Source organism: Tachyglossus aculeatus, chromosome 23, assembly GCF_015852505.1.
Source record: "Tachyglossus aculeatus isolate mTacAcu1 chromosome 23, mTacAcu1.pri, whole genome shotgun sequence".
Taxonomy (NCBI): Eukaryota; Metazoa; Chordata; class Mammalia; order Monotremata; family Tachyglossidae; genus Tachyglossus; species Tachyglossus aculeatus.
Genome location: NC_052088.1, coordinates 13,315,446 through 13,446,774, shown reverse-complemented (window position 1 = coordinate 13,446,774; position 131,329 = coordinate 13,315,446). Strand labels below are relative to the sequence as shown.

Below are 131,329 nucleotides of genomic sequence, written 5' to 3'. Positions count from 1 at the left end.
TTATTATTAACCGCTTACTATGTGCAAAGCACTGTTCGAGGCGCTGGGGAGGAGACAAAGTAATAATTTATTAGGCACGGATAAAGTGCTGGGAGAAATACAAGACAAACGGATTGGACAGGAGCCCCACCATGGGACAGGGACTGTGTCTGACTTGATCTTGTATGGGCTCCAGCGCTTAGCACAGCACCTGGGCCCATAGTAAGCGCTTAACAGATACCGTTAAAACAAACATCACAGTCCCTAACCCACCTGATGCTGGCAGTCGTAACTGGAGGGAGGAGGATTTGATCCCCATTTTATAGGTAACTGAGGTACGGCGAAGGCCTTGGAAAGACGTTGAGAACCCACTCCTCATGTTCTGGTTTCTGATGTCTTAGCTCTCCCCGGCCCCACCAACCTTGAACTACTTACCCCATCAGAACACTCTTGATGACTGTTGCCGTCTCCGCTCGGTCCCTGGGATGGATTCCCTTTTGGTACATGCCCCTAGTGAGAAAGTTTGCTTTGGAGGAGTCACGTTTTCTTTATGTGCTTACAAAAATGCTAACGTGCTTACAAAAATACTAATTTACCCCTTTCACAAACAGCCGCAGAACGATTATATCGACTTACACCGCAAGAGGTATGGTTATCGCTTGGATTACCACGAGAGAAAGAGAAAGAAGGAAAGCCGGGAGGCTCACGAACGCTCAAAGAAGGCAAAGAAAATGATCGGTCTGAAGGCCAAACTCTACCACAAACAACGGCATGCTGAGAAGATACAGATGAAAAAGACGTGAGTTTCACCCACCATTGACGAAAACGGCTTGGGACTGTACAGGGGTGGCTTGAACATGCGTGAAATAATTATGCTTGGTTTTTTTTCTATAGAATCAAGATGCATGAGAAGAGAAACACCAAACGAAAGAACGATGAGAAAACGCCACAAGGAGCAGTACCTGCGTATCTGCTGGACAGAGAGGGCCAGTCCCGAGCTAAAGTCCTCTCCAACATGATTAAACAGAAACGGAAAGAAAAAGCTGTAAGTAACACAGTTGAACCGGTTTTAGTCATTACCAGTGTGCTAAATTGACATTAGGAAAGTAGAATGGTAGTTAACACTTCTGTAGGAATGCGTTTGACCAAAGGACAGAAGAGCAATAGAAGAGAATATGGGAGAAATAGCATTAAATCCAATGAATGTCTCCTGTTTTTAAATAGTACTTGAGTAAAAGATTTGTCCTGAGTGATTGCAAGTATAATAATTCTATTACCCGGTTAAAACAGTGGGGAATTAATGTCTTCCGTATACGATTTACCATGTCATTTTTAATCCCTTCTGTTTGTATACTGAGTAATGGCAAAGTTTGTGGCCCTGTATTTAAAACCAGTCGAATTAAAAATAAGTTCCATGAGGGTTGTTTTTCCGTGGAGTTAGAACATAAAATAATTTTCGTTTGAAGGGGAGCTTCAGTGTACTTAATTCTACAATTATCTTTGTTTTTACTATAAATTTTGGCTAGACCACTGTCAGGGAATAGTTTGGAAGCAGCATTGGAAAAAGTCTTAACATATGCTTTTCTTAGTGCGTCATTTAGCTAGAATATAACTCCCATATCAGAGCACTGTTAATGAATTTAAAGATGTACTGTAAATTGTCTTCCATCTCCTTGTGTCCTCAATAGACAGTTTATCGGAAATAACAGAGGGTTGAGGCATTTTCCTAACTTCTTAGAAGAGGGTCATGGCTAGAGATTCCATCAACCCTTTCCATCAGCAGCTTTCAGGACTGTTAGGAATAGTAAAGCCTTTTTTTCTTCAACACAGGTTAATTAACACAACTAAAATGATCACCCTGTCTTTATTCCATTGGCCATCTGTATGTTTTAGGGTAAATGGGAAGTCCCGTTACCAAAAGTCCGGGCACAGGGAGAAACAGAAGTCTTAAAGGTTATTCGTACAGGAAAGAGAAAGAAGAAGGCTTGGAAGAGAATGGTCACAAAAGTCTGTTTTGTTGGGGATGGCTTTACTCGAAAACCACCTAAATATGAACGATTCATCAGACCAATGGTAAGTCATATGTATGGTTCTACCAACTTAAAACTGTGTAACACTGTAGTGCTAGCCCTGACTACGTTTAACTATTCTAAGTCGTCTAACTTGCTGCCCCTAGTAATAATTTGAAAAAGACAACATTTAATTTCTTCCTTAACTTTTGCCTCTAAACTATAGCAGGCAGTGTTGGAAGTGATAGAGAATGATATGCTGGTCATTAACTTCAGCATACTCTATCAAAAGATTTAAAGTGAACAAGTTGATATTCCTAATTTTTTCTAATCAAAATTTCACCTAAAATCTTAGGGGGGAGAACTGTGCAAAGGCTAGTGCAGTGTGGCAAGGGAGTGGGGGCAAAGGAAGCTCCACACTGTCCACCATTCTTCTATCCTATTTATTTTATTTTGTTGGTATGTTTGGTTTTGTTCTCTGTCTCCCCCTTTTAGACTGTGAGCCCACTGTTGGGTAGGGACTGTCTATGTGTTGCCAATTTGTACTTCCCAAGCGCTTAGTACAGTGCTTTGCACATAGTAAGCGCTCAATAAATACGATTGATTGATTGATTGACAGGTGATTTAACAGTTTAAGTGTATGCTATGTCTAGTAGGTTTGCCTATACTAACCAGATTGAAGCCTGTTTGAGAAGAATACAAGGGAGAAGTAGGGGGAAGAGGGTTAGCAAATGTTGCAGGCTTCATTCTTATCCTTAACGGTAAAATGTTTATGCTAAATCTTACGGGAAACTGTTTTCAACCACTGCAATAGAATCTTCTCCAAAACCTTTTCCTTTAGTTCTCGTTTCTCCATAGTCCATGTGTCCTTGAGGGCAAACGAAAACAATGCATTAGAAGCTCGTGCTTTTCACAGTTCCTTCACACTTGATTCTAATATCTTTACACGTTTAACAGGGTTTACGCTTCAAAAAGGCTCATGTGACACATCCTGAGCTTAAAGCCACTTTCTGCCTACCTATACTTGGTGTAAAGAAGAATCCCTCTTCCCCTCTCTACACAACTTTGGGTGTAATCACCAAAGGTACCGTCATTGAGGTCAACGTGAGTGAACTGGGTCTTGTGACGCAAGGAGGCAAAGTCATCTGGGGTATGTATACTTTGAAATACATGGTGTTCCCCATAAGTTTGTTATATTTTAGAAAGATAGTAGTTGTATGTTTAACTTAATACAGCAAGACAATTTAGCCCTATTTGTATTGTACTTACATACTTACTATGTGCCTCAGAGTATACTGAGCAGAGGCAGATACAAAATAATCAGATTAGACACCAGCCCTGTCCTATACGGGGCTCAGTCTTTAGAAAGGAGTGGGATTTTACACCTCCCCACCACTTTTTACAGATGAGGGAATGGAGGCATAGAAGTTAAATAACTTGCCCAAGGTTCCACAGTAGGCAAGTGTCAGAGCTAGGATTAGAACCCAGGCCTTCTGACTCCGAGGCCTGAGCTCTTTCAACTAGGCCACGCTGCTTTCCTACTCCGACAATGCCCTTAGCCAGCTAGAATACAAGCATTGTCAGAAAAAAACCTTCGGGTATGCACCCAACTGCTGTTAAGGCACGTATACTGTAACTAGATTTCCTTAATATGGGGTTTGTCTGGAGCACCTAATGTGTATCTACAAAAATAAGCTATTCATATTCCAGATTTAATTCAATTTATCTACATAATGTACAGGTAGTTTTCAATCAGATCTCTGCTTATTCCAGACATTTAAGTTTCTTCTCCAAAACATTTTCTCTTTAGTTCCAGTTTCTTCATAGTCCATACGTATTTGGGGGCAAACAACAAATAGCAATACTTTAGAAGCTAATGCTTTAATCAATCGTATTTATTGAGCACTTACTGTGTGCAGAGCACTGTACTAAGCGCTTGGGAAGTACAAGCTGGCAACATATAGAGACAGTCCCTACCCAACAGTGGGCTCACTTTACACAGTTCCTTGTGTAACGGGATTTTAATTTCAGTACACTGCTCTGCACACAGTGTGCGCTCAATAAATACGATTGAATGGAAAAAGCTTGTGTTACACACCCTGAACTTAAAGCCACTTTCTGCCTACTTCTTTGTGGTGTAAAGAAGAATCCCTCTTCTCTCTACACTACTTTGGATAGAATTACCGCAAAAGGTAGCGGTTCAGATTTTCCCAACCTATTGTATATAAACAGACTACCACATTTACAAGGTGTATATCTTTAGTGCATATTTAAATTAGAGAGAGGTTTCAAACTAGCATAGTAGATTCAAGGGGAAGTGCTTCTGTTACTGGGGCTTTAAAGCGGAGTTTATGGAATTAAATTTAAATTAATATTTCTCTCATTTCCTCTTTAGGGAAATATGCTCAGGTTACCAACAATCCAGAAAATGATGGCTGCATCAATGCTGTGTTACTTGTTTAATATAACTTCAGCGAAGTATTGTTTTCAGAGAATCTACAACACGCCAAGAAAGTCCCCTGAAAAACTGTACTATTCCATCGGAGGAACAAATTAAAAAGGGACCTGCATTTACAAGTTTGTGTTTTGGGTCAGTTCCAACTTAGGGGTAAAGGAAAACTTGGCCACCCTTTCTAAAGGCTCAATTCGAGTCTCTATTTTCCATCTACACCCACTCCCTTGGATAATTACTTTACTCCCATGGCTTCTGTATGGATGCTTCCCAACTCTTTCTCTAAAGGCTCACATTTCCTCTTGCCTTCCAGGAATCCCTAATTGGATGTTCTGCTGATACCTCCAGTTTAACAGGTCCAAAACAAAACTCATCTTCCATACAAACCCTGTCCTCCCCCGACTTTCCTGTCACTTAACACTCTCCACTCTATCTCACAAGCCTACAACTGGCATTATCCTCAAGTCATATTCAATGCCATAAAATGTTGTCAGTTTTACCTTCACAATATCACTAAAATCTGCCCTTCCTCTCCATCCAGCCTGCTACTGTGTCCTTTAAGTACTTATCCATCCCGCCTAGCGTCCTGCATCAGTCTCCTTGCCGACCTCCCTGACTCTCCCCACTCCAATGCCATCATTATTATTATTACAGTTCTAAAACAGTGGAATAACACTACTCTTAAAATGATTCCAGCCAATTCCCCACATCTTGCAGGTCAAAAAAGCCAGAAGCACCAAACCTAAATGAGCTGTGGTTATTAATAGGAATGTAATATTTAAGCGCTTACTATTTGCCAAACACTACACTAAAAATGGGTAGATACAAGATGAGCAATGCCAACATTATTATTATTATTATTATGAGCAGGAAGGACACAGTCCCTGTCCCACATGGGACTTGTAGTATACGGGAACTGGAACCATTAATTCCTGTTACTAAGTCAGACCTGCCACTACATCGTTTGGTATCTAGAAGTTACGTTACAATATGATGAAGGTCCTTGTAGTAGAGCAGGAACAAAGTCAGGCTGTTTTTGAAACCCATGGCACCATCATTCTGTATAAGTTTTCTAAAGACTTCAGTCAATTCTAGTAGATAAACAGGTTTTCCTAATTGATTCAGTTTTCACCTGCATCTGTGTACCAACCAAACATTTAAGCGCTTAGTACAGTGCTCCAGCGGTTGGTAAAGTGCTTGGCACATAATAAATGCTTAAATTATTATTATTATTATTAGGAGAGGATAAAGGCAAGCTTGTTATGGGCAGCAAACCTGTCAACTCTGTTGCATTATACTTTCCCAAGAGCTTAGTACAGTGCTCTGAAAATGGCAAGCACTGAAATACCACTGATTGATTTACTAGGTTGAGAGCATTTCCTATTGGAAAGAATCAGTATAGCCTGAGAATTTATCTTTAATGCTCTTGAGAGAGAGAAATCAGCAATCTCAAAAAAATTCACATAGGAAAGATGTGGAAAAAATGTGGGAATCAAGGAATTAACTGGCTAAATTAAGATATTGGAGAAGCAGCGTGGCTCAGTGGAAAGAGCATGGGCTTTGGAGTCAGAGGTCATGGGTTCGAATCCCAGCTCCGCCACATGTCTGCTGTGTGACCTTGGGCAAGTCGCTTAACTTCTCTGAGCCTCAGTTCCCTCATCTGTAAAATGGGGATTAAGACTGTGGGCCCCACGTGGGACAACCTGATCACTTTGTACCCCCCCCGCAGTGCTTAGAACAGTGCTTTGCACATAGTAAGTGCTGAACAAATGCCAACATTATTTCCCCTTTTAGACTGTGAGCCCACTGTTGGGTAGGGACTGTCTCTATATGTTGCCAATTTGTACTTCCCAAGCGCTTAGTACAGTGCTCTGCACATAGTAAGCGCTCAGTAAATACAATTGATGATGATGATGATGATATTTTTCCTGATTAGCAAAGATATAATTGCTTCAACCCATCACTTGGTTTTGGACCCTCAGTGTCCAGTGAACATGAAGGGTTAGAGCCTGGATTCTGGTTCAGCCACTCCTGTGTAATGGATATTTAAGTATAATTTGTGCACAATTTAAGTTTCATGAGGATACCAGAAAAACCATAAAATGCCCTTCTGTGGTGAGACGCATTATAGGCTTCCATAAGAAAAAAGTACCTTTAGATTTATAAACCTAACCAGCAAGGGAAAGGGAGAACAGTGCTTTGCACATAGTTAGTGCTTAATAAATGCCATGATTATTATTATTAATAGAAAAATTCACATGTGGCTCCTATTAAAATTATTCAGCCAATAAAAGAAAGTTAGTACACTTGAACATACAGATTTTTTATAAAATTGAAAGGCAAATACCCAAATAAAGTACATTACTTGCCTCAAGTCAAAAGTAGGTTTTTGTCCAAATTATCCTAACAGAGACAAAACTCCATCTGGAGGCAGCATGCTCAACAAAATAGATAGGATGTGGTCTACTTGCGTTTGTAGAGGACAGAATGAGGATGAGTTCGATATAATGCATGGGTTAATTCCTCAATTCTCTGCTTTGGTTTGGTTCTTTGCTATCTGTGAAATAGGCTGAAAAAGGAACTTCTAGTTAAGGGAGAGGACAGAATCTCAAAACAGACCAAGAAACAATCACAAAATATAGGTTTAATCACTACTTTCAAAACATTTAAAAAGAATTTAAGGACAGTACAGGGAAAGAAAAATAGCTTTAAAGTACACTAACAAGGTTTGACAGTAATCTAGAAGAGCAACATGTTGCAACATGTTTAATAAGATTTAGAAACGGTACCACAAATTTATAAAACACCTAACAACATGTATGAGAAGAAAGGTATTTCCTTGAAAGTGAAGACTTAACGTGATAAAATCTTTTATTTTAGGATGGAGCACATAGAATGTAATGTGAACTAGTCAATTATTGCTTACAAATGCATAACAGGTATTTTGCAACTCTAAATCAAGTACAGTTAATGAATGAGTATGGAGATGAAGCACAAGAGGCTGCTGCCCGAGGTTGAAGAAGGGAAGAGATGTTTCATCTGATTACTTGGTGTGAGGGAAAAACTTGTTTCTGGGAAACATTAGGGTCCTTAAAACTGAGAAGCTGACCACATTTAAGACCAAGAATGTCATGTAAACACAATGACATTTCCAATAAGAGGCAAATCAGATCCTGTTATCAGTTTATAAGGGACACAGGAATACCAGCCACAACCTCAGGGTCCTTGGCAAAATTCAGTAACTGCAGGCTTAACTATGACAGGCATTGCAATCACAGGTTGTTTACTACCTTTAAGCTCTGCTCCTTGACTAAATAAAGAAAGGATAGTATTGTTTACTTTCCATTTCTCAGATATTGTTCCTCGGCTGAATTGCACAATTTGAAAGAAACACTCTACAGTCACATCAAGCTCTGCCTGGGTTGCTGATGAAACATAACTAATGAGTCTAATCATTTCAAACGGAAAGGCCTGAAGCTGCCAGAAACTTAATAGGTAGCAATGTAAAACAACTCCTTGCCCCAAAATGAATAATACTCTCCGTAATCTGTTTAAACATTTTTTTCCACACATTAAAAATTCTTATACAAGCCAGCTTTGGATGGGGTCATGCAGTTTCATGCTGAAACCAGATCCTTGAAATCACCAGAATCATTAACCCAACCTTAATATTCCTTTCAGTAAATGGAAGTAACATAATGTGTGCTTTCACTACCCATTTTGGCTACAGAGTTGCTGGGAAATTAGGAAGTGTGTCCACCAGGCAATGCCAACCTGTTTTGGACAAAGTGTGCTACCATGTGAAGAGAAATGGTTTGTGCATATGCACGTGGCATTGGGACGACTGAATTCCATAGCTTTAAATGTTCCTTGGCTTGGGGTTTTGCATAAACACAATCTCCACTTTCTATCTATAAATGGGTATATTTTGAAAGTGGAGATAACATCCAGTTGAGCTGTTTCCTTTTGTTTCTGAAATCCTGAATAGGGCCCACCTTGTTGGCAAAATTTATAAACAAGCTCTAATTTTCACTCTCTCTGTGATCTTTTCAATTTTTAAAAACATGCGAACAAAGCTAACTCATTTTGCTCAACATCCTCAATCTTTAAAAACGATTACATAAAACACCTATTCTTCCCCGTGATTCTTCTCTCCAAAGGCAGCATTTTTAAAAGGTTGGAGCAGCGAACCGTTCCGTAAAGATCATTTTATGACATTTGATGTGTCAGCTAACCGTACAATGAATGAACTGGGATTCAAATTAGCATTTGTCTTTCCATAGACCTGGTATATTTTCATTTTACTCCCTGCAGAAAACATCCTGTAAAAAATCTAATAAGGTTCATCCCACACTCTTTAATAAAACAATTTATTAATTATTGTATTTAATAAAATTAGCCAAATTCTCCTTGGTTTAAGTCTCTATATGAAAGCTAGCATTTTCATTTGACCTAAGCTTTTTGCATGCTACCCCTTAAACCTGGTGAAACTACCGCATACCACCTAAAAAAACAGTCTTTTAAAACTCGGTAAGCTATAAACCAGAGCCGACATGACATAAAAGCTTTTCTAAATGTGTGAATTGAAAGAGTTCACTTGAATACTCACAGGTTAAAAACAACCATAAACAAATTTGCACTTCAAAGAACTAGCTACCATATATGGACAACTATACATGGATACGAACAATTCAAAATTAGTGCAGCTTTCCCCAAAAAGGTCTGGGTTGGAAACTCAATAACTTCAGGCACACTAATTCCAGGCTAAACGTACGGTGAGCTGCTCCTAAGAATAATCCACACCCTTTTCAAGCAAATCAAAATACTTTAAAGGAACAGGGCATGATTCAAGTTAAATATGAAAATATGTAAATATTTAAAAACTGTACAGCCATAAAAATCACAGCAGGTTTTAAAATATATTTCAAAGCAAATAAAAAGGAAGATTAAGCAACTCAACTGAACGTTTTTGTAGTTGAGTCTAAAGTCGATATCGAACGATACATTATGAAGCAATATATTGCTATGACTACCTCACGAAATATGAAAAAAAAAATACCTAAAGCTTTTTTACTTCCTAGCAATACATCACCATCAGTCTTGATTGTTCTAGATCTCTGCCCAGTATGCTTAACAAACAGAAATAAATGGCCATTCTTAAAATATTGTTATTCAACTCTGACAATGAAGCGGAGAGCAGAAAGGAAATCAATCAATCAATCAATTGAAAGGAAAGGAAAGTGTTGAGAAGCTCTAAGAAATGGTTCAATGGTTTGCCTGCTGCACTGACTACCAACTATCAATACTGGATGCTTATTTGGGTACTCTAACTCCCAAAATATTAACCTGAAGGTAACCCTAAATTACCTCATTATAAACCATCTAAAGCTTTGGCATCAGCCCACAGCACCGACAGAGGTGACGTAAAATCGTGACCCTCAGATTTCTTCATATGGAGCAAAATGCTTTTTAATATTCACACGTCGGCCGTCTACTAATCTGGGTGTCTAGTGTGTCACAACAACCAATTGATTTGAAACCAAAAGTACACATTCAATGATGTAAGGGGCAACAGGATGTGTAGGTGGGCACCAAAGAACAGCCAGATTAGTCCATTTCTAGCAAGGGATTGATAGCTCCCAGCCTGCAGGTCTACGAGTGGGCAAGTCGAGGCAAGTCGACCTCTGGCCACATAGCTGGGGCACCGATGCCCACACCAAGTCGCCCAGAGTTTCCACTGCCCCTTTAGGGCTGCTCCCCAATTGGGACTCACTTCAGAAGTCAATGTGGTCATCTTGGGCCTCCCCAGCTCTCTTCTTCAACCGCCCTTTCCCGACTCCCCAGTTGGATGGAAGGGACACCTCATGGGGGTCCCAGAAGTCCAGTACTAGGACTTGAAACTTGCCCCCCGATCCCAGAAATAGGACTAGCTAGATTACCGGGCAATCGCTTGGGCTCCGGCTAGGTTTGCAAATGATGCCAGCAATTGAACGGTCAAAAAAACTGTACTCACTAGACCTAAATGGATGAATGAAACTTATCCTCATAAGAGCATATGCTAGTGCTAAAACATGGAATTAATAAATTATGTAAATGTTCACCACTAACGCAGAATTCAGGGTTAAAGGCCTGTCATTACTAACACCAGATGACGTTCCAGAATATAGTAAACAAAAGTGAAATTAGCTATATGTGCACCCACAGAATGAAGCTAACTACAATTACATAGTCCAAAACACCACCATTTATATACCTTTGACTTCATGCTTCCTTCAAATAATGCCATTTTCTTTCATTTAATGATACTTTGCAATGCCTGGATTTAGTCATGCTTAAATTTTAATAAAAGGTTTGCTACCTAACTCTACTAAAATAATACGATCCAGCAACACCTTTGCTTGACATTAAATGGCAAATTTTTATGATATTTGAATCAACTGGAAATTCCGTTGCTTTGACAGCAGCCTTTAAACTGTCTTAATTTTTAAAAAGCAATGGCCATTTATCTCCACCTGCTCAAGAAGATATATAATTTGATCTGGAGTGAAACTATATAAGTAAAAGATAAAATAAAATAGTACACAGAATGCACAAAATAGCCAGAAAAATGAAGAGAAAGCCTAGTGAATCCTGTCTCCTTAAAGAGGAAAAAAAAAAAATGCACCATAAATCCAATCCGAAATGTTGGAAAACATCTGTATCCTGTGCCCCACACTGTTTATTAATTACCATATTTTTTTTAAAAAAACTACAATAGCTTTGTTACAAAGAGGAGAACATAATACCTCCAGTTTTCCACCATTTAAGCTAGCTTAGCTTTTTTCTTCGCTGGTCCTTTGTACCCTTTGGCCTTTCTTCGTAAATTCCGCCTATCTACCACTGGCACTTCGACCTCGATTTCTTCCGAGCTGCTGTCTGCAGCTTTCTCCGCTGCCTGCGTGAAATGCTCGGGCTGCTCAGACGAGGCTTCCGACTGCTCTTCCAGCTGGTTCTTTTGTCCGGTACTCTGCTGGAACGGCACATCTTCAAGTTCGACCACTATCAGAGAACTCTGAGAAAGGACAGCGGGGGTCTCGTGGGGGTCAGGGACCACCTCCTCACCTTGATCTTCCAGGGAGGAAGTTGTGTTTGGTGACAGATTCTCAGAAATAGATTCTTCTGATGCTTCAGTGACCACAGAGTTTGAGAGGCCATTGTCAGACGGTTCTTCATTTGGGACAGCAGCAATCACGTCTGCACCCTCAGAAGGCGTTTTCTTTCTTGGGACCACTGAAAATTTCTCGTCAGGGCTCTCCTTTTCATCAGCTATGTTTTCCTCCACTAGCATTTCTGCATCAGGCGTGCGTACGGCCTGAAAAACAAGAAAGACTCAAAAAGTTACCGAATCCAGGGGGACTTTTCAGACACTAATACAAGAGGGTAAAGAGTCTCAGGAGCATGGGCACACGCTTTAATGGGTTGACAGTAGCAACATCCCAAATTTCTCATGAAATATTGGCTTGAAGCAGAACTTGTACATAATAATAATAATAATAATAATGTTGGCATTTGTTAAGCGCTTACTATGTGCAAAGCACTGTTCTAAGCGCTGGGGGGATACAAAGTGATCAGGTTGTCCCACGTGGGGCTCACAGTCTTAATCCCCATTTTACAGATGAGGTAACTGAGGCTCAGAGAAGTTAAGTGACTTGCCCAAGGTCACACAGCAGACATGTGGCAGAGCCGGGATTCGAACCCATGACCTCTGACTCCAAAGCCCGAGCTCTTTCCACTGAGCCCTGCTGCTTCTCTACCATGCATACCATACATACCATGCATATGTCGTTTGGAGAGCTATAAGAACACGTACATCCCCTGCATTATCATCATCTGGGAAAACTAAGGTTCTTTATTCATAGATACTAACAAGTACCTTTTGAGTCCATAAATGATATCCTTAAGTGTGCTATATTTTAAGAATGAGATACATTCCTACATCAAAAAAAATTTTTGACTCTAATCTCCCCCGCAACGTAAGCTGCCATTCAAATGCACAGATGTACCAGGGAGGTGAAATATTCAATTTTTTTTACAATTCTTTATGCATTCTAAAAAGGAAATATCACATCTCTGCAATAGTTAAGTTATATACAAGGTACAGAATGAGGCCTGAGGAGGATTTCTAGATCGAGACAAGTCTGAAGAATCATCAGCATTGTTACTGAAAAAAGAACCAGTGACAGTGTGATCTGGTATTTCCCTTACTTTTTCTTGTGCAAGATCCTCAGGAGGTTTTGAAGATTCAACAATTATTGGAACAAGTAGTGTTACAGATTCTTCAGTTGAGTGATCAGGCTGCAATTTTGCTTCTTCATCCAGAACATCACCAGTAGCTTCCTCTTCAGTCACTACTGTAGTTTTAACTGTGTCTTCTGTGAGCTCACCATTCACAGGCTCTAATTCTGATTCCTAGGGCATTCCAAAAAGAAAAAGTAAAGGTGCAGCCCCCAGCCTAGCGTTCCAAATAGTTTTAAAAGGATTCAGGAAGTGCCACCTAATTTTTTTTATGAATTAAGGAAAAAAATCACTTTTTCTAAAATGCTGGGTAACAGACATCCAATTTCAGAAACCAATTGCTATTCTAGTGTATTACATAAATGTATGACAGGCCACTGTGGCTCTTTTGACTGCTTAAGTTGTAAAAAAAAATTATTTTTGTCTCCTCCATTAACAGTTTAAGCTCTTTGGGGGCTGGTAACATGTCACAGAATGCACTTTACTAAAATGGGCCCTGAGCAACTACTAATGTAGCTGCTCCATAAATACCACAGAAATTAGAAAAATCAATACAGGAAACCTGGTTAGTGATCCTTTGCCCCTACCACTGAAAACAATATGCTGCAAGTAGCAACTATGTACTTCGGTTTCATCCTCTGATGGCTAGAACACTAAACAATGAAGACAGTTAAATAGCTTGCAGGTTTCCCTATTTAGAAATCTGACTTCTAAAACCAAGAACTCCTCAGGAACAAAGGGGTCAAGTTTCTCCAGGTGCATCAACATTTTGCTAGTCCAGGGACAATGCCTGTTTTTCCTCCATGCCCACTACTGTTCACCAAAGAGGCTGGCTTGCTTCTGTTCTTTGAGAGCTGCCCAAGTCTTGAGAGCATCAAAAGGGGATTGTCAAAAGTAAGTAGGTCAAGTTTTGCATGCACAGCCTTTCCTTCCAATGACATAAAACTACAGGGAACTAGGCTATTGGGAATTAATACACGTATAGTTCCCAACTATAAAATCATCCTGCAATAGTATGATAGGAAACTGAAGTCCATGGCTGTTTCTGACAAATGATTTGAGTCTGCTTTGGAATTTTTGTGGCTTTTTTTTTTTTTTGCTTAGTCTAAGATTTGCTGAACGGATAGCTATCATGTTTACCTGCCAAAAGAAAAAAAACAAGCCCAGAGGTTTTTTTTTTTCCTAAAAGTGGATTAATTCCAATCTTCTGGGCATCTTAGACTATGAGTTCCTCATGGGATAATAATAATAATAATAATTAATAATAATAATGGCATGTATTAAGCGCTATGTGTAAATCACTGTTCTAAGCGCTGGGGTAGATAAAAGGTAATCAGGTTGGATGCGGTCCCTACCCCACATGGGGCTCACAGTCTTAATCCCCATTTTACAGATGAGGTAACAGGCACAGAGAAGTTAAGTGACATGCCCAAAGTCACACAGCAGACAAGTGGCAGAGCTAGGATTAGAACCCAAGTCCTTCTCCTAAGCCCTAAGCCCATGCTCTCTCCACTTAGGCCACACTGCTTCTAAGAAATAACAGATGTCCCATCATACCACCATGTTGATTTAGTTCTAAATATCCCTTACATTTTTACATAGCAATTTTAAATTCTGTACAAGTTAATGTCTAGCTACAAAATAATCAATGGAAAATATCAAAAGCAAATGTTTAAAAATTAGAGACCTAATTTGTGCCAGTCTCTTACCCCTTTGTCATCTTGTTTTTCAGGGAGTGATGTACACAATCCTTGTGTCTCCAAATCTGACTGCTCTCTATCATCAGTTTCTTCCTCAAATTCAATCACATTTTCTTCAGGTTCTTCAATTACTTCTTCTGAGCTTTCAGACGTATATGCATTGGGCTCCAATCTATTAAAAAGTTTTCAAAAAAACGTTTACATGCTCCTTTCACTACTCTATAGTTTGGAAACATGTGGCCACAGGGAAAAGAAGAAAAATCTTCAAAACACTTGGCCCATTTTTCCTTGAAATTTTGAAGTACTGTATAGTTGTAGTAGTTTTTGCCCCCATTGGGGTAAAATATTACTGATTAATCAATGGTATTTATAAAGTGCTTACTATGTGCAAAGCACTGTATTAAGCACCTGGGAGAGTACAGCACAACAACAGACACACTTCCTGAACACCATGAGCTTAGAGTGATTAACATCTATTATATATGAAAGGATGTAATTTCAGTCAGTAAGAGCCAGAAGACATTTGGTTCTAACATTTCAAAATTTTGGGGCATTTTTAGTTAGGCACTTCTAAAATCAATTCAAACACTAGTCATTTCAGCAGAGGTAGCCTCATCCTATCACATGCTCTGACAAAGTGAAACAGTAGCAACAGAAATGGTATGCTTCTGCATATGTCAATTTACATGTCTTACTATTTATGCAACAATTTTGGTATCTATCTCCCCTGTTAGATTGGAAGCTCTATGAGGGCAGGGATCAGGTCTACTAAAGTTTTCCCCCAAACTCTTAGTATGGCGCATTCAGTAGGTGCTCAATAATACTATTAGTTGATTAGGAAGAGCCCTGCACAGCCAATTTGTCTATCAGATTTTACCTACACTGTCTTCTGTGCACCTATTTATTTATTTATTTTACTTGTACATATCCTATTTATTTTATTTTGTTAATAAGTTTTGTTTTGTTCTCTGTCTCCCCCTTCTAGACTGAGAGCCCACTGTTGGGTAGGGACCGTCTCTATATGTTGCCAACTTGTGCTTCCCAAGCGCTTAGTACAGTGCTCTGCACACAGTAAGCGCTCAATAAATACGATTAAAAAAAAAAATGGTATTTACTAAGTGCTTACTGTGTGCAGGGTACTGTTTTAAGCCCTGGGAAACACACAGGTGGGAATTAGATATGATCTCTGTCACTAGGGCACAATTCCATCCAACAAACATTAGGAACGGTGTCTTGTCTGAGCCTGCTCTAAGAATAGGTTTTCAGCTGAAGTGATCTAACTCCTAAAGCTTCCAAAGAAACAGTTACAATGGCTGCACTTCCACAAAATCCAACCCTCGGACCACAGTCCCAGAGCCCTTGGCACCTTAAATGGCCTTGAAAAGACTGTTGAAGCAGTGAGATCCCCCAGTGGGATTCAGCTGATAGTGACCATTCTGTGTCACAAACCCTGTCCTCCCTGTGACTTTCCCATCTCTGTAGACACCACCACCATCCTTCCTGTCTCACAAGTGTTTTCCTTGACTCCTCTCTCTCATTCAATCCACATATTGAATACATCACTAAATCCTGTTGGTTCTACCTTCAATCATAACTAAAATCTGTCCTTTCCTGTCCATCCAAACTGCTATCAAGTTAATACAGTCACTCATCCTATCCCACCTGGATTAATGCATCAGCCTCCTTGCTGACCTCCCAGCCTCCAGTCTCTCCCCACTCCAGTCCATACTTCACTCTGCTGCCCGGATCATTTTTCTATAAAAATGTTCCGGACATGTCACCACACTCCTCAAAAAACTCCAGTGATTGCCCATCCATCTCAGCATCACACAAAAACTCACCATTGGCTTTAAAGTACTCAGTCACTTTTCCCCCTCCTAACTTCATCTCACTACTTTCCTACTATAACGCTGCCAACACACTTTAACTCCTCTAATGCTAACCTTCTCACAATGCCTGGATCTCACCTACTTTGCCGCTCACCCCTTGTTCATGTCCTCACTCTGGCCTGGAACACCCTCCCTCTTCATATCTGACAATTACTTCCCCTCTCCCCACTCCGTCAAAGCCTTACTGAAGGTTTGTCACCTCCAAGAAGCCTTCCCTGACTGAGCCCCTCCTGTCCTCTTCTCCCACTCCCTTCTGCATCGCCTTGACTTGCTCCCTTTGTTCTTCTCCCCTCCCAGCCCCACAGCACTTATGCACATACCTGTAATGTGCTTATTTATATTAATGTCCAACTCTCCCCGCTGAGATTGTAATCTCATTCTGGGCAGGGAATGTGTCTTTACTGTTATTGTGTACTCTCCCAAGTTCTTAATACATTGCTCTGCACTCAGAAAGCACTCAATAACGTGATTGAATGTGTTAGCTTTCCTGGGATGTGGGAGAAATACAGGAGAGTCAGAAGAAGGGAAGAAAGGAGAGGGAGTTGCAACACCATTCTGTGTCTGGCTGAACTGGATAGTGCTGAATTATGTACAAGTATGATATATTGTTAGATCCCAAGAGGTATTCTAGATTGGATCCATAAAAATGTAGTGTTAAGCGAAGAAGCGCTAAAGTACAGTTTCCCATAGGAAATAATGTGCATTAAAGCGCTCCCCAAGATTAAAAAAGGACTGAAAAATATACTTCAAAAGTGATATGAACATATTAATAGATGTGTACAGCTAGTCTAAATATAGTGACGTGATCAGATAGCAATACAAATATCACCAATTCAGCAAAATCCTTAGAACAAAAAGCTCAAAGAGGGAAAGCGCTACATTAAGATATGATTTTCTGACAATAAAAAATTGAAGCAGGTCAGCTTTTTAAAAGTTTATTTTACCAGCTCAAGGGAAAAACAAAAACAACAACAACAAAAAAAAACAAACCCAGTGACATTTAAGGTGGTTTCCATTCAGGGATCTCAAAGCAGATACAATCCACATAGTTGAAGCCAGAGTACACAATGACCATGCAGACAGGCAGGTGTGAAACTAATCTTTCCCTAAGCCAGTGTTCTCCCCATCACACAGACACCCTTTACAGCAGAGGCACAGTGCAAATAGAGTCTGCAGGCCAAATACTACATAGCTTCTTCAGGCTAACCAAGGATGCAGTTAGCAACAACCTCCCGCCTCACTGCGACTTCTAGATTAGCAGTGAGTGGGGATTATTGAATATGTCCACAGCCGTCTTGGAGCCTGGAAGGAGTCACAATGGCAGAAATACAGTCACTTCTGCCTTTCAAATCACCTGCTTATCACCCTCTAAACTGTAAGCTTGTTGTGCGCAGAGAACGTGTCGTACTGTACTCTCCCAAGCACTTAGTACCGTGCTCTTCACACAGTAAGTGTTCAATAAATATGACTGACTGACTGCTGTTCATGTCAGTCAAAAGAATTAACCGCCTCCCCTAAGGAATTATTTTTATTGCTACACAAGACATCTGCTGCTCCAATTCACACAAAGTTCATCTGATGTAGAAGCAGCGTGGTCTAGTATAAAGGGCACAAGCCAGGGAATCATGGGACCTGGGTTCTAATCCCGGCTCTGTCACTCAAAAATCTCTAGCGATTGTCTATCCACCTCCATATCAAACAAAAACTCCTCACTTTAAAACGCTCCATCACCTTGCCCCCTCCTACCTCACTTTGCTTCTCTACTTCTACAACCTAGCCCGCGTACTTCACTCCTCTGGTGCTAATCTTCTCACTGTGACTCGCCTGTCTCATCACCGACCCCTGCCTCTTGCCTGGAATGCCCTCTTTCTTCAAATCCGACAGACAATTAGTCTTCCCCCCCTTCAAGGCCATATTGAAGGTGCATCTCCTCCAAGAGGCCTTCCCAGATAAAGCCCCACTTTTCCTCATCTCCCACTCCTTCTGCATCGCCCTGACTTCCTTCCTTTGCCCTTTCCTCCTCCCCACCCCCTCAGCCCCACAACATTTGTGTATGTATCTGTAATTTTATTTATTTGTACTGATGTCTGCTTATTTGTATTGATGTCTGTCTCCCCCCCTAGACTGTGAGCTCGTTGCGGGCAGGGACTGTCACTATTTATTGTTGTATTGTACTTTCCCCAAGCACATAGTAGTGCTCTGCACACAATAAGCACTTGATAAGTATGACTGAGTGAATGAATGTGAACCTTGGACAAGTCTTTCAACTTCTCTGTGTCTCAGCACTTAAATACCAGAATTATCATTACAGACAGCCTAGGCAGAATAGCATTTGTTCAAACAAACAAACAGGCACCAAATGCTATAAAATGTGCCTTACCTGCTCACTGAAGCTGCAGATGAAGTCTGGGGAACATTCTCATCCTCATCTTGGGGAGTACTAGGTTCTGAATCCTGAAACTTCTTTCCTATCTTGGGTCGCTTTAACTGACTGCTTCGCGTGCGGGTGGAAACGGGTGTTACATCCAACACTGTTAAAGAATAAAAGTAAAGCAAATCAAATTCAACAGCCACAGAAATACAGGAGACATACATGCTATGGCAGCAGACTCAATGTCCACATCGTGATTTTTCCATTCTTACTGCACTCATTTCCCTGTTCTTCTAAAGCCAGACTGGAAAGAATAACTGCCAGCTGCTGAGAAACACTCGGGAACTGTATTTCAGAAATTGACAGCAAAATGTCTTACCTCTAGAAGTGCTTGCATGGGCAAGCAAGGCATCTTTGCCTTTCAGATAATCGACCTAAAGTACAGAGATAAAAATCCAAATTTTATGCACTGATTAATATTCAAGTCTCTTCAAACATCTAAAATAATCTCTTGGGAATTAGCATGATTTTGCAGAAATGCTTTTTTTCTTTTCAATATCACTGTTTCCCCTTAAGACTCCTGAAGTTTTTTCTTGAATTGCTGAAATAAGCCCTACATAACTGTTCAGAGTCAATGTGGCTATGACCACAAAAATACCTGTCACATCACAAAGGCAAACATTTAAGAAGTGTTTTCTGTCTCTGATTATAGTATATAGTACGGCCACTTTTTCTAAAACTGCTATATAAAGATTAATTCCTCAAAGTATCCCAATGAGTTAAAATTATTATCCTCAGACCCACTTCACAGATAATTTCTTCACAATTCAACTGAGAGTGTCACAAAAATCAGTCAGAGGCAAAGTCAGGTTAAAAAGTCTGGTTTTTTGACTATGTACCATTCCCATATTTAGAGAGGTGCAAGTTTTTCACAAAAAAATGACTAGTTTATAAAGATAGATTTTCCCAGCCCCACTAGAGGGGCTGGAATTACAACTCTATATCACCCACACTCTCCAAAAGATGTTTAATATTGGTAAATAGTTTTTAAGGATGACAGAAGTTTAAATAATTTCTGACATCTTTGAAGGAATTTGTTTAAAAATGGCTGTCCTGGTTCATCTTAAGTAGATACCATCCTCACCCCCCAAAACCAACCCAAATAAAACACAATAAATTATCCTAGACACATTCCATAAAGGGAAAGACTATCAAACACTTCTAAATGATTCAGTGTACGTGTGGTCCAGGGAATACCTACACCAGTAAGTACAAGGTAAGTGCTCAAAAAATATGAATGACTGATCTGACAACACAAGTCTCTTTGGATACAGAGGGGCTATTATTGCAAGAAAGCAACCTCTCAATTTTAAGGGAGGGGGATAGGAAGGAGATTTATTTTGGATGTAAAAAATTAGATTTGTGACATGTTCAAGTTTGTGCAAAATACTCTAGAGGAATGAGTTCAAGTATAGTTTGTTCTCACTAAAATGATTCACACAAGACTGGTCAGGTCAATCATTCACCTCATAACTGTCATAGAAACTGCCCAGGACTCAAGTTTTTGCCTTACTCAAATCATAATTCTTGGCCTGATCTCATTAATATAGTCTCTTTCATCTGTAGAGCTTCCATAAAAGGAATTTTGCTTAGGAATGTCATCTCAGTGTTACGTAATAATGCAATTTTTAACGCACCTCTGAGCAAAGTTTTCATAGGTTGTAATTCATTTATTCCAAAAACAAATTTGGACTGAAAAAATGAAACTGAATGCTTCTCAAAATGTTACTTCTGAAGCGTTGATCTAAGAAAATTAATTGGATTTCATACAAATCTTTCCGCTTCAGTTTTTGAATGGGTTTCTCTACCCAAAAATCACATGCCAAAACCTTTTTGAAGTGGGAACAGAGCAATTAAGATGATGACGGCTGATGTGTCATTTATCCTCTTCACCAAAAATCTAGTCCCCACTAATTTTTAAAGTAAAATAAAAAGAGATACTAAAGGCAATCACCTCTGGTGAAGAATCAATTAGATTCTTTATTTTCAAGAATGCTCTATTTCTAGTGGTATAAGCAGTTTCAACTTAAGAACCCAACTGCACTTCTTCAGCCAAAAATTGTTTTAAATTCCCCCCCAAAATTAACAGCCATAAATATTTAACAGTTTTACTCACTATTCTTCTCATTTAATGAGTTCACAATTTCCTTATATTTTCCTAAGATGTTTAAAACGTACATAAATCATATCAATTTTTTTAAATAAGAGAACTACACTTTTATGCACACACAAGACAAACACACACACTGGGTACCTACAGTTAGCTGCATTTCACTAGGCTGGTTATCCCCACTTCCTAGTTCATATGCCGGGGTTGTTGCAATGACACATTCTTCAGTCTCGTTTTGAGAAGCCTCTGCTCTTAGAAGAATTCAAAAGAAAATGAAATCCACTCAGTAGGTAATATCTTATTGATTATAAGACATTTTTTGTTTGCAAAAATAGCAATGCTCTCAAGCATAACTCATATTGAAACCTACATAAAGAACAGTTCTTCCACAATGAGTGTTTTCATTGTGCATTTTGGATACATTGCTGGTAGGAAATTAAAGAAACTTGATCCGACATGTGTCAATCTGGGTAGAATGCACTGTTGTATTCCAGGGAAGTGGATGCAAACAGAACATAGTCTCTTTTCACTAGACTCTTGCACAATCATTGAAACGGATTTCTAGTTTCCCTCCACATGTTCTGATGGAAGCTTGATGGAATTTTATACTATTTCCCTAGGACTAAAACTGGGGTGGGAGGGAGTCCTACTTTTCATTTATCTTATCTAGATCCTTGACACGTTGAATGCTGATGGAGAAAGAGGATACCTACCAGAACTCTTGGGATACTTTGTGGCTTCTACTTAGACTTTTGTTATCAGGAGGATTCAGAAGGTGCGGTACTACTGTAGAAGTTCTAAAGTCATGAGCATATACATTTTTTTGATGCCCTAATTATTTAGAATCCCACATAACCCTGCTTACTGATTCTTCCTCCTGTTTTCCTATCCACAGGAGACATTAATGGGGAAGATGCCCAAGGCACATAAATTACCCCAGGTCCTTATAAGGTCTGCAGATTAGTGGCCTCAATTTTCAAGTTCAATAACCATGTCTGAATGGGGGCAGATGTTAGTATAAATATTTGCGTTTTGTGCCAGACTGCAAAAAGACATACTGGGTTAGATCTGTGATTTACCCAGATAAATATGTCTCCAAAAGCGGCATTAAAGGATACAAGAGAACAGTATTAGAATATCTACTGGCCTCCACACCCCTCCTCAAAGTTAGGATTGGCTGAACCTGCGAATAACCCTTACACTTTCCACTCTAAGCCTACTATGGATCACTGCTCCCCACCCTATCCCTTCCTGCTTTCTTTGCTTATACAGTCCCCTATTTTCTTCTCCATAAATTTTCTTTTTCTTCATCAGAACCCATGTTATCTTCCATTAATCCACTCTCTGGAGCACCCCATTATTTTCTCTTTTGGAACACTGACCTTTGGTTCTGTTTTTTCAAGTTTGAATCCTCTGCATTCCCCAATCCCCACCTTTTGTTTTTTGGTCATTTTCAATTGCTACATTCCCTCTGTCATCTCATTTTTTTCCTCTCCTATCACCTACATGTGTGTTTGTAGATTAGAATGAGGTGCAGAGGTGGAGTTGAAAGGTCCAAGTTACCCCAAGGTTCATCCTGTTAGGGGAGGCTTCTTGGGTGTCTCTGCAGACCTCGCTTCCCTCCAGCCCAGGAAGGGACAAGTGCCTTTGCTCCTTCTGTCTCCATCATCAGACTTGTTCAAGGGCACTTAAAGATTCAAGTGTCAATGAAGACTTTGTCTCCATGTAAGAACCACTGAAATCTCACTGGATGTAGTAAGCTCTTCCACGGAGCAAAATGCCATAAGACAGGGATAAACTGCACCAGGATGTCACAAAGCTGATTGAGTGGGCTGAAAACTGAGATCAACAGCAAGGCAACACAACTAGGGAAAGATCATTCAAATAACAATTACATATAAATGGGCTTGAAACTATCGATCACTACTCAGGACAAAGATTCATGTTTTTCTTGACTATCCTTTAAAATTACTGGTCCAAAATGCAATAGCTGCCAAAAAGGACAAGTGAATGTTGAGCATTACCTTTTTTAAAAAGTAAAGCAATGAACTCCTCAATTTGAAAATATTCTTTCTTACCTGTAATTTTGAGTGTTTCTCTCTGTAATGCATTAGTGATTGAAGTTCTCTGGTACCAGTGCCCAGCCCCTTCAATTTCCCAAAGAAGGTCATGATCTCCTGGGTACTTTTCAAAGTATTGCTTACAAGCTGAAACAGAAAATGTTCTGTTTAGTTGGGGGGCGGCGGGGGGGCGGGGAATTCTAGATTTCACTTTACTAAGTTGGTTTGTGTCTCAGAAGTGTGAGAGTTCACTAGACTCAAAACTAATGTGCTTTTGATTTTATTTTTACTTACGTAAGCTGCTTTCATAGGATTTATGCAAAATGTGAAGTTGTTAAATCTCCTGAAAGACATGCCCTTGGAAAGGTGGTCTAGATTTAACTCTGCCTAGTGATCAAGACCTATGACAGGAACTGTATTTGGGAGAGACCCTGAAAGAGTAATCACATACAATTAATTTTTAAAGCATTTTGTCCTCACGGAACAAGTCTTATTAAATTTAGAAAATGAAACTGAGAAACTGCAAACATTGGTTAGGAAAAGGCTGGGAAAGGACTACATAAATACACAATCTATGCGGACCCTAGAGGAGGTTGAAAAATACTATCTTTGAAGAGCAGCTAAAATGTGGGCTGAAGAAAAGTAAAAACCAGAAGATGAAAGAATTACCTTGTATAGTTAACTGGCAAAGTCAAGTCAACCCTGCTCTGCTGCCCCATAAACCTTGCTCTCTCTCTCTCTCTCTCTCTCTACAGTCCCAGCCACTGAGAGGACAGGTTTTCCAAAAAAAGACCCTTTCAGAAAGGCCTATTAACTGTGTCCAAAGACAGCAACAGTTCTTCCAAGTGGAGGCATGGCAAACTCACTTCTAGACAGACTACTGTTTTTACATTTACTGGCAGGTCTCACTTTAAAAGGGCTGAAAATGACAAAGTATTTATAAAATTAGCAATTTAATTCATGCATTCCCCAAGATACCATATATTTAAGTTTCTTGAAACTGCGCTTGTTCTTTGAGGCACATTTTCCAACAGAGGCATGTGTTATAAGTCAAGGTCCAAGTTGGAACCTCTAGAAAAGTAACACAGAATTGCTTTACATGCAATATACTCTAATGAAAAAGTATGAAAGCACAATGTTAAATGAGTTGTACTATGATGGTGAGCCTTTAGAAGAGGCTGTAGAAATAAACTTGTTCAGCTGACAGTCCAAGGGCTTTTTTTCTATTTTAGCATAGAATTTGTTCAGTTTACATTAAACACCATTTTTCTCTAAACTCTAAGCTTGTTATGGGTATTGTATTCTCCCAAGTGCTCTCCACATAGTAAGTGCTTAGATAAATACCACAGCTTGATTCTTTTCTTCTAAAAGCATTTTGTAGTAGACCATCTCCTCCTAAACACCTCTAAACTGTAAGATTGTTGTAGGCAGGGATTGTGTCTGTTTATTGTTGTACTGTACTCTGCTAAGCGCTTAGTACAGTGCTCCCCACACAGTAAACGCTATGAATGAACCTCTGAACCATCTCCGTTAGGGATCTTTTTCTTCAAATTTATATATTCATTTGCTTTCTTGAAAATGGACACAATACTTTCATCCCAAGATTTTAGGTGGTGAAGAAGCCACTATTTAATCTGTTTAGGCATCATACGATTCATTGGGTAGCTGAAGTTAAAAGAGAGCCTTGTTAGATTCCTCTGAAGGCGACACAGTTGACTAAACATCTGTATCTTCCATTTCTAAATGTAACTGTCTCTCCAGTTCAGCAATTTATTTGGTTATCTGCTTAGGCGGCCTCTTCAATACTCTGAAAATCTGATTCAAATGGTTGGGCACTGCTTCCTCCAAGATCCATTCACTGCTGAGTGCTTAATCTCAGCCAAAAGATGGATATACTTACCTATGATGACAGGCCAGAATGATGGGGCCGGTCAGGAGAATGTGAGGGGTAAGACATCAAGTAGTATAGATTGTATACCTATATAGATTGTATAGCTATAGATTGTATCTATTGTATAGATTGGGTTATAAATGTAACCCAAGGTAAGCCTGTATTACTAAATAGAACAAGCGGAAATGAGAATAGAACTACCTGAATGAATTTCAGCATTGAGGGAGAAGAAAGAAGAGCGGGAAGGAGAACACATGCATCTCATCACTTCTAAGTGGAAAAATCTGAAGTTCCATTTTTCACAGTGTGAACAATTTAGGTCCTCATAGAACCAGATGATCTTACCTGCTGTCAAACAACTGGGAGAGACAGAGGTTGGGGCTCCACCAGAAATCCCAGAGCAGCAGCATCATCAAAAGACCTTCCCCAATTTCCCAGTATCCTAAGCCATACAAACCTAAACTGTGCTTTCAGTTAACTTAATTTATACCCATCCTTAGCACTTTTGTATATGCCTTATAAATCTCCCCCACCTTAGACTGTAGCTACCAACTCTGTTGTACTATACTCTCCTAAGCACTCTGTACAGTGAGAAGCAGCATGGCTTGGTGGAAAGAGCATGGGCTTGGGAGTCAGAGGACGTGAGTTCTAATCCCGGCTCTGCCACTTGTCTGATGTGGAACCTTGGGCAAGCCACTTAACTTCTCCATGCCTCAGTTCCCTCACCTGTAAAATGGGGATGAAGACTGGGATCCCCACGCGGGACAACCTGATTACCTTGTATCTACCCTAGAGTTTAGAACAGTGCTTGGCACATAGTAAGCACTTATTATAATGTAATAATAATAATAATAATAATAATAATATTATGCTTTGTACACAGTAAACACAATTAATTCCATTGATGGACTCATGTAAATATTTATGTTTGTCTTCCCCATTAGATTATAAGATCCTTTTAGGTGGATCATGTGTCACTGCTTGAGTCTGTACTTCCTAAATTCCTACCATAAGGATGTGCACCTATCACCTCAAAACTGGAGCAGGAAAAGTGAAGGAGGGGCATGATTTCACACACACACACACACACACACACACACACACACCCCACCCCCCCAAGTAGACTGCCTGCAGCCTTGGACCCCAATTTTGGCAATTTCCTCTAGATGGTCTATGCAGTTTTTGTGTCTCTACTAGGAGTGACCCAAAATATGCACCAACACTGGTACTTTTTTAAGCAGAATCCATTTACCAGTGCACATAAAAGATGACAATGGATATCGTAAGCCAAGCATATCATCTGTAAAGGAATCCACAAAGTCCTCCAACATCAGGAGCCCCAAATCTCTTCCGCGATGCTTCTTTCTCACAAACATCGTATCAAGCACTGGCAGTTGGTAGCTCTGTGTCAGGAATGAGGTACATTTGCTTCCTGTAATAAAGCGGTAATAGTCTTTCAACTTTTGGACACAATGCAGTCACTGAATACTTGAAACATAGTCGATTGAGTCATTTAAAGCCTTGAAAAGAGCAAAAATACCCTCTCAGTCACCACTCATATGGGGTAAAACCTGTGACCAAAATGAAGAAATATTTAACATTAGATTTTTACAAAAATTAAGAGTAGAGCCCCCAGTAGAATAAATTTTGTATTTACAATCCCACAAAATTTGAAGAAAAGCTGAACTTTAAAATAAAATAAAAAACGTTAAATCTTGATCGTCTGATTAAAATGGGGGGAAAATTGCTGGAAAGCATTACTTATGCGCTCTTCATCTGTTACTTTTTTCCCACCCCACTCTTCCCAAGTTCCTCTTGCTCTTCACTCCTGGCTCTGACTCCGACACTGCCGCCCCCCTCCCCCCAACATTCATTCATTCAATCGTATTTATTGAGCGCTTACTATGTGCAGAGCACTGTACTAAGCACTTAACATCCGTTTGTTTGTAATATTGTATTTGTTAAGCACTTACTATGTGCCGGGCAGTGTACCAAGAGCTGGGGTAGATATAAGTTAATCAGGCTGGACAAGCCAATGTCCCATAAAAGAGGCTAATCCCCATTTTGCAGATGAGGTAAGACACAGAGAAGTTAAGTGACTTACCCAAGATCACACAGCAGACAAATGGTGAGCTGGGATTATAACCCAGATTCTTTTGATTCCCAGGCCTGTGCTCTATCCACTAGGTCACACTGCTTCTCGTGCTGTTCATTCATTCAATCGTATTTATTAAGCGCTTACTGTGTGCAGAGCACTGTACTAAGCACTTGGGAAAGTATAATAAAATATATAGTGACATTCCCTGCCCAAAATGAGCTCATAGGCTAGAGGTGGAGGGAGATAGACATCAATATAAATAAATAAAATGCTGTTCCTACAGCCTACAACTCCTTCTGCCCCCACAATCATTTCAAATCTGCCAGGCCTCAGCTCTTCCAGCCTGCAAAATCCTCCTCTAAGAAGCCTTCCCCCAATTAATCCCCAACCCAATCGCCATCCTAAATGCATAAGTACTTATGTATTTAAACCTAGCCTCAGCGGTGAGGCATATTCAGTTAATCAGCAACTATCTGTTCTTTCTGCTCAACACTTTGTATACAATTCTTTGTCTACCCCAACAGTACTACTCCAATGGACTGTAAGTTTTTTGAAAGTAGGGAACATGGGTTTTGCCTCTGGTACTCCCTCCGAAGTGCTTACAAAGCTGCTCAATAAATATCATTGGCTTAATTTGCTCCTATTTTGAAGGTGTGTGAAGTAAGATTCATGCAGGTGCAGAGGCAAAAAGGACCCAAAACTACTTAACAGTGGTAATTTGTGTACTTTTCAATACCCACGGCCCCTCCGTTCCCACGGGGCCAAATTTACCACCCTTCAAATTTTGTTAAATACTGAGCAATCCTAACACTGCTCAAGATATATATTTTTTATAAAATTCCTTAATCTTTAACTTGTAAGGTAAAAGAATAAGCCTCTCAGTACCAATACAGTTATTTCAGAATTCCACTGAATATAAATCCTACATGCTAGGACTTTTAAAGGGGAAAAAAAAGGTCGGGGGGGGGAGGTGGAGAAGGATGTTATCTTAACTACTCCTTAACTACTCACCTGTAGGTTTAACAGAATAAAACCCCACAGCCTCTCCTTTCTTCCACAGAATTTTGGCAAAGTCGGTACTGTTATGGCACAGGAAGGGGATCTCATTTCTGTCCATTTCCTGTTTTCTATATATAATTCGATTCAGAACATAGAGAACCACTCTCTCTCCAAGACTTCTCACCTTCAGGGAGAGAGAAAAAGATCATTTCACAAGAAACATGAGTTAGGAATCCATTCAAGTTTATTTGTTTCCCTGCCCCATTTGAATAGAAATACCATTCCAACAAACTGGGGAAGCAAGGAGGATAGCCAGCTTTCCCTAGAGGAGTTAGTTGGGGGATCCCACAAACCCCAAACCATCTACTCAGAAAAGCAGAAGTCCCCATCCCTCCAGGAGTTGAGGGAGGGGCACCTAAATCCAGTTTCCTTATCTTTCTTCTAGTAACAAGAAAGCTGGACACTGCCTCCATTGGGAATCCTACAGAATATCCCAGAAGGCAAAGAGGGAAAGCTCTGAGGTGGGATAAAATTATTCTTCCAGACCTGACAGAATCCCGCAGGAGACCCTTCTCACACTGCAGTACCCTGTGGAACACTAACTGCTGAGCAGGACCATTAGGGACTTGTCCCCTTTAATTGCCCCTCCTCCCTGTAACACACTATAGGAAATTCAACCTCGTATAAGACTACATAATAAATGTCTGAAAGCATTAATAAACTTCATTTCATTTGCAAAGATTCCAGAAAAGAGCAGCCCAACATTAAGACTAATAATAGGTGTAGGGACATTAGCTTTCCAGGCTCTATTATGAGATGGACCAAGCCACCTATTCATACCGCTGTCTCAGTCGCCCTGTGTTAAAAATAATTACGTGCAACGTGACAAAAATGGTAAATCAGAATTGTAACTAAAGAAATTTAGTTTTATTATTCAATCATATTTACTGAGCGCTTACTGTGTGCAGAGCACTGTAGCGCTTGGGAAGTACAAGTTGGCAACATATAGAGACAGTCCCTAACCAACAACGGGCTCACAGTCTAGAAGGGGGAGACAGACAACAAAACAAAACATGTAATAGAAGTAAAGCTAGATGCACATCATTAACAAAATAAAATAAGTAGAATAGTAAATATATACAAGTAAAATAGAGTAATAAATCTGTACAAACATATATACAGGTGCTGTGGAGAGGGGAAGGAGGTAGGGCCGGGGGGTGGGGAGGGGGAGAGGAAGGAGGGGGCTCAGTGTGGAAGGCCTCCTGGAGGAGGTGAGCTCTCAGTAGGGCTTTGAAGGAAGGAAGAGAGCTAGCTTGGAGGATGTGTGGAGGGAGGGCATTCCAGGCCAGGGGGGAAGACGTTGGGCCGGGGGGTCGACGGCGGGACAGGTGAGAACGAGGCACAGTGAGGAGGTTAGCGGCAGAGGAGCGGAGGGTGTGGGCTGGGCTGTAGAAGGAGAGAAGGGAGGTGAGGTAGGAGGGGGCGAGGGGATGGACAGCCTTGAAGCCGAGAGTGAGAAGGTTTTGCCTGATGCGTAGGTTGACTGGTAGCCACTGGAGATTTTTGAGGAGGGGAGTAACATGTCCAGAGCGTTTCTTCACAAAGATGATCTGGGCAGCAGCGTGAAGTACAGACTGAAGTGGGGAGAGACAGGAGGATGGGAGATCAGAGAGGAGGCTGATGCAGTAATCCAGTCGGGATAGGATGAGCGATTGAACCAGCAGGGTAGCGGTTTGGATGGAGAGGAAAGGGCGGATCTTGGCGATGTTGCAGAGGTGAGACCAGCAGGTTTTGGTGACGGATTGGATGTGAGGGGTGAACGAGAGAGCAGAGTCGAGGATGACACCAAGGTTGCGGGCTTATGAGACGGGAAGGATGGTAGTGCCGTCTACAGTGATGGGAAACTCAGGGAGAGGGCAGGGTTTGGGAGGGAAGATAAGGAGTTCAGTCTTGGACATATTGAGTTTTAGATGGCGGGCAGACATCCAGATGGAGATGTCCTAAAGGCAAGAGGAGACACGAGCCTGAAGGGAGGGAGATTACCTGCTGAAGCCCCTCTCTGGACGTTACCAATGTTCTTATAATGTCATCAATAGCCCACCACTGATCTGCAAGGTACAGGGCTACAGCTTAAATAGAAACAGATCAAAAAGAAGAGTATTACCACTTTTTTTCCCCAAATCCCTTGGGGAAATAAATACATATTGTGTGTGTGTGTGTATATATATACACACATATTTAATGTTTCTTTTTAGTATTTGTTACCAACCTTATTAACACCCTCATAAATTCTAAAACCAAAGCCCATATGCTTAAAATATATATGTAGACTGTAAACATCTTGGGGACAGGTATGGTGTCTAATAACTCTACTGTAAACACTCAAGTGCTTAATACAGTGCTCTGCACAGAGTAAGCATTCAATACTACTACTAACTGTTCAAATTTCAATGTAGCCCTGTAATTTTTTGGAGGGGGGCGGTGATACAGATACTTTGTAAGATTCTTTCCTAGAGAAACTGCTAACTCTTAATTTACCTCAGACTAGAACAATGGCAACCCAAATTGGAGATGTGGCTAAAGAAATAATAAAGAACTGAGTTCAGCAGGCAGCTGAGTAATTAGACTTTTTTAAATTGTAGTTTGGACGAAATTCATTATTAGCAAAGAGTACAAGTGATAAAATCCTGGTTATTTATAAAAGAAAAACCCTTTTATTACGAACAATAATTAAGAGAGAGACCTGTGAGTGAATCCTCTGGGGCAAAAAGAGCAAGAACTTTGTGAGTCTGGTCTCCACCGTAGAGAGGTACGAAGCCTACAGTTGACAGGCTAATAGGAATCTGAAATGAGAATGCATTGCTATTTAGTGAAAAGTTAACTGACAGAATAGACAATAGTACAATATACACAGCACCTTGAAGAGGGAACAGAGAGTCTGTTTAGTATGCCCAGAAATATCTGTACATTACCAACCTGCCATCTGTTTGCTTTAAAAAATTCTATTTATTTGTGTGTTCATTGTTCACCTTAAATGTATGTCATTTGTTTCAAGAGAAACAGCATGGCCTAGTGGATAGAGTACAGCCCTGGGAGTCAGAAGGACCTGGATTCTAATCCCGGCTATGCCACTTTGCTGTGTGGCCTTAGGCAAGACATTTAACTTCTCTGTACCTCAGCTACCTCATCTGTAAAACGGGGATTAAGACTGTGAGTACCATGTGGGACATGGGCTTTGGAAAGGCAAAATACAGGGATGCTATTTTAAAAACTCCAAACCAAAAACAACATATGGTATATTCCTAAACAAGATGAGGCACAGTTTATGTGCAACGCACTGAAGATGACAAAATATCAAGGATAATGCCAAGTTATATGGAAACAAATAAATTGACTTTGTGGCACAGAAAGGAACTAGGGATAAAAGTCCAACTTTTATAGACTGAAATAATCAGATGAGACTGATCGTCATACTGGTAACTACCTATTAGGTATGCAATCCACTCTGGGTCCTGGGGCAGAGAGCTGAGAAGCAGTGTTGTCTAGAAGAAAAAGAGAGCAGGCTTGGAAGTCAAAGGAACTGGGTTATTAGCCCAGTTCTGCACTTGCCTGCTGTGTGAAGTTAGGCAATTCACTTAACATCTCTGTGCTTCAGTTACCTCATCAGCAAAATGAGGATTCAATCCTGTAGGACCTGATTACCTTGTATCTACCCCAGTGCTTAGTACAGTGCTTGGCACAAAGCAAGCACTTGACAAATCACAATTATTACTGTCTGGGTCGCCATTTCCCTCTCTTCATGCGGTCACCATTGCCAACTTGAGAGCTGAGATGGGACTAGAGGGCTAATGAGGCTTAAAGTCCTCTGGGATTGTAGTCAGAGATAGCTTGCAAAACACACACACACACACACACACACACACACACACGCGCACACACACACACACACCCCACCCCCCCCCCACCCCCAATCCCCTCCCCACAGCAATAGCACCTAAAGCACAAACGACCTCCAACCAACCCCTTCACTCCACTGCTGGAATTGAGGGCTTAATTGCCATCCCAGAACCACACTAGGATAGTTGGGGGTTCCTCCACTCCCTCACCCCAGCATCACGTCATTGGAAGGAGTCTTTAGATTAAATCCACAAAATACAGGTAACAAAAGATTTTAATTCTAACCCAGCTACGTTTAGAATTCAAAAAATATGGTTGAGAATCATTACTGATACATGATTCATTCTCTATAGCAGAAAATAAACTTGATTAAAGTGTAACAGACTTTAGGATAATCTTTTAAATTCAAAAATGGAAGGCGATCCACTAGACTGAAACATGCACTTCTGATTTGCTTTATAAATTCAACTAAATATGGAGGTTGAAAGATGCTTAGCATTCCTTACGGAAATGTTGAGAAGAGTCAAGCACTCTGGATTGTGTGGGTCACGACACCGGAGATCTGACAAGTAGTCTTCAGCAGAATTTTCCAGTTCTTCATGACTGCAATTATCCAACAGGTCCACAGGGAATGCCATCCCTTGAATGAATGAGGATTAAATGTCATAAACGATCTACAAATAAGAGAATTCTGACCACCTTTTTAGAAGAAGAGGAAAAAAAAAAAAAAAGAAGTTGCTAGGCACAAGTCACCTGCACTGCAAGAATTCTTTTCAAGTCAAATGGCTGCAAGAAATATGGGTAGTAAAATTATGCTCTCTTCAAAAACAAGTTATATAAGAGCCGACTGTTTAGTCACCGTCCTCGCATTGTAGTTCTTGCTAAGAGATAGGATAAGCAGCTACATTTTCCTCAATTGCTTCCAAGTCTTCCAAAATTGTAAAAATTCTGAACAATATTTTAAACGAAGATACTTCAGTACTGCCACACCCTCTTTAATAAAATCTGCATCCTCTTTTTAAAGGACAAAACACAACCTCAGTTTCCTACCTGGATATCAGTTTAAGAGATTTGTAATAAGCGCAGAGTCCTCAAGTGTGTTGTTCTTATGTTGAATTTGCCTCGGATTCAGTTCAATGGCTTGCACAGAGTTAGGTGCTTAGCACCTTCCCTTACCTAACCCTCTCCTCCCACTAAACCTTCCCATCACCGATGGTAAGACCACCATCCTCCCCACCTCTCAAGCTTACAACCTTGGCACTATCCTTGAATCCACTCTACCTTTTAACACTCATAACCAGACAGTTACCAAATCCTCTGCGTTTTCTTTAGGATACCTCCAGAATCTGCCCCTTTATCATCCAAACTGCCACCATGCTGGTCATAACCCTACTCAATGACTACATCAGTATCCTCCCTGACCGCCCCGATTCCAGTCACTCCCTACTCAAGACCTCACTTCACTCCGCTGCCCAGTTAATTTTTCTAAAACCACTGATGATGGCAGTAAGGGCTTACTATGTGCAAAGCACTGTTCTAAGCACTGGGGAGGTTACAAGGTGATCAGGTTGTCCCACGGGGGGGCTCACAGTCTTAATCCCCATTTTTCAGATGAGGTAACAGGCACAGAGAAGTTAAGTGACTTGCCCAAAGTCACACAGCCGGTAAGTGGCAGAGCTGGGATTAGAACCCCTGACCTCTCTTTTAATTGTGGTATCCACTGAATGCTTTTGGGCCAAGCACTGTTCTTAGCACTGGGTAAAAAGATACGTAGGACACGGTCCCTATCCCACCACATGCGACTCTCAGTCTAAAGGGGAGGGAGAACAGGAATTTCCCCATTTTACAGATGATGAAACTGAGGCAGAGAGAAATCAAGTGACTTGGCCAAGATCACACAGCAGGCAATTGGTAAGCTAGGATTAGAACCCAGGCCCTCTGACTATGCTCTTTCCACTACGCTAAGCTGTGTACATCTCCCCACGCTGAAACCGACAATGGGTGACCAATCCTCTCTGCATCAAACAGAAACTCCTGACCACTGGGGATAAGGTACTCAATCAGCTTTCTTCTGCCTACTTATCCTCACTCATCAATCAATCAATCGTATTTATTGAGCGCTTACTGTGTGCAGAATCTTCCACTTCACCCCACACTTCTTTCCTCTTAGGCCGACTTACTCACTGTGCCTCGTTTCTGTCTCGCCACCGTCTTGCTCAGACCCTTCCTTCTGCCTGGAACTCCCCCACTTTCTCATGGGGCAGTCCACTACTTTCCCTATCTTCCTTCTGAAATCACATCTCCTATAGGAAGCCTTCCCTGGTTAAATTTATCATTTTCCTCACCCCCCCAAAATTGCCATTTCAGCACTTCCAGATCACATCACCCCCTTCGCTGATGTATATCTCTTTATGCTCTATTGTTCCATCCTACCTGAAATTTGTTGTAGTGTTTATCTACTTTTCTAGATTGTAAGTTCATTAAGGGCAGAAATCTATTTCTTCTGATGACCTGACACCTGTCCACATGTTTTGTTTTATCTGTCTATCCCTCCTAGACTGTGAGCCCACTGTTGGCTCACTGTCTCTATATATTGCCAACTTGTACTTCCCAAGTGCTTAGTACAGTGCTCTGCACACAGTACGCCCTCAATACGAATGAATGAATCATATTTATTGAGCGCTTACTGTGTGCAGAGCACTGTACTAAGCGCGGGGGTGATTACGCTATAACTGCATTGATAGACACGTACACCGTCAACAAGATTACAGCCCAGAGGGGGAGACAGACTTTAATATAAATAAATTACAGATATGTACATAAATGCTGTGGGGCTGAGGGTAGAATGCTCTGTGCACAGTAGGTGCTTAATTTTATTGGCTGGTCAACTGAATGATTGTGAGGGTTGCTGCTGTGTTAGAAAGCCATTTTAAAAACCAATGCCTCAACAATTTATTGGTGCAAAAGAATAACAATTATATTGGTACTTGTTAAGCACTTACCTTGTGCCAGTCACTGTACTAAAGTGCTGGGGCGGCTACAAGAAAATTGAGTTGGATGTAGTCCCTGCCCTACATGGGGTTCACAATCCCAATCCTCATTTTACAGACGATGTAACAGGCACAGAGAAATGAAGTGACTTGCCCAAGGTCACACAGCATCCAAGAAAAAAAAGGGATTAAAGAGGGGTGGAAGGGCAAAAGCCAAAGGCATTTCTGATCTATTCTTAAACCTAGTTCTTTGGGCAACTACTGCCATGGATTCAGTCGCTGATCCTATTTAGTACTGATTGTGATATCTGTTCAATGCTTACTACATACCAAGCACTGGGTAAGATACAATACGATCAGATCAGACACCATCCTTGTCCTACATGGGGTTTACAGTCCAAGGGAAAAGAAGAAAAGGCATTTAATTCCCGTTTTAAAAATGAGGAAACAGGGGCACAGAAAAATTCAGTGACTTGTCCAAGGTCACACAGCAGTCAAGTAGTGCAGCCGAGATTGAAATCTGGTATGGATTAGCTCCATTCGTTGGCATAAGATTGTCCTAAAATGTCTACTAGGTTTATAGGCCACCCAAGAAAGTTTTGGAAGCAGCAGCACAATATTTAAATAAAAACACTATTCCTGTATGTTGTATCAAAGGCCCCCACTGATGGTGAAAAATAATCCTTCACTACCATCTAGATATCAAAAGGCTTTTTTCAAGGTGCTATATATGCACATATTATGGAAAATATAATACAGTAACATTTTTGAATGTTGGAGCTCTTTGAATACAAGTGCTACCCTAATTTTAGATATGGTGTTACCAGTACTATAGTTGAAATTGATACTTCAGCTTCCTCAATCCAGGGAGAGCTCAGCTGCACATCAACAGATACAGAATGCTGTTTCAGGGGTGATTTTGGAAAAGTCTAGGGAAGTCTGACTCTTTCTCTAAGGCAAAAGCAAAAATACAAATGAGAAAAGGCAAGAAATCAAAATGGCTTAGAAATTCTTGACTGGACCGAAGTTCAAAAGGGAAGGAAAAGCATCCCTATATTATTTTCCTAAACAATGATGTGAAGCACCAAAAACTAAGTTCTTGAACAAGAGCACAAACATTCTACTTTAACAATATGGGAGGAGCGTGGGTGAGTGAAAAGAGCACGCGTCTAAGAGTTAGAGGACCTGGGTTCTAATCCCGGCCCTGTCACTTGTCTGCTGTGTGACCTTGGGCTATTCACTTCCCTTTTCTGTGCCTCAGTTACCTCATCTGTAAAACGGGGATTATGACTGTGAAACCTCTATGGGAAAGGGACTGCATCCAACATAGTTATTCTGTATCTATCCCAGAGCTTAGCAGAGTTCCCAGCACAAAGTAAGTGCTTAAGTACCATTTAAATAATTGGCTGCTAAAAGGAGGAATAAATTCAAAGAGTAAATGCATTAACTGAAATATAAATTGCAAGCCAATATAAGAATATTCCCAATAAGTTCATGACTACAGATATAAATACAGCACCATTAAAGAGAAAAAAGCCCTCCCTCTTCATGTTATTTTTTATAAATGCCCTCACCTTAAAAAAAATTACAAAACAAAAACGTGTTACAGGACTTGCAATGTACTATCTGGTTTATGATTATGTTTAATGTTATTAAGTATTGTTAATAAGTATAATAAGAATTACTTAATATTATTTTGCCTGGATTATCTTTTTACAGAAACATTCGGGGTACGTCACCCCCCTCCTCAAAAATCTCCAGTGGTTGCCCATCCACCTCTGTATCAAACAAAAACTCCTCACCATTGGCTTTAAAGCTCTCCATCACCTTGCCCCCTCCTACCTCACCTCCCTTCTCTCCTTCTATAACACTGTCCACGCACTCCGCTCCTCTGGTGCTCACCTTCTCACTGTGCCTCCATCTCGCCTGTCTCACCGTCAATCCCTGGCCCAAGCCCTACCTCTGGGCTGGATCACCCTCCCTCCTCAAATCCACCGCACAATTACTCTCCTCCCTTCAAAGCCTTACTAAAGGCACATCTCCAAAAGGCCTTCCCAGATTAAGCCCCACTTTTCCTCATCTCCCATTCCCTTCCACATCACCCTGACTTGCTCCCTTTGCTCTTCCCCCTCTCCCGACCCCACAGCACCCATGTATATAAACCTATTATTTTATTTATATTTATTTTTATTGCTGTATGTTTACTTGTTTTTATGTCAGTCTCTCCCCCTCTGGACTGTGAGCTCGTTGTGGGAAGAGACTGTCTCTACTGCTGTAGTGTACTTTCCCAAGAAAGTCCAAGGGAAAAGAAGAAAAGGCATTTAATTCCCATTAATTAGTACAGAGTTTAGTACAGAGTTTCCCAAGAGTTTAGTACAGTGCTCTGCACACAGTAAGCGCTCAATACAATTGAATGAATTATTAGTACAGAGTTTAGTACAGAGTTTCCCAAGAGTTTAGTACAGTGCTCTGCACACAGTAAGCGCTCAATACAATTGAATGAATTATTCTTTTGTTTATATACTAATACCTTAGAAACCTGCAATTAAAATATTCCTAAGTAGGTGCATAAAATGACAATTATTAAACAACACACTGAGAGCTGGAGTGATCACCAAGAGACTCCGTTCTTTTGGTGAGCTTGGGGCAACACAATCAGGCCTTCCCAACTGTAAAATCAGTTGCATTTTCAGCATGAGTCAACTGGGCAGTGCTCACGATGAATACGGCTGAGGGAGGTGCATGGGAAACAGGGTAGAAATGCCAAAGAACTATGAGCCAGAAAGCAGCCGCAGATTGCCATTACCCTACCCCCCCACGCACCCCCCCAGACATACTAAGGGCTCGGGGCTCAATTCTGCACATGGGTGCTGGGGGAAGGACATCCATAGTCCAAAAGTAGCAAATGACTCCAGGAATTACAAATCCCAAACTATCGATCTTCCCCCACATCACTGGCGGCACTCATGCTAGGAGCTACAACCACATCAAGTCAAGAGGCAGTTAAAAAAAAAAGGTTACAGGGGAAAAAATTAATTAGAATGAATGTCAAATTCCCCTATTTCCATCTTCATTACCCTTTCATTTGGAAAAATAGAAATAAAAAGTGGAACAGTTATCTCCCCTTGGAAATCAAGAATATATCCTGGCTATTTCTTTCCTCTTGCATTTTCTTCTCCTTTTGAAAGATTTACTGGTAAATATATTTTAAAATTTGATTTCCTGAACTTGTTTTTACTGTAGAGATGTGCCCACAGACTGAGTGCAACAAATACATTTGTGGAAATATCGAGGTACACACTTAGGATGAGTCTGCTGCACAATGAATGATCCTTTAAGCTCTCTGAGGTGATGCTACTGTCCAGCTCTCTCCCCGAGAGAGCCATGGGTCTGTGCCTTCCTGAGTAAAGATGGCTAGGAAGGTAACTTTATGCAGGTGGGAGTTCCTGTGACAAATCATCGCGGGTCAACAATCGAGAAAGCTTAAAAAAATAAAATACAGAGATGTCCAAGCCATGTATGTTCCCAATCTTTGTTGCGGTACTGGAATTGATCTTTCTTGCCCTTTAAAAAAATATTCTTGTATTTGTTCTGTCGCCATTTAGATTTTTGCCCCTCAAGCCCCTTTTGAAGGATTGCTTCCATTGTCTTAATTGTGAATTGATTGTGGGGGGGCTGTAAAGATTGGTGCATTCTGGATAGCACCCCTGCCACGACAGCCACAAGAGGAAAAGACTAGCCAGGGGAGGAGAGGGAGTACTATCCATGAACCATCAGTTCACCACTTTCTCTGCCTTCAAAACCCTCCTAAAACCATATCTCCAAGAGGCCTTTCCTCAATAAACCCTCATTTCCCCAATCCACCCTACCCTCCGTATCTTAGCTATACGCTGTGTGACCTTGGACAAGTCCCTTCACTTGTCTATGCCTCATTTACTTAATCTGGAAAATGGGGATTAAGAGTGTGAGCCCCATGTGGGATAGAAACTGTGTACAACCTGATTCACCTTGCACCTACCCCAGCACTTAGAACAGTGCTTGGCACACAGTAGCGCTTAACACTATTACAATTATAATAGTCCCTTTATCAATCAATGGTATTTATTGAGCACTTTCTGTGTGGAGACCACTGAGGGCAGGGAACATCAACTTCTATCAATTCTGTTACATTATACCTTCCCAATCACTTAGTACAGTGCTCAGCACTCAGTAAGCTCTCAGAAAATAAGATTGGTTGATAAATACAGCCAATTAGGGAGAGGAGAAATAGTACAGTATAAGAATATTTATGTAAGTATTGCGGGGCTGCGGTGAGTTTCAAAAAGTGCTTAACAGATATACAGCCAAGTGCCGAGTTGATGCAGACGGGAAGGCAGATAGGAGGAAAAAGGACATAGCCTGGGAAAGCCTCTTGGAGGAGATGTGATTTTTAGGAGGATTTTGAAGGTGGGAAGGGCAATGGACTGTCAGATGTGAAGGGGAAGGGAGTTCCAGGACTGCGGGCAAGGGGTCAGTGGTGAAACAGGTACAAAAAGTAGGTTGGTGTTAGAGGAGTGGAGTGTGTGGGTTGGGTCTATATATTGGTCTCTTTCAGTGCAAAATTCTACCAAGGAAAAGCATTCACCTCAGGGATCTTGTATACTATCATATTGCAATCACCCAAGCACTCAATACTATGCTCTGCACACAATAAGCACTCAATAAATACCACTGAATGAGCTAAAAGTTATTGCATGTACTGCCGCTCCTAGTGGGGCAAACAGATTCCCAGCACATTTCCTGGACCTACAAAAAGTGGGTCCAGCAACAACTTTCCAAGGTTAGAAGGGGGTGAAGCCATCAGTTTACATGAAGCTTAAAATGTTATGATTAAAGTTTTTGGCACAAAGATATTGTTGCAGAAATTTCAGATAAATTAGGTATCTGGAGTAAGTTTGTGGGGCAGTGGTCGTTTGTTTTATTCTGCTAGGGGGAAAGAAGGGAATGGAGGCAGAGCAGTTCCCAAGATAAAGCTGATTACTTCTCTCACCTTGTTTTCATTTCAGCCTTGTGTATGGCATGACTGTAAAGCTGTCAGGTCAGATCCGTGTCATGTTCTATGTGATTTTGTGCTATTCGTAAGATAACCATCCAATTGGCTCAGCTCTATCCTGGCTCAATGAGAAAGCCTGTTGTAGCCTTAAGCAACTTAATTCACCAAAAGCATTCATATGGAATGGAGAGTGAAGTGGAAAAGAATGTCCAAATTAAAATTTTAAAGAGAAGCAATGCTTTACTCATAACAAATCTTTATATCTTCAATTTACCTTCTTATCTCTTGCATAAGAGCTTTAAAGAAATCTATTTGCATAGGATTCACACTTTTAGAAACCATTTGCTCAAAAAATTTTCCTGGAAAATTATGTTCTTTAAAAAAAAAGTACCCTTTATAAATCTATAGGTCCAAAAGGTTTGAAAGAACCTTAGAAAAAACACAACACAATGCATTTCTCCCCAGTTTTCTTGCCCCAATAATCAGTACTAGTATCAATAGTAACTATAAAGGAAGTCTCTTTAGATAATTGTTTTTCAAAGCTGTTTGCTATTTCATTATTTTTTTTTTTTTGAAGAGGTAGCGTGGCCTAGTGGGTAAGAGCACAGGTCGGAAGGTCAGAGCACACGAGTTCTAATTCCAGCTCCACCACTCTTCTGCTAGTGTGACCTTGAGCAAGTCACTTCACTTCTCTGGGCCTCAGTTACCTCATCTGGAAAATGGGGATTAATACTGTGACCCCCATGTGGGACATGGAGTATGTCCAACCTGATTAGCTTGTATCTACCCCAGTACTAAGTACAGCGCCTAGCACACAGCAAGCACAAATTCCATACCAAAAAAAAAAATAAAAATGGGGATACAGTATCTATTCTCCCTCCTAAGCAGAGACAAGGGCTGTGTCTAATCTCATTAAATGGAATCGACCCTAGCACTTAGGACAGTGCTTGACACATAGTAAGACCTTAAATATTACTGCTATAACAAGTCCTTTCTAGACCCCCTGCAATTTGGCTTCCGCCTCCTCCATCCCACTGAAACTGCTCTCTTCTTTTGCTAACTTTCTCCTCCTTTAATGGATTTACTGATATTTATCTTTTATAAACCTGTCCGTTATCAATTGCATTTATTGAGTGCTATGTGCAGAGCATTGTATTAAGTACTTGGGAAAGTACAATATAAGAACAGACACATTTTCTGCCCACTAATTTACAGCCTAGAGGGGGAGACAGACAATAATATAAATAAATTTCAGATACATACATAAGTGCTGTGGGGCTCAGGTGGGGTGGTGAGCAAGTCAGGAGGATGCAGAAGGGAGTGGGGGAAAAGGAAATGAGGTATTAGTCAGGGAAGGCCTCTTGGAGGAGATGTGCCTTCAGTAAAGCTTTGAAAGTGGGGAGAGTAATTGTCTGTCAGATATGAAGAGGAAGGGTGTTACCGGCCAGAGGCAGGACATGGGCAAGAGGTCGCTGGGGAGATAGACAAGATCCAGGAACAGTGAGTAGGTTGGTATCTGTGTGCTTCCTATGTTGGTGTCATCCTCGACTCCGCTCTCTTGTTTACCCCTCACATCCAATCCGTCACCAAAACCTGCCGGTCTCACCTCCACAACATCACCAAGATCCTTCCTTTCCTCCCCACCCAAACCGCTACCTTGCTGGTTCAATCTCTCATCCTATCCCAACTCGATTACTGCATCAGCCTCCTCTCTGATCTCCCATCCTCCTGTCTCTCCCCACTTCAGTCTATACTTCACTCTGCTGCCCGGATCATCTTTGGGCAGAAATGCTCTGGGCATGTTACTCCCCTCCTCAAAAATCTCCAGTGGCTGCCTGTCAACTTACTAATCAAGCAAAAACTCCTCACTCGCGGCTTCAAGGCTGTCCATCACCTCACCCCCTCCTACCTCACCTCCCTTCTCTCCTTCTACAGCCCAGCCCGCACCCTCCACTCCTCTGCCGCCACTGACCTCCTCACTGTACCTTGTTCTCGCCTGTCCCGCCATCGACCCCAGGCCCACGCCCTTCCCCTGGCCTGGAATGCCCTCCCTCCACACATCCGCCAAGCTAGCTCTCCTCCTCCCTTCAAATCTCTACTGAGGGCTCACCTCCTCCAGGAGGCCTTCCCAGACTGAGCCCCCTTTTTCCTCTACTCATCCCACCCCCCCACCCTACCTCCTTCCCTTCCCCACAGCACTTGTATATATATATATATGTACAGATTTATTACTTTATTTTATTTGTACACACTTACTATTTTATTTTGTTAATGGTGTGCATATAGCTTTAATTCTGTTTGTACTGACGATTTTGACACCTGTCTCCATGTTTTGTTTTGTTGTCTGTCTCCCCCTTCTATACTGTGAGCCCTTTGTTGGGTAGGGACCATCTCTATATGTTGCCGACTTGTACTTCCCAAGCACTTGGTACAGTGTTCTGCACACAGTAAGCGCTCAATAAATATGACTGAATGAATGAATGACTGAATGGAAAGCACTATACTAAGCATACAAGAGTTGGTAGAAATGTTCTCTGTCTACAAGGAGTTTATAGTCTACAGGAGGAGCTAGACAAAATAAATTATGGCTATTCATGTAAGTGCTACGGGGTGAATAGCAAATCCTTAAAGGGTACGGCTCCAAATGTAGGTGACCAAGAAGGGAGAGGGAGGGAGATAATCACCAATGACCTCCTCCTTGCCAAATCCAATGGACTCTACTCCATGCTAAGTCTCCTTGGCCTCTTAGCTGCTTTGACACCATAGGCCATGCCCCTCCTAGAAATACTATCAAACCTTGATTTCATTGACACTGTCCTCTCCTGACTTTCTTTGTCTCTGGCCACTCCTCCTCAATCTCTCTAACCAGCTCTTCTCTGGCCTCCTACCCACAAACTGTGTAGGTTCAGATCTGGGTACCCTTCTATTCTCCAGCTACACCCACTCTCTTGAGGACACATGTATTCTCATGGCTTCAAATACCTTCTCCATGTGGATGATTTACAATCTATTTTCCTCAAACCCTGATTTCTCCTGTAATTTCACATTTCCTTCTACCTAGAAGATATCCCTACCTGTATGTTCCACCATCAACTCAATTTCTCATCTTCCCTCTGATGCTCTCTCCTGCCCTCCAGTCTTTGCCATTACTATCTTACAAGCTCACAACCCTGTCATTATCCTTTACTCGTCCCCCTCCAAACTGCTTATGCAGCCTGTTACTAAATTTTGGAGATTCTATTTCACCATTAATAGTATTTATTGAGCACTTACTGTGTGCAGAGCACTGTACTAAATGCTTGAGAGAGTACAATTCAGAGTTGGTGGGCATGTTCCCTGGCTATGAGCTTATTTCCCCAACATCTCCAGAATCTGTCCCTTCCTCTCCATTATTTTTTTTAGTGGTAATGGTTAAGTCCTTACTATGTACCAGGAACTGTACTTAGCACTGGGATAGATACAAGCTAATCAGATTGGACACTGTCCACATCCCACATGGGGCTCACAGTCTTAATCCCCATTTTACAGATGAGACAACTGAGGCACAGAGAAGTTAACTGACTTTCCGAAGGTCACACGGCAGACACATTGCAGAGTGGGGATTAGAATCCAGGTCAGGTGTTTCTGACTCTCCATTCAAGGGGCTACCACACTGAGTCAAAAGCCTGCCATGCCCCATCTTGACATGTGCAGCCACCTCCTCACTAACCTCCTTGCCTCCAGTTATCCCTTCTCAAATCTATACTTCACTTGGCTGCGCAGATCATTTTTCAGAAAACATTCAGTCCACATTTTGCTACTCAACAAACCTCCAAAGGCTTCCCATCCACCTCTGCATCAAGCAGAACCTTGTCAATCATCACTCTCTCCCCCAACTTTTTCCTCACTCCTCTCCCACTTCAACCCAGTCCACACATACTGCTCCTCTAATGCCAACCTACCTCACTGTAGCTCTTTCTCTCGCTGTTGCCCCTTAATTTACTGTAACTCAGTCCAGTCAAAGTCTATATCAGTGAAATCCCCTGCACTTTCTCCCTTATTTTACTTTTGCCTTAGAAGATTTAGACTTAGATTTAGACTTTACTAGACATTTTAAAAAAACACCCCTGAAACAGCACTATGTAACTTGTGCAACTGAGCTAGCTCTTCCCTTGATCAAGGAAGCCTAGAAGCAACATAGCAAAAATATCCATTTCAACTATAGTACTGGTAATACCATATCAAAAATTAGTGTAGCACTAACAAATGCTAATTTATTTTTTACATTATACGCATACATAGGACATTGAAAGCAGTCTTTGCTTGTCTAAGTGGCAATGAAAGGTTGTTCTTACCTTCTGAATGCCTCCCTCACTTTCCCCTTCAAAGCAGAGTAGTTGCAACTCCACTTGCATGTCATTTTACTTCTCTGTGCCTCAGTTAACCTCACCAGTTTTAAAAAAAGTCAATCAATAGTACATACGGAGTGCTTTGTGCCCTCAAAGAGTTTTACAAATAGAGGAGACATTAAAATAAATTACAAATCAATTATTGAAAACAACTGAATACTATGGAGGTGGGAATGGGAGTACTTATGTGCTTAGGGGGCAGCTTTAACGTGGACAAGATCAGATTTAAAATAAACCAAATTTTTTTTTTTTTTATTAGGAAGAGGAAAAAGCTTAGGGAACACATCTGCTGAAAATGGCACACCTCCCATAGGCAACTGTGCATACATCCCTGGGGGTTATATGGTGGTTTTATCGTCATGGATATGCCAGGGAGGAGCCTCAGAAAGCCCAGAGGAAGGCACCTTCAATTAGGCATGTCCCACATCCCACCAGGCAGGCACTGGCCAGGTCTTGTTTTCTGCTTTCCTCACAGCTCCAAATGGCTTCTAAATCTGGGTGAGTAAAATACAGACCGAGCTTCTTCCAACAAAGAGTAAATATAATCTGATGAACTCTACTGCAGAGACGCTCAGTCCTGAGACCCTTAGACCAAGAACCTGCAAGAAGGAACTGACTTGCCATTCACACCCTGCCTGCTGTGTTCCCTCTAGGTCTGTCACCTAAACCTCTGGGCAGATTAGAGACCTGAAAGGTGGTGCTCTGAAGAAGGCAGCCCTCTTCTGAAGGCAGCAAATCCAGTCCATCGGGATTCAGTACCACAAAGTACATGGCAAGTGTCATCCTCCTTTCCGGAGCAACAATCTCATAGGGTCCCTATGTACAATTGTAATTTTTTGGTATTGTTTTTCTACTGGTCATGACATTGTAACGTTAAAATCATCATGCATGGTCCTCTAATGAGCTGGTTTAATTAAATCAATTTTATTTGAGCACTGACTGTTTGGAAAGGACTGTGCTACATCCTTGGGAGAGCATAATACAACTGAGGTGGTAGAGATGTTCCCCGTCCAAAGGGAGCTTTTAGTCTAGAGGAACATTAATGTGACAGAGGTTGAGTAGCATTAGGAGTTTTAAATTTTTCTAGCCAACCAGTGACATTTAGTAATAATAATAATATTTGTTAAGCACTTATTAGGTGCCAAGCACCATACTTAGCACGGGGGTAGATGTAAAACTAATCAGGTCCCAAATGGAGTTCACAGTCTAAATAGGAGGGAACAAAGGTGTTGAATACCCATTTGCAGTTGAGGAATCAAGCACAGACAAGTAAAGTGATTTGCCCAAGGTCACAGCAGGGAAGTGACAAAGCTGAGAGTAGAACTCAGGTCCTCTAGTTCCCCAGCCTGTGCTTTATCCACTACATCATGCTGCTTCACACTTACTGGGTGCAGAACACTGTACTAAGCACCTGGGAGAGTACAAAGTAAGTTGCCTCATTAGCAACCAAAGGATCAATAACTTGGGCCATTTATTGGAATAAAGCTTTCTTAGATAAGAGGGTATCCCACTACCAGAACATCTGCTCATTTTTTTTTTTGCACTGGTAATAATAGGCTGCACTGAGCCACTCACACTCTTACCTAATTCCCAGTGTGTATGCAACACATTTGAGTGAGGTTAATAAAACAGTATGTGGCTGAGGGATACAATAACTCTTTGGGCAGTCACTTCTGTGTTCTACCTTCACATCTCCAACAGTCACCCCTTCCTCTCCATCCAAACTACTGTCATGCTGTGAGCTTTATCAGCCTTCTCCCTTCAGTCTCTCTCCCCATTCCAGTCCATAGGGGAAGCAGCGTGGCTCAGTAGAAAGAGCGCAGGCTTGGGAGTCAGAGGTCATGGGTTCGAATCCCAGCTCTGACACTGGTCAGCTGTGTAACCTTGGGCAAGCCACTTAACTTCTCTGTGCCTCAGTTACCTCATCTGTAAAATGGGGATTAAGACTGAGAGCCCCACATGGGATAACGATCACCTTGTATCTTCCCCAGCGCTTAGAACAGTGTTTTGCACATGATAAGCACTTAAATACCACCATTATTAAACTTCGTTCTACTTCAAAGACCATTTTTCTAGTTTTCAATTTCTAAGAAATTCTGCACACATCTCCCCAATCCTCAAAACAAATGCCAATGATACCCCATCTCTCTCTGCATCCTACTCCTTTCCAACCACTACCCAACCCAAATACTTCATTTACCCAATACCAACCTACCTTCTCTGCCTCAACTGTGCACACATTGCTCACACCCTCCTTTCTGCCTGGAACTCTGTTTCCCTTCATAGCTGACAGAGCACCACTCTTCCCATCTTCAAAGCTCCATTATAATCATTTCTCCTCCCCACCTTCCCCTGGTTAACCTCTCACTTCACTTCCCGAGACGTCTATGCCCGATTCCGTACCTCTTAAGCACGTTCATACTCATCCCACAGAGCTTATGTGCCTAAACCTATTTTCTCTGTTGTTTCGCCTATCTATAGTTTTTCTTAATGTTTGCCTCCCCCACTAGACTGTAAGCTCCTTGAGGGCAAGATCATCACTACCAACTGTATTGGACTTTCCCAAGAATTTAGTATAGTGCTCTGCACACAGTAAGAGAATCAATCATATTTATTGAACACTTATGTGCAGAGCAATATACTAAGCATTTGGAAGGATACGATACAAAAGAATTAGCAGGCACGTTTCCTGCCCATAATGAGTTTACAGTGTAGAAGGGGAGCCAGACATTAAGGAGCGTGGCCTAATGGACACAGCCTGGGAGTCAGAAGGACCTGGGCTCTCATCCCAGCTCCGCCACTTGGGCACGTAACAACTTCTCTGGGCCTCAGTTACCTCAGCTGTAGAATGGGGATTAAGACTGTGAGCCCCATGTGGGATATGGACTGTGCCCAAACTGATTAGTTCATATCTACCCCAAGGTTTAGAACCTGGCACACACAAGTACGCTTAACAAACACCATCAAAAAGTGTTCAATAAATGCCATTACTTGATTGCCCTCAACAGCAGACAGCACTCTCCCTGATTTGCTTCAAATAGGTAAAATAAAACAAGTTACACTACCAGACCTCGAAAAATACAATCCCCAACTCATGCCCGGATTATATTTTTAGGACCACCAGAGCTGTTAAGAAGTCCCAGTTGTCCAGGTCCCTTCAAGCCTATTGCCAGTAAAAAGTCAAAATTTTGTAGTTATTAAAGTTATTTTTCAATGAGCAATGTTTGTCATTAAGTTTTTGGTTAGGTACAGCTTTGTAAAATTACTACCCTGTATTCTGTTCAAAACTTTCAGGTCTGTAAATCAAATAATGGTTTCCAGATTCCATTTTCTATTGGCCTATTCATCATACATCGATATTGGTCTCCAATAGTGGCCTTTCATTACTCATTGGCTCTTTATACAGGTTTTTGTTGTTTTTCTTAAATGAAAAATTCACAGGGCATATCTAGACATCATAGAGGTTCAGGGTTTGATCAATAAATCAGTAGCATTTAATACAATACAGTGCATAGCATACAGGTTCTGAGTAAGTGCTTGGGAGCAAAAAGATACAATCCCTGCCCTCGAGGAGTTTAAAAACCTACAGGAGGGGGAGAGAGTCAGAAACTTTAGTTACAGGTGGGAGTGAAGTAGTAAATTATGTAAGATAGACAATAAATGCCTCTAGGGTTGGGAGAACTTGAAGTATTTCCGGGCATGGAAGGGCTGAAGTACTAGTTGGGGATATAAAGCTATCAACATAGAGATATATAGATCTTTGCTGATTTCCTACTTCAGACTCCTCTAACGCCAAACTACTCACTGCACCTCGATCCTGTCTGTATCTCAGCACCAACACCTTGCCCAATCCTGCCTCTGGCCTGGAACTCCTTCCATATTCATTCACTCGATGGTATTTAGTGAGTGCTCACTTTGTGCAAAGCACTGTACTTAGCACTTGGGAGAGTACAATATAACAACATTCCTCCCCACAATGAGCTCATGGTCTTCATATCTGATAGACTGTGACCAGCCCAACCTTCTAAATCTTATTGAAATCACATCTCCTCCAAGAGGCCTTTCCCAATTACGTCCTAATTTCTCCTGCTCCCTCTCCCTTCTGCACTGTCCTTGCACTTAAATTTGTACTCTTTATTTGCCTACCCTCATGTATGTACACATCCATAATTTAATGTCTGTCTCCCCCTCTAGATTGTAAGTTGCCTATCGGCAGAGAACACAGAGAACCCTTCCCCACAGCACCTGTATATATGTATATATGGTTGTACATATTTATTACTCTATTTATTTATTTATCTTGTACATTTCTATCCTATTTATTTTATTTTGTTGGTATGTTTGGTTCTGTTCTCTGTCTCCCCCTTTTAGACTGTGAGCCCACTGTTGGGTAGGGACTGTCTCTATGTGTTGCCAATTTGTACTTCCCAAGCGCTTAGTACAGTGCTCTGCACATAGTAAGCGCTCAATAAATACGATTGATTGATTGATTGATTGATCTACCAACTCTGTTATACCGTATTCTCCCACGCATTTAGTACAGTGCTCTGCACGTAGTAAGCGCTCAATAAATACAATTGAAAGGAGGTAATCACAGGAAATGAAATGCCTCCAAGAAGAAATGTGATCACACGAATATGGTTTGGAAGTCCTGGATTCCAACTGACATAGAACACAGTCCAGTCACAGTGGGTTCCTTCATAATTTGGTTATTTAGAAAAAGACATATTTTTCCCCTTCTGATTTCAGGATCCTGAGGCATGTAAATCTCTTGTCTTGCCTCACTCTATTGTCAATGTTTGCATTGTTATTGGGGCCATTCCCTCAGAGAGAGATCTGGGAAGCTTTCCCCTCTTCCACTTTGGAAGAATCCATCCATTCCCTCCCATCTGCAACTCCAGTCAGATAGAGGGAAGAGACCACATAACCTTTAGACTTATGCAAAGTGCACACCAAAGAGTTTTAGTTCTACTGCTCAAACTTCTCACAATGCAGACACAAGGAGACCAAATGCAAATCCCAAGCCCAAATCTCCTTCTAGACTCACAGTGAGTAGGGATTATCTCTATTTGTTGCTGAATTGTACTTCCCAAGCGCTTAGAACAGTGCTCTGCACACAGTAAGCGCTCAATAAATATGATTGAATGAATGAAATGCAATTTAATGAGAGAAAACTAAGGTGGATGAGTGATATGAGGCAGTGTGGGAGTTGAGGGAAGACAATTATAAAGCGGCTTAGATGCTAGCTATCTACTTTCTATACTTTAAACTGCAGGGGAAAATTTAGACCACTACAGCCATAAAATTATACTAATCACAACAAAAAAACCAAACAGGAATGATTGAGGATTTTCCATTACAAACATCCACTTGAAAACACTGACAAATTCCAGGATAATAAAAGATGGGAATAAAGTGAATCAAAAGGAAAAAAGATCCAAATGAATAAAATAGGAAATTATCAGAACTTTTAAAAAAAAGTATAGGCTGGAACAATATTTACTTTTCAGGTAATACAAATCTTCAAGTTAAAGGAGAGCTGGAATTTGATGCTCATCAGCAATACTCTCCTCAGCATATATGTGTACTCATTTACTTTGATTACTAACTGTAAATATTTTTGCTCGTCTCTTCCATTGGAATGTAAACTTCAAGTGGGGAGAAACATGCTACTTTTTTATTCTGTACTTCCCAAGCACGTAGTACAGTGCACCACACCCACTGGACGCTCAATAAGTGTTACTACTACTACAAAAAAAACCAACCCTAATGACTCCAAATACGGATGCTACTCCTTTATTTTACTGTCCCTAAGCAAATCACACACTCATGTACAAATCGACCCCTTATGTTAAATCTAAAAATATTTCTAGGATTATACAAATATGAGGCAGTGGTGGGAAAAGGTGTCTAATTGTTTATAGTACACTCATCTGCTCCTAGAACATACAGTTTTAAACTGATTAAGTAGTAGAAAAATCTCTGATCCAGAAATATCAGTAACTACTCTGTGACCTAGATTTCTTCAAACACATTTGTAATCTGCTACAAGCAGCTTACACTGTCCAAGGCTGCTCACAGGAAGATAAAAATCAAAACCACCAAATACCTCACAAATAATCCCATCCCTTGTAGTTTGGATGGCTCAATAAGAATCTTTCCTTCAATATTGAAATACTTCACTTTCTTAATCCTTGTAGCTACCCAATGTTCAATCCTTTTTACATACAAAATTTCCAATTTTATGCTGTCAGTTGTGCATTAAAAAAAAAATCAGTACCATGAACATAGTGGAAAAAAGCACAATCCTGAGAGTCAGGAGACCTGGGTTCTAATCCTAGCTCTGTCAACTGTCTGCTTTGTGAACTTGGGTAAGTAACTTACTTTGTCTTTGTTTCCTGGTTACTTCATCTGTAAAATGGGGATAAATACCTGTTCTCCCCACCCCTTAGACTATGAATCCCTTATGGGACATGGATTGTATCAAACCTGATTATCTTGTAACTACTCCACGCTTAGTATGGGGTTTGGCACATAATTACTTAATATTACAGCAAATACCAAATAATAATTATTTCAAGTGTATTCCATTTAACAACATTGCTGAACCAAAGTTAAAAAAAAATCCCTGATATAATTACCAAGAAATAACTCAGGGCATCCCTTTTATCAACATATACACATCAGAAATCCCCCAACTACTACCTCTAACACTCCTGTGCCAAATTACAAACTCCTGTAGCATTGCTAAAAAAATCAACTTACATAACCTGCTATTTAAGCATTAACTCATCTACATTTCTATTTTTCTTCTCCCTACTATCTATAAATTGTTTACTTGTCTACTTCTCCCACTAGAATGAAAGCTCCTGGAGTCCAGGAATTGTCTTCTAATTCTGTTGAACTCTCCCAAGCACTTAATACAATGCTCTGCACAACAGTAGGTATGCCAACACTAATTTAAAAAAAATCAATAGGTGTGTATTAGAATGACCTTACCTCATTACAAAGCTGTCTCTTCTTATAATATACACTAGCCTATACTCAGGTCAGTCTACTTTCTTATACTCCCATTCACCCAGTTCTCCTTCCAAGCTGTCTCAGTTCCTGCATGTCACAACAAATCTTGTTCTTTCTTTCTTTTTTTAAGGTAAAGAAAGGAGTCACAGGTCAAGGCTCAATCAATAAATTCAGAAACTTACATGTCTCAATTCAAAAAATCTTAGATCAAGGATTGCGTCAGATGAATGGCCCACTGTCTAGTATCTCGGACTCCACGAAGGCTATGGATTTTTTAGAACTGTACAATGGCCACCTTCCTAAACATCATAACAGTCAGGGATGAAATGTCCAACATCCCCTAACATTTTCCTTTTGCATCCCAAACTACTCTTCTAGGAATCTATAATTACGCACTCTTCCACAAATTCATCCAAACTCCTTCTGAACCTATTGAAGTTTTCAGGCTGTACAGTCTCTAGTAGCAAAAAATTCCATTTTCACTTCCTAATCCCCTATAAAGACACTGCCACAAACAACCATTAATTCTCTGCTCAAGTAGTTTGCTGTCTCCTAATGATCTATTCCCATCAAGGGACTGACAAATTCATTACCCTAAAAAATACACTTTGACCTCATTTATAATTTCATTCCCTTTCCCTGATCTTCCTCTTTGTCTCAATTATTCCCTTCTTTGTTGCTCTGGCAGATATAGGTATTCGTAGCTTTCTCTATCAAACTGACTTACAGAAGATCTAGAAATGTCAGTATTTTTCTCCCAGTCCTGCTAAAGGCTAAGTGGATCACTGACAAGTTCCATGTTCACCAACAGCTTTCTCCTAAAATTTACGACTCTTTTCAGAGGTTTGGCAATTTTGCCTTCAGAACTTTCTCCTGTTCTTGCTAAATGTTCAGTTTGGTGCCCTATGGTAGATGATTATTATTAAGTATTTACTATGTGCCAAGCACTAAGGTGGATACAAGATAAACTAAGACACAGAGAAATTAAGTTACTTGTTCAAGGTCACACAAATGGCAAGTGAAAGAGCTGGGACTAGAACCCAGGTTCTCTGACTCCCAAGCCTGTATTCTTTCTACAAGGTCATGCTGCTTCTCTAATGTTCACCTACAGTGGCAACTTTCTCCATTTTCTTATGGCTTCAGCTCATGTCAAGAGTACCAGGATTTTGGGTTAAATACCCAAAAGTAAATCTGTCTTCACACAAGTTAGATTTCATAACAAAAAAGTTCATCCCTTCAAGATGACCAATATCGCAGTACACCATTATTACAGACTGGTAGGTAAGATGTTAGCATGAAATAATTCTGAAGTAAAATTTTTCCCCCCAAGCACTGAAGAACCGCTCTCCCACTAGATTGTAAGCTTCATGAAAACAGAGAACATGAGTAGTGATCTTCACTGTACTCACCAAAACCTTGTTACAGTGCTCTGCACACAGTAGGTGCTCAAATACTACTGATTAGCTAAAGGATACATCCCTGTGTCAATAATATTTTTTCAGAGATGGAAACCAAAACATGCAAGTCAAAAATATGTGACTATTTATAAAATACCAAGAGACCAGTAATCAAGCCATATTAATTCTGTTAAATATTTCTTCAAAGAATTTAGCCAGAGATCAATTTAAACCATAAAGTTACTACCTACAGTTCACACCTCTGAACTGATGGTTCTACTCTAAATCAGGAACTGCATTCAGTTTTCCCATAATAGGGGTTTTCAACAAACATTTTGATAAGGACATGCTTAAGGAATTAGCAAAGCATCTCTGACAATGCAAACCTGTGCTGCATTTTTGAAGAAAATTACTATGCACATGTGTGTGACATAACTGGTGAGTCCTACAGCTCGAATTTTCACAAAAATGCAACCTTAATGTTATAAGAGAACTGGCTTGAAACCACATAATACTGAAGAATAATCCTCAAAGTAAAGTTGATCAACAAGACTGAGTATGTTCTAAGGGCAGAGCTCTGAACTAGAAACTGGGGAACAATCAAATCAATCAATGGTAGTTATTGAGTGCTTACTATGAGCAAAGCACTGTACTAAAGATGGGAGAGTACAACAGAATTAGCAGATACATTCCCTGACCATAACAAGTTTAGAGAAGCAGCATGGCTCAGTGGAAACAGAGGTCATGGGTTCAAATCCCTGCTCCACCAATTGTCAGCTGTGTGACTTTGGGCAAGTCACTTCACTTCTCTGTGCCTCAGTTCCCTCATCTGTAAAATGGGATTAAGACTGTGAGCCCCCGGTGGGACCTGATCACCTTGTAACTTCCCCAGTGCTTAGCACATAGTAAGCACTTAATAATGCCACTATTGTTATTATTATTACAGCCTAGAGGGAACAAAAAAAAAAAATCAAAGACACAATCTTTGTCCTGAAGGTACTTAAAAATCTAAAAGCCTACTTATAAGATTCAAAGTTTAAAAGGAGAAATCACATCACCCTAGAAATGTATCTGCCAGGAGTCTTTTCTGTCCATTTTCAGAATCTTTAAGGATAACGGCAAAAATCTTCTCCGGGTAGGATTAAATTTATAGACTTTCTTTCTTGGAAATAGTTTTGTTGTAGAGTATTTAAAATTAGTCTTAAATGTTATTTCCAAGTTTATCAATTAAAATGATGTAAATTGGAAGTTTGGGAATGCAATTTGAAATTAATTTGCTTTCCCACCATTCACTGAACACAATATGAAAGAGTTGGTAGAAATGTTCCCTGCCCATGGGTAATTTACAGTCTCTGTAAATAAGTTACTGTAAATTTACATTTACAGTAGGTTTCCATTCACTAAACAAACCAGTGTGAGGCTAAGAGTTTCTTAAGTGTTAGCCTACCTGACAAACCTTTGGGCTTTTTGGAATTCTACAATGGGGTTTCTAACCCTACCAAAATTCCCTAAACTCAAAACATCTCTACTGTTCATGATTTGGTATACTTGGAAACAAAAAAGAATCTTACATTTCAGTTAACAGGAAATACATAATCCAAGTGTTTATCCACCAACTCCCTAGGCTAGAAAGAGATTGTCTATTTTAGAAAAGCACCAATTTCAAACTTGTCTAGCTTAAGTATATGCAGATTCCTCTAAATATAGAAGGCATTTAAGTCACTTAAAACATTACTAAATATCAAAATGTCAAACTGATTTAAAAACATTTTTAATGCCCCAAATACAGTATTAAACAGCTGCTTTTCAAAATCACCCAATATGAGGGAGTTACATTCTAACCCGTGATAAGTCTATGAAGGTTTCCATCAAACCAGGCACAATGAAAACTGAGTTTAAAGAGTTCAGCATCAGAATTTATTGAGCACAGAGTTGTAAATCTAATGGCGATCAAAAATGCGGCCCAAAATAATTTCCCCAATAATACCACTTACTATATACAAAGCACTGCACTACACAGTAAGCACTGGGGTAGATACAAGATTATGAGGTCAGACACAGTCCCTGCTCATTTCAGGCATACAGTCTTCACTTTTAGCAGAGGAAGAAAAAATATTAACACACTCTCTCTTACTATAATTCATAGAATACAGTTTCACATCAAAGTTCACCCCTTACTGCCACTCACATAAAGGATGTGAGGAGATGATACCACTGGACAAAGCATCAAAGGCATCACGGAGAAACGCCTGAAAAGAGGGCACCTCACCCACAGATTCTTGAAATAGGATGGAAAAACAGCCTTTGGCCATTCCCAGTCCAAATGATCCTTCAAAAGCTAGGTTTCTTCCAAATAATTCAAGTTTAAGGAACCTCGCCTTCTCCTTCAAGTGACATTAGGTTTGTTTCTGGGGCCAACCTCAACCAATGACCAGGTTGGCCCCAGAAACCAACAGAGCTTCCAGAGACGGGTGCTGGGCTGCCCCAACCTGTGATGCTGCAATTAAAAAAAAAAAAAATCCTACACTTCCCATTGCAGGCAAACCTGCTCATCAATGGTTTTGGCATTTTCAGTAATTAATAGGGGGGAGATACTATTTGATTATTTTTACTTTTTATTATTACCATTGAGCAGTAGTATTGGTACTTATTAAGTACCCACTGGGACTACATTTTGGAAAGTAAAGACACGATTTTACATGTTCCATATATGGAATCACCGAAGCATTAAATTTTGCTGTCATACTTGGAGGACTAAATACTCCATCGTAAGGAGTCTCATTATACCTATTTATATGAAAGAACAATGACAATGCTCAGAATCATTCCTCCATCCCAACACAATAATAATATTTGTTAAGCACTTCTTATGTACCAAGCACCACATGGGATTTACAGCCTAAGGGGGAGAACAAATATTTACTCTGCAAAACCTGCCCAGAGAAGTTCAGTAACTTTCTCAATGTAACACAGCACACAAGTGGTGGAGCCAGGATTAGAATCCATGTCTCCTGACTCACGGGCCCATGCTCTTCCCACTATGCCAGGCTGCTCCCCATCAGCAGTAGTTAAAATGAACAGCTTCTGACACTAAAAAGTTACCATAAAAAAAATCTACCAATTTACTTTCCTATGTAACTGGACTATGGCCTTTTCACTATGAACTTTTCTTTATTGTTAATGGCTCCATCAACTGTACAGAACCCAACCACAACTTTGTTTTGACTATCAGGAAAGAATATTCTGTAAAATCCATCCCAAGCTTGGCAGCTGAAGTTGCAAGAACCGTGACTGATGTCAACCACATTTATAAATTAATTTGGATTCATTGTTGAGGGTCTCCCCATAAACTCAATTTGCATGGATGCAACACTTTCTTCATTCCAGACTTAAAAAGTTCTATATGTAACATAAAAGGATAACATAGTTTACCAAAAGCGTATAATTCAGTGTCTGAGAAAATTTGAGAGGGAGTGGGAGTGATACACAAATTAAGAATGTCAACTATGAACAAGAGTAAGTTTTCAGAATCCCATTGGACTCGGGAGTCTTTGGGAATCCGAGTTCAGTTTAAACAGCGTGGCTTAGTGGAAAGAGCACGGGCTTGGGAGTCAGAGGTTGTGGGTTCTAATCCCTGCTCCGCCACTTATCTGTGTGACTTTGGGAAAGTCACTTAACTTCTCTGGGCCTCAGTTACCTCATCTGTAAAATGGGGATCAAGATTGTGAGCCTCAAGTGGGACAACCTAATAACCTTGTATCTATCCCAGTACTTAGAACAGTGTTTGGCACATAGTAAGCACTTTAACAAATATAAACATCATTATTATTTCTAAATTGTCCTTAAGGAGGGTTGGTCCCTTGACTTGGGGCCCTATGGTTATATTTCCTTGAATATCCCACTCTCCGTGTTTTGGGGAAAGACGAAAGAATGGGAAAAGGCCAGGGAAATGGCCTAGAAATCAGAGGACCTAGGTTCATTCATTCAATCGTATTTACTGAGCGCTGTGTGCAGAGCACTGTACTAAGCGCTTGGGAAGTACAAGTTGGCAACATATAGAGACGGTCCCTACCCAACAGTAGGTTCTAATCCTAACTCTGCCACCTGTCTACTGTGGAAACTTGGGCAAGTCACTTCACTTCTCTGGGCCTCAGGTACCTCATCTGTAAAATGAGGATTAAAACTAGGAGCCCCAAGTGGACTGTGTCCAACCTGAATAGTTCGTATCTATCCCAGCGTTTAGTACAGTGTCTGGCACCACTGTAAGCACTTAACTACCACATTAAAAAAAAACAATCCATCCACCCCCATCCTTCTTTCTGGTGCTGCAGAAATTCAGAAGGGGGAAAGAGGAGAGCCTAGGCCTCGCTACCAAATCTTTAGGGAGGTCAGTACATCCACGGCCCTATTTTTTTGCCCACCTCTTCATCTGGGAGCACAACGTTTGGTTCACCTCTTCCCCCCTGGGGAGCTGTTGAGGGGGGCTAATTTGGGCCCTGGCAGGAAACAGGGACAAAGCAGTCGCTCCCCTCGATTCCTCTCTTTCCCCGAGGCCGTCAGAGTGGACGGCCAAAGTTGGCCAAAGTTGAGTTGACCAAAGCCCCTGGACCCGGTGACCCCCGTCCCTCCATCCGGGGTCCCAAGGTAAAAAGGGGAGAGGGAGAGGAGGAAGAGGAGGACAAGGACGAGGAGGAGGACGTGGAGGAGGACGAGGAGGAGGAGGAGGACGAGGAGAAGGACGAGGAGGAGGATGAGGAGGAGCACGAGGAGGAGGACAAGGACGAGGAGGAGGAGGACGAGGAGGAGGAGGAGGAGGAGGAGGACGAGCCCTTTTAGACTGTGAGCCCACTGTTGGGTAGGGACTGTCTCTATGTGATGCCAATTTGTACTTCCCAAGCGCTTAGTACAGTGCTCTGCACATAGTAAGCGCTCAATAAATACGATTGATTGATTGATTGAGAACGAGGAGGAGGAGGACGACGACGAGGAGGAGGTTGAGGAGGAGGACGAGGAGGAGGACGAGGAGGAGGACGAAGAGGAGGACGAAGAGGACGAAGAGGAGAACGAGGACTTAGAGGAGGACGAAGAGGAGGAAGAGGAGGATGAGGACGAAGAGGATGAAGAGGAAGACGAGGATGAAGAGGAAGAAGAGGATGAAGAGGAAGAAGAGGAGGAGGACGACGACACGGAGGAGTTTGAGAAGGAGGACGACGAGGAGGCGGACGACGAGGAGGAGGAGACTGTAAGCCCACTGTTGGGTAGGGACTGTCTCTATATGTTGCCAACTTGTACTTCCCAAGCGCTTGGTACAGTGCTCTGCACACAGTAAGCGCTCAATAAATACGATTGAATGAATGAATGAGCTCTGCCAATCCCAGCTCTGCCAACTGTCAGCTGTGTGACTTTGGGCAAGTCACTTCACTGGGCCTCAGTTCCCTCATCTGTAAAATGGGGATGAAGACTGTGAGCCCCCCGTGGGACAACCTGATCACCCTGTAACCTCCCCAGCGCTTAGAACAGTGCTTTGCACATAGTAAGCGCTTAATAAACGCCATCATTATTATTATTATTATGAGGAGGAGGAGGAGGGCCGCCACCTGGCCACCCCCGACTGTGGCGAGGAAGCAAGGCTCCAGGGCTATTGTTTCCAGCAGGGAGCCACGGGCACGACCGCTGCGCTGGGGGCGGGGAATAATAATAATAATAATAATAATAATAATAATAATATAATAATAATAATAATAGCATTTGTTAGGCGTTTATTCTGTGCCAAGTGCTGGGGGGATCCAAGGTAATCAGGTTGCCCCACATGGGGCTCCCAGTCTTCATCCCCGTTTTTCAGGCAGGCCTCGGTCGGCGTGGGAAACTAGCGGGGGGCGACGAGAATTGAGGGGCAAGGCTCGGGGGGCGACACGGGGAGGACATTCCCTCACACAAAATGGAGGAGCCAAAGCCAAGCTCCTCGTACCTGAGGGGAGACGCGTGCCGCGCCGCCCCCCCCACCCCCCGGGCCTTCCCTCCCTCCCTCCCTCCGTCCGCGGCTGCAGGTGAGCGGGGGCCCCCCTCCACAGCCCGACGACGGCTCGGCTCGTCGCTGCGGTCCGGTCCGGTCCGGTCCGGTTCGATCCGGCCCGCGCTCACCTCGGCCGGGCGGACGCCTCCCTCGGAGCCGCCGGCGATGGATGGAGCCGCTCGTGGTCGCCTCCGGCCGACCGACCACCCCGAGCCCAACGGCAACGCCAACGCCGCCCGCCGTTGACGCAGTCCGCTCCGCAACGCCTCCAGCCTTTAAAGCCGTACCTCCCCTCAGCCCGCGGGGCTGGGGGACACCCCGCTCCTCACACACCGGCCGGCCGACCGGCCTCCTCAGCCCCGGGGGACGGCGGATGGCCTCCGCCTCGGACGCGGGGGAACGGAGATGATGTCTCCTCCTCGTCGTCGTCCTCCTCCTCCGACACCGGGGCAGTGGGGGATACCTTTGCCTCAGACACCGGGGCAGGAGAGATGGCCTCCTCCTCCTCCTTCTCCTCAGCCACGGGGGAGGGGAGATGCCTCCTCCTCCTCCTCCTTCTCCTCAGCCATGGGGGAGGGGAGATGCCTCCTCCTCCTCCTCCTTCTCCTCAGCCACGGGGGAGGGGAGATGCCTCCTCCTCCTCCTCCTTCTCCTCAGCCACGGGGGAGGGGAGATGCCTCCTCCTCCTCCTTCTCCTCAGCCACGGGGGAGGGGAGATGCCTCCTCCTCCTCCTTCTCCTCAGCCACGGGGGAGGGGAGATGCCTCCTCCTCCTCCTCCTCAGGCGCAAGGGAGGGGAGATGCCTCCTCCTCAACCACGGTGGAGGGGGAAATACCTCCTCCTTTTCCTCCTCCTTCTCCTCTTTCTTCTTCTTCTTCTCAGCCCCGGGGGACGACAGATGGCCTCCGCCTGGGCCTCGGGAAAAGGGAGATGATGTCTCCTCCTCCTCCTCAGGATACCTTTACCTCAGACACTGGGGTGGCGGGGGGAGAGATGGCCGCCTCAGCGACGGGGGAGGGGAGATGCCTCCTCCTCCTCCTCCTTAGATACTGGGGAGGGATGGGGAGATGCCTCCGCCTCAGCCACGGGGGTGGAATGGCCTCCTCCTCTTCCTCCGCCACTGGGGAGGAGAGATGCCTCCTCCTCCTCCTCCTCCTCCTCCTCAGGCACCAGGGATGGGAAAGGCCTCCTCCTCCTCTTCCACCACCATGGGGGAGGAAAGCTGCCACAACCACTGAGGGAGAGGAGCCACCTCAACTTGCACCCCCAATGGCCACTGTGGGGTGAAGGAGCAGAGGACACCTGGGCTACGGGGGGGGAATCAATCAGTCAATCGTATTTATTGAGCGCTTACTGTGTGCAGAGCACTGTGCTAAGCGCTTGGGAAGTACAAGTCGGCAACACATACAGTCCCTACCCAACAGCGGGCTCACAGTCTAGAAGGGGGAGACAGCGAACAAAACCAAACATGCTAACAAAATAAAATAAATAGAATAGATATGTACAAGATAAATAAATAGAGTAATAAATATGTACAAACATATAGACATATATACAGGTGCTGTGGGGAAGGGAAGGAGGTAAGATGGGGGGATGGAGAGGGGGACGAGGGGGAGAGGAAGGAAGGGGCTCAGTCTGGGAAGGCCTCCTGGAGGAGGTGAGCTCTGGGGGGACCGCAGCCATGGCCACGGGCCAGAGGGAGGTGAGAGGAGACCCCCTCAACCTCAGGTCCTGGCGGGGGAACCCCATTTCCTAGGCTAGGCCAACCCCTCTCCCGCACCAACACCTGCAGTGGGTGCGCTCCTGATCAATCAATCAATCAATCGTATTTATTGAGCGCTTACTATGTGCAGAGCACTGTACTAAGCGCTTGGGAAGTACAAATTGGCATCACATAGAGACAGTCCCTACCCAACAGTGGGCTCACAGTCTAAAAGGGGGAGATGGTAATGAAATGCTAGATTGTCCGCAATTTTCACATGCTGGCCCTTTAAAGGCCCTTTAAAATCAAATCCCTAGGCCCCTGCTCCTGTTTATCCCTCATCCCAGGGCTCCCCCTTTCCCAGCTCACCGTTCTGTGGCTTTGCGCCAGACCAAACTGGAAAAAACCCGACTGGACTGCAGTGGACTCTATCAATCAATCAATCATATTTATTCAGCACTTACTGTGTGCAGAGCGCTGTACTAAGCGCTTGGGAAGTACAAGTTGGCAACATACAGAGGCAGTCCCTACCCAACAGTGGGCTCACAGTCTAGAAGGGGGAGACAGAGAACAAAACCAAACATATTAACAAAATAAAATAAATAAAATAGATATGTACATGTAAAATAAATAAATAACCTCTACCGAGGTTGACGGCAACAGCACAGCTCTCCTCCACCTCTGGGCCTCCCTGCCCAGGGAGAATATACTCGTGGACCATCCCTGTAGATCTGGAATAATAGCCCAATTTTCTTTTACTTTTTTTGTTTGATAGACCTAGAGAGTATTTGAAAAATGAAACAGTTCCATCATTCCTTCGCACTGGATGCATTTTCACAAGTCAAATTTGCTCATTTTAATTTGGAGCCTGGTAAACAGAAGTTTGGGATCAAAATATTTGTATTTAGGCTACGATGGTAACCCTCAATAATCTTGGAGGAATAATGGACGCCCGGATTACCTGAATAGGGCTTCTATATTTTGCATACCTCAATTAAACAATCTGTCCATCAGTAGTATTTACTGAACACCTACTGAATGCTAAGCACTGTACTAAGCACTTGGAAGAATACAAAATAAGTTAAGACATGCTTCCCACTCTCAAGGAGTTTACAATCTAATAGAGTGGACAAGCAAGACAAAAATATTCACAAATAGTGGGAGCAGGAAAGGATATGATAAGTAATTCAAATCCATCTAGATAGCTGAACAAATGGGCTGTACAAAAACATATATAAATATATATATATATATGTTCATAAAGGCTGAGGATAGGACTAAATACTTAAGTACTAATGGTACCTTTTAACATATATTCAGTTCTAGAACTTGCAATTTATACAAAATAAATCAAGTCCAATCAAGAACTATTAAGTCCACAACTGTAGGAGGAGGAGGGGTAGAAGTAATAAAGATATCTACTGTATGCTCTTCACAAAGTACAACAGAACCACAAGACAGAGTGTCCCTGTGCACAAAAATTTTACACTCTAATGCAGAGGAAAACAAAAATATTAACAAACGGGGTAATCACAGTTGAGCATACACATGTACACATGTATGACATCAAGGGAGGGTATAAATAAATATGCAAGGGCTTAAAGGTTGCTGATAAGGAATGTAATTTACATCAATTTCAAAATTTAAATTTACATGCAAGACTTGTGTTCATAATTTTTTCCATTTTATTACAATAGGCTATTTTCTAAGATTACAGATACAAAAATTGACTATTTGTTAGGAATAGCTGGTATACATTCACTGTTAACATTAATTTTGTTTAATGTGCTTTATCCTACTTTTACTAGCTTCCCCTTTAATCTCTATAGACTTACATTTTTCTCTCCGAAACGCAGGAGAAAAAACTTTATAAATATGAACTGGTGGTGTTCAGTTTCTGGAAAAAACTGTCTTTTTTTAGTTAATATTTTCCAAAGTTGGAATATTTGAATGAGCTTGCAATGCAAATCTTCACTAGGTAAGATCTTCATTACCTCCACAATATCGCCAAGTTCCGCCCTTTCCGTCCTTTCCTCTCCATCCAAACTGCTACCGTGCTGGTTCAATCTCTCATCCTATTCCGTTTGGATTACTGCATCAGCCTCCTCTCTGATCTCTCTGATCTCCCATCCTCCTGTCTCTCCCCACTTCAGTCTATATTTCACTCTGCTGCCCGGATCATCTCTGTGCAGAAACACTTCTGAGCACGTTACTCCCCTACTCAAAAATCTCCAGTAGCTGCCCGACTGAGCCCCTTTTTCCCTCTCCTCCTCCCCATCCTCCCTGCCCTACCTCCTTCCCCTCCCCACAGCACTTGTATATATATTTGTACAGATTTATTACTCTATTTTACTTGTATATACTTACTATTATATTTATTTTGTTAATGATGTGCATATAGCTTTAATTCTATGTGTTCTGATGATTTTGACACCTGTCTACATGTTTTGTTTTGTTGTCTGTCTTCCCCTTCAAGACTGTGAGCCCGTTGTTGGGTAGGGACCGTCTCTATACGTGGCCGACTTGTACTTCCCAAGCGCTATGCACATAGTAAGCACTCAATAAATACGATTGAATGAATGAATGAATGATAATAATACTAATACCGGTGGTATTTGTTAAGTGCTTACTGTGTGCCGAGCATTCTTGCAGTTAGAACAGTGCTTGGCACATAGTAAGTGCATCATTACTATTATTATTATTACTAAGCATTGAGGCAGATACAAGATAAACAGGTTGGTCACAGTCCCTGTATACATCTTAAGCACTTTGAAAATCACCCCAGCTTCAAGATACATATGTAAATATTCTCATATTCTACTATTTCTCCTATCCCTAATCTATTTTAATGTCTATCTCCCCTTGTAGATTGGAAGCTCCTTGCAGGAGGTTGCAACTCAGTTGTCTTGTACTGTTCCAAGCACTTAGTACGGTGCTCTGCATACAGTAAATGCACAGTAAATACCTTTGGTTGATTGGTCAGGATTTTTTGACTAATACAACAATTAATGGGGAGCTAAAGGATGAGAGTGATATTATTAGTTTACTAGTATATTAATATAGATTAATGGGTATGGAGGATTCACCAGTGCATTCCTAAAATAATTAAAATGTGGGAAATATGTAAAAATAGCCAAAAATATCCTGGGAAATTGTTGTCCAGGGATCGGTGACTTGCATGCTGTCTGGTGGCAGTGAATTAAGAGGACGGGAACTGGTGTTCTGTGATTTCTTTCTAAATTTCATTTTAATGCCTATTTATTTTCATTTTGGAACAGCAACCCCAAACCTCAGAAGAAACTCATCAGGCAGGAAAATCCCGAAGATTCACTTTGATTAAATTACAAAAAAAAAAAACAACCCTCAGAGAAAGTCACATCCCTTCCTTGCCACTGTCCTGGAGCAGTGATTCCCCAAAGGACTTCTGTTTTTATGAACAACCCTGCTATTTAACAAAATCCTCCAAGAAAACAAATGTGCCGTAAAGCAATCTGGGTGGAGTATGATCAAAGAAAGGTGCCCAGAGACTCCGGTACACCAATCAAACAAACTTTAGCAAAGCTGCACCTCTATCAAATACTCCTCAGAGTGATTTACTTGTTAAAGCTTGATGAGTCAATCAGTGGTGTTTACTGCATACCTACTGTGTGCGGAGCACTGTTCTAAGCACTTGGGAGAATACACTAGAGTATGTAAACAAGAGACACTGAAATAATTTACAGAGGGGATGAGTAGAAGGAGGAAGAGGAGTAGTTCAGGGAAAGGAGGTGTAAAGAAAAGAATTTGAGCTCAAGTAATAGGGTATGTAAGACATGTACTTAAGTGCTACAGGAGGTTCATTCATTCAATTCATTCATTCAATCGTATTTATTGCGTGCTTACTGTGTGCAGAGCACTGTAGCCTCTAATTTCCCCATCCTATACACCCTCTTGCTTCACCCATGCACTTAGGTCTGTACGCTTTTCCCATTTTGGTACTCACCCTAACTCCTACCCCCGGAACTATACTCTGCCATTGCCTCTGGCTATAATTCATTTTAATATCTGTCTTCCTCCCTCATTTAGGTAGTAAGCTCCTCCTTGCTCCCCGGATCATCTTTCTACAAAAACGTTCAGGATGTATCACCCATCCCTCCTCAAAAATCTCCAGTAGTTGCCCATCCACCTCCGTACCACAAAAAGTCCTCACCTTTGGCTTTGAAGCACTCTATCACCTTGCCACCTCACTTCGCTTCTCTCCTTCTACAGTGTAGACTGCATACTTCGTTCCTGTAGTGACAACCTTCTCACTGTGCCTCAATCTCACCGGCCTCGCCGCGGATCCCTGGTCCACATCCTGCCTCTGACCTGGAATGTCCTCCCTCCTCAAATCCAACAGACAACTACTCTCCCTCCAACCCCCTTCAAAGTCTTATTAAAGGCACATCTCTTCCAAGAGGCCTTCCCAGACTACGCCCCACTTTTTCTCATTTCCCACTCGCTTCTGTGATGCCCTGACTCGCTCCCTTTGCTCTTCCCCCCCACCTCCCAGCCCCGCAGCATTTATGTATATATCTGTAATTTATTTGTATTGATGTCTGTCTCCCCCCCTCTAGACTGTAAGCTTGTTGTGGGCAAGGAATGTCACTGTTCATTGTTGTCTTGTACTTTCCCAAGCGCTTAGTACAATGCTCTGCACACAATAAGCACTTAAGAAATACAATTGAATGAATGAATACCAACTCTATTGTACTCTGCTGGCAAAGAGCAGGTGGGAGAGCATTTGGGGGGCAGGAGAAAGATGAGGAAGCAAGGGTTGAGGGGATGATGAAGAGACTTTTGGACATTGATATCTGACGGCTTCTGGTTTACCAACAAAGCAGTTGGTGAAGGAATAAAGCAGTGTGGCTTAGTGAAAAGAGCATGGGCTTGGGAGTTAGAAGTCATGGGTTCTAATCCCTCCTCTGCCACTTGTCAGCTGTTTGACTCTGAGCAAGTCATTTCACATCTCTGTGCCTCATCTGTAAAATGGGGATTAAGACTGTGAGCAGCGTGGCTCAGTGGAAAACAGCACGGGCTTTGGAGTCAGAGGTCATGGGTTCAAATTCTGATTCCGCCAATTGTCAGCTGTGTGCCTTTGGGCAAGTCACTTAACTTCTCTGTGCCTCAGTTCCCTCATCTGTAAAATGGGGATGAAGACTGAGCTCCCCGTGGGACAACCAGATCACCTTGTAACCTCCCCAGCACTCAGAACAATGCTTTGCACATAGTAAGCACTTAATAAATGCCATTATTATTATTATTATGTGGGACAACCTTAATATCTTGTATCTACCCCCATGCTTAGAACAGTGCTTGGAACATAGTAAGCACTTAACAAATACTATTATTATTATTATGTGCTTAATATGTGCCAGGCACTGTTCTAAGCACTAGGGTAGATTCATTCATTCAATCGTATTTATTGAGCGTTTATTGTGTGCAGAGCACTATACTAAGCGCTTGGGAAGTACAAGTTGGCAACATATACAGACAGTCCCTACCCAACAGCAGGCTCACAGTCTAGAAGGGGGTAGATACAAACTAATGAGGTTGGACACAGTCCCATCCCACATAGGGCTCACAATCTTAATCCCCATTTTACAGATGAGGAAATTGAGGCATAGAGAAGTGAAGCGACTTGCCCAGGGTTTTAGACAGTGGAGGGGCTGGTGGCTAGGGAGGGATCAGGAGGGAGTTGAAGGTTCGGAAGAGCTGGTTAGAGTTGTGGGCATGTGAGTCAATGAGGAAGGAGTAGTGGAGGTGTTGGGCAGAAAACAGCTGAGTTACAGCACAGAAGTGTGACTTTGCAGTGGGAGCCCTTGGCCTGGATCCTGGATTTCTCCCAGCTATGTTCAGATGCACAGACACAAGAGCAGAAGACACAGACTGTGGCAACAATCCAAAACTGTGGGTTGGAGGTGGGAGAGTGACTGATCAATCAGTTAATTAATCAATAGCATTTATTGAATGTTTGCCATGTGCTGAGCACTGTACTCAATGCTTGGGAGAATCTTTGTCTTTCTCTTTGTCCAGAAACGGATTGTCTTTGTCCAGAAACGCTCTGGGCATGTTACTCCCCTCCTCAAAAATCTCCAGTGGCTACCAATGAATCTGCGCATCAGGCAGAAACTCCTCACCCTGGGCTTCAAGGCTGTCCATCCCCTCGCCCCCTCCTACCTCACCTCCCTTCTCTCCTTCTACAGCCCAGTCCGCACCCTCTGCTCCTCTGCCGCTAATCTCCTCACCGTACCTCATTCTCGCCTGTCCCGCCATCGACCCCCGGCCCACGTCCTCCCCCGGGCCTGGAATGCCCTCCTTCCCTCTGCCCATCCGCCAAGCTAGCTCTCTTCCTCCCTTTAAGGCCCTACTGAGAGCTCACCTCCTCCAGGAGGCCTTCCCAGACTGAGCCCCTTCCTTCCTCTCCCCCTCGTCCCCCTCTCCACCCCCCCATCTTACCCCCTTCCCTTCCCCACAGCACCTGTATATATGTATATATGTTTGTACATATTTATTACTCTATCTATTTATTTATTTTACTTATACATATCTATTCTATTTATTTTATTTTGTTACTATGTTTGGTTTTGTTCTCTGTCTCCCCCTTTAAGACTGTGAGCCCACTGTTGGGTAGGGACTGTCTCTATATGTTGCCAACTTGTACTTCCCAAGCGCTTAGTACAGTGCTCTGCACACAGTAAGTGCTCAATAAATACAATTGATTGATTGATTGAGAATACAATACAGAGTTGGCAGACACATTCCCTGCCCACAGTGAGCTTACAGTCTAGAGGGCGATGAAGGCGACAGGGATCAAGGGAGTTGAGATTGGTAAAGAGGGAGCAGCTTCGGGCATGTGAGTTTGTTTGATCCCTTCTCAGACTAAGTGTTACTTTTCCTCAGCTCCCACTCCCTTCCAAGTCACCCTGACTCTCTCCCTTTGCTCTGCCCCAGACCAAACCCCATCCCACAGCACATATATATGGATGCCTGTTTACATGTACCCCCCCCACCCCCACCAGAATATGAGCCCACTGTAGGCAGGGATTGCCTCTATTTGCTGCATTGTACTTTCCAAGCTCTTAGAACAGTGCTCTGCACACAGTAAACGCTCAATAAATACGACAATAAATTGAATGAATGAAGGAATCAGAGGTAAGGAGAGGACCAGTTTGATTGATTATGGTATTTATTCAGCACATACTCTCCTGAGAACTGTGCCAAGCAACTGAGCAAGTAAGCAATGGTATCGGGAAGCAGCATGGCCTAATGGATAGAGCATGGACCCCCTTTCCTCATCTCCCACTCCCTTCTGCATCGTTGGACTTTCTCCCTTTGCTCTTCACCCCTTCCAGCCTCACAGCAATTATGCAAATTACATATCTAATTTATTTATTTGTATCGATGTCTGTCTCCCCCACTCTAGACTGTAAGCTCTTTGTGGGCAGAGGATGTGTCTGTTTATTGTTGTATTGTACTCTCTTAAGTGCTGAGTACAGTGCTCTGCACACAGTAAGGACTCAATAAATACAACTGAATGAACGAATAATCCTGGCTCCACCACTTGTCTACTGTGTAAGCTTGGGCAAGTCACTTAACTTCTCAGTGCTCAGTTCCCTCATCTGTAAAATGGGGATTAAGACTGTGAGCCCCATGTGGGACAGCGACTGTGTCCAACCTCATTAGCTTGTATCTAACCCAGCACTTAGAAAAGTGCTTGACACATAGTAAGCACTTAAATACTACCATCATCTTCATCATCATTTACTGAGCACTTATTGTGTGCATTTATTCATTCATTCAATTGTATTTATTGAGCACTTACTGCATGCAGAGCACTGTACTGGGCACTTGGAAAGTACAATTTGGCAACAGGTAGAGAGAATCCCTACCCAACAACGGGCTCACAGTCTAGAAGGGGGAGACAGACAACAAAACAAAACAAGTAGACAGGTGTCAATACCATCAAAATACATAAATAGAATTATAGATTCATTCATTCATTCCATTGTATTTATTGAGTGCTTACTGTGTGCAGAGCACTGGACTAAGTGCTTGGGAAATACAAATCGGCAACATATAGTGACGGTCCCTTACCAACAACGGGCTCACAGTCTAGAAGGGGGAGACAAAAAACAACAACAAGTAGACAGGTGTCAATACCATCAGAATAAATAGAATTGTAGCAATATACACATCATTAATAAAATAGAGTAATAAGTATGCACACATATACACAAGTGCTGTGGGGAGGGGAAGAGGGTAGGGCAGAGGGAGGGATTGGGGGTGATGGGGAGGGGAGGAGGAGGAGAAGAAAAGGGGGGCTTAGTCTAGGAAGACCTTCTGGAGGAGGTGAGTTCTCAGTAGGGCTTTAAAGGGAGGAAGAGAGCTAGTTTGGCAGATGTGTGGAGGGAGGGTCTTCCAGGCCAGGGGGAGGACGTGGGACGGGGGTCAATGGCGGAGCAGGTGAGAACAAGGCCCAGTGAGGAGGTTAGTGGCGACAGAGGAGCGGAGGGTGCGGGCTGGGCTGTAGAAGGAGAGAAGAGAGGTGAGGTAGGAGGGGGTGAGGTGATGGAGAGCTTTGAAGCAAATAGTGAGGAGGTTTTGCTTCATGCAAAGGTTGATAGGCAACCAATGGAGAACTGTACTAAGTCCCTGGGAGAGTACATTCAATAGAGTTGGTAGACACATTCCCTGCCCACGGGGAGCTTACAGTCTAAGTCCTGGGGCAGATACAAATAAACAGTTCAGCACAGTCTCTGGCCCATAAAGGGCTGAGGGGGAAAATAGGGCAGAGTGGATAAAGCACGTGGCTGGGAGTCAGAAGATCATGGGTTCTAATCCCGGCTCCACCAATTTTTTTTAATGGTATTTGTTAAGCTCTTACTATGTGCAAAGCACTGTTCTAAGTGCTGTTGCCTGCTGTGTGACCTTGAGCAAGTCACTTCACTTCTCGGGGCCTCAGTTACCTCATCTAGAAAATGGGGTTCATCCATTCATTCAATCGTATTTATTGAGCGCTTACTGTGTGCAGAACACTGTACTAAGCGCTTGGAAAGTACAATTAGGTAACAGACAGAGAAGGTCCCTATCCAACAACTGGCTCACAGTCTAGAAGGGGGAGACAGACAACAAAACCAAACAAGTAGGTAGTGTGACCCCTGGATGGCTCCTTCTCTCATCAGGGTCCCGGTGGGGAGAGGGCTGTCCTTCCGGCCTCCCCTGCAAACTTTCCTTTCGCTTAGTCCAGTGCTCTGCACACCGTAAGCGCTCAATAAATATGACTGAGTGAATGAACGATTGAATGAATGAACTTTCCGGGGTTGTGCATTTAGCTTTAATTCTACTTGTTCTGACGACTTGACACCTGCCCACATGTTTTGTTTTGTTGCCTGTCTCCCCCTTCTAGATGTGAGCCCGTTGTTGGGTAGGGGCCGTCACTATATGTTGCCAACTTGTACTTCCCAAGCGCTTAGTCCAGTGCTCTGCACACAGTAAGTGCTCAATAAATACGATTGAATGTATAAATGAATGAAATTCCCCCTCACCTCCCGGAGAACAAAATGGAGGAGGGGTTCGGCTGTTTGGCCGCCCCCTCTCCCAGCTGGACCCCAGAACGCCTCCCCCCTTTGGCCCCCGACCGGGCCCAATCGAGCTGAGTGAGACTGTGAGCCCCTCCTGGGACAGGGATCATGTCCAACCTAATTTGCTTCTATCCACCCCAGTGCTTAGTACAGTGCCTGACACACAGTAAGCAATTAACAAATACCATAATAATAATAATCATTGTTATATAAACACACAGTACATATTCTTATATATTTACGTTATATCTAATATAATATGTTATAATAGTATTATTATAAGAAGCATAGAAAAAGGTGCAAGTTCCTGGAGGACAGGGATCCTGTCTATTAACTGTACTGGTCTCTCCCACGTGCTTAGTCTTCTGCACACTGAAGGACCTCAATAATAATAATAATACTAATAATAATGTTGGCATTTGTTAAGCACTTACTATGTGCGAAGCACCGTTCTAAGCGCTGGGGGGGATACAAAGTGATCAGGTTGTCCCATGTGGGGTTCACAGTCTTAATCCCCATTTTACAGATGAGGGAACTGAGGCTCAGAGAAGTTAAGTGACTTGCCCAAGGTCACACAGCAGACATGTGGCAGAGCCAGGATTCGAACCCATGCCCTCTGACTCCAAAGCCCAGGCTCTTTCCGCTGAGCCACGCTGCTTCTCAGCAATAAATGCAATAAAAGCAATAAATGCTTCTCAATAAATGCAATTGATTGGATTGATGGAAAGACTGTTAACAATGACTGTTAAACAATAGGATCTTAATGTCCCAGGGCTTGGGTGGTGCTATTCAGATAGCAGGAGCTCTGTCCTTTAAGACAGAGGAATGCTGCCTGAAGGCACTGAATGTGATAAAGGGCATATAACTCTGGTGTGGTGTGGGAACTAGTTTGTATTTGAGGAGATCAAAATAACAGTAACAACAACAATAATAATTTGTTAAAAACTTACTATGTGCCAGGCACAGTACTAAGCACTGGGGTAGATGCAAGCAAATCGGGTTGGACACGGTCCCCGTCCCATATGGGGCGCCCAGTCTTAATCCCCATTTTACAGATGAGGGAACTGAGGCACAGAGGAGTTAAGTGACTTGACCAAATAATAATAATAATAATGTAGACACCTGTCTACATGTTTTGTTGTCTGTCTCCCCCTTCTAGCCTGTGAGCCCGTTGTTGGGTAGGGACCGTCTCTATATGTTGCTGATTTGTACTTCCCAAGCACTTAGTACAGTGTTCTGCACACAGTAAGCGCTCAATAAATACGAATGAAAGAATGAATGAATGTTCTCAGGGCGCAGGATAGAGGGAGAATCTTGCTCTTTCAGTTCTGTGGTAGGTCCTAAAATAGAAGCTCTGGAATATTTTCTTCAGAATATCTTCATGTTGCTGTAATCCTTCCCTCTTTACGGATTGATTTTACTTATTTGGAAATATGAGTGCAGATGGAAACATTTTCATTAAATCATAGCTCAATGCCATCCCCCTCCTTACCCGTGAATGTGGCTATTGTCACTTTGAATTTAACAAATGCTCCCTCTCTCTCGCTGTACTAATTAAACCAGTGGCCTGAAATAATGTTCCTTACTGGCTCTCTCCGGCAGGATTCTCATTTAGACTCCCTGAAAAATTCTTTCTCCAGTTCATTTTGTTCTTGGGGCTGTGCTATAATAAATGTCCTACTTTGTTCCTCCTGTCCAAGGTAATGAGATGCCCCATAGCAGACAGTCCTTTCATGGGAGGATTCCAGGTGGAGAGAACATTGCCTGAAATCAGTGTCTCTATTAATCAGAGAAAAACTGAGCAGCACAATGTGGTGATAGCCACAACAAACTCAAAAGCAAGAGTCAGAGCTCATCAGTTGTGTGGGCTGATCCAAAACCTTTTGAAGTGTTGAAAAGGAAGCATTTAGCATACCTCAGCGGCTCTGGAAGGTAGTCTTTCCAATTTCTAATGAGTTCAAAAGGGAAATATTTTTATAAAAGTCTTCATCATCATCATCATCAATCGTATTTATTGATGATGATGATGAAGATGTTTGTTTCCTAAATTAGTCAATCATATTTATGGATCACTTACTGTGTGCAGGGCTCTGTGCTAAATGCTTGGGAGAGCACAATTTAACAATAAACACATTCCTTGCCCACAATGAGCTTTCAGTCTAGATGGAGAGATAGATATTAATATAAATAAATTACAGATATGTGCATAAGTGCTACGGGGCTGGGAAGAGGGATGAATAAAGGGAGAAAAAATAATGGTATTTAAGTTCTTTCTGCTAGGCACTGGACCAGGCGCTGGGGTGTATACACATAAATCAGGTTGGCACAGTGAATGTGTGGTGTGGTGTATGCAAGGGAAGGTCTTAAAATAATGATAGTATTTATTAAGCATTTACTATGTGCAAAGCACTGTTCTACAGTAGCCTATTAGATTGAAGCTCCCTTGAGGTAGGGACTGTGTATGTTGCTTCTATTGTGCACTGCCAGATGCTTACTAGAGTGCTCTGTTTACAGTAGTATTGACTGGCTCACCCAACCAGAAGTTCTGCTTCTTCCCTTTCCCCTGGTCTGAACCCACCTAATCGATTATCTTATATAACTACATTGACACACAGTAAGTACTTGATAAATAAAGTGAGCAACTAAGATTTATAGCATTCTTAAGCAGAGGAGTCTGCCCTTCAGCGCCATGCTACGCTCTCCTCCGAAGAGGCGATCACATTCCACAGATTCAGAGTCCGAGGTCATGGGTTCTAATCCCTGCTCTGCCACTTGTCAGCTGTGTGACTTTGGGCAAGTCACTTCACTTCTGTGTGCCTCAGTTCCCTCATCTTCAAAATGGGGATTAAGACTGTGAGCCCCACATGAGACAACCTGATCACCTTGTACCCCCCCCCCCCCCCAGCGCTTAGATCAGTGCTTGGCACATAGTAAGCACTTAACAAATATTATTATTATTATTCAGCACCATCGAGTGCTAACGCCTCTGAAGGGGCAGGAGAACTACAGGAGTCAATTGGCAAGTTGGGAGGAAGAGGGGGCAAGTGGCAGGATGCAAGGCTTGATGCCAGCAGTGAGGGTAGCCTTGGGGGACCAAGGAAGCCCACTAGATGAAGAAGCAAGTTGAGCTGTGTGTGTGAGAGAGACAGACACAGAGGGAGACAGAGTGTGTGTGTGTGTATGTCTCCTAGATCAATCAATCAATCAATCAATCATATTTATTGAGCGCTTACTATGTGCAGAGCACTGTACTAAGCGCTTGGGAAGTACAAATTGGCAACATATAGAGACAGTCCCTACCCAACAGTGGGCTCACAGTCTAAAAGGGGGAGACAGAGAACAAAACCAAACATACTAACAAAATAAAATAAATAGAATAGATATGTACAAATAAAATAAATAAATAAATAGAGTAAAAAATATGTACAAACATATATACATATATACAGGTGCTGTGGGGAAGGGAAGGAGGTAAGATGGGGGGATGGAGAGGAAGGAAGGGGCTCAGTCTGGGAAGGTCTCCTGGAGGAGGTGAGCTCTCAGCAGGGCCTCGAAGGGAGGAAGAGAGCTAGCTTGGCAGATGGGCAGAGGGAAGGAGGGCATTCCAGGCCCGGGGGATGACCTGGGCCGGGGGTCGATGGCGGGACAGGCGAGAGCGAGGTACGGTGAGGAGATCAGCGGTGATAGATAGAACTCAATTCTGTTTTCCATAGATCTAGCACCCCCATGTGCTATTTTATGGGACACCTTCAATATCAAAGTGAGATCATGAGCTATAATAATAATAATCATGGCATTCATTAAGCACTTACTATGTGCCAGGCACTGTTCTAAACACTGGGGTGGATACAAGCAAATCAGGTTAGACACAGTCCCTGTCCCATGTGGGGCTAACAGTCTCAAACCCCATTTTACAAATGAGGTAACTGAGGCATAGAGAAGCAAAGTGACTTGCCCACGGTTACACAGCAGACAAGTGGCGGAGCCGGGGTTAGAACCCATGACCTTCTGACTGTCAGACCCCATGCTCTATCCACTATGCCATGCTGCTTCTGGATTGCCCCCTAGCAACGAAGCTCTGCTCACCTTAAAACCCAGCTCTGCTGAGTGGGACAGGTGAAGAGAATGAGCAACACCAGGATTCCCAGACAACTGCTGAATGGACAGTTGAAACTGAGTAACCTTTAAAGGATGTGGGAAAAAGAGCATCAGATAATTCAGCATTGCAGTTGAAAACTGCGAGTCCATAGCCGAGGATGGACCAGCAAGACTGGCAAGAAAGCAAAGGCTCTTTTTGAGCTAAGGCAGGGATCATGTCTACCAATTCTGCTATATTGTATTTTCCCAAGCACTTAAAAGAGTGTTTTACATCCAATCAATCAATCATATTTATTGAGCACTTACTGTGTGCAGAGCACTGTACTAAGCGCTTGGGAAGTACAAGTTGGCAACATATACAGTCCCTAGTAAGTACTAAATAAAAATAGATAAATGATTGAAAGACAAGGAATAAAAGAGAAAATAGAGCTGAGAGCTGTAAACATAAACATAAAAACTCAACAAGGGGCAGCTTTTTCGTGCACACGATGGGTCCAAGACTGTGGGTCCCGCTTTAGCCTTTTCAGTCACACCCCGCCTCCAGCCCCACAACATTTATGTACAGATCCTTATTCTCTGCTGCTACCCCTATCTGTAATTTTTAAAACTGTGTGTCTCCTCCAATAGACTGTATGCTCCTCGAGGGCAGGGATTCTGTCTACCAATTCTAATGTACGGCACTTTCTCAAGTGCTTAGTACAGTGCTCTGCACCTGGTTAGCACTCAGTAAATGCCATTATTGAGGGATTGTTTGATCGACTGATAGACAGCTGAAACTTCCAAGCCTACAGGACTTAAATTATCTTCCCTTTCAGGCTCTTTCTGGTCACACATACACACTTGGGTGGTTTCACTAACGGCAGTGTCTTCTAATAGGAAGAACAATTACACAAACCTATAATGCAGCCCCAAACATGTTCTGCCACCCACCAGGAGGGAAATACCTTGCAACTCTTGTATGTTGCTCTCAATTCATCTACTTCCTTCTACCTCTTAATACTGCCCTAACGTCCTCTCTTTTCAATGATCATGAGTAGCAGAGAAAAATAGGGTACTGGCACTGAGCATCCCCTTCGTTTGTCCGCAGCCTGATTTCATGTAACCCTTGCCTGATTTATTTCAATTCCCATAGCTGTTTAAATGAGCTCTGAAATAAACCTACCCATGATTGCCACAAGATGTCAATAGAACCAAAGGACTACGAAGACCTGTTTCACTAGCATCACTAAATAATAATAATAATGATAGCATTTGTTAAGCGCTTACTCTGTGTGAAGCACTGTTCTACGCACTGGGATGGATACAAGGTGATCAGGTTGTCCCACGTGGAGCTCACAGTCTTCACCCCCATCTTACGGATGAGGTAACTGAGGCACAGAGAAGTTAAGTGACTCGTCCAAAGTCACGCAGCTGACAGGCGGCAGAGCCGGGATTAGAACCCATGACCTCTGCCTCCCAAGCCCGTGCTCTTCCCACTGAGCCACACTGCTTGTGCTCTAGCAGGAGGGATCACAAACTACAGATGATGATGATAATGATAATAATATTTGTTAAGCACTTGCTATGTGCCAAGCACTGTAGTAAGCAAGGGGTTAAATAGAAGATAATCAGGTCGAACACAGTCCTTGTCTCACACAGGTCTTGAGGTCTAAGCAGGAGGGAGAAAAGGTATTGAAATCCCATTCTATAGGTGAGGAAACTGAGGCCCAGCCCAAGGTCACACAGCAGGCAAGTGGCAAAGCCGGGAGTGGAACCCAGATCCTCTGACTGCCAGGCCTGTGTTCATTCATTCATTCAATCTTATTTATTCAGCACTTACTGTGTGCAGAGCACTGTACTAAGCACTTGGGAAGTACAAATTGGCAACATACAGACATGGTCCCTACCCAACAGTGGGCTCACAGTCTAGAAGGGGGAGATGGACAACAAAACAAAACAAGGAGACAGGTGTCAATACCATCAGAATAAATAGAATTATAGCTATATACACATCATTAATAAAATAGAGTAATAAATATGTACAAATATGGCCAAGTTTTCAGTGTATGCTACATGAGAGAGAAGATAAACCAAGCCAGCTATGTGTTTAGATGCATCAGTATCCCTTTGAAAGTTTTATGAGGATTATTATAGTATTCCATATCCCCTTCCCAAACAAAATACAGATTTTGTTCAAGGCATTGCACAAATACAGTACAGGATTTACACTCCACAAGGGCAAGGATCGTGTCTCCTAGTTTGAATGTACTCTCCTGTGTGCTTAGTACTGTGCTTGGACACAGTGGGTGCTCAATAAGTACCATCAGTTGATTGACTGATTGCCCAATCTGATTACCCTGTAACACTTAGTAAATACCTGAATCAAAGGAAGCAGGATGGGGATAGGACTGACAGGAGGGCTCCAAAGAGCTAATTATTCAGTTCCCCTGAACCAAAAGGGAGGAGGGGAAATATCTGAAAGATACAGTAAAACATCCTTGGACAGTGTTGTGTCCCAACTGGAAACGGGGAGTCAGTTAATCAATCAAGCAATCAATTGCACTTATTCATCAATCGTATTTATTGAGCGCTTACTATGTGCAGAGCACTGTACTAAGCGCTTGGGAAGTACAAATTGGCAACATATAGAGACAGTCCCTACCCAACAGTGGGCTCACAGTCTAAAAGGGGGAGACAGAGAACAAAACCAAACATACTAACAAAATAAAATAAATAGAATAGATATGTACAAATAAAATAAATAAATAGAGTAATAAATATGTACAAACATATATACATATATACAATATATACTTATTGAGCCCTTACAGCGTGCAGGGCACTGTACTGAGCACTTAGAAGAGTACAACATAACAATATAACTGGCACATTCCCTGCCGACAACGCACTTACAGTCTAGAGGGGCTGTTGCTGCAATTGTTACCTTCATCTTCCCGTAGGGATGGGGAAGCGAGCTGTCACCTGGGGCTATTCCCAGGATCCTCCCACCCCATCAGGAGCTGAGTCTCTGGAGGATAAAGCTGCTTCTCTCCCCTCAACCCTCTCCACCTAGATGTGAGCAGTTGGTTGCCCTGGGCAAGCAGTATTTCATGGCCCAAAGCTGAGGGGTTAAGTGATTTAGGCTCAGTTTTCCTGTAATGCAGCGGTTGTGTTAAGGAAGACTAGCATGTGGCACTCACCTTGTGTCTGATGTTGGGTACATGAGTAAGGCATTTCATTCATTCATTCAATCGTATTTATTGAGCGCCTACTGTGTGCAGAGCACTGTACTAAGCACTTGGGAAGTACAGGTCAGCAACATATAGAGACGGTCCCTACCCAACAACGGGCTCACAGTCTAGAAGGGGGAGACAGACAACAAGACAAAACATGTGGACAGGTGTCAAGTCGTCAGGACAAATAGAATTAAAGTTAAATGCACATCATTAACAAAATAAATAGAATAGTATATATATATACAAGTAAAATAGAGTAATAAATCTGTACAAACATATATACAGGTGCTGTGGGGAGGGGAAAGAGGTAGGGCGGGGGGGGATGGGGAGGAGGAGAGGAAAAAGGGGGCTCAGTCTGGGAAGGGCCTCTTGGAGGAGGTGAGCTCTCAGTAGGGCTTTGAAGGGAGGAAGAGAGCTAGTTCTTTCCAATCGATCAATCAATCAATGGTATTTATTGGGTGCTTACTATGTGGAGAGCACTGTATTAACCTCCTGGAAGAGTACAGTGCAACAGAATTAGAAGTTACATTCCCTTCCTATAGCGAGTTTACAGTTTGGGGGGGAGACAGACATTAATATAAATAAGGAATTCATAATATGTACTGTAGAGATATATGACACCACATCACCGTATACATCCGCGCATCACGCTGTGTCCAGACAGCAGAGCATTATTGAAAAAATACTCCCTAATTAGCTGTTATGCATTCTGGGAGAAACAAGGGTACTTGCTGCTTCAGTAGTGCCCCTCCTTGAAACGGCCCTTTCCCTGTTTTTGCCAGAATTACTCTGAATTACTCAGGGAAGCATCGTAGCCTAGTGGATAGAGCACAGGCCTGGGAGTCTGAAGGACCTGGGTTCTAATCCCAACTCTGTCTCTCGTATGCTGTATGACCTTGGGTAAGACACTTAACATCTCTGGGCCGCTGCTACCTGATCTGTAGAATGGGGATTAAGGCTGTGAGCCCCGTGTAGGACATGGACTGTGTCCAACCTGATTACCTTGTATGTATCCCAGCCCTTAGAACAGTGCCTGACACATAGTGTTTATCAAATACTATTAAAAAATGTGCCATCTGTTTTTCATAAATCTATACCTGCTCTAATGTCTTTATATTGAGTCAGAGAGGTCCCATGATAGGGTAACCGACTTTGACTCTATTGGAAGTAAAAATTTATTTATCTCCCGACACCACCACCACCTTACCACTCCCAATGATGCCAAGGCGTCATTTCCCAACAAGAAATAGTTTCTTTTTCCTCACTGGATGCCTGATGTTGAAAGGAGGTAATGGCTTTGTTCCTGCACACTTCAGTTGCCTAATCAATCAATCATACTGAGCACTGAACTAAGCACAATATACAATACAATATACAAAGTACAATATACAGAGTACAATATAGCAAAGTTGGTAGGCACAGTCCCTGCCCACAACAAGCTTACATTCTAGGGGGGAAGAGAGGCATTGTTATATTTAAATAATGCCAGTCTGAATTATTTATCAAAAAAGTTCTGCCAGGAAAGAGAAGCAGCTTGACCTAGTGGAAAGAGCACGGGCTTGGGAGTCTGAAGGACGTGGGTTCTAATACTGATTCCTCCACTTGCCTGCTGTGTGACCTTAGGCAAGTCATGTCAATTCTCTGGGCCTCAGTTCCCTCCTCTGTAAAATGGAGATTATGACTGCGAGCCTCAAGTGGGATGTGGACTGTGTCCAACCTAATTAGCGTGTATCTACCCAGTGCCTAGTACTATGTGCCTGACACAGAGTAAGCATTTAACAAATATCATAAAAGAGAGAGGTGTTCTTGCAGCACAAAGCTATGAGCATCAAATTATAAAGGTCAGGGAACTGCTCTGTCAACTAGGCATTCTGGGGCAGGCATTGCACTGCGCTCTTTAAATGAGCCTCTCAGAGCCACCCCAAAGATCCTAAAGTTACATTCTGATGAGAGTAACTGCACCAAGACTTAGCCTTGCAGAAATGAGCTTTTATTGAAATCGTATGGAAACACAACATGTCTGGCAATAACCATTGTGTGATGCCGTTTTTTTTCTCTGGAGAGAGGAGAGGAGGGGAAGGGGAAGGAGAAATAAGTGAATGCCTTCAGGACCCTTGTCAGAGACATTGCCCATTCCATGGCTGCAGGCTTCAGACATTAGGCTGCCCTGAGGCAGGGAAAAATTGTCACCCTCCTCCCTAGGGTAGTTGTCTCAATGCACAAGATTGCCACAATGCACGTGATGCTATGTGTGTTATATGGGACTCAGAGCATAACATAATAAATTAATCAATCAATCAATGGTATTTATTGATCGGGTACTATGTGCAGAGCAGTATACTAAGTGCTTGGGACAGTACAATGCAACAAAGTTGGCAGACATATTCCTTGCCCACAGTGAGCTACGGCATCATATGGAAGCCTCCCAGAAACATGCTGAATCAATCAATCAATCAATCGTATTTATTGAGCGCTTACTGTGTGCAGAGCACTGTACTAAGCGCTTGGGAAGTACAAGTTGGCAACATATAGAGACAGTGTGTTTCAGAGTGGAGAGGTGGGTCCCTTCCCCTCCCAGACCCCTGTCAATCACAGGTACCACTTCTGACTCCGGGGTGACAGCAACTATGCCCAATCTCACTAGCTTACATTTGGCACATAATATGTGCTTACCAAACACCATAATTAAATGCCCAGGGGTCTAGCTTTGACTATTATAATCATGCTAAGAGACTGGCTCTTTCTTCATGAATACTCTGGGTGAAAGAATGTGTCTGAATAGGGGCATTTCTGTACTGTAAAGAAGAGTGGGGGGAGGGAAAAACCAAACACTTTACATGCCCAAGGTGTGCTGTGAAGCAGGGACACTCTAGAAAAAACAAGAAATTTACATTTATATGACTTTAAGTGAAAAGGCAGATGAATGCTCCCATTCCTATTTGCTGGAGTGGGTTTATGCCATGCAAACTTTAACTCACTGAAACTACTGCTTTGGGTGTCAGCCAAAACCACGGAAGGAAGGGTTTAACAACAGGCTGGCATGACGTGTTCTGGATTTGCAATAGCTGAATAACTTTCCATGCAAATTCAAGGGCAGTGTCAACTGGTCCAACATGGCATCCCCAGAGGAGGGGGACGGGGAAACAATAATAATAATAATGATGATATTTGTTTGCACTGTTGTAAGCACAGGGGGGCATACAAAGTGATCAGGTTGTCCCACGTCTTAGTCCCTGTTTTACGGATGAGGGAACTGAGGCACAGAGAAGTGAAGTGACTTACCAAAAGTCACACAGCTGACAAGTGGTGGAGTCAGGATTAGAATGAATGACCTCTGACGCCCAAGCCCGTGCTCTTTCCACTGAGCCACGCTGCTTCTCCTAGTGATTTTCTTTTCTCCCATGAACACATTCTGGGAGGTCACTGGAGACTTTGTGCATGCTTAGGTTAATCCACTGCTTACTGCTGGAGGAGGGAGGAAAAGGAACTAGGAGCTCCTTCTAGACTGTAAGCTTGTTGGGGCAGGGTTGCTAATATTAATACTAATAATTATGATGGTATTTGTTAAGCATTTAATTTGTGCCAGGCACTGTACTAAGTGCTGGGGTGGATACTAGAAAATCAGGTTGGGCACAGTCCCTTTCCTACGTGGGGCTCACAATCTCAATCTCCATTTTACAAATCAATCAATCAATCAATCAGTCGTATTTATTGAGCGCTTACTATATGCAGAGCACTGTACTAAGCGCTTGGGAAGTACAAATTGGCATCACATAGAGACAGTCCCTGCCCAACAGTGGGCTCACAGTCTAAAAGGGGGAGACAGAGAACAGAACCAAACATACCAACAAAATAAAATAAGTAGGATAGAAATGTACAAGTAAAATAAATAAATAAATAAATAAATAGAGTAATAAATATGTACAACCATATATACATATATACAGGTGCTGTGGGGAAGGGAAGGAGGTAAGATGGGGGGATGGAGAGGGGGACGAGGGGGAGAGGAAAGAAGGGAGGTAACTGAGGCCCAGAGATCTTAAATGACCTGCCCAAAGTCACACGGCGGATGTGGCGGAGCCGGAATTAGAGCCCTGGCCTGTGCTCTATCCACTACACCAAGCTGCTTCTCTTCCGAGTGTGTAGTACAGTGCCTTGCGCACAGTAAGTGCTCAACAAGTATGATTGACTGACTCAAACTCAAGATAACAAATCAGCCCATAAACCTGGAGGATGTTAGCAAAAGTCCATCAATTCTTGGCTCCTCTCTCATTGTTATCTTTGACTCCTCTCTCTCATTCAACCTACATATTCAATCCATCACTAAATCCTGTCAGTCCCACCTTCACAACATCGCTAAAATCCACCCTTTCCTCTCCATCCAAACTGCTACCACATTAATCCAATCACTCATCCTATCCCGCCTGGATTACTGCATCAGCTGCCTTGCTGACCCTCCAGCCTCCTGCTTCTTCCCACTCCAGTCCATCATTATCATCATCATCATCATCATCATCATAATAATAATAATAATGGCATTTATTAAGTGCTTACTATGTGCAAAGCACTGTTCTAAGCGCTGGGGAGGTTACAAGGTGATCAGGTTGTCCCACGGGGGGCTCACAGTCTTAATCCCCATTTAACAGATGAGGTAACTGAGGCCCAGAGAAGTGAAGTGACTTGCCCAAAGTCACACAGCTGACTGTTGGCGGAGCTGGGATTTGAACCCCTGACCTCTGACTCCAAAGCCCGGGCTCTTTCCACTGAGCCACGCTGCTTCCCCTTCACTCTTCCATACTTCACTCTGCTGCCCGGATCATTTTTCTACAAAAACGTTGCGGCTCCAGTTGATTAAGATTAACTGACTCCCTATTTTCAGTTGGGATGCAACATTGTCCAGAGGTATTTATTGGCTGCTTACTATCTGGAGAGCACTGTATTAACCTCTCGGAAGAGTATAATACAACAGAATTAGAAGTTACATTCCTTTCCTGTAATGAGTTTACGCTCTAGAGGGGGAGACAGACATTAATATAAATGTCACCTCACTCCTCAGAAAACTCCAGTGGTTGCCCATACACCACTGCATCAATCAAAAACTCCTCACCATTGGCTTTAAAGCAGTCAATCACTGCTTTAAATTGACCTCTCTTACTTAATCTCGCTACTGTCTTACTACAACCCAGCCCACACACTTCGCTCCTCTAATGCCAACCTTCTCACTGTGCCTCGAACTCGCCTATCTCATCACCAAGCCCTCACCCAGGTCCTCATAGTCTTAATCCCCATTTTGCAGATGAGGGAACTGAGGCAAAGAGAAGGGAAGTGACTTGCCCAAGGGCAACTCAGAAGGTAAGTGGCAGAGCCGGGATTAGAACCCAGGTCCTTTGCCTCCCAGGTCTGTGGTCTCTCCTCTAAGCCACGGCTGTTGACCCCAACAATCATAATTCATTCATTCATTCAATCGTATTTATTGAGCGCTTACTGTGTGCAGAGCACTGTACTAAGCGCTTGGGAAGTACAAGTTGGCAACATATAGAGACGGTCCCTACCCAACAGCAGGCTCACAGTCTAGAAGGCGGGTTCACAGTCTAGAAGTATTGTTGGGCTTTCACCATAAGTGTCCCCAGTAATACATTCCCAGAGTTTTCCATTTGGTAACATCTCTTTTCCAAAACATCTCTTTTGCAAATATATTCTACTGAAAAAGCAGGCCCTGGATATGATCTATATGTGGCAATCAATAAAGAAACCTAATTGAATCAGACTTGAACCGAATCAACCACAAGAGGGCAATACCTCTATTCCTATGGCAATACCTAATGGATTAAAATCAGTAATATCGTAATTAATAGATGCCAAAAGTAAATGTATTGTGATTTCTCTCAAAAAGGGTGGCATCTCCCATTTTCCACTACAAGGGAGCTAGCTCCATATTGGGTCTATTGAGTCGAACAGCTTAATAGGACCAATTCTGAATCTGCAGCCGATTCTGTGGGAACAGAACAACTCAGGCATTCTGCAGGCCTTCCGAGTGCTGTGGTGCCCTTCTGTTTCCTTTCACTAGCACTGAGGTAGTCTTAAGGGCCGCCAAAGTGAGGGGCGGGATGGTGGGGAGAAGAGGGGTAAGCACCTCACTCTGTTTTCAACCTACCTCCTTAAAAACACATGCTGATTAAAGACATCCACTGACAAAATGCCATCCTGGAAAATGGATTCAATTAACTCTCCTACTGACACTGGTGAGAATTCATCGAGTAGCAATTTCCTGGTAGAATCTTTTAACACTTAACAAAGTTCAATTGATTTCTGTTTTTGCCTTCTCTCCTCTTCTTTCTCCTCTTCCTCCCATTCCCTCCAAGAGTGGGAATTTGAAAGCCCCAAACCATCTCCAGGGTGTTGGTTTGAGGGACACTCTATCATCCCATTGGATTGTCTCCACACCTCCATTCTGTGTTAACCCACCACCTGAGGTAACTGGTCACTCCTCTAAGTGCAGGTTTCCAGGTGGATTTTTCTGAAAGACTACACTGAGAATTTAAATGCTCCATTACCTTTTAATGGCTGTCTAAACAGCGAGCCCTTTGGCCTTTGTGTTTTCTAAGATGGACCCACACAGTTGTCACAAATCATGCATTCATATGCTAGTGGTACTCAGGACAAAAGCTTTTAGGAGACTTTAGAGAGATTTCTAACCATTTTCTGACTAAAGATACATTCTGTAAGCCGAGGGAACTCTATCACCATGAACATCTTGTTGTTTTCCTATCATCCTGGGACTCAGAGTCCATTTTTTAAGGAATTTGTTAAGCACTGACTATGTACCAGGCACTATTCTAAGTACAGGGGTAGTTACAAGCTAAGCAGGTTGGACACAGTGTATGCCCCACATGGGGCTCAAAGCCTTCATCCCCATTTAACAGATGAGATAACTGAGGCCCAGAAAAGTTAAATGACTTGCTCAAAGTCACATCACAGACAAGTGGCATTGCCGGGATTAGAACCCAGGCCTTCTGACGCTCAGCCCCGTGATCTATCCTGTTGGTCATGCTCCTTCCCTTAATACTTCAGTGAGCTCCAATAAAAAAGGCCCTCTGTCAGGCAAAGACATAAACTGTATTTGTTTGCAGGGAAAACTTTATTGTTTTGCCTGCAAACACATATGTAAGCCTGAATGGCCAACCTTGAGAATCTGTGGGGTAGAATGAATCACCGAGAACTTGAACACATGTTTCCACCCGCCTCACCTCCTCTATCCACCAGCAAAGATAACACTTGGTCTATTATTAAATTTCTGCTCAGTAGTCCTACTGAACTGAAGAGGAGTGTTATTGGCTGCTTCTTCTACTGCTTCTCATTTATCCATTTTTATAACTTTCACCCAGTTAGTCCTCTCCATTTTGGATGTAGTGGTGGTGTGGAGGGGTGAGCAGAGGGCTAAACTAAGCAATTTGCAAAGGTAAGAAGTTGGGGTGACAGAGCTGAAATGCCACCCTGCATGCTCATTTCTCCTTAGCCTCCTGCAATCCGGCTTCCACCCCTTTCACTTCACCCCTTTCACTTCAAGAAGATGGCCCTCCCGCTTCTAGACTGTGAGCCCGTTGTTGGGTAGGGACCGTATGTATATGTTGCTGACTTGTACTTCCCAAGCGCTTAGTACAGTGCTCTGCACACAGTAAGGCTCAATAAATACGATTGAATGAATGAATTAAAGTAGCATACAGGAACCTAGATTAGCATACACAACTAATGGGAAAAGCAAGGGACTAGGAGTCAGAACACCTGGGTGCTAGTCTCAGCTCTGCCGCTGGCCCGCCACCTTGGGCAAATCTCTCAACCATATCTGTAATTTTTTTATTTATATTAATGTCTGTCTCCCCCTCTAGACTGTAAACTCATTATGGACAGGGAATGTGTCTTGTTTGTGTTACACTGTACTCTCCCAAGTGCTTAGTACAGTGCTCTGCACACAGTAAATGCTCAATAAATTTGATTGTATTCTCCAAAGTGCTTAGTACAGTACTCCACACACAGTAAATGCTCAATAAATTTCATTGACTCAACCATACTGGGTCTCAGCTTCTTATTGGTAAAACAGTGATAAGTTACTTGCCTTCCCTACCTCTTAGAATGTAAGTCATCTAGCATCTACCCCAGTGCTTGACACAGAGCAAATGCTTTAAAAGTAACCATAATTATGTGCCTTTCTATAGGTTCTGGAAGCTATATAATAACCAAATCAAATTCACAATGAGCCTGACTCTCCCTCTTTCTGGGGGTGTAGTCGCTCAACCCCTAAAGCCACATTCCATTTTTGGGGGGACCCCATGGAGGGTGAGGGTGGCCAGCCCCCTGAGATGGGTCATCTTTTGTGTCTTCCTTAATAATAATAATTGCATTTGTTAAGTGCTTACTATGTGCAAAGCACTCTTCTAAGGGCTGGGGGGATACAATCTGATCAGGTTGTCCCACGTGGGGCTCACAGTCTTAATCCCCGTTTTACAGATGAGGTAACTGAGGCTTAGAGAAGTTAAGTGACTTGCCCAAAGTCACACAGCTGACAAATGGCAGAGCCGGGATTTGAACCCATGACCTCTGACTCCAAAGCCCATGCTCTTTCCACTGAGCCATGCTGCTTCCCCAAGCAACAACACACTGCAGATTTCATAAAGCAAAAGACAATAATTTATAAGAATAAACTGTGTACAAGAGAACCTGTGTCCAACTCTGTCTTCTCTGCCCCTGGCTCTGTTCCACTCTGTGCTGCAGTTCTTCATGATTCTCCTGGAACACCCTTCCCTGAAAGGGATTCTAGACTATAAACTCGTTGTGGGCAGGGAATGTGTCTGTTACATTGTTACCCTGTACTTTCCCAAGCGCTTTGTACAATAAATAAACAAACAATAATAATAATAATAAATAAATAAGCCCTCTGCTCAATAAATATGATCAAGTTGGGAGAGTACAATGCAACTGAGTTGGTAGACATATTCCCTGCCCTTAAGGAGCTTGCAGTCTAGAGGAGCTGGAGTGGCAAAGGCAGGTAGGGTGTGTGCCAAGGGTGAGAGTCAAGAGCAAGGGACAATTAGGAGCACAAGCTGCAGTGTAAGGGGTGTAGCATTATCCCTCTCCCCATAAAATGCTGAAAAATCTGAGGGGTCCTTTAGTATTCTTGTTCCAGGGGTAGGGTACAGTGAGGTGGGAGGGTGGAGGAAAAGCAAGGAGGGGGAAAGAGGAGCTTGTAGTACACTCTCTTTCCCTGGAAAACTCATGGACTAAAAGTGCACACATGGGCCCCACAACCCAAATCACATGGGGAAATGCCACCAGACCCAGAGTCCTATATACGATTAACCGTGCCAAATGAAACCACTCCTAAGCCTACACACCAAATGTTCTTGCATGTGTTTCCATAATGTAATTGGGTTAATCTACGGCTCTCACCAAGCAGCAACTGGTTCCTTTTTGAGTCTGACTCCTGTCTAGATTCCCATTGCTCCGTCTCCAGGCAATTTCAAGATGCCGCTCTTTATAGGCCCTGGTCCTGGGCCAAAGCCTTTCCAGTTGAGACAAATCTAATGCCTTAAGCCTTCTGAACAGAGTGGGGCAGGGGAGTCCTGAGACTAAAGGAGCCCAGGGTCCATGTCCACACTGCATAGCGTCCCCAACACGGGCCAGATCCAAAGAACAACTTCTTCAGGCCCGGAAACTACACCTCGGAGTTCGTTCCTTCAGGGTACTAGGTGACCGCTGAGTGAATCAATCAATCAATCAATCAATCATGTTTACTGAGCACTTACTGTGTGCAAAGCACTGTACTAAGCACTTGGGAGAGAACAATATAACATCAGACACATTCCCTGCTCACAATGAGCTCCCAGTCTAGAGGGGGAGACAGACATCAATAAAAATAAATAAATAAATAAATAAATAAATAGATAAATAAATAAATAAATAAACAAATAAATAAATAACAGATATATACATATGTGATATAATAAGGGATGAATATGGGAACAAGTATGAGAGGCGCAGAAGGGGATGGGAGAAGAGGAGAGGAGAGCTCAGTCAGGGAAGGCTTCCTGGAGGAGATGTGCCGTCAATAAGGCTTTTAAGTGGGGAAAAACAATTATCTGTCTGATATGAGGAGGGAGGGTGTTCCAGGCCAGAGGTAGGATGTGGGCGAGAAGTCAGCGGCAAGATTGACGAGATCAAGGTACAGTGAGAAGGTTAGCACCAGAGGAACGAAGTGTATATGTTGCCAACTTGTACTTCCCAAGCACTTAGTACAGTGCTCTGCATACAGTAAGCACTCAATAAATACGATTAAATGAATGAATAAACCTGTGTGTCCATTTGATGGACTGCTTCTGTGCATTCAGGGTCCTGGTGGCTTGAGATGATTAATTTGGGGCCCTAACTCTTTTTACCAGAACTGATCACACATTAGGGAAAATTTGCCTTTAGAACACATTACGTTTTAATGATATGGGTTCAATATATGGCTCAAAAGAGAGCCTTTGTGACTGTTTGGGGGGGGCAATAAAATTCAGGTGGTGGTCAGTTGGAGTTGAAATGTAGTCTCCTTGAGGGTAGGGACTGTGTCTCTTACTCTTTCATACTCTTCCAAGCGCGTAGTGGATAGTGATCTGCACCAAATAGGCATTCAGGCAACTGCTGATTGATTCTGGGGGTGAAGAGATGAAGAAGGGCAGAGAGGTGGGGCCCAGTCTCCTTCAGCCAAGAGTGACCTTGGACCCTTTCCAAGCTTAACCCCAGGAATTGCTTGCTTGAAGTCAGTGGTATGGAGGTAGTGGGAGTGTGCATGTTGTGTTGGAGAATTCCCAAGCACTAATACTCCGACCCATTCAGATCAGGTGATGAAGCAGTGCGGCCTAGTGGATAAAGCCCAGGACTGAGAGTCAGAGGGGCCTGTGTTCTAATCCCAGCTCTGCCACTAGTCTGCTCTGTGACCTTGGGCAAGTCATTTCACTTCCTCTGTGCCTCAGTGACTTCATCTGTAAAATGGGGATTAAGACTGTGAGCCCCATATGGGTCATGGACTGTGTCCAACCTGAGAGAAGTTAAGTGACTTGCCCAAGATCACACAGCAGACATATGGTGGAGTCGGGATTCGAACCCATGACCTCTGCCTCCAAAGCTCGTGCTGTTTCCACTGAGCCACGCTGCTGAGCACTTACTTTGTGCACAGCACCGTACTAAACACTTAGGTACAAAGCATTTAGGGGACATGATCTCTGCCCTCGAGGAGCTTACGGTGTAGCAGAGGAGACTAGACATTTAGGAGAGCGGGGTGCAGGTAATGGGGGAGCCGGGCAGTGTCCAACTTCCTTCCCTCCCACATTTTCCCAGTCAGACAGCCCTCAGATTTTGCCAGCATTGAGGAATGCGATCCAAATATGAAATTGTCACCCCTAATTGGAAGCAGCATGGCATAGTGCTTGTACATATCTATTCTGTTTATTTTCTTTTAGACTGTGAGCCCACTGTTGGGTAGGGACTGTATATGTTGCCAACTTGTACTTCCCAAGCGCTTAATACAGTGCTCTGCACATAGTAAGCGCTCAATAAATACGATTGATGATGATGATGATTATCTTGGATCTACCCCAGTGCTTAGTACAGTGCCTGGCACATCGCAAGTGATGCAGACAACCCTTTCTGTCTAGGCAGCCCTCTTCTGGGTGCAGTTAGGGTATGAGGTCCTTTAGGGCCTGGGAATGTTGTACTTTCCCAAGAGCTTAGCAGTACATTGCATTGCACTCAGTGGGCTTTCAATAAATTCATTCATTCAATCATATTTATTGAGTGCTTACTGTGTGCAAAGCACTGTACTATGTACTTGGAAGAGTACAATATAACAACACACAGACATATTCCTGACCACAACGAGCTCACAATCTAAAGGGGGAGACAGACATTAATATAAATAAATGGATAAATAAATAAATAAATAAATTACAAACAGCGTGGCTCAGTGGAAAGAGCCTAGGCTTGGGAGTCAGAGGTCATGGGTTCTAATCCTGGGTCCACCACTTGTCTGTTGTGTGACCTTGGGCAAGTCACTTAACTTCTCTGTGCCTCAGTTACCTCATTTGTAAAATGGGGATGAAGACTGGGAGCCTCATGTGGGACAACCTGATGACCTTGTATTTACTCCAGCGCTCAGAACAGTGCTTGGCACAGAGTAAGCGCTTATCAAATACCAACATTATTATTATCATTACATATGTGCTGTGGGAATGGGAGGAAGAATGAATGAAGGATCAAGTAAGAGTGGCGCAGAAGGGAGTGGGAGAAGAGGAGAAGAGGGCTTAGGCAGGGAAGGCTTCTTGGAGGAGATGGTTCTTCAATAAGGTTTTAAAGTGGGAGAGAGAAATTATCTGTCTGATACGAGGAGGGAGGGAGTTCCAGGCCAGAGGTAGGATAGCAACGCCCTCCTTAGCAACTGGGAGGGGGATACCAGTCAACCAACAAATCACTGCAACCTCTTGAGGGCACGGGATCCTGGTTTGCTATTTGTACTGCAGTCTCTGAAGCACTTTGTATAGTTGAGGACTTACTGAGGACTTATTGAGTGGCAAACACTGTGCTAAATGGAAGGGACAGAACCACAGACGTGAGGTCACATGCAGTCTGGTGGGGGATTTATAAATTTGTGCTTAAGGGAAGGGTGCAGAAACAGATTGCTGAAGTAGATAACTGCCAATCAATCAATCAATCGTATTTACTGAGCGCTTACTGTGTGCAGAGCACTGTACTAAGCGCTTGGGAAGTACAAGTTGGCAACATAAAGCCACCAGCAGTAGCACAGCCACCTGTGCTTTCTTGCCTCGAGGCAAGAGAGAGATTAGAAGCAACATGGCTTAGTGGAAAGAACACAGGCCTGGGAGTCAGAGGACCGGGTTCTAATTCCGCCTCTGCCAATTACTTGCTGTATGACCTCGGGTAAGTCACTTCACTTCTCTGTGCCTCAGTTTCCTCAACTGCAAAATGGGCACTCAAAATCCATTCTGCCTTCTCATTAGAATGTGAGCTCCATGCAGGAAAAGGACTGCATCCAACCTAATTAATTGTACCTATCCCAGTGCTGAGAATAATGTTTGGCACATAGCAAGCTCTTACTAAATACCATATCAAAAAATAAAGGCTACTGCATTGTCCTGAAATGCTCTCTTGGTAGTAGTAATGGCATAAAACTCTTAACCATTGGCTTTAAAGCACATAATCACTTTGTCCCCTCCTACCTCACCTCGCTACTTTCCTACTACAACCCAGCCCGCACACTTCATTCCTATGATGCTAACTTTCTCACTGTACCTCAGTCTCATCTATCTCACCGCCGACCTCTCACCCGCATCCTACCTCTGGCCTGGAACTCCCTCCCTCCTCGTATCAGACAGATAATTTCTCTCTCCCACTTTAAAACCTTACTGAAGACCCATCTCCTCCAAGAAACCTTCCCTGCCTAAGCCCTCTTCTCCTCTTCTCCCACTCCCTTCTGTGCCACTCTTACTTGATCCTTCATTCATTCTCCCTCCCATTCCCACAGCACATATGTAATAATAATAATAATGTTGGTATTTGTTAAGTGCTTACTCTGTGCCAAGCACTGTTCTAAGCGCTGGAGTAGATACGAGGTCATCAGGTTGTCCCACGTGGGGCTCACAGTCTTCATCCCCATTTTACAGATGAGGTAACTGAGGCACAGAGAAGTTAAGTGACTTGCCCAAGGACACACAACAGACAAGTGGTGGAGGCAGGATTAGAACCCATGACCTCTGACTCCCAAGCCTAGGCTCTTTCCACTGAGCCACGCTGTTTGTAATTTATTTATTTATGCATTTATTTATATTAATGTCTGCCTCCCCCTTTAGATTGTGAGCTTGTTGTGATCAGGAATATGTCTGTTTGTTGTTATATTGTACTAAAAGAAGAGAGGAAATCAACAAGTGGCTCCGGACTTCCCAGAAGAGATTGGGAGAGGTCACTTTCTAAACTGGGAAGAAGAGTTCAAAGCAGGATTTAGTGGCCAGCCCTCAAATTCCTTTTCTTGGCATGGCCCTGCTTCCTGACTTTCCATCAGTCAATCAATGGTATTTATTGAGCATTTACTGGGTGGAGAACACTATACTAAGCACTTGGAAGAGTACAGTGTAACAGCATTGGTAGACACATTCCCTGCCCCCAGTGAATTTACTGTCTAGAGGGGAACTTTCCTTCCAAATGGTGTCAGGGTACAAGAGGGCTCTTCAAGGAAGTCCCTTAGGGAAGTGGCGCTTTGTTCTTCCACAAAGAAGAAGTTTCTTCACTTAAAAATATGGATGACTGAGCATGTCTTAGGGTATACAGAAGCTGAGTTTGCACGGGTCAAAATTAGATTGGCTTTGTGGAAAGAGCACAGGCTTGGGAGTCAGAGGATCTAGGTTCTATTCCCAGCTCCACCACTTCTCTGCTGTGTGACCCTGAGCAAGTCACTTAAATTCTCTGTGCTTCAGTTGTCTCATCTGTAAAATGGGGGGAATTAAGACTGTGAGACCCATGTGGGACATGGACGGTGTTCAGCTTGATTAACTTGTATCTACCCCAGCACTTAGTACATTTCTTGGCACATAGTAAGCACTTAACTAATACCATTAAAATGCAATCAATGCTCGTTTCCACCAAAAATTCTGCATTTCTTAAGGGCCTACTCTCAAACTGGGTTTTCAGGCTGTCAAATTTTGCCATAATGTCTTGTGATCAACTGAAGGCTGTTTGTTTGAACCTGTGCAGACCTGGCCCTAAAACTGGGAGGTTTTCATTCATTCATTCATTCAATTGTATTTATTGAGCACTTACTGTGTGCAGTGCACTGTAGTAAACGCTTGGGAAGTACAAGTTGGCAACATATAGAGACGGTCCCTACCCAACAACGGGCTCACAGTCTCTGTGCCCCTCCTCTCACCCCACTGTCACCCCACTGCAAGCCTGCTTGGATTCCTTGGGTGGCACTTCTAGACTGTGAGCCTGTTGTTGGATAGGGACCGTCTCTATATATTGCCAACTTGTACTTTCCAAGTGCTTAGTACAGTGCTCTGCACACAGTAAGTGCTCAGTAAATACCATTGAATGAATGAATGAATGAATGGGCCTCATGCACTCCAACAGTCCAAAATGCTGCCTGTCAATCAGGTACCTAAAAAGTGCAGTGAAGCACAAGGAGCGTTGCAGTTAAAAGTAAATTAGAAATAGGTCATTATGATTGTTCTATTCCATTTGTTAAATGTCAGTGGGGTGCTTAGGGCTATAAAGAATGATGAGTAATCACACTTCCTGTCCAAGCTGTTTACCATTTAAAGTAAAAAGGGCAGCGTGATATTAGAGATGGAAATCTGTGCTAATTGGTTATATCCTACAACGATGAATTATTGGGTTAGATTTTATCATGAATTGACATGGACCACAGGATGATGTGGTATTCGGAGGCACAGTTAACTGGAAGCACAGTTAACATGTGACTTTAACTCTTATTTCTGTCCTGTTATTTCCCTACTCTGGTCACGCTGGGGAAGCAACATTGACATTGCCTAGAGGAAATTGAACAGATCTGGGAGTCTGGGGACTTGGGTTCTAATCCCACCTTTTCCGCTGCCTGCTGTGACCTTGGGCAAGTCATTTAACTTCTCTAATAATTCATTCATTCAATCGTATTTATTGAGCGCTTACTGTGTGCAGAGCACTGTACTAAGCACTTGGGAAGTACAAGTTGGCAACATATAGAGACGGTCCCTACCCAACAGCGGGCTCACAGTCTAGGAGCGGGAGACAGAGAACAAAACAAAACATATTAACAAAATAAAATAAATAGAATAAATACATACAAATAAAATAAAGTAATAAATACATACAAACTTATATACATATATACAGGTGCTGTGGGGAGGGGAAGGATACTGTTATTATTTCTGTTATCAGAGAGAGCAGGGCTCATCGGGGAGGTGCGGAGGGAGGCAGCCTAAGTTTTGCGTGCTAGTTTTCCAACATCCTTAGGTTCGGGAAAACATCGACGAACCACCCCAAACCGTCAAGCTTCTCAAACCTTTGCCTCGGTGACCGGCTGTCTGCCACTTCCAGCGTCTGAGGGTGTTTACGTCCCACGTTCCTGTGAGAGAGCGTTCTTCCACAACCACTACCGTCCCCAGCACACGCAGGAAGGTCTTCAGATTGACCTTGACCTAATAAAGAATGACCTTGACCTAATAATGATAATTATGGCATTTGTTAAGCACTTAGTATGTGCCAGGCACTGTTCTAAGTGCTGGGGTAGATACAAGTTAATCAGGGAGGACCCGTCCCTGTCCCACATGGGGCTCACACTCCTAATCCCTGTTTTACAGGTGAAGTAAGTGAGGCCCAGAGATGTTAAATGACTTGCCCAAAAGACATTTGGCAGAGCCAGGATTAGAACCCTGGTCCTTCTTACTTCCAGGTCCATGAGCTATCCACCAAGACACGCTGTTTCACGCTGCCTCACGCTCCGTGCCTCAGTTCCCGCATCAGCAAAATGGGGATTCAACACCTGTTTTCCCTCCTACTTAGACTGTGAATATCTTGTATCTACCCCAGTGCTTAGTACCATGCTTGGCATGTAGTAAATGATTAACAAATACCACAACTATTATTATTCCCACCTGAAGTTATGTACATGTCTGTAAATTATTTATTTATATTAATTTCTGTCTCCCCCACTGTGGGTAGGGAATGTGTCTACCAACTCTGTTGTATTGTACTCTCCCAAGCACTTAGTCAGTGCTCTGCACACAGTAAGTGCTCAATAAATTACCACTGATTGAATGATTAATTATCTCAGTAGTACTAATCACCAAGTAATAACTATTGGTTAGTCTCTGGGTTCAAGCAAGCAATAAGTATTGAGGAACACTCAAGCAAGAAAGACTGTTATCTGAAATAAGTAAGAAGGACATTCATTCATTCATTCAATCGTATTTATTGAGCACTTACTGTGTGCAGAGCACTATACTAAGCGCTTGGGAAGTACAAGTTGGCAACATATAGAGACGGTCCCTACAACGGGCTCACAGTCTAGAAGTGGGAGACAGACAACAAAACAAAACATGTGGAAGGGTGTCAAGTCACCGGAAAAAATAGAATTAAAGCTAGATGCACATCATTATGTTGCCAACTTGTACTTCCCAAGTGCTTAGTACAGTGCTCTGCACACAGTAAGTGCTCAATAAATACGATTGAATGAATGAATCATTAACAAAATAAATAGAATAGTAAATATGTACAAGTAAAATAAATAGAGTAATAAATCTGTACAAACAAATATACAGGTGCTGTGGGGAGGGGAAGGAGGTAGGGACATCAATAAATACGACTGACTGAATGAATGAATGAATGACATCTACCCAGGAAACCAAAGTTTAGGAGGGCAAATCTTGGCTCCACCCACTAAGGGGTCATGTGAGTGGGTAAATTAAATATGATTGAATGAATGAATGAATGATTAAATTGCTTGAATTTTCCCATTTACAAAAGCAGAAGATGAACCTTCCAGCTGCCAAAGATGGTTTTGGGGTGTGCCTGATGGAGTGTTGAACTCCAAGTTCTTTAAGATGCTTCAGACCATGATTCCAAGCCACGGGACAGCAGTTGCTATCCTTGTGGCGCTTGGTAAGAGCTGGTCTAACTTGGGCTATAAGGGGAATTAATTGAGGAGAAATTCAGGGTCCCTGCAGACACCTCCTAATCACTCAGAATTTAGCAGCCAATAGGAGAGAAAAATGGAAAAGCTAAATCACATCCAAATCCCTAATAATAATGATGGTATTTGTTAAGCGCTTACTATGTGCCAAGCACTGTTCCAAGCACTGGGGTAGATACAAGGTAATCAGGTTGCCCCACGCGGAGCTCACAGTCTTAACCCCCACTTTACAGATGAGGTAACTGAGGCACAGAGAGGTCAAGTGACTTGCTCAGAGTCACACAACTGACAGGTTCTGGAGTTGAGATTAGAACCCACGACCTCTGACTCCCAAGCCCGTGCTCTTTCCACTGAGCCATGCTCCATCTTAGGCATTTCCGTTGAGGTACACATTCACTATTTCTATTTCTGTCTCCACAGTTATAGTGAAACCCCCTTGAGGACAGAGAAAATGTGCTGTGATTCCACCGTATCTCCCAAGTGCCCAGTACAGTGCACTGCACTCAGCAAGGAGCCAGTAATTACCATTGCTGCTTCTACTACTTTTTTTTTTATGGTACTTTTTTTTTATGGCGCTTACTAGGTACCAAGCATTGTTCTAAGCGCTGGGGTAGACACAAGTTAATCAGGTTGGACACAGTCCCTGTCCCACATGGGACTCACACTCTTAACCCCATTTTACAGAGGAGGTAACGAGGCCCAGAGAAGTGACTTGCTCAAGGTCACATAGCAGACATATGGCAGAGCCAGGATTAGAACAGATCCTTCTAACTCCAAGGCCCATGCTCTATTGGGAAATCTGCCACTGATTAATAACAACAAAAGTCCTGCCCAGATTGTACAGAGCTGAGATGAAGCCCTCTAGATGGAAGTTTGTTGTGGGCAGGGAACTTGTCTGCCGACTCTGCTGTACTGTACTCTCCCAAGTACTTCGTACAACACCCTACACATAGTAAGTCCTCAAGAACAGTGCTTTGCACATAGTAAGCGCTTAATAAATGTTATCATAAAAATAAAATAAATGCCATTGATGATGAAGCCCGCTCTTCAAGTTTGTAGATTCGTATTGTTCCACCCGGATGAAGATGGCTTCCACTCATCATAGCCCCAAAATGTTGATTCCAATCCCTGCCTGTTTTAACCTTGGTCTAGACTGATGCCAAGCTAGACAATTCCAGTGTAGCGGTTCCCCGCCCTTGGCTTCTGGGAACTGTTTGAAGACTTTGGCATTTGCCCTTCTGTTTTTTGGATCGATTATTGTTTTTGTTTTGTTTTTTAAAAGCACCAGCTTTCGCATTGCTATTTTGGAACCTGGACTGGATGGTGCCGCTAAGAGTCAGTCAGCAATGGAAATGGAACTCAATTGCTCGAGGAACCCTGGCTGAATTACCGCCAAACCATTTGCGCTCAATCATGTGATTTTCCAAACACCGGGGCCAAGAGTCAGCTGGGACAGTGTGTGGGGAGCTTCAGAAAGTGGGGATTGTGTTCTTGAAGAACTCTGGGGAATGGGAAAATCATATTAGATTAACCATTGATTAAATGGCAATTAATGGGTTAGGGGAGTTAGGGGTTCCAAGAGCCACCATGACTGACATTTTTTGATACAAATTCCCATAATATTGTTATTTCCACCACTATTAGATGCTTTACACATTGGCTCCTCTTAGGAACCTGATCCCCCCCCTTCCTTTGCTCCTCCTCCCCTCCCCATCGCCCCTACTCCCTCCCTCTGCTCTATCCCCTTCCCCTCCCCACAGCACTTGTTTATATTTGTACATATTTATTAACGTATTTATTTTATTAATGATGTGTATATATCTATAATTCTATTTATCTATTTTGATGGTATTGATGCTTGTCTAATTGTTTTGTTTTGTTGTCTGTCTCCCCCTTCTAGACGTGAGCTCGTTGTTGAGTAGGGACTGTCTCTGTTGCTGAATTGTACTTTCCAAGTGCTTAGTACAGTGCTCTGCACACAGTAAGCACTCAATAAATACAATTGAATGAATGAAAAGGGGGTGTATTTCACTGCATTAATACTCTACTAAAATCACATCTCTTCCAAGACTAATCTCTTCCCCGGACATGTATCTTCCCTGACTAATGTCTCATCTCACCACCCCATTCTCCCCTCCTACTGTGTCACTCATGCATTTGAGTCCCTTCCCCCTAAGAACTTAGATCTTCATCCATACCCCCAACAGCATCTATTTTCCTGTCTTGAAACTCTGCTGCTTCCCTACCTGTAATTTATTTTAGTGTCAGTCTTTCCTGCTTTATTCTAAGCTTCTTGAGAGTAAGGACTATGTCCTACTAACTGTTGTTCTCTCCCAAAGACTTAGTACAGTGCTCTGCACACAGGAAATGTTCAAGAAATACCACTGCATGAATAAATTTGTAAAAACACAAAAAACACAAACCTCTGCTGTATGGTTAGGCAGAGGCAGAGGGTGGGAAGTGTAGCAGCATCAGGCCTTGACTGATGCTACCCTCATGCACACACAACTGTTTCTTCCTACATCAAATCTGTTTGTGTCAACTTGTGAATTGTGTTATCCCTAAATGAAGAAGAAGGAAGAAGAGGGAAGAGAAAAGAAGAAGAAAAAGTGGAAAGAAGGAGGAGGGGAAGAAGGAGAGGAAAACAGAGGAGAAAGAGGAGGAGGAGAAGAAGGAGAACAAAAAAACCCAAAGAATTGTGGTATTTGTTAAGCACTTACTATGGACAAATGACTCTATTAAGCTCCAGGGGTAGACACAAGATAATAAGGTTGGACACACTCTCTGCTCCACATGGGCTCACAGTCTAAGCAGGAGACAGAACAAGTATTGAATCCCCATTTTACAGATGAGGGAACTGAGGCAAAGAGAAGTTAAGTGACTTTTCCAAGGTCACACAGCAGGCAAAAGGCAGAGCCAGAATTAGAACCCAGGTCCTCTGACTCCCCAGACCATTTTCTTTCCTCTAAAAATAATAATTATAATTATGGTATTTGTTAAGCACTTACGATATGCCAGGAACACTAGGCCATACTATTTTTTAACACATCCACTAATAACTGGGCTGGAAGGACAAAGAAAAGGGGCTGGGAATTTGTTTGGAGGCTCGCCTCTTTGCAAGCGCTTAATAAATGCCATCATTATTATTATATTATTATTCATTAACAACATTTCACCTGGAGTGGAAATGAGAGTGAGATATGTTTCCTGACCCCTTTACTCCCCCTCTTCATTTTGTTTCACTTCTGATGCAAACCAGTCTTACACAGAGATTCCCAAGCATCTAGAAGCCCATACACATTTTTATCGGCCCACCAAGTGGTGGAGCTACAGACATCTAGCTCCTCAACTCAAAAAGTCAGTTAGAATAACTCAAAAATGGGGCCAGGGAATTCAGGCAGTAAGGAGCTACATCAATCAAACTTGATATGCCATTTTTCTTCTGCCATTTTCTGCCCTTTTTCCGTGGCGTGCCACTACTGGGAGATCAAGTAAAGGAAGGTTCTGAGGCCTGGACATTCAAGGAGAGGCCCAAATCAACCCCTCTTTCTTTATGTTTGTTAAGCACTTTCTATTCATTCATTCATTCAATTGTATTTATTGAGCGCTTACTGTGTGCAGAGCACTGTACTAAGCGCTTGGGAAGTACAAGCATTGGAGTAGATACAAACTAATCAGGTTACACATAGACCCCGTCCCGCATGGGGCTCACAGTTTTAATCCCCATTTTACAGATGAGGCAACTGAGACACAGAGAAGTTAAGGGACTTGCCCAAGATCACACAGAAGCCAAGTCACGGAGCCGGGATGAGACAAAAGGTGGAACCCCCTCTCAGGAATTGTCAGCCTTTGGGGTCTGGTCTGGATCGGGATAGGTTTTCGGGGTGGCAGATCCCCTGGACCAACCTCAATATGGATTCAGACCCTCTTGAGATTCTAGCTGTCCTTGTCTCCTCTGCATTGTGAGTTGACTGGGCTGGACTGAATACTCTCTTCAGCACCTGCTCTGGCACCTGTGTCTCTTCAGTCTCTTTGACACACCTGTTGCCTCTTCCGATGCGCAAGATTGGCACCCTCCGCCCAGCAGCCAATCATCAGAGAGAGGACCCACCAGCCGCAGCAAAGCAAGCATCTTTCACTCTCACCGGCACCTAAGAATTCGGCCTGGGAGAAAGGCAACCTGGTCGGCAATCTGGATCAATCAATCAATCATTTTTACTGAGCCTTTGCTATGTGCGGAACACTGTACTAAGTGCCTGGGAGAGTACCACACAACAGAATGAGAAGAATAACAAGTTTACAGTCTAGCTGTGGTCTGAACCCTTGGTCTCCCCCTCAAGATTGTGTCTCCTTTTTAGGACTGTAAGCTCTGGGATGCACTTTCAACTAGGCCACACACTGCTTCTCAATCTCAGGAAACTCGACGCAGGTCTATGGACTACAGTTGAAATCAAATCAGCTTGCATCAATTGTGCTACTAGGTTTGTGCTTCTCCTTTGATTCTCCTAAAAGTCTCTAGTCTGTCTCATTTCAAGATTTCGTTGAGCTAAATGAAAGTGGCAGCTCAGTGGATATGGAGGTATCTGTCCAACAGGCAAAATATGCTGAAATAGGGGCCCTCACCTAGCTGGTAGCTCACTGTGGGAAAAGAATGTGTCTATTGTTGTACTCTCCCAAGCGCTTAGTACAGTGTTCTGCACACAGTAAGCTCTCAGTAAACACAAGTGACTGACTGACTGGTAGCTTCTATCTCTAATTTTGGGGATTTGCCACATTTCTGGCCGGGGCCAGCGACCCGGATCTACAATGGAATATTCTATTTCTGTTTTTGCTGCTACAGTGCAAGAATGAAAACAGGGCAGGTCGCTTGACCTTTGAAATAATACTTTACGCAACATAGGAGTCATGAGATTTAGTGCCTTTGAAGCACTTTGAGATCTCAGGAGGAAAGATGCTGTGCGTGCAGTTTCCGCACTGGGACTGGTAGCAGTGCAGGTCAGCCCACAGAGCTTAGGTAAAGTCACCTCAAGGCACAGCGGGGTCGCTAAAATCTGCTCTTTCAGAGGTGGGAGGAAGCAAAAGAGGAAGGAAAAAAAAAAGCAGAGAGAAAGCCAGAGAAGAAAGAGCACATACACAACACACACACACACACAGAGAGAGAGAGAGAGAGAGAGAGAGAGAGAGAGAGAGAGAGAGAGAGAGAGAGAGAAAGACCCAGGGAGAGGACAAAAAGAGACGAGTTGTGTGTACTTGACAGGTCACTTACTGTGTTCAGCTCACTGTATTAAATGCTTGCGAGAGTACAATATAAAAATAGATAGACACATTCCCTGACCACAATGAGCTTACAGTCTAGAGAGGGAGGTTCTCACCCTTGGGCTTTATCTCGCCCAAGCACTGGGAAGAAGGGACAAGGAGCAAGGTTTAAGGTGTGGTCTGGAGAGAAACCTCTCCCATACTGGGTCCAAAAATAACAGAGGGTGTCAGTGTACTCGGAGTTGGGTGAGTTAAGGGGGTGGAACCTACCTTCAGGCCAAAGTGGAATACGGGGACACACTCTACCTCTCAGCCCTGCTCCCTGCTGGCTCATATTATTAAAGAAAATGCAGTACGGTAACAGTAGAGTTTCCTTCGTGTTTTTCCGAGAAAATCCTGCTGCTGGTGAGACTGTATCCATGCAGGGGAGTGTCACTCAGAGAAGGACCCTTATACACTGTGTCTGAGAAGATACAGTCATACGCCTTTTCTACCCCCTGCTGTTCAGGGTTAGGTTTTTTTTTTATGGTATTTGGTAAGTGCTTACTATGGGCTGAGCACTGGAGTAGACATATGCTAATCAGGTTGGATACAGTCCATGTCCCACACGGGGCTCACAGCTTTAATCTCCATTTTACAGAAGTGGTAACAGAGGCACAGAGAGATGAAATGACTTGCCCAAGGTCCCAAGAAGACAAGCGGTGGAGGCAGAATTAGAACCCAGATCCTCTAACTCCCAGGGCCATGCTCTTTCTATCCTATTTATTTTATTTTGTTGGTATGTTTGGTTCTGTTCTCTGTCTCCCCCTTTTAGACTGTGAGCCCACTGTTGGGTAGGGACTGTCTCTATGTGTTGCCAATTTGTACTTCCCAAGCGCTTAGTACAGTGCTCTGCACATAGTAAGCGCTCAATAAATACGATTGATTGATTGATTGATTTCCACTAGGCCACGCTAGTTCTCAAAGTCTAAGAGGGAAAAGGCAAGCCCTACTGGCAGGAGGGCTAGCACTTGAGTTGGTTTTGTAGTAATGGTGATGGTTTGCTCTGAGCCATTCACACTTCCTCCCCCTGCTCCCCCTTGCCCAGATGCACACACTGCAGGAGGGCTGACAGAAGGAACAGGTGCAGTCTGATGTCACAGACCAGAATCTCGCTGACACCTCCATTTTCACATCATGCTCTTTTCAAACTGTGACTGTTTTCTGGGATGGGTGGGCGGGGTGTGAGAGGTTGCAAGAGAGCTAGTTGTGCTTTTCTTGGTTGCGCCCTCCTGGTTTCCACTCACTCTAGAAAAGCTTCTTGGAGGAAGCGTCTTTCAGTAAAATGGAGAGCTGAACCAAAGCAGAACTGGGGTTGGCTCATTTTTCCATCAACCAAAGCCCAGACAGAGCTGCCCGTGGTAGGGTGGGGGTAGCACAGAGTTGATCTCACCCCTGATGGCCTGGGAAGGGAAAGAGGAAGCTGGCACACCTGGTCTCATGTCATCCTCAGAAAGAGAATTTGGCTTTTTCTCCATAGCCACCAAAACCCTGAACCAGCCTGACTCATTCAATTTGTTCAACAAGCAGGTGGCCTAGTGAATAGAGCCCAGGCGTGGGAGCCCAAAGGACCAGGGTTCTAATCCCTGCTCCACCACTTTTCTGCTGTGTGACCTTGGGCAAGTCACTTCACTTCCCTGGGCCTTGGTAACCTCATCTACAAAATGGGGATGAAGACCGTGAGCCCTCTTTGGTACAGGGACTGTGTCCAACCTGATTACCTTGTATCTACCCCAGTGCTTAGTACAGTACCTGGCACATAGTAAGTGCTGTCTTCCCCAGGCTTTATGCAGTGCAATCTGCTGTTGGAGGTGCTGGGTTCCAACCCCCAAAACAGAAACCCTAAGGCCCTTTGTCTCTAGATGACCAAGGGGGCTTTGAGGAGGCGTCTTCTCCCAACAAATCCAGGCCAAGACAGGTTCTGGTTGGGGGATGCCTGAGAACTGGGATGAGAGCCCCAGTTCCAACTGGTCTTCTTCAGGGCAACTGGGAACACGGAAAGGCCCAGAACTGTCCCAGCCCCGTGGAGGTCTCAGAACCCACCGCTGTGCCCAGCCCACCCAGTTATGCCAAATGAAATACCCCCAAGCTGAGGGCATCCTGGAAATCCACCTCAGGATTGGGGAAGATTCTTTCAGTGTGAGAAGCAGGCTGGCTTAATGGAAAGAGCATGGGCCTACGTGTCAGAAGGACCTGGGTTCTAAACTCCGCTCTGCCACTTGTCTACTGTGTGATCTTGGGTAAGTTAGTTAACTTCTCTGTGCTTTAGTTACTTCATCTGTAAAATGGGGATTTAGACTGTGAGCCCTGTCTGGGACTCGGATTGGGTCCAACCTGATTAGCTTGTATCCACCCCAGTGCTTAATATAGTGTCTGGCACGTAGAAAACACTTAACAAATGCCATAAAAATAAAAGGAGACCAGCAACCTCATTTTGGCAGCTGGGCTTTTCTGGCAGGAAAGCATGGAGAAAATATGCTCTTGCATTTTATCACACCTCTGGCCCTATTTTCATCCCAGCTTAAATGGTCTCTAGTATTCAGGTAGATGCTTAATTACGGCTCATTAACTTTTCAGGCCCTTCAGGTGCCATTTCTGGATACCTCAAGCAGGGAACAGGATTCTATTTAAGCTCCATCTATGAATATTTGAATGGGAACCAGTGCATATCTTTGTTTTAAATATACCCTCTGTCCCTCACTACACCCACGGGTATAATCATTCAATACCCGGAGGTGGGAGAAGGGGAAGGAGAGGCAGTGGTGCCATTTTTCTGTGGAATTCATTCATTCATTCAATCATATTTATTGAGTGCTTACTGTGTGCAGAGTGCATTGTAGAATGCATACCGGTGCATGTCTGGTGAGGAACAGTAATACCTAGAATTTGTGTAGCACTTTCACTTTCCAAAGCACTTTCACATTACTTACCTAATTTTTGTTCCCACACTATCGCTGTAAGGTAAAGACAGTTGTTAATAATAAAAATTATGGTATTTGTTAAGCGCTTACTACATGTCAGGCACTCTACTAACCATTGGGGTGGATACAAGCAAACCAGGTTGGACACAGATTCTGTCCTGCATGGGGCTCACGGTCTTAATTTTACAGATGAGGTAACTGAAGCACTGAGAAGTGACGTGACTTGCCCAAGCCCACACAGAAGACATGTGGCGGAGCCGGGATTAGAACCCATGACCTGCGGGCTCCCAGGCCCATGCTCTATCCACCACGCCATGCTGCTTCTCCAGTTATTATCCTCATTTTGAAGATGAGGAAACTGAGGCACAGAGAAGTCAAAGGGTTTACCTGAGGTCCCATAGGAGGCCGGTGGCAGAGCAGGATTAGAACTCAGGCCCCGTGAATCCCAGAAGTAGGCTCATTCCCCTAGCCCATGCAGCCTCTCTAAGCTTCATATTTAAAGAGGATAATACTGATGGTGGCCTTATTCCTTTGTTTGAATGTGACTGTAGATGGATACAACACCGATCATTCTTTTCATACGGTGCACATGCTTTTGGCGACAGCCATTCCTTGCAATCAATCAGTAAATAAATGATATCTACTGAGCGCCTATGGTGTGCAGAGGACTGTAATAAGCATTTGGGAGAGTACAATACAATAAAGTTGGTAGATACCTTCCTGGCCGACAATGAGTTTGCAGTCCGGAGGGAAATCTGTAAAATAAATTACAGATATGTACGTAAGTGTTGTGGAGCTGAGGGTGGGGTTCAAATTCCTTCTTTTTAATTATTAATCCATAAGAGAGAGCACGAAGGGGGCAGATGGGAGAAGGGAATGAAGGAAGGGGTAGTTCTGCTTTTTAATAATTTTCACTTTTTCACCCTTCTTTTCCCTTACTCCTCCACGTGTCCCCTCCGTCCTGCCCCCTCAGGACTGGCACCCCTCGATCCCCTGGCTCAGTTCAGTCTGGGCCTGAGTTTGGCCCATGTGGCATAAGCCCAGACAGGGAATTGCATGGGGATTTACCTAAAACTCTCCTGGTGATGTGAGCTGGTCTGCCTTGGGGTCTGCTTTGTTGCACCAACTTGACTGGAAGCTCATTATGGGCAGGGACTGTGCCTGGTTATTGTTATACTGTATTCTTCCAAGTGTTTAGTACAGTGCTCTGAACACAGTAAGTGCTCAATAAATACCACTGACTGACTGACTAACTCTGATGACCATTTATAGTGGATATGTTGCCTTCGCAAGGAAGCCCCTCCCTCCCCCGGCCTCCCAACACTCACTAGGTCGGGGGTGGTTGCCGAGGAAGGAAAAGACACCCAGGAAAGGAACAAGACATCAGAGCCTGGGTTGAGGCATAATAATGATGATGATGATGATGATGTTAGTTATTAAATATTTACTAGACCGAGAGACTGTAAGCTCCTTGGGAGCAGGGATGCGTCCACTAACTCCATTATATTGTACACTCTCAAGTACAGAGGAGCAGTGTGGCTCAGTGGAAGTAGCATGGGCTTGGGAGCCAGAGGTCATGGGTTCTAATCCAGGCTCCACCACTTGTCAGCTGTGTGACTTTGGGCAAGTCACTTAACTTCTCTGGGCCTCAGTGACCTCATCTGTAAAATGGGGATGAAGACTGTGAGCCCCACTTGGGACAACCTGATCACCTTGTATCCCCCCAGTGCTTAGAACAGTGCTTTGCACATAGTAAGCGCTTAACAAATGCCATCATTATTACAGAGCTCTGTACTCACTGTTTAATCGCTCAATAAATATGACTGATTGATGTGCCAGGCAGTGTACTAAATGCTGGGGTACTAAATGCTGATTACAAGTTAATCAGATAGGATTCAGTCTCTCTCCCTTATGGGGCTCACAGTCAAAGAGGGAAGAAAAACAGGCATATCATCCCCATTTTACAGATGAGAAGACTGGCTAAGTGACTTGTGCAAGGTCCTCCAGCAGCCATCATTTCCTTTGCTCTTCCACACTGGCTTTGCACTTGAAGTTGGATCCCTTAAACTCTTGATCTTCACCTCACCCTCAACCCCACAGCACTTATGTACATATCCTTATACTCTGTTGCTGCCCTTATCTGTAATTTAATTTGCTGCCTGCCTTCCCCTCTAGATTGTAAACTCCTTTCATTCATTCATTCATTCAATCGTATTTATTGAGCGCTTACTGTGTGCAGAGCACTGTACTAAGCACTTGGGAAGTACAAGTTGGCAACATATAGAGACGGTCCCTACCCAACAGCAGGCTCACAGTCTAGAAGGGGGAGACAGACAACAAAACAAAACATATTAACAAAATAAAATAAACAGAATATGTACAAGTAAAATAAATAAATAGGGTAATAAATATGCACAAACATATATACATATATACAGGTGCTGTGGTGAGGGGAAGGAGGTAAGGTAGGGGGATGGGGAGGAGGAGGAGGGGGAGAGGAAGGAGTGGGCTCTGTCTGGGAAGGCCTCCTGGAGAAGGTGAGCTCTCAGTAGGGCTTTGAAGGGAGGAAGAGAGCTAGCTTGGCAGATGTGTGGAGGGAAGGCATTCCAGGCCAGGGGGATGACGTGGGCCGGGGTTGATGGCGGGACAGGCAAGAACGAGGCACAGTGAGGAGATTAGTGGCAGAGGAGCGGAGGGTGTGGGCTGGGCTGTAGAAGGAGAGAAGGGAGGTGAGGTAGGAGGGGGCAAGGTGATGGACAGCCTTGAAGCCGAGGGTGAGGAGTTTTTGCCTGATGCGTAGGTTGACTGGTAGCCATTGGAGATTTTTGAGGAGGGGAGTAACATGCCCAGAGCGTTTCTGCACAAAGATGATCCGGGCAGCAGCGTGAAGTGTAGATTGAAATGGGGAGAGACAGGAGGATGGGAGATCAGAGAGGAGGCTGATGCAGTAATCCAGTTGGGATAGGATGAGAGATTGAACCAGCAGAGTAGTGGTTTGGATGGAGAGGAAAAGGCAGATCTTGGCGATGTTGCGGAGGTGAGACTGGCAGGTTTTGGTGATGGATTGGATGTGAGGGGTGAACAAGAGAGCAGAGTCGCAGATGACACCAAGGTTGCGGGCTTGTGAGATGGGAAGGATGGTAGTGCCGTCAACAGTGATGGGAAAGTCAGGGAGCGGGCAGGGTTTGGGAGGGAAGATAAGGAGTTCAGTCTTGGACATGTTGAGTTTTAGATGGCGGGCAAACATCCAGATGGAGATGTCTTGAAGACAGGAGGAGACACGAGCCTGAAGGGAGGGAGAGAGAGCAGGGGCAGAGATGTAGATTTGGGTGTCGTCAGGGTAGAGATGATAGTTGAAGCCGTGGGAGCGAATGAGTTCACCAAGAGAGTGAGTGTATATAGAGAACAGAAGGGGACCAAGAACTGACCCTTGAGGAACTCCCACAGTAAGGGGATGGGAGGGGGAGGAGGAACCGGCAAAAGAGACTGAGAATGAACGGCCGGAGGGATGAGGAGAACCAGGTGGACAGGGATCTTGTCTATCAACTTTATTGTATCATACTCTCCCAAGCGCTAAGTACAGGGCTTTGCATACAAGAAGCACTCACTAAATGCCATTGACTGATTGATTGATTGATTGACTGATTGATTGATTGATTGAAGGGATGTAATTGGCACCAGAACCCAGAACTCCCAACTGCCAGTCCTGTGTTTTTTTCCATTGGGGGGAGGGAGACTCAGTACGGCTGCCAGCATGTAGTGCTCTGAGCAGCCAGGCTGAGAAATAAAGAGATCATGGCCTGGCGAAGAGCTGTGTGTGTGAGTCATTCCTTGCCTGAAAGATTTCCAGCCAAGAAGGTCTCGGGAACCAATATCGCTTTTCTCGACCTGTCTTTTTAAAAGCAAAGGGCCCGTGTTTTTAATCCAATTACACAGACCTGACTCGCACTGGTTTGTTTGTAGAGAAATGGACAACGTCATCCCCCAGATGTGCCATGGGGAGGGAAGTCTGGAGATGCTGGGCCTAAATCCTGGCACAAACTGAGCCCTGCTTACACACCTCCAGACTAGTGAGAGCTAAGTTGGCAGCCCTGGTTTTCCGGGCCGTGTGGGAAAGCACCTGGAGTGGGTGTGGACTTCCACAGACAGTTCCAAGGAAGCTGGAGGAGTTAATCAGGAGAACCTGATAGTTTCCACTCCTCATGGCCTATTCGTTTCCATAAATAGTATGAATGCCCTATACTGTGGGCATGGGAAAGAGGGGGCCACCCAGACCCTAGGAGCCAGTCTGGCAGCTTGAGGCTGGGGTGGGAACAGGGAGAGGACAGCCCCCAAGGAGCCAATGGGCCAGAAAGACACCACTTAGGGTCTTTTCTTTTAATGTCTTTGGTAAGTGCTTACTATGTGTCAAACACTTTTCTAAGTGCTCGGGAAGATACAAGGTAATCAGGTTGGACACAGTCCCTGTCCCAAATGGGGCTCACAGTCTAAGTACTAAATCCTCATTTTACAGTTGAGGAAACTGAGGCACAGAGAAGTTAAGTGGCTTGCCCAAGGTCATAAAGCAGGCAAGTGGCAGAGGTGGGATTAGAACCCAAGTTCTCTGATCCCTAGGCTCATGCCCTTTCCACTAATAATAATAGTAATTATGGAATTTGTGAAGTGCTTACTATGTGCCACACACTATACTAATCGCTGAGGTGGATACAATCAGGTAGGACACAGTCTTTGTCCCACCTGGGGCTCACAGTCTTAATCCCCATTTTGCAGATGAGGTAACTGAGGCACAGAGAAGTGAAGTCACTCAACCAAGGTCACACAAGAGACAAGTGGCAGAGAAGGGATTAGAACCCAGGTCCTCCTGACTCCAAGAACCCTGCTATATCCACTAAGTCATGCTGCTTCTCTAACTACTCTATGCTGCAGGAAACACTCAGGTCACATCAGAGACTTGGGGATGAGTGAGACTGGGGTCCAGTTCAAAGCGCTTTGGGGGTGATCACCCCCTTGTCCTGACAGGGTTGGCATTTTATATTCCAATCACTCTCCAGCTACCCTTTCTGTGGCTGGAACGTGTTCTTCGGGACTCTGCTCCTAGCCAGCCATGGAGTTTACCAGTCCCATAGTTTAAGCACTGGGCCTTCTGAGATCTGCTTACAACTGATTTAAGCCTTTTCACTGTCAATCAAATTTACTGAGTGCTTACTGTATGTAAAGCACTGTGCTAAGCGCTTGGGAGAGTACAGAGGAGGTATACATGTTCCCTGCTCACAACAAGCTGATAGGCTCTGAACTTTGGAGAATGGAATAAATGACTTCAGTATATGACATCTTCAACCCTAGGAGGGGTCAGGGACATCTGTGGTGATTTCCAGGGAACTGCAATAAGTAACAAAGCTAATAATTCATATGTGGTTACAGTGGTTACTTAGCTCTAGAAGAACATGGGGGAAAAACACTATTAGTCATAGCCTTCTGCTTCTATTAAATCCAAATGGAACAGAAAATAAATATTGTCAAAGAATATTGTTGACACTGTGGACCACCCCCTTCTCCTCAACACGCTATCCAGCCTTGGCTTCACAGACTCTATCCTCTCCTGGTTCTCCTCTTATCTCTCTGGCCACTCATTATCAGTCTCTTTTGCGTGCTCCTCTTCCCCCTCCCATCCCCTTACTGTAAGGGTTCCTCAAGGGTCAGTTCTTGGTCCCCTTCTGTTCTCTATCTACACTCACTCCCTTGGTGAACTCATTCATTCCCACGGCTTCAACTATCATCTCTACCCTGATGACACCCAAACCTACATCTCTGCCCCTGCTCTCTCTCCCTCCCTCCAGGCTCATATCTCCTCCTGCCTTCAGGACATCTCCATCTGCATGTCTGCCCGCCATCTAAAACTCAACATGTCCAAGACTGAACTCTTTATCTTCCCTCCCACACCCTGCCCGCTCCCTGAATTTCCCATCACTGTTGATGGCACTACCATCCTTCCCGTCTCACAAGCCCGCAAGCTTGGTGTCATCCACGACTCTGCTCTCTCATTCACCCCTCACATCCAATCCGTCACCAAAACCGGCCGGTCTCTCCTCTGCAACATCGCCAAGATCCGCCCTTTCCTCTCCATCCAAACCACTACTCTGCTGGTTCAATCTCTCATCCTATCCCGGCTGGATTACTGCATTATCCTCCTCTCTGATCTCCCATCCTCCTGTCTCTTCCGACTTCAATCCATACTTCATGCTGCTGCCCAGATCATCTTTGTGCAGAAACGCTCTGGGCGTGTTACTCCCCTCCTCAAAAATCTCCAGTGGCTACCAATCAACCTATGCATCAGGCAAAAACTCCTCACCCTCAGCTTCAAGGCTGTCCATCACCTTGCCCCCTCCTACCTCATCTCCCTTCTCTCCTTCTCCAGCCCAGCCCGCACCCTCTGCTCCTCTGCCGCTAATCTCCTCCCTGTGCCTCGTTCTTGCCTGTCCCGCCATCAACCCTGGCCCACGTCATCCCCCTGGCCTGGAATGCCCTCAATCAATCAATCAATCATATTTATTGAGCACTTACGGTGTGCAGAGCACTGTACTAAGTGCTTGGGAAGTACACGTTGGCAACACATAGAGACGGTCCCTGCCCAACAGTGGGCTCACAGTCTAGAAGGGGGTGACAGAGAACAAAACCAAACATATTAACAAAATAAAATAAATAGAATAGGTATGTACAAGTAAAATAAATAAATAATTAGAGTAATAAATACGTACAAACATATATACATATATACAGGTGCTGTGGGGAAGGGAGGGAGGTAAGGCGGGAGGGATGGAGAGGGGGAGGAATGGGAGAGGAAGGAGGGGGCTCAGTCTGGGAAGGCCTCCTGGAGGAGGTGAGCTCTCAGTAGGGCCTTGAAGGGAGGAAGAGAGCTAGCTTGGCGGATGTGGGGACGGGGGTCATTCCAGGCCAGGGGGTGTATGGTGGATGTGTAGCGGGCCAAAAGCGAGTCAAATTGAGGAGCTGGATGTTCCCCGATACTGCAGGTGCGAGATCCAATTTTTCTTCATCAAACCGAGTAACTAAGCAGAAGCCAGCGTGAGGCCAAAATGAAAGGGTTCTGCTGAAGCGGTAGCAAGCCGAGACTAGGTGGCTACACCTTCACGCCTCCTAAAGATGATTTCTTCCTTTGTCATCGGCAGGCATTGACTGAAAACGTTAGTCTGTGGGGTGTGATGAAACCAATCCAATAATCTGCTTTTAACACCCAACTCCTCCTCTAAACTCCTTGTGGGCAGGGGTCACATCTACCAACTCTGTTGGAGTGTACCCTCCTGAGCGTTTTGTACGGGGCTCTCCACAAAGCAAGCGAGCGCTCAGTACATACCAGAGATCAATTGATAACCATAGATAGATAAGCAGTATGGCATAGGGACAGGGCACGGGCCTGGGAGTCACAGGGTTTGCTGCCATTCGTCTGCTGCATGGGGACAGGGCACGGACCTGGGAGTCACAAGGTTTGCTGCCATTTGTCTGCTGCATAGGGTTAGGGCACGGGCCTGGGAGTCACAGGGTTTGCTGCCATTCGTCTGCTGCATGGGGACAGGGCACGGTCCTGGGAGTCACAAGGTTTGCTGCCATTTGTCTGCTGCATGGGGACAGAGCACGGGCCTGGGAGTCACAAGGTTTGCTGCCATTTGTCTGCTGCATGGGGACAGGGCACGGGCCTGGGAGTCACAAGGTTTGCGGCCATCTCTGTTGATGGCACTACCATCCTTCCCGTCTCACAAGCCCGCAACCTTGGTGTCATCCTCGACTCCGCTCTCTCATTCACCCCTCACATCCAAGCCGTCACCAAAACCTGCCGGTCTCAGCTCCGCAACATTGCCAAGATCCGCCCTTTCCTCTCCATCCCAACCGCTACCCTGCTCAATCAAGCTGTCATCCTGTCCCGTCTGGACTACCGCATCAGCCTTCTCTCTGATCTCCCATCCTCATGTCTCTCTCCACTTCAATCCATACTTCATGCTGCTGCCCAGATTATCTTTGTCCAGAAATGCTCTGGGCATGTTACTCCCCTCCTTAGAAATCTCCAGTGGCTACCAATCAATCTGCGCATCAGGCAGAAACTCCTCACCCTGGGCTTCAAGGCTGTCCATCACCTCGCCCCCTCCTACCTCACCTCCCTTCTCTCCTTCTACAGCCCAGCCCGCAACCTCCGCTCCTCCGCCGCTAATCTCCTCCCCGTACCTCGCTCTCGCCTGTCCCGCCATCGACCCCCGGCCCACGTCATCCCCCGGGCCTGGAAAGCCCTCCCTCTGCCCACCCGCCAAGCTAGCTCTCTTCCTCCCTTCAAGGCCCTATTGAGAGCTCACCTCCTCCACGAGGCCTTCCCAGACTGAGCCCCTTCCTTCCTCTCCCCCTCGCCCCTCTCCATCACCCCCTTCTTACCTCCTTCCCTTCTCCACAGCACCTGTATATATGTATATATGTTTGTACATATTTATTACTCTATTTATTTATTTATTTTACTTGTACATAGCTATTCTATTTATTTTATTTTGTTAGTATGTTTGGTTTTGTTCTCTGTCTCCCCCTTTTAGACTGTGAGCCCACTGTTGGGTAGGGACTGTCTCTATATGTTGCTAACTTGTACTTCCCAAGCGCTTAGTACAGTGCTCTGCACATAGTAAGCGCTCAATAAATACGATTGATGATGATGATGCCATTTGTCTGCTGCATGGGGACAGGGCACGGGCCTGGGAGTCACAAGGTTTGCTGCCATTTGTCTGCTGCATGGGGACAGAGCACGGGCCTGGGAGTCACAGGGTTTGCTGCCATTTGTCTGCTGCATGGGGACAGGGCACGGGCCTGGGAGTCACAAGCTTTGCTGCCATTTCTCTGCTGCATGGGGACAGGGCACAGGCCTGGGAGTCACAAGGTTTGCTGCCATTCGTCTGCCGCATGGGGACAGGGCACGGGCTTGGGAGTCACAAGGTTTGCTGCCATTTGTCTGCTGCATGGGGACAGGGCACGGGCCTGGGAGTCACAAGCTTTGCTGCCATTTCTCTGCTGCATGGGGACAGGGCACAGGCCTGGGAGTCACAAGGTTTACTGCCATTTGTCCGCTGCATGGGGACAGGGCACGGGCCTGGGAGTCACAAGGTTTGCTGCCATTTGCCTGCCGCATGGGGACAGGGTACGTGCCTGGGAGTCACAAGGTTTGCTGCCATTTGTCTGCCGCATGGGGACAGGGCACGGGCCTGGGAGTCACAGGTTTGCTGCCATTTGCCTGCCGCAAGGGGACAGGGCACGGGCCTGGGAGTCACAAGGTTTGCTGCCATTTGCCTGCTGCATGGGGACAGGGCATGGGCCTGGGAGTCACAAGGTTTGCTGCCATTCGTCTGCTGCATGGGGACAGGGCACAGGCCTGGGAGTCACAAGGTTTGCTGCCATTCGTCTGCCTCATGGGGACAGGGCACGGGCCTGGGAGTCGCAAGGTTTGCTGCCATTCGTCTGCTGCACGGGGACAGGGCACGGGCCTGGGAGTCACAAGGTTTGCTGCCATTCGTCTGCGGCATGGGGACAGGGCACAGGCCTGGGAGTCACAAGGTTTGCTGCCATTTGCCTGCCGCATGACCTTGGACGAGTCACCCAACTCCTCTGTGCCTCAGTGACTTGCCCAAGGTCACCCAGCTGAGAATTGGCAGAGCTGGGATTAGATCTACTCGTACATATTTACTTACTTGTACATATTTAGTTGTACATATTTACTTATTTGTACATATTTACTATTCTATTTATTTTATTTTGTTAATATGTTTTGTTTTGTTGTCTGTCTCCCCCTTCTAGACTGTGAGCCCGCTGTTGGGTAGGGACCGTCTCTAAATGTGGGCCAACTTGGACTTCCCAAGCGCTTAGTACAGTGCTCTGCATACAGTAAGCGCTCAATAAATACGATTGAATAAATGAATGAATGAACCTCCCCTCCCCACAGCACCTGTATATATGTACGCATGCATTTATTACTCTACTTGTTTCATTTGTACATATTTATTCTATTTATTTTATTTTGCTAATATGTTTTGTTTTGTTGTCTGTCTCCCCCTTCTAGACTGTGAGCCCACTGTTGGGTAGGGACCCTCCCTCCACACATCTGCCAAGCTAGCTCTCTTCCTTCCTTCAAAGCCCTACTGAGAGCTCACCTCCTCCAGGAGGCCTTCCCAGACTGAGCCCCCTCCTTCCACTCCCCTTCCTCGCCCTCCCCATCCCCCCAGCCTTACCTCCTTCCCCTCCCCACAGTACCTGTATATATGTATATATGTTTGTACGTATTTATTACTCTATTTATTTATTTTACTTGTACATATTTATTCTATTTATTTTATTTTGTTAATATGTTTTGTTTTGTTGTCTGTCTCCCCCTTCTAGACTGTAAGCCCACTGTTGGGTAGGGACCATCTCTATATGTTGCCAACTTGTACTTCCCAAGCCCTTAGTACAGTGCTCTGCACACTCAATAAATACGATTGAATGAATGAATGAATGAAAGAACCTCAACCCATGTCCCAAACAAATCAGGCCACTGAAACTTACCAGATTTTCTTGTCTGTTACCTTCTGCTCCTTTTCTCTGGTAACAACTGCTCTGTATCCTTGAGGGATAATAGGGAAGTGTGTACCCTCAAAGGGGTATTTCAGAAGGAGTTTATAAAGCAAGCAGTGGCCACCCCTGTATCTCACTGTTTTGCTCATTCACACAGTTAGTGAGGCCTGATGTTTAGAACAGGACTTTGTTATGGTACTGGTTAAGGGCTTACTGTGTGCCAGGCACTGTACTGGGGTAGATAATAGTAATAATAATGATGGTATTTGTTAAGCACTTACTATGTGCAAAGCACTGTTCTAAGCACTGCAGAGGTTAAAAGGTAATCAGGCTGCCCCACGGGGGACTCACAGTTTTAATCCCCATTTTACAGATGAGGTAACTGAGGCCCAGAGAAGTTAAGTGACTTGCCCAAAGTCACACAGCTGACGGAGGAGCTAGGATTTGAACCCATGACCTCTGACTCCAAAGCCTGGGCTCTTTCCACTGAGCCATGCTGCTTCTCCAAGATGCAAGGTACTCAGATTGGACGCAGTCTCTGTCCATACAGGGCTCACAGTCTTAATCCCCATTTCACAGATGAGGTAACAGAGGCACAGTGAAGTTAAGTGACTTGCACAGGGTCACAAAGCAGGCAAGAGGCAGAGCTGGGATTAGAACCCAGATCCTCTGAGTTAAGAGAAGTAGCATGGCCTACTGGGTAGAGCACAGGCTTGGGAGTCAGAAGGACTGGGTTCTAATCCCGGCTTCTTCACTTCCAGCTGTGTGACCTTGGGCAAGTCACTTCACTTCTCTGTGACTCAGTTCCCTCATCTGTAAAATGGGGATTAAGACTGTGAGCCCCATGTGGGACAGGGACCGAGTCCAACCTGATGATCTTGTATCTACCCCACTGCTTAGTACAGTGCCTGGCAGGCAGTAAGCACTACACAAATACCACAATTATCATTATCATTATTATTATCTCTGTCTCCTAGGCCCACGCTCTTTCCACTATGTTCCACACTGATTATCTTGGCACAAAGCATTTAATAAAAGCTATAATAATAATAATAATAACCGAATTAGGAGATCTCAGGTCTAATCCTGGCTCTGCCACGTGCCTGTTCTGTGGCCCTGGGCAAGTCACCTAACTCTCTCGGCTTGATTTCCTCATCTGTAAAATGAGGATTAAATACAAGCTCTCCTCTCTCCCAGAGCTTATAAGGGCCAGGGACTGTTCTCAATCTGATTATCTTGTATTTACCCCAATGCATAGCAAAGGACTTGGCACATATTCAATACTTAGCAATAAGTACCATCATTATTTTTATTAGATCTTGGCTTAAGAAGTCTTAACCAATGAGCCTCGTCCAGGCAAAAAGTGGCATTTAAAAACAAAATGAAACAAAACATTCTGCACTGCATGAGCCCCTTGTGGGACAACCTGATTGCCTTGTAACCTACCCAGTGTTTAGACCATTGCTCTGCACATAGTAAATGCTTAATAAATGCCATCATTATTATTATCATCAAGTTCTGTGTTTAAATTTTCAACTGTATTAAAATGCATCCATTGATGCGAGTGAAATCAGGGTCTCTGAGAGTGGAGACTCAGAAGAAAAATGGAACCATGTGACAGGATTGAGGGGCTAGTTTTCTTCTGGGCTTTAACACTTCCTAGCAGAAAATGGGTCTCGCATTTTAAAAAATTGGCTTTAGTACGCAATAAAACATTAGTTGCCCACTGCCTCTCCTTACAGCTGAGGGAGAATTCCTCGGATGGGGGATTCTATGAAAGGGAGACCCCGAGGAAGGAAGTATTCACGGAAGGGGGACCACTTGGAAGGATCAGCAGAGAATGACTACACGGGCACGGGCTTGACATCCTTCAACTTGCTGAGAACTTTTTCTGCCTTAGAGCCACAGTGTTGTCAAAAGCAGTTCCTCAGCTTTCTGCTTCCCTCTCATTCTCTGCTTGGTCTTTCTCAAATGATGGGGCTGAAAGCAGAGTCAGGCCCTTTTCAATCCAGTTTCAGTTGGTCAACAGAGATCAAAGACAGCAGCAGCTCAAATGTCTCACACTCATGTTCAAGGATGCCAAAATCTACCTAGTGGCTTGGGTGCTCTCTCAATTAACCAAACGATGGTATTTATTGATTTCCACTATGTGCAGAGCATTATACTACGTGCTTGAAAGCACTTGAGAGAATACTTTAGAAGAAAAAGACAACACGATCCCTGTCCACAAGGAGCCTGGGACAATGCCTATATTACTCCAGGAATCAATGAATCAGTCAATCAGTGGTATTTCTTGAGTGCTTACTATATACTAAGCACTGTACTGAGCAGCTGGAAGAGTACAACACAACAGAATTAGCGGACATGATCCCCGCCCATAACGAGCTTAGAGTCTAGAGGAAAGAAAGCATGAAAGGAGCATTGAAAGGGTTCTCTATATAGGGTCCCCCGCCAACCAATTAACCCAGCTAGCCCAGTTAATTGCCAAACTGAGAGAGGGAGAAAGGGGGCCCTTTCTGAGGGTGGGATCGGTGAAATGGTGAGAGAGGATACTGGTCTAGGAGTCGGATGAGCTGGGCATTCATCCCAGCTCTGTTACTTGCCTGCTTTGTAATTTTAAGGTAAGTCACTGAAGCGCTCTATTCCTCAGTTTCCCCCTTTGCATAATGAGGATATTAATACCTGCCTTTCCCTACCTCACAGGGATGTTGCGAGGACAAAAACAGCTTTAGCATTCTCCCCTACCTCAAAGTCCTACTAAAATCATGACCTGCTCCAAGAAGTCTTCCCACACTAACCTCTCATTTCCCCCACCCCATTTGTTCTCCTTTCTGTGTTGCCTATGCACTGAGGTCTGTACCCCTTAAGCAATCAACCTATGGTATTTATTGAGCACCTTCTGGGTGAAGAGCAGCATACTACACACTTGGGGGAGCCTAAAACAATGGAGTTGGTAAACCCACTCCCTGCCCAAAAGGCGCTTACAGTCTTAAGCATTCTGATACTCCACTCTCAGTCCCACACACTTATGTACATCTTTACATCATTCTGCTTCCCCTACCTGTAATTTATTTTCATGTCTCTTTTCCCCCACTAGATTATAAGGTCCTTGAGGGCAGGGATCGTATTTACCAACTCTGTTGTATTTTCCCCAGAGCTTTGTACAGCACTCTGCACACAGTAAGTGCTCAATTAATACCACTGCTTGTCTGATTGATTAATGGGGTGGGGGTCTGGACACCTGGATTCTGTACGGGTTGGGGGATATGAGATGTGGAAGCTCTCCCCAAGTTCCCTCTAGACTGTAAGCTCATTGTGGGCAGGCAATGTGTCTGCTAATTCTGTTGTACCATACTCTGCAAGTGCTTAATATAGTCCTCCGCACATAGTGAGTGCTCAATAAATACCATTGATTGAATGGCTGTATAAAATCAAAGTATTACATATCTTCCAGCAAAACTCTCCAAACCTCAGAGATTCTGCAGAGAATTTGACCAGGACCTAATAATAATTAATAATAATTATAATAATAATTATGGCATCTGTTAAGCACTTACTATGTGCCAAGCACTATTCTAAGTACTGGGGTAGATACAAGGTAATCAGGTTGTCCCACATGGGGCTCACAATATTAACTGATTCCTGTTTTACAGATAACATAACTGAGGCACAGAGAAGTTAGGTGGCTTACCCAAGGTCACACAGCAGACAAGTGGCAGAGCCAGGATTAGAACCCACGTCCTCTGACTCCCAAGCCCATGCTCTTTCCACTAAGGTACACTGCTGCAACCTATATTTGGAAGGCAGAAAGTGATCCAAGGAGGTCCAGATTTATTCTTTATTAAGGGCCTCTGAGCTACTCTTGTTTAAAAGATTTGCAATTTAAAATGGAAAAAGCATCCAGAACAATGAGCTTCACTTTTGCCCACCTGCAGCACGGTTCATTAAGAAGGAGCCAGACCCATTTTTGATTAACATTATTAGCAATTGACGTGAATTAGCCGGCTGTTTAGCTGGTGTTGAACAAATAAGCCAAACAAACAGGGGCCCTGATATGTCAACTACTACAGCGTAATCAATCAATCAGCGGTTTTTATTGAGCACTTACTACTTGCAGAGCACTGTACTAAGTGCTGGGGAGAGCACAGTACAAAAGAATTATCAGATGTTCCCTGCCCATAACAAGCTTACAGTCTAGAGGAGTGTACAACCGAAGAACACAGAGAAGAGTATGTAGAGAAATAACAGACCACACGGAGACCTGTGTTCGTAAACATTAAATACATTTCCATGCACCTGGAAGGAAAACAAAACAGCTTATGGAGCTGAGGGGGAGAAAAGTGGGAAGGGCACCCTCCTTTCTCCTCCACCCACACCTTTCCTCACCACAGAAAGCACACTCGGTTTCTTTTCAAGACCTACTGTTAAGCCTCTTTTTAAAGTGGTATTTGTTAAGTGCTTATGATGTGCCAGGCACAGTACTAAGCACTGGGTAGATAAAAGCTAATCAGATTGGTCACGGTCTAGGCCCCACATGGGGCCTCACAGTCTTAATCTCCATTTTCCAGATGAGGAAACTGAGACCCAGAGAAATGAAAGTGACTTGTGCAAGATCACACAGCTGACAAGAAGTGGAGACGAGATTAGAACCCAGATCCTTCCGACTCCCAGGCCCGGGCTCTATCCACTAGGCCACGTTGCTTCTCTTTTCTACTCTGTGGTACCCACGTGTTCTCTTACCCTCCTTTTCCCCTGGGGCAGAGAGGCCCAAGGAGGTTGGGTTTGTTGATTTTCCTCCAGTTATGCTCTCCATTGTAACTGGGCAGTGTCAATGAGAGCTGCCAGCATTTGTGGAGAATACAGGCACGGAAGCATTTCCTCTGTCACACGCGGCCGGCACCTTTAGAAGACGTAAGCTCTTACAGGCAGTGTCCAGTGGCATCATTTTGCTCTTCAAAAGGAAAATTTCCCTGTGCCGCTCATGCCCCCTGAGACGCCAGTCTGCATCTTTCAAAAACGAGAAACTTCAGACATTCCTGGACCCTGTGGGGCTTAATTCCTGATTTCCCTGCCTGATGCGATCTGGCTGGCACCAGTGACGCCTTTATAGATGGAACTGTGAATCATCTGACTGGAAGTCTTCCTGTCTGCACTGCTTGCAGTTCATTGATTGCACTGAGTGCTTTATAGTCACAACCCACAGAGAAAATTGCATACACGCTTACGCTTCAGTCTCCCCAACTGTCAAAACACAAATGAGTAACCTTTGCTTCTAAAATCAAACCAGCTACCATCATCCCAGGAAAAACCTCATCTACTGATTTTCACTTTTTCCCTTGCTTCAACGTGGGTACTTTCCCCTCGTGCTACCGGGTAGGAATAGTATTCTTGAGTCTTGTTTTGGGTCTCCAACTGGGAGATGGGGTCGGGCTGGAGACCCTGGCTTCTAATAGTAGTAGTAGTGGCAGCAGCAATGGCATTTATTGATCAATCAATCAATCCTATTTCTTGAGGATTCACTCTGTGCAGAGCACTGTACTAAGAATTTGATCACCCAGTGTATTGATTGATCACCAGTGTACTCTTTCCCAGTGGTTAGTGGAGCGTTTGGTACCCAGAAGGCTCTTAATAAATAGTATAATGACTACTGAAGCAGCATGGCCTTGTGGGAAAGAGCACAGACTTGGGAGTCAGAGGATCTGGATTCTAATCCCGACTCCACAACTTAACTGCTGTGTGACCTTAAGCAAGTCACTTAATTTTGTGCCTCAGTTCTCTCATCTGCAAAATGGGGATTCAATACCTGTGCTCCCTCCTACTTACAATATGAGCCCCATGTGGGACCTGATTATCTTGTATCTACACCAGTGCTTGGCACATAGTAAGCACTTAACAAATACCACAATTATTATTATTATTACTGGGTGCTATATATGGTTATAAGCACAACAGGAACATATGACATGTTCCCTACCCTCAAGAAGTTTGCAAGAGCTTTAGACTAGGCACATCTCCAACCTTTTTCAGGTGCTCATAAGCTTTTGTTAATGCACCATTGATACTTTCTTCCCTCTGCCCTTCTGTAGCTCTACTGGGGATTAGAAATCTGCAGAGTTCAGATGTGGCACACCCCATCTATGGTATTTAATTGAGCACCTACTATGAGTAGAGTACTGTACTTGGCACTCGGGAAAATATAAGAGAAGCAACATTCAAGTACTCTCCCCCCTTCTAAGCTTTATTGAAGGCACTTCTCCTCAAAGAGGCCTTCCCTGACTAAGCCCTCCTTTCCTCTTTTCCCACTCTCTTCTGCATCACCCTGACTTGCTCCCTTTATTCATCCCCCATCTCAGCCCTACAGCACTCGAGTGCACATCTATAATTCATTTATTTACATTAATGTCTGTCTACCCCTCTAGACTGTAAGCTTGTTGTTGTTGGGAAATACGTCTGTTTATTGTTATATTGTACTCTCCCAAGCGCTTAGCACAGTGCTCTGCACGCAGTAAGTGCTCAATAAATATGATCAAATGAAGCAAAAGACACATATTCTGCCCTCAGGAAAACAAAAATAAATTACAAAGAGTAGGAGCAGAAAGAAGAATACGGATGTAACAGGAAATAGTGTGAATGTGTTAGGATGAAAAAGCATACAGATTAAAATATAACCAATGCTGAAATTAGGGAGAAAATAGATGAAGCTTTCTTCTCCAGTGAGCCAGAAGATTGCAACCATGGCTATAATAGGCGTTGCCTATGGGTGACTTAGCTCTGTCAACTCATAATAATAATAATAACAATAATAATGATATTTGTTAAGTGCTTACTATGTGCCAGGCACTGTAATAATAATAATAATAATAATAATAATAATAGCCTTTGTTAAGCACTTACTATGTGCAAAGCACTGTTCTAAGCACTGGTGAGGATACAAGGTGATCAGGTTGTCCCATGTGGGGCTCACAGTCTTAATCCCCATTTTACAGATGAGGTAACTGAGGCACAGAGAAGTTAAGTGACTTGCCTAAAGTCACACAGCTGACAATTGGCAGAGCCGGGATTTGAACCCACTGTACTGCGTGCTGGGATAGGTACAAGCAAATCGGGTTGGACACAGGCTCTGTCCCTCACTGGGCTCACAGTCTTAATCCCCATTTTACAGATGAAGTAACTGAGGCACAGAAAAGTTAATTGACTTGCCCAAGGCCACACAGCAGATAAGTGGTGGAACTGGGATGAGATCTATCAAGGGCATTTATTGAGCACTTGCATATGTGCTAAGCACTGTATAACTGTGCTTGGGAGAGAACAACAAAGACACATTCTTTGCCCTCCTGGTACTTACACTCCAAATGGGAAATTTGCCCCCCCCCCCCAAAAAAAAAATTACAGAAAGTGGGAGCAGGGGGAAGAATAAAGGTGTAACAAGAAATGGCATGAACATGTCAAGATGAAAAAGCATTATTAAAACACATACATGCTAAAAACTGGAAGAAAATAGAGGAAGGCTTCTTCTCTTTCAATTAGCCCAAAGATTTCAATCATCCATTGCCTATAGATTATTTCTAGTAATGGCATTTATTGAGCACCTACTAAGTGCTAAGCACTATACAAAGTGCTTGGGAGAGTACAGCAGAAGCAAAACACATTGCCCATAATAAGGCATAGTAGGAATAATTACAACTTATACTGTTTAAGGGACTGCAGGCATTCATCATATGGCCAACTTCCCTTTAATTTCAGAGGTCAGTGCTCCCCAAGAGATCCTTCCAAGCCAAGGTTGTCTTGGGATCTCTGACTCAGTATTTGTTCACCAGCTTCACCTTGGTACCTTCCTATTAGCAGGAGCAAGGAGAAGGGAAATAGGTATGTCGGTAATTTTATTTATTTGTATTGATGTCTGTCTCCCGCCCTCTAGACTGAGCTTGGGCAGGGATTGTCAATCTTTATTGTTGTCCTTTCCAAAGTGCTTGGTATCAATCAATCAATCGTATTTATTGAGCACTTACTGTGTGCAGAGCACTGTACTAAGCGCTTGGGAAGTACAAGTTGACAACTGCTTGGTAGAGTGCTCTGCACACAGTAAGTGCTTAATAAATAAGATTGAGTGAATATTCAGTTGGTGCAGGACCTAAGGAGGTGGGCTTCTTTTAAAAAGAGAAAGCAGTTTTAAGTTCTGTAATCAGTGGCAAGCCAGTTATCATAGAACAGTGTCCAGCACTTAGCACAGTGCGTGGCAATCAATCATATTTATTGAGCGCTTACTGTGTGCAGAGCACTGTACTAAGCGCTTGAATGAGTGCTTAACAAATACCATAATCACTATTATTATTATTATCTTTCACCATGCCAAATCTCCCCAGCTCTTTCCTCACATCTATCAGAACTGAGGAGCTGGTTTTGCATTTCACACCTCATTGTCTTTAAGGGGCTTGTGAGACCACTGAGGCAGACACTTACCTTCCAGCCTCAGGGGAAGGGGGCATCTTGGGGACAGCAAGGCCCAATCACTCAGTTGACTCTTTGACTGCCTAGAGAGGCCTCAGAAGGCCACAAACCTTAGCCCTCCACTGCCTCTCTAGAGAGCTGGAGTGCAAACAATTGTCTGGTCACTCAACCGTGACTTCTGTGCCAGTTCTGTTCACCTCATCTGGTGTCCTTCTTCCTCCTCTCCCCTGCTTAATATATGTCAAGCACTGCTCTAAGTACGCAGGTAAATACAAGTTTATCAGGTTGGACACAGCCTCTGCCCCACATGGGATTCACAATCTATGTAGGAGAGAGATCAGGCACTGAATCCTCCATTACAGTTAAGAAAACTGTACTAAGTGCTTGGGAGAGATCAGCACAACAGAGTTTGTAGTAATGTTCCCTGCCCACAGAGAGCTTACACCCCTCTCCTTCACCTTAATCACAAGCTCAGCTCCCCCATATAAATTCCAATCAATCAATCGTATTTATTGAGCACCTATTTTGTGCTGAACACTGCACTAAGCATATGGGAGGGTACAATGAACTAGAGTTGGCAGACGCATTCTCTGCCCATGAATTCCATTCATTTCTCCCCTTAAACATTTTTTTCAGTCCTTATTCATTACCTCTGCCCCACTCCCTCCCCTCCTTCAAGTCACACTACCCCATCAACTACTGGGGTACTTAGGTATAGATCTGCTCTTTTTGGTCACTCATTTAATTAATTGTTTACTGAGACTATTTTAATCTTTTGTTTCTATTCTGTACTCTTTTCCCGCTGCGTATTTGGTAAAGTGTATCTGCTTATCTCCCCCATTAGACTATAAGTTCCTATCTGGAAGGATAGTATCTTTGGAAAAGCAGGGTGGTCTACTGGAAAGACCACAGGCCTGGGAGTCAGAAGACCTGGGTTCTAATCCCATCTCTGCCACTTACCTGCTCTGTGACCTTGAGCAAGTCACTTTACTTTTCTGTGTCTCAGTTCACTCATGTGCAAAACAGGGACTCAATACCTGTGCTCCCTCCTACTTAGATTGTGAGCCCCATGTGGGACCTGCTTATCTTGTATCTACCCCTAGTACAGTGTTCAGCACATAGTAGATGCTTAACAAATTATTATTTGTTGGCAGAGCCTGGGTGCAACAAGGCTTCTAGTAGAGGTGGAGCTGAGGTCAAGACACTAAAGACAAAGAAGGAAACTTGCCTGGGAACTACACTTTCCAGATGATAAAGGCCTATATCTCCCCAAATGAGCTGGAAATCAGAGCGACTCAAGTTGGATGGAGTCATTCAAATCCAGAAAAGAGAAGTCACCCTCTCTCTCTCAGCATTTTTTGCTGCTTAGCCAGGCTAAAAACCTTGATCCATGTCAGCTCAGTACAGAAGCTCAGAAATCATTTTTTGGGCTCTAAGGAACTTTGCTTGTCAAGTTAGAATGGTTAATGTGTTTTTAAAAGTCTATATATCTAGTAGAATGTAATACTTTTGATCGGTTTTTGCTGTTCCTTTTTTGTCTTCCTGTCCATTAAGTTAACCTACTGGGCCTTAGTTATAAGAGTCTGGGAAATGTCTGAAGCACTATGACTTTCTCTCATGCCCCTCTCTAGAGAACTCGGATAGACCCAGCTCTCACTGAGTACCACTTGGATAATAACTTCATCCTATGGCTCAGAATAGTAACCCAAGGCATCTTAAAGTCCAGTATTTATTTCCTTCTCTTGTATGTTTTTCCAAGCACCTTGTTCAATGCTTTTCTCACTGAACATGCTTAGTAAATCGTTAAATCATTATCAGCATTAATAATGATGATAATAGGAATCACGAGGATCCTCCCTTTAGGTTCCATAATGTTCAGGATGGTGAAATCCTAGTCACATATGCAGATATGGCTGGAAAGACTTATATGTGAACAGCAATTCATGCCACTATGTGCATATAAAGTCAGGGGTTCTAATCCCGGCTCTGAGGCTTTTCTGCTGTGTGACCTTGGGCAAGTCACTTCACTTCTCTGGTCCTCAGTTACCTCATCTGTAAAATGGGTATTGAGACTGTGAGCCCCAAGTGGGACAACGACTGTGTCCAACCCGATTTGCTTGTATCCACCCCAGCGCTTAATACGGTGCCTGTCACGTAGTAAGCACTTAACAAATACTATTATTATTATTATTATCAAGATAATAGTCCTTTGTTATGCTGAGGCATTTGACAGTTTTCAGGACCTGTTGCTATTTTCAAATCTGCCTCTTGGTCTCCCATTCTTCCCAGAGTCTCTGCTCAAAAAGAGAAACCTCTCTCCACTGTGTCTTTAAGGGTTTATGCCTACTGGTTTACTTGCCGCTGCTTGGGTATTTGTTGCTATCAAATATTCACTTCCTATGTTTCACCTGGCAAAGTTTGATGGCAGCAATAAACCACCTCAGTGATGAGGAGCTACCTCTGTCCCAGAATCTCCCATTACCAGTGATACAATCCTGGTATTTGATGTTGAGTATGACTCACAGGTGGTGATGAGTAAACAGCCCCAAAACTCAGCCGTGATTTCTGTGGTAAGCGCAGGTCTCATGTCTGAAGAAAAGGCTGGATGAGACCTTGGCTTGTTATTTCCAAATTCTATCGCTCTCCCAAAAGACATGGAGACGTTTGGGATTTGATGTTCCAATTCTTTGCCTATCTATGCATCGCTGGCTATTGAGCTGCCTAGGTAGGCAGAATGCAGTGGCGGCGTGGTTGTGCTGCAGATGAAAATCTTTGTTTGCGTGAAGAGGTTTCTGGAGTAGAAACTGGTACATAGCCACTTTCTTCAGACTTATTGTCAGTCCGTAGCACTGTGCTGACTCTGCAAAACGATTCATAATCATTTGCATGTCTTCTAGGGTTTATGCCTCCAGAGCACAATTGTCAGCATTCTGCAGTTCCAGGATGACTTATGAGTAATGTGAACAGCGCCAGAGAGAATACAGATTTATTCATCCACAATTGTGAACTCGCTCATTCCTGATGTATATAATTAAAGAATTCAATTTATAGTGCTGAGGATTCCAGCCCCCATCTAGGGAGAAATTGGCATTATCCCAGTGAGTGCACATCTGGTTATCAATCAATCAATCAATCGTATTTATTGAGTGCTTACTGTGTGCAGAGCACTGTACTAAGCGCTTGGGAAGTACAAGTTGGCAACATATAGAGAGTTGGCAACATATACAACATATACAAGTTGGCAACATTATCAGTTAATGAACCCCCAGTCTGGAAGGCTGAGGTTCACCAGATCCTTACCCCCCAAAATGCTACCTGGTTTTAGGAACACCTGTTCTTTCTTGAGGATGCAAATTAGAACTGGGGAAGAAGATACACCCATCTCCTGCCTGCCACAGATTAGCCCTGAACCCCATCTCCTATAGCTTATTAGTAATAATAATAATAATAATAACTTAATTGTGGTATTTGTTAATAGCTTACTATGTGCCAGGCACTGCACTAAACACTGGGGTAGATACAGGATAATAAGGTTGGATTCAGTCCCTGTCCTCATAGGGCTCATAGTCTTAATCCCCATTTTACCGATGAGGAAACTGAATCACAGAGAAGTGAAGTGACTTCCCAAGGCCACACAGCAGACAAGTGGCAGAGCCAGAATTAGAACCCAGGTCCTCTGATTCTCAGGCCCAGGCTCCTTCTGTTAAGCCACGCTGCTTCAAACCCACTTCACTTCTCTGTGCCTCAGTTCTGTTATCTGCAAAACAGGGATTAAGACCGTGAGCCCCATGTGGGACAGGGACTGTGTCCAAACTGATTAGCTTGTTTCTACCCCAGTGCTTAGTGCAGTGCCTAGGGCATAGTAAGTGCTAAACAAATACGTTAAAAAAAAAAGACCTATGGCATGATTTACCCGAGACAGCAGCCAGCATCTGAAAGAGACACCAGCTGTTGCCATAAATATTGTCTTTAATCCATTGTCTATTTAATACAGCAGCAAATCTGGTTACCACCTTAAGAGACAGTTTGCTTTATTAAGGAAAAAACAGGGCAAAATGGGAGGCTCAAAGACCGTTGCATTCTCCTCTCCCAATGTCTCTCCCATGCTGATGGCGAAGTGACAGCCCCTAGCCATCATATCAATAGATTCACATTCAACACATCCCCTGTACACCCGGGACTGAGGATCACAAGCACATGGGCCTCCTGTTTATACTCTTCCCTCTAGGTCTGTAGGATCGGCTCATTACGTTAATTATCCTTCCATTAAGCTTTCACCTCAGACCCATTAGGCAAGCCAACCCTTGGCATCCCTGGGAAGCTTTTAGAGAGGCACACAGTGCCGGATTTCTCCAGCCCTCCAGCTGACAGGAATGCCTTCCTTAGGTGGCAATGATAGCTCCTCTGAACTAATATGTTCTTGAAACCGCCTGCACTGTGTTTTAATTGCTTTGAAAGAACTAAATGGACATTTAAAGCCCAGGTTCCAGCAGGTGTTTAGATCACCACAGAGGCCGTGCTGGGCTGTTGCTCTATGGGCTTCTGCTTGGGGGTCCTTCCTGAGCTGGAACGGGGGTCTTGGTGTAGAGGGAGGCTGGCCACTTGTTCAGCTTTATACTGGACAGTCTTGTTTTTCAGCTGGTCTGTCTCCACCTTATAATAATAATAATAATAATAATAATAATAATAATGGCATTTATTAAGCACTTACTATGTGCAAAGCACTGTTTTAAGCGCTGGGGAGGTTACAAGGTGATCAGGTTGTCCCACGTGGGGCTCACAGTCTTAATCCCCAGTTTCCAGGTAAGGGAACTGAGGCACAGAGAAGTTAAGTGACTTGCCCAAAGTCACAGAGCTGACAAGTGGAGGAGCCGGGATTTGAACCCATGACCTCTGTCTCCAAAGCCCGTGCTCTTTCCACTGAGCCACTCTGCTTCTCTGCTGCTGCTGCTTATGGGAAGCAGCATGGTGTAGTGGATAGAGCATGGGCCTGGGAACCGGAAGGTCATTCGTTCTAATCCTGGCTCTGCCACTTGTCTGCTGTGTGACCTTGGGCAAGTCACTTCTTTGGGCCTCAGTTACCTCATCTGGAAAATGGGGATTAAGACTGTGAGCCCCACATGGAACAAAGAGCGTGTCCAACCCGATTTGCTTTTATTCACCCAAGAGCTTAGTACAGTGCCTGGCACATAGTAAGCACTCAACAAATACCATCATCATCATCGTCACCTGGACATCCGGTATCCCATCTTAAAACCCCCAGCCTCCCTCCGCCGAGTCTCATGGCTCAAAAGTGACAGGGACATTCCCAGGGACCTGTGGGAAATTGGATGGACTTCCACAAGATGGTGTGTGTGACATCATCGTATATCACGTGTTACTCTGGTCATGCAGTGTGGGTTGCTTTTGGGTCCACCTGGCTGTTATCCACAAGGGCCATCTGTGAACATCCTCTCCAGAAGAGTGGGTAGGCAGGCTGGGACAGGTCAAACATAACTTGGTCGATTTTTTTTTAATGTTATTTGTTAAGCACCTACTATGTTCCGGGCACTGTATTAAGCCTTGGGGTAGGGACAAGCTGATCAGTTTGGACATAGATCATGTCCCACATGGGGCTCACAGTCTCAATCCCCATTTTTCAGATGAAGGAACTGAGGTACGGAGAAATGAAATGACTTCCCGAGGCCACACAGCACACAATTGCTGGAGCCATGATTAAAGCCCGAGTCCTTCCTACTCCCAGGCCTGTGCTCCCAGCTCATGCAACTTCTCTAAGCACGCTGCTCTGCTCATGCTAACTGTGGGCAAGTCCCACCACTCTCTTTTCAGGGAGATTCCCAAAGAAATAGCAAGACAGTCCATTGTCGGGGAGAATTGGGGGGTGTTAATAAAAATTCATTGAATCTGATTAACTGTTAGCCTCAACATTACAAACCAGGGTGATGCTCATTCCTTTGGAAGGATCCCCTGCCTGTCTTCCACCCTCATGATATCTCACATCCAAGCCATCACCTCACATCCAAGCCATCACCAAAACCTGCCAGCCTCAGCTCCGCAACATTGCCAAAATCCGCCCTTTCCTCTCCATCCAAACCGCTACCCTGCTCGTTCAAGCTCACATCCTATCCCGTCTGGACTACTGCATCAGCCTTCTCTCTGATCTCCCATCCTCTTGTCTCTCCCCACTTCAATCCATACTTCACGCCGCTGCCCGGATTGTCTTTGTCCAGAAATGCTCTGGACATGTTACTTCCCTCCTCAAAAATCTCCAGTGGCTACCAATCAATCTGCGCATCAGGCAGAAACTCCTCACTCTGGGCTTCAAGGCTGTCCATCACCTCACCCCCTCCTACCTCACCTCCCTTCTCTCCTTCTACAGCCCAGCCCGCACCCTCCGCTCCTCTGCCGCTAATCTCCTCACCGTGCTTCGTTCTTGCCTGTCCCGCCGTCGACCCCCATCCCACATCATCCCCCTGGCCTGGAATGCCCTCCCTCCCAACATCCACCAAGCTAGCTCTCTTCCTCCCTTCAAGGCCCTACTGAGAGCTCACCTCCTCCAGGAGGTCTTCCCAGACTGAGCCCCCTCCTTCCTCTCCCCCTCCTCCCCCTCTCCATTCCCCTCGCCTTACCTCCTTCCCTTCCCCACAGCACCCGTATATATGTACATATGTTTGTACATATTTATTACTCTATTTATTTTACTTGTACATATCTATTCTATTTATTTTATTAATATGTTTGGTTTTGTTCTCTGTCTCCCCCTTCTAGACTGTGAGCCTACTGTTGGGTAGGGACCGTCTCTATATGCTGCCAACTTGTACTTCCCAAGAGCTTAGTACAGTGCTCTGCACACAGTAAGCACTCAATAAATATGATTGATTGTTTGATTGCTTGTTTTAGTTTGGGCCAAGGCTGAACTGGCCCACTGGGAGCTGGAGGAATTCCTCATGGATCAATGTAGCTTGTAGCCTCCTGTGAGCAGCTCACAGATGCTCCTTTATGTACCTTATTGAAGGCACATCTTACTGAAGGCACACCTCCTCCAAGAGGTCTTCCCTGACTAAGCCTTCCTTTCCTTTTCTCCCTCTCCCTTCTATGTCACCCTAACTTGCTCTCCTCATTCATCCCCCTTCCTTGCCCCACAGCGTTTTTATACATATCTGTAACATTTTTGATGAAGGTATTTGTTAAGCGCTTACTATGTGCCAAGCACTATTCTAAGCGCTGGGGTAGATACAAGGTAATCAGGTTGTCCCACGCAGGGCTCACGGTCTTTATCCCCATTTTATGGATGAGAGAACTGAGGCACAGAGAAGTTAAGTGACTTGTCCAATGTCACACAGCTGACAAGTGGCGGAGCTGGGATTAGAACCCATGACCTCTGACTCTCAAGTCTGGGCTCTTTCCACTAATGCCTGTCTCCCCCAGGCAATGTGTCTATTATACTGTTATATTGCACTCTCCCAATCACATAATGCAGTGGGTTGCACAGAGTAAACACTCAATAAGGGATTGTCTCTATTGCTTAATTGTACTTTCCAAGTGCTTAGTACAGTGCTCTGCACACACTAAGTGCTCAATAAATACGATTGAATGAATGAATAAATATGATTGACTGACTTTAACGGGGTGAGTATAGCAGGGTGGCTCAAAGACTGTGAGCCCACTGTTGGGTAGGGACTGTCTCTATATGTTGCCAGCTTGTACTTCCCAAGCGCTTAGTACAGTGCTCTGCACACAGTAAGCGCTCAATAAATATGATTGATTGATTGATGGATTGATTGATTGGAAGTCACTGCTCCCAGAGGGCCCCAACTATGGCCACGTCAGGGGTCCTTCTTCCCGCCTCTCATCTCGGCTCCAGCTATTGCTGGAGACTGAAAACAGCTCTGAGGGTTTGAGTGGGTGAAGTGGGATGTGGGCACTGGGGTAGGGGTGGGTGACCAGTCAGGAGAGGGAGGAAAGGGATGAGCTTTGGGTTGGATTCAACTGCTCTGCCTCCACCAACCCCTCGACCTTACCCTGTAATAAAGATGGTTTTCCCAAAGCTGACACTGAAGCAAAGGCGTTATCGTTGTCCTCCAAGCCAGCAGGGACTGTGTCTGTTTATTGTTCTATTGTACTCTCCCAAGCGCTTAGTATAGCACTCTGCACAAAGTAGGAGCTCAATAGATACGATCAAATGACATTCTGTAAGCAAAAGGGGCTGCCAGGGAGTTCATTGTGACTCTGGGCAAGTCACTTCACTTCCCTGAGCCTCAGTTCCCTCATCTGTAAAATGGGGATTAAAACTGTCAGCCCCCCGTGGGACAACCTGATCACCTTGTAACCTCCCCAGCGCTTAGAACAATGCTTTGCACATAGTAAGCTCTCTGATCACCTTGTAACCTCCCCAGCGCTTAGAACAGTGCTTTGCACATAGTAACCGCTCTTAACAAATACTATTATTATTATTATTATTCAGTTTGTGCCCAAATGGAAGTGAGAAAGGAAGGAGAAGGGGCAAGAGAATGAATGATAAATTCTATTCCCTTTAATTAGACTCTGAGCCCCACGTGGGACATGGACTGTGTCCATCCTGAATATCTACCCCAGCACTTAGTACAATGCATGGCATGTAGAATGCGCTTAACAAATGTCATTTTTATTAATAATAATAAAACGCTCATGTTTGTAAGAGGTTGTTCTGGCTACCTACTTGGACTGTGATCCTCGCATGAGATCCGCACTCTGTCGGATCTCTCCTTCTTTCCTCTCCCCATCGTCCCCCTCTCCATCCCCCCGTCTTACCTCCTTCCCTTCCCCACAGCACCTGTATATATGTATATATGGTTGTACATATTTATTACTCTATTTATTTATTTATTTATTTATTTTACTTGTACATTTCTATCCTACTTATTTTATTTTGTTGGTATGTTTGGTTCTGTTCTCTGTCTCCCCCTTTTAGACTGTGAGCCCACTGTTGGGTAGGGACTGTCTCTATGTGATGCCAATTTGTACTTCCCAAGCGCTTAGTACAGTGCTCTGCACATAGTAAGCGCTCAATAAATACGATTGATTGATTGATTGATCTCGGTATCTGGTATCTAACCAGTGCT

The 131,329-nt window shown here is 43.7% G+C and overlaps 2 protein-coding genes across 2 annotated transcripts in view; one reads left to right on the top strand and one right to left on the bottom strand.

Moving 5' to 3' along the window:
* Positions 1 to 4,565, top strand: part of NSA2 (NSA2 ribosome biogenesis factor) — a 9,772-nt gene extending 5,207 nt beyond the window's left edge. The window contains exons 2-6 of the mRNA XM_038765694.1: positions 591 to 778; positions 874 to 1,024; positions 1,873 to 2,052; positions 2,946 to 3,138; positions 4,384 to 4,565. Of these exons, the coding sequence (XP_038621622.1) occupies positions 591 to 778; positions 874 to 1,024; positions 1,873 to 2,052; positions 2,946 to 3,138; positions 4,384 to 4,451 (780 nt within the window). The 3' untranslated portion in view covers positions 4,452 to 4,565. The remainder of the gene's footprint in view (positions 1 to 590; positions 779 to 873; positions 1,025 to 1,872; positions 2,053 to 2,945; positions 3,139 to 4,383) is intronic.
* A 6,563-nt stretch (positions 4,566 to 11,128) lies between these two features.
* On the bottom strand, positions 11,129 to 59,175 carry FAM169A (family with sequence similarity 169 member A). Its single transcript, XM_038765649.1, has 13 exons — positions 58,758 to 59,175; positions 32,296 to 32,429; positions 30,636 to 30,735; positions 29,936 to 30,021; positions 27,905 to 28,076; positions 26,048 to 26,227; positions 22,923 to 23,051; positions 20,993 to 21,090; positions 19,054 to 19,108; positions 18,684 to 18,834; positions 14,424 to 14,586; positions 12,685 to 12,888; positions 11,129 to 11,791 (listed from the first exon to the last, which is right to left on the bottom strand). The coding sequence occupies exons 2-13, from the start codon at positions 32,425 to 32,427 to the stop codon at positions 11,243 to 11,245; spliced, it is 2,019 nt and encodes a 672-aa protein (XP_038621577.1). The 5' UTR covers positions 32,428 to 32,429; positions 58,758 to 59,175; the 3' UTR covers positions 11,129 to 11,242.
* Between the last annotated feature and the right edge of the window lie 72,154 nt (positions 59,176 to 131,329).

Excerpts from the sequence above, each read along its gene's own strand:
- FAM169A (XM_038765649.1), bottom strand. The coding sequence starts at position 32,427 with ATGGCATTCCCTGTGGACCTGTTGGATAATTGCAGTCATGAAGAACTG. Across the intron at positions 30,022-30,635 it reads CCCAGAGGATTCACTCACAG|CTGTAGCCCTGTACCTTGCA; the intron begins GTCTCTCTCTTA and ends TTTCTATTTAAG. Across the intron at positions 21,091-22,922 it reads AGAAACACTCAAAATTACAG|AGGCTTCTCAAAACGAGACT; the intron begins GTAAGAAAGAAT and ends TTCTAAGAGCAG.